We start from the raw sequence: 144,179 nt of genomic DNA on the forward strand, positions 1-144,179 counted from the left end.
GAAAAACACATAAATGCACACGCAAAGTTGCCTCTTCCTCTACCGGTGAGACGTTTTCTTCACCAAACAGCTGTTCACTGACGGCCTAACTTCATTTAAGTGCGAAGAAATATGTTTTTAATTATCTGACCACCTGGGGGGCTGATGGACCCTGCAAGCTTTTGCATGGAACAGATGCAGTCATTCTCCTTAATTAAGTTTGATTTCTCACTGACAAATGAAAAGAGCAACTCCCCTCCTTTCCCCTCCCCCACCCCCCAAACTCCCCAACCACTCCTGGGCACACAGGTATTAGCCGACAGATCTGAACAAGCTGTCAAAACGGTTCCGATTTAATCGCTGATTTTGTCACTTCATGCGTATAGCCATTATAGGATAATTGTCCCATGGACAAACTTGTGTTGCTTGCTATCAACAACGGGACACAGGAAAATGGCTTTCTTTGAGTGAAGTGACCAAAGACCCACACAGAAAGGGGGCCAAGCATGTTTTATGTGTGTGAAGATAAGAGGCTTACCTAAAACAAAAAAGGGGGGGATCTAACAGTCCAGTCTTGGTGGAATGATAGGTCTTTTTCTAAAATTGGACATCAAAATAAGTAAAAGGATTGGGGGGGGGGGGGGGGGTGATGGAAGAGAAGAAAGATGAGAGAGAAAGACAGAGAGACAACCGAGGAGGAAAGAAATGATTGAGTTATAGGAAGAGAGAGGGAGAGGTGGACAAAAAAAGGACAGCAGGGGGAAAAGGAGAGAGTCCAGGGCCCCTGCAGAAATCGGAGGCTGTGTTTGGAGAGGAGGTGCCATTTACAGATGGGGGGGAAACGTCCTGCCATGAATACTGAGAGGCGTGCTGTTGTGTCACTCGCTGACAGGCGCTCATCCAAACACCGCGCTGAACGATTTGACCTTCACAATCCCTCCAGGCACCTGGATGAAGTCAACACACAAGTGTATTTTCTCTTTCTTAGTCTCTCTCTCTCTCTCTCTCTCTCTCTCTCTCTCTCTCTCTCTCTCTCTCTCACTCTCTCTCCTCATTCCCTCTCCCCTTCTTCAGCACCTTTAGGAAGAAAAATGAGAGGCCTCAACACAGCAATCACAAAAGCTTTGAAATATCACTCCTTCAGCCCAAAGTAGTCCCCACAGTGGCTCCCTGAACAACAACCTATCATTCGCCTATCAGTGATGCTAGGTTCCTAGCTGTATACTCCATACAGTTTGCATAATGCTGCTTTTAAAACAGGCATTGCTCCAATTCTCCAGATATGATGTCCTATAATCAGTCAAACATCCTCCTTGCCATTTCCTCGGCTGAAGTGGACAGGCTTGACAAAGCATGTTAAAAGTATGCAAATAAGGACCTTAAAAATCTCCACGGCACTTGGGTCCTTCAGTTGAATGCGAATGATTATTAATTCAAAGTTTTAATCTCACCGCATAGGGAAAAAATATTAAAGACCCCTCTCTGTGGTCAGAATGTTGATTGGATTTTTTTCTCCCTCCAAAATAGCATTAGCCCACCACCCCCCTCAAAAAAATTTCACATTAGCAAAATAATAACCCTGTGTCATGGGTCGATTCTTTTTCTTTTTTACATATTAGATCAACCAAGTGAGAAATTGGAGAGAAACTGCGCGAGTGTATTTTTTCGACTGTTGCACGTTGATAATGAAGCGGAGCGTTAATCCGCCGTTTTCGCCCGCTGGTCTGAGGTTAAGACGCAGGAGAGGGAGAGGAGGCGCAGCCGGGCGACTCGGAAGGTCACGCACCGGCCTGGCACCGCTTCCCCGAGAGTCAATATCAACTCCCCGTTACTAAAACAACCTCTAATGATGCCACCTCACACACACACAAACAGTTTTTTGCTTTCTCAGAAAAGTGGTCACTGGCAGGCCAAGATTAGGATGCTTTCTGCTCATTTGTGGTCATTTGTGTGTGTGTGTGTGGTGGGGTACCACTAATAATGAGAGCTGGAATGGCTGGACTGATGTCGTAAATCAGAGACATCTTGCTCGCAGGGAGAGATGAAGGCACCACCTGTCAATCGCAGTTATGGTAAATCAACAGCACTCTGACACAATAGTGCGATGGATCTGACAGCCAATGATGGATGAGTGTTTGTCTCCAGGGCCCCTCTGCGTTCCAGCTCAGGAGACTGCAGGGAAATGGGGAAGGAATGTGCACGCTTAACAGCTGTGTGTGTAGTGATGTGTGTGTGTGTGTCTGTGTGTGTGTGCATGTGTGTGTGTGCGTAGGTTTTCCTGTCAAATAAAGGTCCTTGTTAACATATATCCTGCCTCTTTGTTTCACACACAAAAATGTGTGAGTGCCACCCCCCACCACCACACAGGCAGACTTTGTCTCTCTCACCCAGACACACACACACTCACACATACGCATGGTAACACAGACACAGTAACGCTCTCTGAAGAAGTCCTTTGAATTTTTGTGTGCGTAGGCCACCACATGAGAGGAATACATGAAAAGCACACGAGCAGTAAAAGAAAATCTATCACCACCAACCGGAACTTGAACTTAAATTTTGAGCCTCTGGTGGAAGCGGGCCTTTAAATCATGAAATCATTTCATCTGCTGAAAGAGAGGGGGGAAGGGTAGAACGCGAGAGAGAAAGAGAGAGAGAGAGAGAGAGAGATAGAGAGAGATGGGGAGTGGGCTTGGTCTTGGAAAAAAAAAACATGCTGTGGAGCCAGAAAGTTTCCCGTGCCTGCTTTTTCCTGAGGACAGATCCCGTGGCCCCTCTGAGAATCCCTGGGATTAACCGCTTAATTCGGCTCAGCAAACAAACCACCGCACCCCTGTTCTTTTGAGTTCTAATCACAGCACTCCTCTTGCTCCACGATCCCTTTCCCTTTCGGTAAGCAGGAGACAACTCAGTTAAGCTCGTTGTTTACCTAATTGTTTGGCTAATTATGTTCTGGTGTCAGACGAAGCTCTGCCGCCTTGTTTGGGCTCAAGATTGAGTCGGCTATGATATGGCATCAGGGAGGAAGGGGGGTAGGGGGAAGGAGGATCCCCAGAGACGACGGGGCGAGACACAACCACTGTGTCATGGTGAGATTCAAATCGTCTCCATTCCTCGCACCAACCACCACCCTCAAAACCCCCACCTTCACACACTCAAAAAAAAAATCTGTATTGTATTGGAGCACATCGATGCAGGAGACATGGGAGCAAGCTGTGACCCAAATAGCAAACTCAATAATCTTCTGAAACAGATTCTAGCTAGTGGTGAGAGAGAGAGAAAGAACAAGAAGAAGAAAAAAAGAAAAGAAAACTTCACTCGCTAAAAATACTACGGGGATTGTTGCACAGGAGCCAAGAGGAGAGGCAACAACAACAATGACAACAGTAGCAGGAAAACAACAGTTCTTTTAAAACAAGAACTCAACCAGGAATTAAGACGGTGCCAAGATGACGAGAGAGGTGAAATTAACAAATGGCGGATCGAGGCTGATGTTTTGACAATCTACAAAAAAACTAGGCTAATTCAGGCTCAAGTCCTAGATGAGTATTCCTCCATGTATTTGCACAGTAATTTCAAAAAACTACTAAGCCTTGGCGAGCGAAATCTCCAAAGACAGACCAACGCAGAAATATATCTGTATTTCATCCCAAAATTATATTATTATCTTCCACCCAGCGAAACCATAACTGTCAGTTATCCTAATTTTCAACTGAATGACAAGTGCACTTGTCTTATAAGAAAGTGTTTTGACAGCAGAGTATGATAGTGACAATGACCTGACTGACTTGGTACGTCATAAAGAGCCAAAGGTGGTTCCTCTAGAAGTTCTTCTCCTCACTCTCCTCCTCTCCTCGAGTCTCTAAATTAATGAGAAACACTAACTGTGAACTCGGGAACCTGTGCATTTGATCGCATGCGTTTAGCAGGTCACAGGCCTCGTGTCTAAGGTAAAGAAATCTGTTCCAGCTCCGTTACGGGCTTCCTTTAACCTAATTAAACCACACTCCCATCTGGATCCCCCTTCTGAGCCTTCTCCTCCCCCCACCCTTCATGAGCTAACAAACAAACAACAACAAAAAGGGCACAAATATTGGCTGGAAAAAAAAAACACATAACAAGGACACGCAAACTTTTCCGCATTGCTCACCCTTGAAGAAGATATCAACATCTGAGAGTTAGGGGATTGTAAATAAATTAATAAACACAAGAGTGGGTAATTAAGGAAACTCAGGAAGTCATGCACACATGCACACACTACACATATAGGCTCCACTCAACACACAAGTGTACACACACAAGGATGAAAACACACACATGAGTATGTGCATACACAGCTACCCCACCACCCGATCCCAACACAAATATAGACTACACAAATGCACACGCAAACATACACACACACCTAACACACACGCAAACACACACACACACACACACACACATGGAGCCTGGTCCAAAAGCAGCTGTCAGGCCCTGGGAAGCCCTGCTGGGGCAGAGCGCTTGTGCGGCTCAGGTACCCCAGGCAGACACACCACAGCCGCACTAATTGCAGTAATGACTGCAGCACAGATGCTAATTAAGGCAGCGAGTGGGCCGGTGGTCCGCCGAATGGGGGCCGCTCACTGACAGGGCCCTGACAGCGCCACACGGGCGAACGCTAACAAAGACATAACCCACACCGAAAAAAGGCTAACAATAACTCTGGGAAAAGAGGATGATGGGGGGGAAGGGGAGGATAAGAGAGGAAAAAAAGATGGGAGTAAATATCTCCTCTCCATTCCCAACACTGACCATATGGCATCTGGGCAATTATAGAAGCACTTTTTCCCCCTTCGTCCTCTATCTTTGTGGAGTTGAGAGTGTGGTCAGATAGGCTTGGGGCATGCTTATCAGGCAGAGGCTAATGAACAGGTTCATGTGAGAGTGTTCAGCATGCAGTAAGTGCATCGTACGAGTTAGCATGCTATTTACATGCATAGCATGTTAACATGCTAATAGTCTCTCTCTCTCTTGGGCCTGACCTGAGAAATTGTGCAACACGGGTTAGGTTAAAGATGCAGTAAGCATTTTTAGCATCTTTCGTTAGCTTCAATTAAACTTTGTTATAATCCACCCCATTGTTTTAATATGAAAATATAATTGGCTGGGCGAGATGGCTGTCTTTTTCAAAGTTCCCTTTCAGCCAGGCTGTGTTGAAATTACAGTTGCTGATTCTAAAGCCCAGGAGGACAATTTGGGTCTATTTCCGTCCGTAACGTCTGTACCAGAACGCACGAGCCAGCCTGCTTATGTGCTCCAAAAAAAAGAAAAAAAAGAGAGAGGCTCAGTTACAGTAGAGCAGCTCCCAGCCCAACCTGGTAGGTGCAACAGAACATAAGCACATGTTTATCCTCTAAAAGCCAATAACTGGAGCCAGTGTCTTTCTCACTACCCACAGGGCCCCCCTCTATCAACAAAGGCACACTCCAAACGGACTTTTAAGACAAATCAAAGGACAATTGCTTTGGATCAGCTCACTTGAATGAGGACTCTGATGCACATTCACAGTGTCTCTTATCCCTTAGGGCTTTGGTTTTAGAAGTGTCACGCCGCGGAAGAGAAAAAAAACAATTTAAGGACACTGGCGATTAAGTGGTTCAAGTAGCGTTTAATTACATATAGGAAGGGGGCGATTCCGAGTTAATTAAAGGCCTATTAAGGGGCAGGCAATCCCAATTAACATCAAATACAAATTTAATAGATAAGGAGTTCTGCAAATCACTCGCACGTTCCTTGCTCTTGGTATTTTTTCATATTATTATTCACCCTAATATTTACGAAGCGGTGCATATTACCTATCATAACAGGTTTAATTAACTGAACCGATCTAGCCTCTATGCATGGAGGGCAAACACTGTCACAAAGTCGATCCAGTGCACTGGGCCTCCTTGTTTTCGTGTGTCGTATTTATTGTACTACCTGCTGCATTCCTGTTTTGCAGAATGAAACGCAGGCCCCATATTTATGAGGATTGTGAGGACTGTGGGGGAATTTATTAGGTGTCAGCTGTTTCCATTGTAAAAACCTGACGTGTCTGGATTACATGAGCGCAGAGCACAAGAAAGGAATGGCGACTCTCACTTTCATCAACATGCATTATCATAACGCATCATGTTTATATGAGACCTAAAGTGCACAGAGGTCAGAAGGTGTTGAGTGTAGCACACTGTGGGGTCCAAGCCTAGAGCCTGGAGAAAAGCCATGATGGCTGATATAATACATTGTTTTCCATGTAAGCAGTTTCAAAATGTAACTGGCTTGTATAACTCCCGAATCTTGAGGGAAGCAAGCTAAAGTCTTTGGTGTGAGACTGAGAGAAAGTCTGGAAGAGAAGAAGTGATTCTCTTTTCAGACTTTATTTTGGGTTGAGACTGCAGCAGTCGAAGTGCACAGGAAATGCTGGTGGAGCAACAGTTGACTACAGAGAAGAGTGCAGATAGATAAACGCATGCATGGATACAAGGATAAGAAGTCTAAACTTTCAGAATACTACCTAAAAAGAGGCAGAGAGAGAGAGAGAGAGAGAGAGAGAGTGTCTGAAACTCACTAGTTAATTTGCTGAGACAAGAAGTTTTTAAGGGCTCATTAGAGCTGCATTCATAGACCAGAGAGAGAGAGAGAGAGAGGGAAGAGGAGAGAGAGTCTTCCACTCAGCTGGTGGTAGCTCAGTCCAGCTCTCCATTTTTCTCTTCTTTTTCTCCTCCACAATCCTTTCTCCCTGTGACATGTGAGACAGGGCTTCTGTTAATTAACTTAATCATCCTCTCCAACCTCTTTCACTCCCTCTCACTCCACCCCTTTATCCATCCCTCTCTCTCTCTATCCTTCTTTCTCTCACACACACACACACACACACACACACAACAGCTGAGCACGCTCCCAAAACAAAGGGAACTAGAGCACTTTGTCAGAAAGGAAGGGGGTGGAGGAGAGAGCGAACGGGAGAACGAGAGAGATAGACAGATGAGGGAGGGAGGGATAGAGAGAGAGAGAGCTACAGGCAGATCTGATCTAAGGAAAAGTTTTCTCCCCTCCTCCTCCTCCTCCTCCTCTTCTCTCCTCCTCTCCTCTCCTCCAGCCGCCTGGCGCTCTGTGCCCACTTTAAGGCATGGCGAGGCGAACGCGGCCTACAGAGATTACCAGTGTTTTTTATTTATTTCCGGAGGTAGCGGCGGCGTGTGAAAACGCAGCGGGGGGTCCGGCTTCAATCAGCCCAACTAGTGCTTGGAGACAAGGACCCGGCTTCTCCGCTTGGCCGCGCACTTAAAAAAGAGAACGATGAAGGGGGGAGAAAACACTTTATAAACGACTAAATGGATTAGCCGTCACACTTTATTTTTGAGCGGGAGGCATCAGCTTCGGCAATGAAAGTGTGTGTCCTCTTAGACGTGTGTGTCTACGTGTAGCCTGTGTGTGTGTGTGTGTGGGGGGGGGCTTCAGTGCATGGACTGTGTGTGTGTGTGTGTGTGTGTGTGTGTGTGTGTGTGTGTGTGTGTAACGTCCAACGCAGAACCAATATGTATGGAGAAGGCTGTCATTAAGTCAGCCCCAATCCTGCAAGTGAGCTCTCCTCCCTTCATCTCCTGCAGGGCTTGTGTGGCGTCGGGGCGGAGAGAGCCGCTTTGATCCGGCTGGGCTATGGCCACAGCCTCGCCTTGCCTCGTCTGTCTCAGGACTGACACACACGCACAGTGACATCCACACACTCTCTCACGACTCAGGAGGTCAAGACGGAGGACAGGCTTCAAAAACAGGTCACAGAACTGGACGTCTGTCTGTTTGTGTGTGCATGTGTGTGTGTGTGTGTGTTTGTGTACAGTATGTCTGGGGAATTAGAGATGCTAGGCTGGCCACACTAGAGGAAAAGGGATACAGATGTCCACTGTCCCACGGATCTCAGGGGACAATAGTGTCCACTCTTGAGGCATACCCCCCCTCCCCACACCACCACCATTACCCATCCGCTTACAAGGACACCGCTGAGACTCCACAGAGACATCCCTACACTGCCTACTTAGGTTAACTTCATGGCTCAACAGGGCGATTTAGCAGCGTGCAGTCTAGGGAAATGGGAATAGGCCCATAATGGATGATGGGTATCTCTCTCTCTCTCTCTCTCTCTCTCTCTCTCTCTCTCTCTTTGTGTGTGTGTGTGTGTGTGTGTGTGTGTGTGTGTGTGTGTGTGTGTGTGTGTGTCTAAGCATAAATGTATATTGGTGTTCTGGTGTTGGCAATGTCAGGCCCAGGCCCACCACATGCAAGTAAATGCTTGATTCAAACACTTTACAATTACGAGGTCCCAGGGCCAGATTAGATTAAGAACAAACACAATGCTTACCGACAGCACCTCTTTACCACCTTCATTCCTGAATAATCCCAATCTTGATATACTTCTCAAAGTGAAACAGTCATTTTCTAGCGCTGAATAGTCTTGTCAGCTTTGGGCGATGGAGGGAGCTGAAGTGGAGGGGGGAGGCAGGGAGGGGACATCAACTCTCTGTTGTTGGAAAGGACACAAAGAGCAGGACGAGGCTGAGTTCCAAGGGCCAGACAGAGAGCGGCGGAAAGTCCCGGTGCCAGCGCATTAATCTTACTGCGTTAGCATCCGCCACCGGCTGCAGCGTCACCCGTTCCGTCCACAGCCAACAGATTCATCATCCACGCAACTGATTAGGACAACAATACTTGTTATTCTACAAAACTTATCATCGTAAAGTTAACCGTCATCAATCTTCCTTTAAGCAGACAAGCTGCACTGAGGAATGGAATGGTACTTTGCTCTGTAAGGTTTTTTTGTCTGCATAGCGGATTGATGGGAACTTTATTTGTTGTTGTGTAGTAACGCATCTCGTTTGGAGGTAGGCTTTTACCTCTCATGCTCGATATAAATTGAAATGAGTCGGGCTTTTTTGCTTCGGTATGCAGCCATGAAAAAATGCATTCAAACAACAGTCCACCAAGGCTGATTATTCTGAATGTAGTTCGCCATATCCAGCCGTAGGTGTTATTAAAAATCTGTTGCGCAATTACGGATGCACTAGGAGAGCAGGCTGACATGAGGAGAAGACTAACTCGCTTACTCAAAGTGACAGTCAGGGGGGCAGTTACCCCAGACGTACCTCCAGTCAGCCAATCGCAGATTGATAAACGCTCATTTCAGTTTATAATCCACTGGGTCCTCTCTAGTCTCACATACACTTGCCCCGAGGCACCCTACTTTCTGTTGTCATTGGAAAGCCCCCCCCCCCCCCTCTCTCTCTGTAATTTTACAGAATTGATAATCCTCCCCGGATTAGTGATTTTCCCCTTCCAAAAACTGAAGCTGTCAAAGTCTCTGACCCTAGAGATTATTATTTTTTTCTGTATGATTTAGTAATTTAGCAGTCTGCATACAGTATGCAGCTGAAATAACTGGATGTGGATGCCCTGCGTCTTGCTGCATCAAATTACCCTCCCAGTTGTCAGTAGAAGCCTTCTGTGTTACAATAAATAAGTTGGCTGCACTGCACTGCACCCATCCAAATGTTTGTGCTGGCTGAATAGTTGTTCCCATTAGTCTGCCAATCAGAACTTTTTGTATTTCTTGCTAATAGTTTGTGTGCTTGTGATTGAGAGTCAAAAATGTGGTATGCAACTACTTGTTACACTGTGATGGCAATATATTAATTTCCTATTAATATGGTAATTGGAATATAAGATTCACCTTGTTTATAATACAAACTACAGTTCTATATGCAGCAGTAAAATCTGTGAAATGCATGCAGAAATCTGTGGAGGAAGGGGTGTGGTCTTAGATGCTGCTGCTGTGCTTAATGTACTTTTGAAACAGCACCTGCCAGAGATAGACTATCTGTGTGTGTGTCTCTGTGTGTGTATGTGTGAAAGAGAGAGAGAGAGAGAGAGAGATAGTACAACGGCTAAGCACCAGAATCGTTCAGTTTTTGCAGAAAGCACAAAACTTGGTAGCCTGGATGCCAGCTGAACTTAGCCCCACCCACAACATTTGAGGTCGGGAAGTTCGGTCTGGACTTCCGTTGTGCAATTAGGCCCGAACCGAACCAGAGCTGTTCGGACCAATCAATTTGGGCTTTGTACGATGATGGACAGATGAGCAACAGTGCCTCGTCTATCATGTCATCTGAGAACGCGTAGGTTGATTTTGTTTGCAACAAAAACACTGTGGTTAGAAGTTATATACAGATTTCCATGTGGTTTGGCCTTTCATTTACATGAAAACGGAGGTTTTATGACTGAAAACGATTATTTCTGAAAACTTCGGCCAAAGTGGATAGGGAAAGTTTCACTTTCATCAAGGGAAAACAGCGTGTTTGCATTGTGACATGTTGTTCCCTCAGTTGTTTGAAATCTCTGACTGGCTACCTGTTTGCTCGAGGGGTTTGCGACACCCTTCCCCAGCTGTTTTTAGCATCGGTGTGAACGGAATTATTTTTAAATACGAAGGAAGGGAAATATCCGTTTTGCCAAATAGCCTACCCTGCTACGTATTTCGTTGACTTAGATTTCGCTATCGGGTGTTGTACAAGATATTTGCAAGGCATTTGTGGAGAAGAAGGGTGCTTTGGGTGTTTTTCCTACAACTCACGGTAAGCTATTTCATTGCTCTGATTGGTTAGGTCTATCCAATTGAGAGCAGAGGCATTTTCCCCCTGTATCGGTTGAAACACGCGGTCCATAATTACATCCCGATGGAGCAGTATCAGATTCAAATTCTGACTAGTATTGAGTATGACGACGTATTACTAGAAACTTGGAACGGTTATACTACTACCTCAGTGATTAAAAATCTTCAAATTAGGCCACCATTCTTAATATAATTGTTGATACAACTTCAAAATGAAGCAAGATAAAATAGTTCTAACACCTAATTTTCAGGGTCAAGAAAGCTATTGACATGATTTCCAAACAAACCTGATTTTGAAATCCAATATGGCGGATACCAAATGTGAAAATACTGACCATCTCTATTGGTATTCATTATAGTATTGTCATACAAAAACTATTTAAAATTTTGAAGTAATTTGATCACATGACAACCTCTAAAACATCAGAGGCATCAAGTATAATCTGTTAAGATTCCAATATGGCCACCATGTGTAAGACTAAGGCAGTCTTTTTATTCTATATTTTGGTTGATGGAAGTAACTACCTACACCATCAATAAATTAATTTTCTACCTTCTTCTCTTTCTGAGCAAACCTTGACTTACTATACACTGCTCAAAAAAAATAAAGGAACTCTTTGAAAACACATCAGCTCTCTGGATATCTATACTGATATGGACTGGGTAATGCGTAAGGAACAAAAGGATGCCACATCATTTTTTGGGAATGAAAATGATCAATCTAACTGAATTCAAAGACCCCCCTGAAAATCAAAGTGAAAAACTGATGCTGCAGGCTTGTCCATTTTGCCTTAATTTCATCTCAGCAACTCATAATGGTACTCAGTAGTTTGTATGGCCCGGACATGCTTGATGCTGTCGGGGCATGCTCCTAATGAGACAGCGGATGGTGTCCTGGGTGATCTGCTCCCAGATGTGGACACGGCCATCACTGAGCTCCTTGACAGTCTGTGGTGCAACCTGGCGGTGTTGGATGGACCAAAACATGATGTCTCAGAGGGGTTCAATTGGACTTAACTCAGGGGAGTGTGGGGGGACAGTCAATAGTATCAATTCCTTCAGGAACTGCCTGCACACTCTCACTACATGTGGCCGGACATTGTTGTGCACCAGGAGGAACCCAGGACCCACTGCACCAGTACAAGGTCAGACAATGGGTCTGAAGATTTCATCCCGATACCTAAGAGCAGTGAGGGTGTTGTTGTCTTGCCCGTTGAGGTCTGTGCGTCCTTCCAAGGATATGCCTCCCCAGACCATCACTGGCCCACCACCACATTGGTCATGCTGAATAATATTGCAGGATAACATTTTAGAGATGCTATAGGCTGATGTTGCAGCATAACATTTTCCACAACATCTTCAGACCCCTTCACCTCTTTTACATGTGCTCAGGGTGTGCCTGCTCTCATCTGTGAAAAGCACAGGGCACAAGTGGCGAACCTGCCAGGCTGCCGAGCTCGGGTCCCTCTTGAGGCTAATGTCGCTTTTGATTGAACGATCGCAAGAGAAGAAAACCTGGCCACTCACATCGTCAACCGCAGCCCATTCCTTATATTGTTGTTTTATCTCCAAAATATCTGGTCATGCCAGACATATTCCGCTAATTTTTGAAACAATGCAATTACCCGTTTCAGCCACCAGGGGGGTAGTGCTGCCCCTCAACCCCCCCCCCACCCCCACCCCCAAACTCCTTAGAAAGGATATAGGCAAAAAAGCTCATTTCCCTAAAGGTAGCATATGTTCCTTTAAGAGATTTGACAGATGCTAGCATCCTTGGATTTTAGCCTCCTTGCTAGCATGCCAGCCTCTAGGGTGCAAATTAGAAAGATTGAGGCCAGGCAAGTGCAGGGTTTAGTCACACAGTCAAAACTTCATACGTTACCTAAATGCACCACAGTTTTTGACACATTGTTTAAAGATAGTGTCAGAATGTATGGCTACTTCCTTAAAATCCAATCAATCCTTCACATTATGTTTTTCATAATGCTGAAAGATGGCAATAGACACATCATAAGATGTGTTAAAAGCATTATAAATGTAGAAAAAAGGCCATATTTTGGTGGCCATATTTGACGTCAAGATAGCGGCCACTAGGGTCCATTTAAATTTTTGATCATTAAGGGTAGTACTATAACTGTGCCAAGTTTTGTGCTTTTTGCAAAAGCCGCTGTACTAAGAGAGAGAAAGCCACGAGAGAGAGAAGGAATAATAGATATAGAACCAGGGAGCAAGGGTAAAAGAGGAAAGGAGAGAGAAATGCTTGCTCCTCACATCCCAGCAGTTCTGTGCATGTGTGTACTTGTGTTTGTGTGTGTCTGTGTGTGTGTGTGTGTGTGTGTGTGTGTGTGTGCGTGAGAGAGAGAGAGAGATTGTGTGTTGTTTGGGTCCCTCCTGACGGACAGCCTCTGTGAGACAGTAACCTTTAATTGCCTGCTGAAGTGGGGAGGCGGGGGCCGTCTCAGGCGAGCTAATGACTCCCTGGTCCCAGCCGCGTTTTCCTTTTGTGCGGGGAGCCCCTCTTCCCCTGAGAGCACGGCTATCTGTTTCTTAATTTAACGCTTCATTTGTGATTGCTGTCAGACCCAGGTCCGGGTGTGGGGACGTGCATGTGTGTGCGTGTGATGAGAGGAAGGAGAAGGACACATGTGCACGTGTTGTTGTTGTTTTTTTTTTTGTTTCTTTCTTAGAGAGAGAGAAATAGAGGGGGCAGAGAGACAGAGGGTGAGAGAGAGAGAGAGAGAGAGAATGGGAAAGAGAGAGAAAAACAGAAGCACAGGGACATGTATATGCTCAAGCATGGGGAGGGGGGGGTGGTCTGTGTGTGTGGTGTGTGAGTGTGCATGTGTGCGTGTGTGTGTGTTGATGGGGAAGGGGGCAGGGGGGGGGGGGGGGGGCGCTGGGTAACAGAGGGTGTTAATATCTCCAGTCTCTCTCGTCTCTTCCCAGACACAAAGAGTGTCCCCATGTGGGACCTGGCCCTCTTCACCACTGGGTCCTAAAGGCCACTTAATGTGAAGATCATTAACTGGGGGAGCAGCCCGTCCACGTGTGACCGACGACACCAGAGGAGCCGTGGGGACCAGAACGGCCTGTCTGCGTGGACACAATGCCCATGAAACACACTGTAGGCTCTCACGGTGCCTTCAAGGTCTTCCTAAACAGTACAAACATAGGCTACTCAGCTTGGTAGCTGACTATGGAGAATATTACGTTAGCTAAATGCAGCATTGCTCATCTGCTTTAGTGCCATGCTGTATTTAAAATATAGATGTTAAAATATTTACAAGAAAAGCTTGTTAAAACATTCCCGATTGATTACACTTTAATGCAGATATAATCTTTCTCTTTAACTGTGATGTCAGCATCTGGAGCCTGTGGGTGTGTTTGTGTGTGTTTTGAATGGATCACAATGAATGATTGCATGTTTAAATATAAACTTTGCCTAAATGTGAGGCAATATGCCCTGTTGTGCCATGTTTCTAAATTACAGTACTCTTCTCTCTAGACTTGCTCTGCAGTTGGCATTTGGTTCTTGCCTTAACATTGTGCACAGTTCGCACATCCCTGATGAAACCTATGAATCTCTTTATGACATGGGGCGATCACCATGGGTGATTTACATAACAAAAGGCATGCTGTCTACTGATTGGATCCATAATGTTCTTACCCTGAAGGAACAAATACAATGACCAATAAGATTGCAGATGTCTACCTAGCCTTCGACAGCATTTGTTCCACACTATTTGAGCAACACACACACACACACACACACACACACACACACACACACACACACACACACACAAACTCTCCATGAAATGCACACACATAGACACACCAATACATACACAAAGACACACACACTTTCCCCTCTCAAACACACACACTCACACACAAAGCAAGCCACTCTTCATCTCTTCATCTATGCCTGAAGCACAAGTCTCTCCCTCTCCACACCTTGTAGCACTGCCAGGCTGGGCAACAACAATTCACACTCTCAGTACGTCATATGCTCAGCCCGCAAGGGACGCCACTGCTATGTTTAGCACATATGCTGTTCAGTTTTGTAATAAAGCGAGGTGATTAATATCAGTCTAGCACTTTTACTGGTGTTCTCCAAGACTCCACAGCTTGTGCCATTAGCATTGCAAGTACATGGACAATGTTTGCACTGCGCCACAGGTATTGGCCCATGGTAAACCACAGGAATTCTTGCTTTCTGATGGAACTGGTGGAGACCTAACCTGTGAGGGATTATCCCAAATCTCCAACAACCCTGTCAGCTGTTTAACAACACCTTTTTTCCCCCTTTGGACACGTGGCAGGGAAGCATCTGTTTAAAGCCACGTTTCAGGTGTTTTATAACAAAAGAGTGTGGTTTCTGTTGCATCCATTTGGCACGTGGTTACTTCAAAAGAGGCATTAAAAGAATGCCTCAATCATCCTGGGATGAACTTGAGCACAAAGAAAGTTCATGAATGTCCCTCAGAACCAGGAGCAATATCACCCTCTTGTGGATGACTTAGGAACTGAAGGAACACTTTTCTTGAAATCAGCCCTCAGAGCTATATCAAAGCACCTGCTACCCACGGCGAATTATACAGCCAACAGATATCTTATATTCACAAGAAGACAATAGACAGGCCATGAATCATTGAGAATATGGAGATCTATAGCCATTCGTACAACTGGGCCTAATGACTGGCAGCATGTGTATACAGAAATTGTCCTTACATTTAGGGATGATAATTATGAGGCGGTCATATAGGTTGTCAGATTTTTCTTTTTTTTCTTTTTCGCATGCCCGGGACACTGAAAGACCGGGGTTCACGAAACTTGGTGGGCATGTAACCCCACATGGATAGCATGGAACCATCGTTTTTCGTTTTGATCTGTAGCCCCCCCGCTGGACTGGACCCCCGAAAGGAGGGTAGGGCAGACACAGTTTTCTGTGAATATCTCGAAAACCGTAGGGTTTAGGAGGACCATTTTTTTTTGTATGTTGATCTCAAGGGGCCATGTCAACCCATTCCATAACCACTCATTTCATGTATAGCGCCACCTAGTTAAACACAAAAAAGTAAAAATTAGGTGTTGTAATTGAAGGTATCTGTGACCTAACATAGTCAAAACTGCACGAAATTGGACATCCCGGGACACTGAAAGACCGGGTACACAAAATTTGGTGGGCATGTACCCCCACATGGATAGCATGGAACCGTCATTTTTCGTTTTGATCTGTAGCCCCCCCGCTGGACTGGACCCCCCGAAAGGAGGGTAGGACAGACACAGTTCTCTGTGAATATCTTGAGAACTGTAGGGCCTAGGATGACTATTTTTTTCCGTATGTTTGCCTCCAGGGGTCATGTTAACCCATTTCATGTGCACACATGTGCACAAACAGATACACACACACACACACACATACATTCACAGTAATCATACGTATGACACACTCACACAGTAGACATATGTACGCTTGCATGCACAGGCACATACGCAGGCACACACACAAGCACGCACACACACAAGCACGCACACACACACACACACACACACACACACACACACACACACACACACACACACACACACACACACACACACACACACACACACACACACACACACACACATAACATAAACATAACACAAACAATCAAGAATTTCTCAGAATTATGAACAGGCAAGATGGAGGTGGGGTTGTATAAAATGAATTTTACATGTGAAATCTATGAACTAATCATGTTTTGGTACTTGTTGTCTAGCAGATACCAGTGAGAATTGAGTGTGGATAATGCAATTTAGTGAGACAGTTAGAATCATATAGGCCTTTCAGCGTGATTTCTTTTTGTGGAAAAAATGTGCTGGACTGGGCGGCGGTCATATTTTGTACCGCTCTGCGGTACATCTAGTTATTATGCATGATAGTATTGGCACAAAACTGGCCACAACATGGCACATTGCCATAGGTAGTTATAACTTTTTTGACGATATCCCTGGTATATAAGGCCTCAGGGAAGCACCAGACAAAGTTGTTCTATGATGAGATTTTCTAATATGAAAATGTTTAAATACAATTGTTTTTTAAAAACAACTGTGGCATCTATTCCAAGTTGACATGATTTCCTTATATTTCACGAGGGAGTGTTAACATTTGTTAAAGGATAAACTGAGGGTGCAATCAAAAGATGTGTTTTATGTCTGCACATATGGCAAGGAGGCCATCATAATGATAGAACTTGCGTTCTTTTCAATAATATGAAAAAGAGGTGCATATATTCTTGCATATATTCATATATTCTATAGTCTTGGCATGCAGCCAAAGTAAGGTTCAAAATATTGACACATCAAATATCGGCAAAAAATTCAATATCTTGCTTCTCTTGTACTGTATTGTATGACCCAAATCAGAAAAAGTTGGGACGTTGAATAAAATGCAAATAAAATCAGAATGTGATAATATACAGGTCTTGTAAACCCATAATTATCAGCAAAAAGGACAGAGACAACATATCAAATGTTGAAAAGGAAAATTTTGACTATTTTATTGAAAATATATGATCATTTTGAATTTCATGCCAGCAATACAGTACGTTTAAAAAAAAAGTTGGGATAGGGAATGCTTACCACTGTGCTGCTTCACCTCATCTGTAAATGTTTAGGAACTGAGAAGATCAGTTGCTAGAGTTTTGAGAATTACATGTTGTCCGATTCCTGCCCAATATAGGATTTCAGTTGCTCAACATGAGGTATTCCTAATCATGTTTTTCATTCCATGATGCACCTAATTTGACAGGTCTGGGCTGCAGAATATGTGCAGAATTCATTTTGGCATTGTTTTACTGAAATATTCAGGGTCTTCCATAAAAAAAACATTGCCTGGGTGGCAGTATATGTTGCTCAAAACCTATACAGTACATCATTCAGAATTGATTGTGCCTTGCCAGATGTGCAAGATTTCCATGTTGTAGGCAGTAATGCTCCTCCACACCGTCATAGATGTTGGGTTTCGAACTGAGCAGTAAAACAAGTTGGATAGGTTGGATACTTGGCTCAGGCCCAGATAAGACGGTGGTATTTCTGTATCATGTCTAAATACAGTTTTGGCTGTTGCATGGTAAAGTTTACACTAGCATTACTGAATTGAGTATGAAACTGTGCTCATAGACAATGGTTATCAGGGGTTTTCCTGAACCCATACAATGATTTTCTTTACAGAAACAGGTTTATGCAGTGCCATCTGAGGCCTATAAGACCACAGCCATTCAATATGGGTTTTCAGCTCTATAGTTTGCAAAAAAAAAAGTGACCTGTTTTTCAGACAAGATCTTGAAAATCGACCCCTTAAGGAAGTTCCTGTTTGATATCAGGTGAACTAGTTGCTTCACATTCTGACCATAGACACCTGCGTGTTTGTCCTAAAAAGCCAAGGCAGTTTTGCTCACTTTCAGGCTCTTATCATCACGTGACTGCGATCCCTTGACTGAGAACCAAGAGAGGAGGGAGGGGTGACCTCCTGCACTGGCCTGCCTTCACAAAACCTGCCGAGAAGAATGCAGACAGCAGTGTCAGGGGGGGTCAACGATGTTATTCCACAACTGCTAAATCACTGAGTCCAAAGCGGGTGGGGTGGGGGTGATGGGGTTGTATGTGCCAGTGTGAAACTCAGGTTTCTGGATTAGGTTAGCTTTAGAGACGGGATCAACTGAGATCAGATAGAAAGAGGGGTCTAAAATAGAATCATGGCCATGTGGGTTTACACTGCTGAGAGAAAAGTAGAGTTCTGTTGTCTCACTTAGGCGCTGGAGAAAAAGCAAACAATTGTAACACAGCACTGTCTCTGGGTTTTTACGGCGTATCATTTCCCCTTTTCCCAAAGAATGGGGTCTGTCAAGTCTATGCAGGTGTTTTGAAATCAAGTGGTCCATCTTGTAAGCTTTCTTGAAAGAAAAAAGAAATAATGACTGTCACACAAGTCATTGACACAGTAGAAATGACAAGAACCAACGCATCATTACTTCAAGATTAAAGTTGGGGTGATTAATGGTTTGGGTGCTTATGTATTAAGCTAGCCTACTGGATTTTTATTCCCAGAAAGCATGTGTGTTAATCTCCGCTCAGTCAGCAATGACTAAATGGTTCATAGAGATTTGCAGTCACAAGGTTTGGGTGACCACAAACACTAATTTGAGCTATTTCTGTCATCAAGGTCAAATGGCAAAAAGTGCATGACTTAGGAATGTAGGGAGAGTATTTATGTGGAGGATCAAGTCATTTGTGGGGTGATGAACCCCTTGTTCACAAGTAGCCTAGTTCACAGGTCTCGCTTTATGAGATCTTGCTGAAGCTCACGTTTGCTGAGGACCAATCAGAGTGGAGCGAGGCAACAGGAGCAACAGGAACCATACCTTTGCTACTAATACTTAAATGTAAGAGCTGAAAGAATCGAAGTGTCTTCAGGCTGCTCAGTTTGTCAGTTCAATTAAAACAATTGCTAGTTTAATCTCGTTTGTATTAAGAAAAAACAGAGTAGTCTATTATGGATCGATCAAATATAAGATTCTGCGTTTTTCTGATCTGTTTTAGTTTGACTTTACTCAACTATGCAAAATGTTCTAACGAGGACATCTTTGACAAAGTGGTGGCCCTCGTGTCGCCAGGTGAAGTGCACCTGACTGAGAAAAGTCTTCACTCGATTCTGACGGAGTTGGAGAAACGTGTGCAATGCAGCGATGTGTCGTGTGGAAAGGTATTTTTACTCGCTTCAACTTACTTTTACTAAGGTCGAGGTCCAGCGATAGTACCGTGCGCTACTTAAAATACTCATTGTATTTCGTGAAGTGCATAAACCAACACTAAAACTGTTACAAGATTAAGATGTCTTTCATTCTAATTAAAACGCTCATATTATCAACGTACTTTTAATCATACAGTGGTTGCCTAATCACTAGTTAGTTTTCAGTCATCAAGCTATTGAACACTAAATCATTTAGTCTCTTATGCTTGCTGTTCGAATGCGTTAGTTAGTCATACCTTGGCTATTATAATGATAGATTTAGTTTTCGTTGTCAGTTTCATTGGCGTGTTGTCAATTAAACGTGTTTGTAATGTATAACTGTATAATTAAGTGTTTGGTAATTCAGTTACCATTTTAAAATGGATGTTATAAAGATGATATGACTTCAGTAATATGTCAAAATGTAAATTTTATTTTATTATTTTCTTCTCATAGTTTGACATTTTAATTACCTATTCATTACCAAAGTACTATTTTTTCTTTGTTGCTCGGCAAATATATTCATTGATAATCTTTAAAATCCCTGACTTGAGAACTACAATATATGGACTTTGCCTCAGGTTCAAGGTATGTGTACACGAAAACTGTTCCAAGAAAAAGCTATTTTATAGCTAAACACCTTCATTTGTTTTCAGTGGGGCAAAATATCCAAATTATGACAGTGTAAAGTGATCTTGAAATGACTTGAATGTTTTGTGCAATATGGACTTCATGGGCTACTTTGCCATACATGGATTAATTCCTAGTCCTAGATTAAGAATTTGAAGAGAGATCTCCGTTGAAAAATAGCTGTTAGTCAGACTAGGCTTAGACAAGGCACTATAAGTCATTGTAATTAGTCTGTTTGTGTGAAATGGTAAAGTATGGGCCTCTCTGCTAAATGTGTCAGCCTCAACTGTAACCTTTTGCACCATGCACAGAATATATCACAGACATGTACTCCTGTTTTATGTTACACAGTAAAATAACTATTAAAGGTCCCTAGCTATAAAGAGCTGTAATCTTTAGAAGGACATAAATGTTCTTGATAAAATATTTTTTCAAAGAACATACTTTGGGCAAAAAAGTAATAGAATCTCAGAAATGCTGTGTTTAATAGATATTACAAGGATCCTCTTAAGCCAATGAACCATTCTTATGTATTTCATAAAGTTGCCTTATACCAGTGGTCCTGTTTACGCTTTTTTCAGCTTTTTTGTCTACATTACTTACACTAGAAATCTTGAAGTAGGAAAACCTCAGGAAGCGTTAGCATTTGTGGTCAAATGTGTCCCAAGCCAACTTGACAATCTTTGTGGTTGTTTACAATTGTATTTAGCACTGTCCACTTATACTCTGATCGCTCAAGACACATTTAAAAACTAAGTGTGAACACAGTCATTGTGAATAATAAAACCTGGTATATTTCAATATTTCATCTACAATATATTGCCATATCTTTCCCGTATGTGTTCATGTTGAATTTTCTATCACTTGTGTACTCATCGACACCATCCCATAATTTACAGTGCCTCTCTGTGGACCACGTGCCTCAGCTGGTCACCAACTACTCCACCACTCAGGAGGTGCACGCGGACGACTTCCTCCGGCTGGCCGCAGGGTGCTGCCTGTACCTCAGTGACCCCCTGCGGGCCTGCGGGGCGGCGACGGCGGGCCGCTGGGGCGAGGAGACCGAGGAGTTCATCCACCAGCTCGCCCACGGGGAGGACGCCGGTCACGGGGGACACGAGGATCACGGGGGACATGAGGGTGGCGCCGTGGAGAGGCTGCTCCACAGCATGGAGGAGCACTACCGCCCAGAGAGCAATCAGGTGAGATAGAGCAGAGTGGAGTGGTGGGGCCTGTCTCAGGAGTCCCATACTTGGCATAGTTCAGATACATAACTGGAAAAGCCAATCTCCTGAAGTACAAATACCCATTGTGTCCATGAAAGTGAACACTGTGAAGTATGCACTTCCTGGACCTCCTAGCTAAATAGATAACAAAACATTCATGATTTGGGTTGTTTACATGAAAGTGAACTCTCTGAAGTATGTACTTCCTGCTTCTCCTAGCTGAACAAGTAGAGTATTGATGATTTCAGGTCACAGGTGGCAATGAGAAATTGATGATTACCTTCCCTGACTGATAAGTAGTCTGTTACATCAATGGTGATGAGTAGTCTGTTACCATTATCATTATTATCATGTTATCATTATGGTGTAAATATCTGTAAGCTTAACACAGGTTGTTATTTCGTGACTCCACAGCCCTGTGTCACCATGTCAGACATCCTGGAAGAGAGCAATGCGTCCATGAGTCATGACCACCACAGCAATCACAGTGACCACGATGGTGATCACCGCAGCGGTGAGCACCACGAACACAGTGAGCTGGACACCCTATGTGGGGTGGTGCTGTACCATGCGCTCAGAGGGGACTGCATGACCACACAGGAGCTGCCAGAGGAGGCGTTCTTCCTGGACTTCATCTTTGGAAAGTTTGGATCTGATAATGTCACTTTACAAGGTACATTATTTGGTGCAGTTGAGTGAGCTATTGAGGATCTTTTTTTAACCGAAGGAACACACACACAAACACACACAGACAGACAGACACACACACACAGAGGGAGGGAGAGAGAGAGATAGAGAGAGAAAGAGAGAGAAAGGAAGAGAGATATAAAGTAATTCCAGCATGCACAAATTTCAGTATGTTACTTCATCCATTAGGCAGAACACAATATCTCAGTGAGCTATCCTGTGGTAGTACCAAAAGATAACGAACCATCAGGAAACTCAAAGCTAATTTGCTAGAACTAAATAAAAGCTGGATTTTCACAGGATTTACAAGGCTTTTTCAACTAAAATACACAGTGCATCTGAACATTATATTAATGATTAACTCTCTGCATGGTTAATGATGCCTGACAGACCTGGAGAGTTTGATGAAGTCTCTAAACCTGGGGGAAAGGCAGCTGGCGAAAGACCATGACCACGGCCACGACCACCATGATGCCGAGCTCCATGATCAGGCCGGCCACCGCGCCGCACAGGGCCAGGCGAGCCCCAGGCACAGCCACGAGGAGGGGCAGGAGCGCAACAGCAGCTGGGAGCAGGTAATTACGGCCAGGCCCGGGTAATTGGGTGGAGGGCTTCGTTCCGCTCCTGTGACAGCGCTCCAGGGCCTCGCCCACACACACACACACACACACACAAGTGCATGCACGCACACACACACACACACATGCGCACAGAGACTGAAAGAAGACACACACTCGCATGTGAACTACACTCATTCACTCACACACACACACACACACACACACTGTTAGATACACACATACACATACTCTCCCACACTTACCTATACAAACATATTCACAAACGCAGGCACACAAACAGGTGTAAGAACACACTCACACCCACATCACACTCACACACACAAAGTCATACACACACACACACACACATACACACACACATACACACTCATTACCATGCAGCTGCCACCATGCCGGTCCTAGCAAAACCCCCCGGTCCACCATGTAATGCCGCATCTCTATTACACGAAACGCCATTGGCTACTGCCACTCACGAGGGAATTCCACTCCTCTTGGAAAATCTACATGGAGATGAGTTTTCCCCACCACCCTCCCCACCCTCTTCCCCCCTCCTGGAGTCCGCTGAGGGATAACATCATCTAAACGGTGGCACTTCATTTAAGGACAAGTCACTCTGGCTGAGGGCGGAAACATGAAGAGCCAGGCTCTGACACCATGTCAATCAGAAGCCCGACGCCAGCGCTGATTTGGGCTGATTGATGGCGCGACAGGCCCTAATACACGGGGCCCTACTCCGTGGCAATGGGCTCATCTGGAGTGTTTGAGGCAGACAACAGTCACTTTCGCGAATACACACACACCACACTGTATATTGGGACGCCATCAAATTGTTTTGATTTTTTTCCTCCCTTCACCATTCCCACTGCGCTTCCATGAATCAAACACACACACTAGACAGTATTGTTAATTCGTTATATATACTGTTTCACTCAGAGAAGGTGTCACTCCAGGTTTCTTTGTGTCTGTATATTCTTACAAGTCAACTATCTGAGATCATATACTGTATTGCTCATACTACACTATACTTTTACTCATACATTAATAAATGAGAAATAAAATGTACTACACAATACAAAAGTTGGTAATTCCTGTAAATATGATCTTATTTGTTTATAATACCTTGCTCAAAAGAAACTATATACTGTATATATATTTACTGTATATATATTTTGTTCATATAAGAGGCTAAAAGGTTGTGGAAAAGCCTGAGATGACTTAATCTCCTCCTGTGTGTGTGTGTATGTGTGTACTCAGAGCTGCTACAGTGCAGGGGAGCTGATGAGGATCCACCACCTGAACGGCTCAAATCTGACTCGGGATCAGTTTGTCCGACTCAGCCCGGCGCTGGTCCAGCAGCTTGTCAGTGGCGCCTGCAATGCCACGGAGCCCACCGTCATCCACCCTGGAGACGGCCTCAGCCGGACCGAGAGTGAGTGTTCCTTCAGAGTGTCCAAGCCCACCTTATCTGAAAAACACCGGTTTCCAAGACTGGAAGTGTACAGTGTACAATCGGCACACTGTTATATGCTCTTCGAAATGATTTAATAAACATAACATTTTAGCCCAGCGGCCTTCTTCAGGTGTTCAGACAAAGAGCAGGTAGACGCAGTTTGTGACAGACACAGTCCTTTTAGTTATGGCACTTGTTTGTTGGACGTGCATGTTTCTGTTTCCCTTGTCCATCTTAAGTGTAAGGAAACATGGCACACTAACTACTAACAAGGGGAGAAGTCACAATGTCACTGATCAGGTTAAGAGATCACATGTTGGGCTTCTTTATATCCCACGAGAGTCGATCAAATTACATTTCACCCTGAACTGTACTGATGCCTCCTATGACAAATGTATTAGCCTCAGATACACAAGACATCTTCCTGTTGAATTTTGATGCCACATGTGTGGTTTCTGTTGGGTTTTAGGACAGCCACAGCCTTGAGGACAAAATAAAGTGTAGAGAATTATGTCTTAACTAAACTCCAGCTTAATCCTCCTTGGCGGTGTCTATGTGTGTGTGTGTGTGTGTGTGTGTGTGTGTGACTGTCTCTCACTCTGTTTTCCTGGCAGAATACGTGTACGCCACCGTGGCCAACCTGCTGATCTGCCTGACGGCGCTGTTTGGGATCGTGGTGCTGCTGTGTACCTCCTGCAGCAGCATCTTCCAGCTCTGCATCCAGTTCTGCATCAGCCTCGCTGTGGGCTCGCTCACCGGCGACGCCCTGCTGCACCTCCTGCCCATGGTGGGTGACCCCCCCCCCCCCTCTGTGCCAGTGGGCCTCGGTCACTGCCAACCGTGTCCTGTGTTCTGACCCCCCACCCCTCCTCATCATCCTTGCAGGTCTCCCAGATATATGACCTAGTTGTCCTCTACAAAAAGCCTATTTTGCATTCATCCGGCGAGGAACCATCATTCTTAAGATGTCCTTTCACTATGTTACCTCAGACCAGTACAGTATTACTGGACTGTGTTGTCTGATGTACTTTGCTGCTTGTTGATGTAGTGCAGAACAAACACACACGGTGTCGAATAACTGATAGCAAAAGTGTCATCAAAGATGAACCGTCTCTACAAAACATTATGAGTGACACAAGAGTCATTTTAATGAGGTCTGTTGCAACTTAGCAAAACATTCTCTCTCTTTTTTCATCCCTGTGCTTTGCCCCCTCTCTCTCTCTCTCTTTCTACCCTATCATCATCTCCTACACCTATGCTATTATGGGAAGCCCTCGATGAAAAGCTAACCTTGCCATCAGAGGTTTACTCTCCCACAGTGAGTCATGGTGTCACACATACTCTCAGCCTCAGCACTTCATATCGTTGTTGTTGTTGCTGTTACTGGCTGCTTCTGTAATAGGGTCGGTTGCTGTTGTTGGCGGGACTCCACACAGCCATGTGAAATGGCCCTTTGGCGGTCGCCTTCTCTCTCTCTCTCTCTCTCTCTCTCTCTCTCTCTCTCTCTCTTTCTCTCTCTCTCTCTCTCTCTCTCTGCGTTTCATCAAAGCATTATGGCTAACACGCTCCGGCCCTCAAAGAATCCGTCACAGTTTGGGTCAGAGTGTCACAGCCTTATTTCCCCCAGGGCGAGCTCCTTTCCCCCCCCTCTCTCCCTCCCCTCGCTAAACACACCTCTGCGACTCAATCCGTTTAGATACGTCAGGCCCGCAGGCCAACACGCTAGCAGACTGGCGTACATTGTCATCACAGCGAGTAGCAACTAACACAATTACGAAACGACAACAGGAGCCTCTAATTGAGGAGAAAGAGAAATCGCTGTAACTTTGCCACGAGGGGAATTTACGAGGAGTCTTTTTTTTTGGTGGGTATTGGGCTAATTGCATTGCAAGGCTCGGGTGTGATTATTCTTCTTTGAGAGGGCTTGTTCTCTGTGTGCAGTTTCTTGGCCTACATGCCCATGGCACGGGGGAGAACGGAGGAGGACATGACTTGACGTACATTTATAAGATGTTGGTGCTGCTGGCGGGGATCTACTACTTCTACCTGATGGAGGCCATCTTCGCCATCCTCTCCCGTAGAAACAAGCATCACCATCACCCGCACCACCACGGGGTCAGTCGCCACTACCACTATATATATATATATATATATATATATATATAAAAAAAAAATTATTTGAATGATTATTCTGTATGACCGTCATATTGCTGGTGTCAGTGACCTTGCATACTGTTTTCAGGATAGCGCACTAGTGATAGACTGTTTGATCTCAGACTGTCTCAGACAACCTAGGGTCTATTTCCCAAAGTATTTAACAAGTTCAAACTTTCATTTGAGAGAGAAATTTCATTAATTGGTGGAGTTTTGAGCAAAACCGTTTTTTGCATTAACAATGAAATGGCTAATAGTGGAACCTCTGGAGGCAAGCTCTCACATAAAAAAGCTATTTTTTACCACTGACAATGCTCAAAATATAATTACACTTGTGTGTTAGTGTGTTGAGGGTCCCTTCAGACAAATGGAAGTATTACAGTATACACTTTGAAAGTGTACAAACAGGTTATAATAACACCTGTTTCTGAAGGAAGCACATTTTCTGACTTTGTGTTCCGTTAGCATCAAATCGGTGGCTGTGTTCGACTTCTTAAAGCAATCTGGCCTGGTCTGCGCAGCGCTGCAAGATAAAACGCACCCACTGTTTTGATGCTTTGTACACTTTCAAAGTTTACAATACTTCGGTTTGTCTGTAGGGACCCTCACCATACTACCACAGAAGTGTAATAATATTTTGAGCATAATCAGTGGTATAAAATAGTGTCTGTTTTTTGACGTGCTAGCTTGCCCTCATGTACTTTCACTATAAGCCATACATTGCAAATGCAATCAAGTCTTGCTCAAACCAAATAATGTAATTTTGCTCTCAAACGGTTGTTACTCCGGAGTTTCCCTTTAAGCACTTTAATTCTCTCCTTTTTGAATTTTGATAAACTCAAATCCACCCTGCAAACGTTGAAATTTTATGAGTAACTTGCAAGTGGGGTTCCATTTGTCAGGCAGAGATAGTCCCAGAACAGAACACAGCTTTTATACTATTCTGCAATAACACCACTCATCGTTCACTCAGTGTTGTGCGTTGATACGAGATATATCTAGGTAGCAAAGTTACTCAAGAGCCCAGCCCTGATTAGAAAGAGGGAGGGAAAGCAGTTGCGGTCACTCCGACCACCTTATCACTCAACTGCGGAATGTCCCAGCACAGAGTAATCTATCAAAACTGCTAAAGTAAAGAAAGACAAACCTCTACATATAAACGTTTTGTCTGCTCCAACAATTATTTTTCAACAATTTCCATTCCACCCTTCTTGGCCTTTCTTTGTCCAGGAGGACTCAGAGCCTCATCACTGTGATCATGGAAGAGTGATTCAGATGTATCAGCAGGAGAAGAAACACAGACACTCCACCTCTCAGGCAGACCTGGTACGAGCCTCCACGACCTGCTATGGCAAATACAACACTCGGGTACCTAGGTTAGGGTGCTTCTCCTACAAATAAGTGAAGGCAAATAATCAACTGTGATTGTTTTTCATTATTTAGGTGGAGGAGGAGGACAATGAGAAATCATTCCCTCAGGAGCAGCCTCGCACCCAAGGTGACTCGCCACTTAACGATTTAACAGAGGGGTCCAATAAAACTATTCACAGGGACTGGTTAATCATACAGTATCATACAGTAAGCACTAAAAAAACAATAATCTGTTGCAGTCATTACACCTTTGAGGTCGTTCGTTTCCTGTATGTTGCTGTAACCGTTTCACATGAACTTCGGACCTGTAATCGGATGGTTGCAGGTTCGAACCCCGACCAGTAGGCACGGCTGAAGTGCATTTGAGTAAGGCACCTAACCCCTCACTGCTCCCCGAGCACCGCTGTTGATGCAGGCAGTTCACTGCGCCGGGATTAGTGTGTGCTTCACCTCACTGTGTGTACACTGTGTGCTGTGTGTGTTTCACTAATTCACGGATTGGGATAAATGCAGAGACCAAATTTCCCTCACAGGATCAAAAGAGTATATATACTTATACTTGAACTCTCTCTGTGTCTTTTGGACCTCTAGAACAGAAAATGCTCCCCTACATGATCACCATCGGTGACGGGATACACAACTTTGCGGACGGCCTGGCCATCGGTGCAGCCTTCTCCATATCCTGGAAGTCAGGCCTGGCCACGTCCCTGGCTGTCCTCTGTCACGAACTGCCCCATGAGTTGGGTAAGTTCTCCCCTCCGCTTACATATTAACCTTTGCTGTGACTCAATGGTAAAGGCAACTCTGCCTTCTTATATCTGAATCCTATATTTTACATGGCCACAAAATTGGTCAAATAACTATACATAAACTCATGTCTACTTTTTACTCTATTCTTTGTGTGTAGCAAGTATCTTTCCAATCATTTAATTGTCAGAAAGGTCGCACAACCTACCGTATAGCCTATCAGTCTCATTTCATCAGGGACATCCTATTTTCACTATTCATCGGGAGCCTCCACTCTCCTGCTTGTGTACTGAAGGTGACTTTGTTATCAGCTGACTGAGATAGACATCAACGATGGGCACAAAACCTGTAAAATAACTTTACAAAATGTTCTTTCTCCCTGTGGCTGCTCCTTGACTGTGGTACACTGCGGGTCACTTTGCTATCAGATCATCATAAAAATCTGCCACACAGCAGTTCCTAGCCCTTACAAAGCCTTATCAGTGCCCTCTTATTTTACTGCCGGCTTCATTGGTTTGTACCACAGGTGACTTTGCCATTCTTCTGCACTGCGGCTTGTCTGTGAAGAAGGCCCTGCTGCTCAACATGGGCAGTGCCATGACCTCCTTCATTGGACTCTACATCTCGCTGTCCATCGCTACGGACGCAGCAACAAAAGAGTGGATAGCGGCAGTAACGGCCGGCTTGTTCCTTTATGTGGGCCTAGCAGACATGGTATGTGTCATGGTGTAAAGGCCCATATCAGTACAGGTGAAATGTGGTCCAGGAACGGGTAGTGTAAGGTCTGGGATGTAGCCATATTGGAGTCATTGTGGAGAGCACCCCCCCTCTCCCCCAAAAAGGGATATTTTAATAGGAATATTTTCATCATCCAAGGCATTCTAATAAAAATGGGTTCCTGCCACCAGGCTCTGTGTTAGTGACACCCATGTGTGGGATTAGCAGAATGTGACTTAATTACAAACTAAATATATTTCTATAACACAAATGAACAAGAGTTGAAATGATCAAACCTAGATTTTTATAAATTGTGTTTCACTGTGCTGCAACCGATATTCATCAGGTAACGTATGTGTTAGTTTGTCTGTTAGTCATTGCATTATGTATGCTGTAAAAATAACATATCTCTCTATATCCCCCTATATGAAAATATGTTATCACTGAAAATGTATTGCTGCCTCCTAGAAGCCAACAGTGTTTGATGACTATATATTTTCTTTCAGCTTCCTTCAATGGTGCACGTGAACAGCTCAAGGCCCTGGTTCATGTTTGTTCTACAGAATTTAGGCCTGTTGACCGGATGGGGCATCCTTTTGGTCCTCTCCCTTTATGAGGACCAGATTGGAGTCTTCTAGAGACTGGATGTTTTTTTTTTTGTTTGTTTGTTTGTCTATATGCTATTTGTAGTTGTTTTAAGAATGTATATATTTTCTCAACTGAAATGATACATTTAAATGGAGATTTTTTGTTATGTTAGATACATAGGGGATTTTTGGTGCACTGGGTGCCTCAGTTCAGCGTTGGAGAAGTGCTGAAACTCAAACTGTCAGAAGAGTGGAAAGCCCAGAATTAAGCAATGGCTATAGCGAGCCTTAAGTTAAAGAGTAGTTTTTTGGTTATCTTGAGTAAATGTGTGTCAAAATGAATGGAAGCATTATTATTATGTTTGACTTTGCACAACCAGTATATTGACCCATGTAGCAGTTAACTATGAACTTCATGTAGCCCTGCTAGCCCGCTAGATGGTTTCGGATTGAAAAGCATGGTAAAGCTTTCACTTAAACATTAGCAGGTCTCACAAGAAGTCGACTGTATATTTCCAGGCACTACAGAGTTTGCGTAGAGGAACAGCAACAGAGTGAGAACAAATGCACTCTATTCAAGCTTGCAGAGTTACTCACACTCACACAGTTTCTCAGGGTTACTCACACTCACACACCTTCTGAGTAGGTGTGTGTGGCTCAGTGAAACCAGCTTTGCAAACTTTCAGATATCCTATTTTTCACAACACATAACCAGATCAAGGCATCTGTGCAATTATTATTTTCTTTTTGTATTTATTTAATTTAGTGATGAAATATAATGAGTTTGTACATGTAAAAATGCTTAAGTGTGTGTGTGTGCTGTGTCTGTTTTGCATCATTCATGTGTGAAAAATCTTTCCAGAAATAGACTTCTTATTATGGAGATGATCCTGCTCAGGGTGCATATGCATAATGCATTGTAATGCACAATACAGCCACTAACAAACACATTTAGGACTAATCTAGGACTTCATCAGAAGCTAGTGGTATTATGCCTTTGGACGCAAGCTCTTACTCTGTGGCCCAAGAAAAACGAGCCATTTAGCAAGATCATTATGCAGAGCATAAATACATTTGCCTTTACACAAACATGGACTTGTTGACGAACTATTGAATGGGTCAGCTGACTAAGTCACACAATATACTTTATAACTTTACCAGCAGCAGTTTTTACAAGGGTTTTCCCCTCAAAGCAGTTTTTAGTTGATATATATTGACTGAACAGTTCACACCTGACAGGTCAGTGAGAACTAGGAAAGACCCTGACTGGGAGGTGAGAACTAGGAAAGATCCCGACTGGGAGGTGAGACCAAGGAAACTCATAGAAGGCTAAATTGAGAACCTTAGCACTAAGACTAACTTAATGCAAGACTGACGGTCAGATGTTAGAGAGTTCTGTGCCAATAGTGACCTTGCCAGTATGCATGAAGCACACGGTGTGCCTTTTCATTTGAAGTTGCATGAAGTAAACCTGGGGCACATAGTTTAATCCACAAATGTTACTTCCAACTGAACAGAATCATTCAGTATTTGAATGGAATCATGGAACTGCCAAACAACATTACAATAAATACAAAATGTAGTCATGAGAAACCAGATATATAATACAGGGCAGTAATTCTACATGAACAAATAAATAGGACTATTTGCATATCTGCAACAAACTCAGTAGTGGTAGTGTGGCTTTTAACATTTTACAAATGATCTAACAAGCAATCTGGATTACGCATATTTTTAGAATTGTCTCAGCAAAACAGGTGTGTACCATTTTAATACAACGGACAACGTAAGCAGTCACACATTGCAACAAATGTACCACTCAAAAGGCTAGTAATGGGTTCGTAGAACAGCCCCTGAGGTGTAAAGCTGAATCTAAAAAATAAAAAAATAAACATGCCATTGAACTGCATTATACAAGAACTACTTCTGATTTATGTATTCAGTTGTTCACATTCACACATTAGATGCCAGCGACACACATAGGGGCCTATGCTACGTGTGTCAGTGCCAGCCAACACACCACCTGACCTACAGATGCTGACACAGTTCTAGGTAAAAGCCCTCAGGTCCTGTGCAGAGGTGTGGTGCAGAGTAAAGATTCTTTTTTATCGCTCCATTCCTGGTTACAACATACATTCGTATTTCCTGATGGAAGCAGAGAACATGACTGTGTAGTCGCGCTATCACCGACTCCCAACATTCAAGAAAACAAAGCTGGTGTTATGTCTCTCTCTCTTCACTCTGTGGGCATTAATATTAGCACTTATGCTGCTGTTTGGTTGAATTTCCTATTGTGATGCACTCGACTCTGCTGCGTGTCACGGCTGCATTACCACCTCAAACGTGCATTATTTTGCTGATACCTGAATGCCGTGTTGTGCATTATCCCTTACATAAGGACACATAAAATATGTACTGTATTAATCTTACTCAGGGCACAAGTAAAAGGGCATCAAGGGCGTCAGGTAAAGCGGCCTCTAATATCACTCTCACTCAAAGGTCATGGAAGACATACGTAAGATGTTAAGGTTCAGGGAAGATGGCCAAATCTTTTTATCACTGTGTTACCAAGTTACATAATGAAAAGGCTTTCAGATTTCAGGTCACTGATTACTGTTCACTTTAATTTAAAATAGTTAAGCAGTGAATCAGACACCACCATCAGGCAACCCAGTGCCATCAATCCTTCTTAGACTGGCAACATGTGGTGTGTGTGTGTGCATGCATGTGTGTTTCAGGTCTTCAGAAACATTAAATATACATTCAGATAATAGGCTCAACAGCAAGAGTTGAGGACACAATTCATTCAGTCATAACTGATTAAAGGCCTGATGTTAAAGCTCAATCCAGGTCAGCGTGGTTAATAATCTAAAATTATTCATGGCAGTTTTAATCATATATGGATGTTTAGGATACATTTGGCATGGTTGAGACACAGCTCATCCAGAAACTGTAGACTTCATAACTTCATTAAAGTGGGCAACAGACTTATTCAATATCTCAATGAAGTGTTTTCTAAATTGACCATCCAAGTTCTCCCATATGAAATGTTAAGGATAATCTACAGTGATATGTCTGTTTATTCCGCAACTGCAACAGGTCAATATGACCTAGCTACAGTAAAGTGACAAAGGTGGGTTAAGCTAACCCAGCCACCCACTAAAAGCCTGCTGGCTGCCAAAGTTCACACATGACAAAGACTGTAAACTCTTATCTTCACTATGAAAGTTGACTTGTGCACCTTACGTTTCTAAGCTTTCTGGGAAAACATTTCTCCATTACCCAAACATAGTGGTTCAGTGGGTTATTTATCAAAGTGAGATTAGAGAGCAGCTGTTAATATAAACTCACAAAGAACTTAAGTCTAAGAGTGCTCTGAATGATCTGCTAATAGATGTAAAAGCAGATGTGCCTGAAAAGATTGATGAATTATACAAAACATCCTAATGACAAGATAAAGCAAAATGGTCTTGAAGTTGTCAGACAACCTATACTTTCCCAGCATGAGTCATGTCTCTCACCCCTACTACTTAACAACAGCTATTGCCATGAGTAGAGAAAATAGTAGCTATTAAAACCAACACAGTAAACACTTTCATCGCTCAGACACTTCTCAAATAGATTCTGATATGAAGAGCCTCTCCCCATGTAAACCCAGAGAAAGTCAAAAGCTTAAGTTAGCAAAACAAACCAAGATTGCTGAAAAAAATCCCCACATTTGTTTGAATTACTGCCTTTGTTCACATTAGTTAATTATTCTGAAACAATATCTGAGTACCGACTCTTTATTCATGCACCTTACTTCCTTGTTTACATCCTCATAAGGATGTTCCATCATGTTGATGAGCTTCTAAATGCAATACAGCTAAAAACACATTTGAGAGGGAATCTTTGTTGCTACTGGCTTGTTTGCAGAAGGGTTACTTTGAGGGATGACTTCAGTAGCACTCCTCTAAATTTAGCAGACTGCTATTTCACTGTCTAGAGTTGAAAGTTGTGGAAATCACCAAAAAACAGTATCACCACAGACTACAACACTAAGGTATGTTCACAAGCACTAGAAAAGGTGCCATCTGAACATCAAGCACTCCTGAAATCTGTGCCATCTGAACAACAAGTAGTCCCAAGCCATCATAAACATGACCTCTCCAACCCTGCAACCGCCGCCCCCCCCCCCCCCCCCCCCCCCCCCACACACACACACACACACACACACCACCACCATTCAAGACACAAGCTGTAAAGTGTATATCACAAACTCTTGATAAAGTAAATAAAAAGAATGTCTAAATGAGTTGGACTTGGTGGGTGACAAGAGTCTTTCTTGAGCAACAAGTAAATGAAAGTTTATACAGACTAATTAAACTCAGTAAAAAAAACAGAGCCTTTGTGATCTGGTCAAGTATGATAGTTTTCTTCAGAAATCCATTCGTAAACTAGATAAAATGGCAAAAGAGGATGTTGTATACCTCTTTTTACTCATGTTTACCACAGTGTGTGGAAGGTGCTGTATTTTTACATCCAGAAAGCCATGAGTTGCACACATGGGGGAAAGTTATGAGCCTGTGACACATTCTGGAGATCTGGTGTGAGTGGCTGGTCTACACTGCCCTCCTCTGAACAGCAAGTGCAAGTACCATTTTGTATGAAGTGTGTGTGATTCATAGATTCACATTTTTTCCCTATAGTAACTTTTGATGTACTATCAAGTCACAAGTACTTCTGTCATTCTGATTACTTAAGTAGGTTAACCCTTTCCTACAATTCCTTCATATTACATTGCTCCAACCCTGTCTTCCATTTCTTCTGAAAGTACCTCCAGCTATGGCACCACGAGATCACATACTGTTCACAGATCAGGGGATTATTATTTTCATATTTTGTTGAGATAGGATTAAGCATTTCACTGCTTTCATTGGGTAAAATAAAGGATACATACAAATAAATAAATAAATAAATAAATGCTTTTTCCTGAGTGTTTTAACTTAAAATGAAATGGTCCTCAGTTGATATGATTCTTGGATCTGGGTTATGGTTTCTGTTTCTGTCACGCATAACTGATGTTTGCAATGTTCGCAACTAATTTGATTTGCTCTTTGAGATATAAAAAATAAGCCTTTTCATATTTCCTGGGTTGAATTTGCTATAGTAAGCTACAGACATTGAAGGCTGCAAGCTCTCCAGGTCTATATAATTTGAGTCACTCTTAGTCCTTCTTGCAATCAGAACATCAGAAGAAAAAATAGTCACTGCATACATTTGTTACCACAAGTTCCAGACTGCTAGAATGTTCCAAGTATTATGTAGAACCCTCAACAACTCTGCATCCCTGTGTGTAAGTGAGCTGAATAAGTGGTTGGTCCTGAGTTGCACACACAACAGCTGGGTAATGAGGTGATTCTGGCTTAGTTGTTTACTTGATCTCTGGCCTTGACCACAGATGATCTCACCCTGTCTGGATGTGTCAGGGCAGACAGACACCCTCATTCACTTCACATGGATGATATTAGTAATCAAACAAGGCAAACCAACGGAAAGGAAATTATTTATGTTAGACAAGGCACAAATTAGATATGAGAGAGAAAGATAGTGAACCACTAACAATATGCACAGACTTCACACTAAACATAGCAGGGATGACTTAGTTATTAAACTAGATATTTAAGACATTTTATTCTTTCATATCCCTACCGCACAAACCAATATACCTTTCAACAATGGTTGTGAATGGTTGTGCCTATAACTACAATACCAAGGCCATAACAGGCTATTATAGTGTAAGTTAATGACTTTGGCGCCACCGATAGGTCGTTATGGGCAATGCACCAAATATAAGTAAGTGGCTCCAGAGCGGCTCTCAGCTGTTCAGTCTCCTGGATCATTTCCCTGCCTGCTGAAGCACGTGCTCTAAAGTCATGGGACCATTTTGCCAGCCTTGATGAGCTGAGTCAGGAGAGTGGCGCTGACCAGAAGCGTGGAGAGGCTGTAGGCTCACAGCACGGAAAATATGCAAGAGCAAGGGCATACACTACTGACAACACTGCATCTCTGTGAGTCAATGTGAGAGGACACACTTACTGCACAATGGCACTGTACAAAAAACATTCATGAAAAGCAGATGCATTTATCACTGAACTGGACTAAATTACAAATGGGGCCAACATAGCTGGACATCTGGTCATCTTAACAGACACCCCCACTGTATATATACTCTTTTTGATCCTGTGAGGAAAATTTGGTCTCTGCATTTATCCCAATCTGTGAATTAGTGAAACACACTCAGCACACAGTAAACACACACACACACACGGATTGCAATGCAAAAGGCCCTCTGGATGATTTTTCTGATAAACCTACATTACTTCTTGCATCGACACTGGCATCTGAATTTGTATTTGTTATAGCTGACAGTGAAGATTAACACAGAACTAGTTTTTCTAGAAACTAAACTTTGTTTCACTGACAACCAAAGAAAGGATAGTTTTCTTTTTCACTTGACAGTGAAAACCAGATGGTTGCGGTCAACATATGATGGTCAACATTTGAAATCAATAAAGACAACCGCTTTGTGCAATCAGTTCACATAAAAACATTTACTATTGCAACATATCAAGGCAGTAATGAATAATAAACAATGGTTTTGTTTGTTTTACTCAAGTATTACTTGTTTGCGACAAAAAACACTGTTTATCTTGTTTTGTTTTTTTTAGCAAGAAAGCTATCTAAGCACAAAAATGCATTCATCATCTCTACCAGAGAGAGAAGTGGCTTTTAAAATATAAAACATATATTTGAAAATATAGAATAAATAAGCATGACAATATAGTCATAATATTAGCATCATATACACAGAAGCTTAAAGCAAACGGTTTCATTAAAAAAAAATCATTAGACTGAAAGGATTGATCAGGCTGGCACATAAAAATACAGTTGTCAAGCGACAGCTTATTAAAGGGTTGACCACGACCTTTTGTGAGCATTTCCTTTTGTACATTTTTTTTTTGCAAGGGAAATAGATATGTTTTCTAAAAATTCTTTCTATTTTAATGACCTCACAACATAAATGTTGACATGTCTTATACAATGACTAAGGAGAATTCCATATAATTATTAAGGACAATATAATATAATATAATATAATATCTGATAAATAGGCAATTCTCTCTTTAAACACACGTTTACTTCCTGAATAGGGAGGGTTGGTAGGTGTGGTATACTTGATACTTGGAGATATACCGATTTAGCTCTGTCCCCATATCTATGCATCAGAAACATCTTCATGACAATGCTCTACATACTGTACGTACTCCAGTCTAAAATGGTGATCTGGAGATCATTGCATATGGATAATTCTTAGTTGACATAATTACACTGTGATCATCACATTCATGGTGTCATACCTTCCATAAAGAGGGGCTCTAAACCTGCAGGGAGATGACCTCTAGCTGACCTCCAGCTGACATCCAGTGGCGTGCTCATGTCCAGGTCAGTTAATGGGGTTGTAAAATGTCCCATCCGTGGCAGGCTCGCTGGTGAATTCATCCCTCAAGATGCTCAGCTCCAAGGCCTCTTCATCTAGCTCCAGCATATTGGCAGGGAACCCAGCAATCTCCTGGTCCAGCCAGGATGCTGCATCTGATAAAAGGGTTGGGGTAAAGAAACATTCTTTACACAACAGTTTATTTAAATGTTCACAGCTGTGTACAGACATCTGTGAAGGCAGCAATGGATAAGTACCACTGTCTAGTTTATCGCATGAACAGATGGACAGATCAATGAACGGACAAATAGACTGAAATACAGAGAGATAGATAGATGGGTTTAGGTGAGAAAGCCTTGGGCTACTCATGCTGAACTATACCTGTTAACATGGTATCAGAGAAACTATGGCACATTCCCATGCTGTGTTTCTGGTCCTGCCCAGGATCAAGGCCCTGGAAAGGAGAAGCTTCTTTCTCTGTGGTGGCGGTGGTCAGCATCCCCACCTCTGTGACAGCACTGGACCCAGGCTCTTTGCAGAGTTGACCCAACTGTAATGAGGTTGAACAAAAAAAAAAAACATCAAGGGTAGAACTATAGTGAGAACAAGAAGGAATCCTACTCGTTCAAGTACACACTACTCTTAGAATTATTCTTCAAGGGATTCCCCTGTTTAAAATGAAACTAAAACGAAAGTCACTGCTTCCTCATACAGCCTGATTATTTCACTTTTTTCAGTCGCTTTGGATGAAAGTGTCTACTGCATAAGCAAATGTAAATGTAATGTGATTGTAGATTAAGTTATGCGGCCCACCTGCTGGGAGAGGGCTTTGGTCTGGCTGGGAGTGAGGTGCAAACCCATGTAGGACTCCTGAGTGGACAACAAAAGAGAGTCAATACAGGGACACACGTGATGGCATCGTTCATCACCACAACAATCCACAGGCATATTAAAGGAATGCAACCCTCATAAAACAATATTGTATCAAATCTATCAATTTATCATCAACAATAATTATGCAACAAAATGGTATCAACAGCAACCGGGCAATTCAGCAACTGGGAGGACATAGTTGAAGTAGCAGTAATCACTTTTGCTGTAAAATTAGACTAATTAGGCTAATTGTTACAAGGGTAATTATTAGGGTAATTAATCAGGCTCCACACAGGAAAATCCAACTTACATTATTAAGGCCTATGCTGTTCTCCAGACAGGGCCCACTCTGTGAGGAGATCCCTGTTTGCAGAGTCTGGGGCATCTTCTGGGGGCTCCCAGAGTGGGCACTTCCTGCTGCCACCGTCTCCTGCAGCTGGCTCTTGGATCTCCGGTGGCTCTGCACCCGCATCGGTGTGCCCGCTCTGATGTGCTCCTGAGCGGGCAGAGTTTCCACGCTGGACAGGGGTCCGTGGAGGTCCGTCTCCTTCTGCCAAGGATGGCCCTGATTTGGGCCAGGCATGGCAGGGTTTGGAGAAGCCCATGGCGGGTGGTGGTGGTGGTGCTGTTGCTGTTGCTGTTGCTGTTGTTGTTGCTGTTGTTGTTGTTGTTGTTGTTGATGGTGGTGGTGGAGAACATGTGGAGCATGATGGTCAGGCTGGAGATGATGAGGTGGCCACTGGCTGTGGTGGTGCTGCTGGTGGGTAAAAGGCTGGGCATAAGGCTGCTGCGGTGGAGGACCTAGGTGGTGGAGTGGCTGGCTTTGCTCACAGTGATATGGCTTCTGGTGGGGAAGCTGGTGTTGGTGTGGGTGGTGGCGCAGGTGCTGCTGGCCGGGTGGGGGGTTCGGGCCTGGGCCTGCTTGGTCCTGGGCGAGGTAAGGCGGGAGCTGTGAGGGTGGAGGGCTCGGGGCCTGCAGGTGCTTGAGGAGGTGGCTCTGTGGCTGGGGTGGTTGCGCATGTTGACACTGTTGAGCCTGGCGCTTTGGGTACATGGGTGGCTGGTACGATGGATGCTGTAAGGGTTGCTGATGCAGACGCTGGCTTGGCGTGGCTGCTTGGTGTGGCTGCTGCTGATGGTTGGCACTGTGCATAGGTGGCTCTACAGAGGTCAGCTGATGGTGGAGCTGCCCTTCTGTTTGAGCGTATGGCAGGTGTTGCAATGGCTGCTGGGACGGTGGAGGACCAGTGTGCTGTGGCTGGTTGTAGGGATACGCAGGAGGTCGGGAGTCTCGTGACATCTGATTTGTGTTGAGGAGCACTCCCTGGGAAGACAGAGAGCAACGCAGATACAAGATTTCAAAACATCTGACGCCAGTATGAGTCATATACAGCCCCAGTGATATATACGTGGCTCCATGAAATGTGAAACTTGAAGATACAAAAAGATAAAATGGCTGCTATTGTGTTTTGTACATTTCTTTTGATAAAAATGTCTTCTAAGTGATTAGATAGAAATGTTTGTGCTGCTAAAAATACTGAGAATTCAATGGGCAGCTGCTCTGTTCTTGTTTTTCTCGTTGCTGCTAAGAAAACCACCCAACTTTCAATTCCAGAATTTTGTTGAGTAACTGAAACTTTGACATGTCAAGGATATTTCAAGGAATTTGTCAGTGTATTACACCAACCTGAAATCTAAATTAAATTAATTCCTGTTCAACAGAAAGAGTCAAGATAATTCAAATTTGTCTAACACAAGCCTGTGGCGTAAAGTAAGACACTAGTGCAGCTTTAACATGACACACGCCACGTAAAAACAGTTTTAAAATGCTGGTCTAATTTTTTCAAATGTAGGCACGTCTGGTGTAGCTACCTCTATAACCAGTTCCATTGATTACAGTGGAAGCTCATTTTTGCAGCAAACGCTCCGCTACAGAACACTTCAGTTACGTGCCCGCCAGTGTAGCCTCCCTGTCAGGATGGTTTCATGTGTACACAAATGGAAACATTGACCTCCGTGTGAATTGCGATACCTGGGTGATGGAGGACAGTGTTGGGGACACGGTCGGGGAGAACTGCTTTGGGTGGTGCCAGCGAGACTCTCCCCCACTGGGCAGAATGAGAGGGCTGAGCTGGTTCCGTTTCCGTGACGACGCGGGAGGGTGGGATTGGTTGGATGCCCGTGAGGAACAGGACAGAGACGAGGAAGAGCAAGAACGTGATCCACCAATGCCGCTGCTGTAGCTACAGTGGCTAGCAGCTGATTGGAGGGACTGGTTGCTGAGGGAGGAGCTACTGAGAGAGGACAGCAGGGATTGGTTACTAAGGGACGACTTGAGGGAGGAGTTACTCAGAGAGAGATGTAAGGAGGCAGAGCTCAAGGAGTTGGGGAGGGAGTTGCTGCTCAGAGATGACTGGATATTGGGGCTACTTAATGAAGACTGAAGCAGAGGGTTACTGAGAGAGACCGGCATTGGTGATAAACCTGAAAAGGAGAAGATTGGAAAAAATCAATCAATCCATCCTGACAATAAGTATTTTAAATATCTAAACATCAAACGATACAAAAAAGTTTACAAAAAAACTGCATCACAACAAGAGGTCTGTATATACTTAATATGTATTAGACATGTTACTATGTACAAGATAATGCAATTCAGTAATGTCAGACACAGCGCTAATATAGTTGATTGACTGATACCAGGTAGGTGATAGGCCTCGTCTGTCTTGAGGCCAGGGTGTGTGAGACCCCCAGGCAGGTGGTCAGAGCTGCTGGAGGAGGACAGGCACGAGGCCTGGCCCAGAGGGTCCAGCCCCAGACCGGTGGGCTGGGAGGAGGGCAGGTGCAGGCTGGAGAGGTCTGGCAGAGAACCACTCATGTTCAGAGAAGAGGGCAATGGGAGGAGGCTGCCGCCCTGTTGGCTGGGTGTGGGGATGGCACTGAGGGGAGAATGAGAGAGAGAGAGAGAGAGAGAGAGAGAGAGAGAGAGAGAGAGAGAGAGAGAGAGAGAGGAGATGTAATATGAGAGGCACAAGGGAAGGGAAGAACAGAGAAAAGAACAAAGGAAGGAGAGAAACATCGGAAATGAGATGAGAAGAGAAGAGAAGAGAAGAGAACGGAGGGGGGGCAGAGCAGAAGAATGCAAAAGAAAAAACAGCACATCAGCTGAGGATATTTGACTTGGCAGTATGAATACAGGGAAGATGACAGGAAATCAGGAATGACTCACTGTTGGCTGGAGGCTTTGGCACTTCCTGATGGCACTTCGGACAACTGAGGACACACAAGAAAAGTCCATATAAACCATACATACTTACACACTTGAACAGGGGATAGCAACTGTGCAGTAAATCACATCAGTGCAACAGGCAACTAGATAGATAGATAGATAGATACTTTATTGATCCTCAAGGGGAAATTCAAGCTAAACTAGAAGAGTTTGCAGAGAGTGTAGAGTGGAACTCTGCCAAAGCCAACTGAAGTATCACTCAATGTTAGTGAAAGTGAAACTAAATTGGCCAGATCCACTTCCAGATTTAATAGGTTCCTCCTTGACCCATGCTTCATCTTTCCAACAAGTTTCATGAAATTCAGGCCAGTGTGTAATTCTGCTTTCGGACAGACAGACAAACAGACAGCTGAAATATAAAACATAACATCCTTGGCAGAAGTATCAGGAGGGAAACAGTTACCTTTTTACAGTCACTTTTGAAAGGCTTGCTTTCCTCTGGCATATTCTCTTCGATGAGAGGCACAGGATATGGGAACACTTGAAATTAAAAGCAAAGACAGACCAAATGGTCATAAACATAACTCAGTAGATTATTTAACAGGTCACACTAGTTTACATCACTAATAATCATCCCTTAAATATATTATGTTTCAAATGAATGCAAAGTAGAGTAACTCCAGGACTCCGGTCTCACAAAAAACAAAAACAACAACAACAACAACAACAACTTGTGTAAACACCAGAGCACCAAGACAACTCAGGGAGGTTTTGCAGGCTTCTAATTACAACCTTCTCCAGCTGGAGCTGCTAACTGCAGCTGGCGTGGGGTGAAGAGGGAGGCAGCACACTCACCACTGCGTCTATTTCGGGGCGTGAGAGACTGGCCCGAGCTCATCTGGTCACCGATGTGTGTGTTACGTACAGTGGTGTGCAGGGCCGAATCCGAATTTGTCCTGGAAAAAAAAAAAAGTTTTAGGAAATCGTCACTGACGTATAAACGTGACCAGGAATTTCACCATTTTAGGGGCAAAGCCACTTGGCCTTCGGTTGGGCATATTTGGTGGAGGGGCAACTGCACAAAGGCCGCACAAAATGGCATCAAGGCCCAAGTTACCTATACAGCACATAAAAATATAGATGTATATGGGGACGATGTCTTGATGAAAACCACAGAAGGAAACACATTTTTAATGCATATAATTATGTCTTATGGCCACCAGTGGCACAACATAAGATGGAGAGACAGACAGCAACATCACTTTAAATCAATACACAGACTGACTATGTGTGTTCCTGAATAGTTGTTTAGGTGAGAAATGATCAATGAAACCTGAGTTTTGTTATGAGTGTTATAATGAACTTTGAAACAAAATGTTGCATTTTCTAATGAAAGTGTATAATGGAATTGACTTTTGAATGGAATTGAGTTGAGAGAGCGGGCAGTAAGGGATGGGCAGGGCTAAGGGAAGCCAGAGGGGCAACTGTGGACAAAAGAGCTGGTAATGACCTATTCAGAGCTGTCGCTGGGAGGCGGACCTCTTGGCCTTTGTCAGTGGTGCAGCTGTTTGGCCAGTTCCTTCATTAAACAAAACAGAAAAAGGGGTCAAATACGATTGAATTTATTCATGGCATTCCAAAGAAAGGCAATAGGAACATACCAATTTCAATTGAAAAGTGAACATTCAACGGGTTTGCAAAGCAATGGAAACCTCAACTGGTAGAACATGGGATTCCCCTCTCAAACTCATTTAAAAATTGATTGTACAATGACTAAGTATAATTTAAAATATTACACTCTATTACACCGATACATTCTTCATACATTGAGAACTGGTTTCTTTAATGAAAAATTACAGTAACAAACCAAATTGGCACAGAAACGATTATATTTCGGTAATGCACACCTAACAAATACACGCCTTATATGTAGAGAATAATGAATGATTTATCTAAAAACTGCTGGCAGACTTAAAATAATGTTATTGTAAACCCTACTCTCAGATTCGGTATCATTCAAACAGAGCACTGACAGTGACTATGCACACAGCAGGAGTTAATAGCCATGGCAACTTGGGCCAGCTGGCCGGGGTCCTGATGCCTACCTTCTCCAGTAGGAGCCAGGAGGAGGAGACTGGTGGACTGAGTGGTAAGGTGCACTATCAGTCTGCAGGTCAAAGGTTAAGGTTGACTGTTTTGTATGGCATGACCATCGGAAGTTTCATACAAATATCATACAAATTGGCTTCAGAGGGGATAGATAGGGGCTACATTAAATGCAGTGAGAAACAAAATAGTGGATAGAATAAAAGATTTTCATATATTTTATCTTTTTTTTTTTCAAAAGTCAGTCAAAATCACAATGGAAAGTCATGTCATCCTGAAGCAATCAAACGGTACAGTAAACAGTATTATCATCAACATACTGTAATTACTAACATGGTACAACTATGAGTACAATAAGTAAAACATATTATTATATAATGTTATAAAATGTATTATTATGTATTAATGTATCAATTTATATTTTATAAAATGTATTTATATATAATTGCAGCTGTCAATATCATGTGTATTCATTCTCAAGTATTTTGAAGTAGAAGGACCATATGTAACATGAAGGGAAATCTCCTCAGAAAAGTACACCACAAAAAGGGTCCTCTTTTTGGACACGCATGTGGTACAGAAACACAGAAAGGACGTGTTTCCCTTTTCTGTCCAGCTTTAATGTGTATTAGTGAATGAAGAATGATAAAAACGTGCATAAAATATATAGTAGACAACAGAGAGTACCCCATCTAATATCACTTCCAATGTCAAATGTTTCAAAAGTGTATAGATATTTGTTTAGAACTATGCAACAATTATTCAAGTTCCATGCAACCATATACATCCCATTTTCCCATACTTCCTACGTCCACCATTATTTGACCACCATTATTTGACAGACTCAATCCTCCTCGGCATGGATAGGGGATAATGTTGCACACATTTCTGGAGAGATTTGCTGCCTTTCTTCAGAGACGGAAGAGTTGTGCTACTCTAGCTTTCTCTCTAAACTACCCCAAGGTGTTCCATTGGATGGCATACTTGGCCAGGTCCTTGTTTACCCCGAATTCTTCTTTTGAAACCCTTGCATGATTTCGGCAGTGTACTTCCTCTATATTCCTCTTCTGCCAAGCTTTTATCATGTCTGGCATTATTTTACTATATTATCCACAGACACAGAAACGGTGCCATCTATAATCAACTACAAGTCATCATCTCCCCAGTCCCTTGTGCAGGCATACAGCACCAGCTCTGTATCATCACTCTCCCTCCTACATGCTTCACTTTCAGGGCTATGCATTTACTGAAGTAGTCCACGTCATGTTTAAACCAAACATGCTGAACCCCGTGTGAGACTAAATACATTTTGGGGTCATATGACAAAGTTTAATCTCAAAGTGTTGTGCCAAAGAGCAAGCAAGGGTTTTTCTCTTGGGTGTGTTGAAAGAAGTTGACGATTTGCAATGTCACACTATCTGCGTCACAAAAGATGTTCACTGATAACCCCTGTGCCATGCCTGAAGGACTTGCCTGTCTGTTTTTCCGACCTAGATTTAGCAAGTAAGTGCACTAGTTGTGGTGTCATTTGAGCAGGACAGCCCCTGCATCTTTGATTAATGGTATGACTTGGTATATGCCTCCAGAGTTCTGCCGGTAACTGTTCAAATAATTTTCAATTGTGTCCTTTCCCATCTTTGTGCAGTCTCGCAATCATATTTTCCAATTCCATAAGCATCTTTTTGTGTGTGAAGCTATGATGCAGACCTGCAGCTAGACACAGTTCATACATATGTCCAAAATTAAGTTCTGTTTTTCAGAAGTCGTTTAATATGTTGTCATGAAGTTGTTATGCAATTAGGCTAACTGGAAATCAGAAGTCTTACTTCAATCTTGAAATCTCAATTTTGTGTCAATAATCACAGGTTTTCTAACTTGTGTAGCAGTGATCACTTTCTACTTTGAGGCCTGTGTTCTAAATATTATCTTTCTTCATTTTTGTTTCATTATCATTAGAGAAAATACAGGTGCTACTGAGGTGATACAATTTTGAATCACTTGACATTTAAGTGTTAATGCAGAGGGGTATACTAACTTATTGTATTTCAAATATACACAGGAGAGATTTTAAATTCTTAGTGTATAGTGTACATTTGTGTGCATAGTACATACATACATTAATATAGACTATTGATTTGGATGAGTAGAAAACCGTGTTCTATATCTCTGAAAATATATTAAGGTCTTCAATTCATTCACACAAACCTATAAAATAATCTATGGTTGCTATATTTGTGCGTGCAACTTGATTTGGAAAAAGGCGCCAGCTCCATTATTGAATATAATAAAGATAAAAAGAGAAACTTAACTCCAAAAAGTCCGTCCAGAAGCAGTCTGTAAGTAAGGACTTACTGATAACTGAAGCACATCTAATCTGACTGAAAAGGATACATGTCTTCTGTTGGGTCGGCCTGGTGGACTCAGTCTCCTCTCTCTATGGGACTGATCTGACATCAGGTGACGGCGTGCTACACAACTGTGCTCAGGGTTGTATGACACCTGACCCTATGTTGAGAGATGTTGAAAGAAGATATGTGCAGAGTCAGTTTGGTAAGAGAGTGAAAAAAAAAGGAATATCAGTCTTTAGGCAGGAAAGAAAAACTTAGCAGAAAAACGGTGACACAGTAGCCAATATGCTTACAATATGCTTAATATGCAACACCAACAAAATTAAGCAAACGTTGTCACTGTGGGCATATTGGCACATACATGAATCCTAGTCTTGAGGTAACAGTGTGTTATTGTGTGGCACATTCAAGATTGGGACGTTGAGTCATAACAATCTGAACATAATAAATAGACATTTTTTAAAACAAATACCCATAGTAAATTAGGTCATATGGTCCTTGACATAGTGGCCCAAATGGTTAATGGAGCTAAATAAAATGGTAAAGCATTGACCTCAGTCCATGAGTCCAGGTTCATGTTTCTGCTGTTAACCTGTTAATCCATGTTGTTACCAATGTCATTCTACTGTGATCACCTTACTTGAGTGACTGGAGTTGATCAGATATGAATGGTATGCCTTCAATGCATACCATTCTAAATGACTATAGTATATAGAAAATATATACAAAATAAATAAAGTAACATAAAAGGATAACTGTAAGGAATCATCATCATCATGCCATTAAACCTGTAATTCATCTGATACAGGAAATATGACTTTTTACAGACCACATCAACAGTAATAAAGCCTCACCTGAGAGTCACAAGTAGCTCTTACAATCTGGTTAACATTGGGCAAGGAACCACCATAACATGGGGCCAGATTTCTGGTCTGGCGAGCTCTCTGGACCTGTAGCTGAAACAGAAAAGCTCATCTGTCAATTTAAGCATCGGGCCCTGGAAAGATAATGGATTATGTAGTAAGGTAAATTGCTGCCAAAGATTCTAGAGAAAAGTTTATGAAGTGTCTCATAAAGTTATCTGGTGCATCTCTGAAAAATATCAGGGGCATTGTTGTGGAATTGATTGTTGACCTCACACACATTCACCCAACACACACACACACACACACACACACACACACACACACACAGGACGCGCACACACACACTGGGACGGTACAGCCCCTACAATGGACCCAGACCGTCCTGCCTGTCAAGACTGTGCATACTGTAGCATGCAATATTTCTGAACTTGGACATATTACCTTCCTGAGCTGTGGCCTATATTCACGGGTACTTGATTTAATTGTATTATGTTACTCCCCCTGCCTACTCTCAGTTTCACTGGATGTTGCTTCTCCGTGTATTTAGACTGCTGTTTTCGTTTCACTGCGCTGTATCACTTCCTGTGCCCCCTTGCATTGTACATTTCCAAATAAAGCGGTTCTGATTGTAAGGTAATGTTACCCTAATTACTGCACGCAACCCGCTCCCAGGCTTGGTTGAAGCAACGTAAACAGAAAAGTTTGCTAGCAAACTCAACCTTGCTAACTTTTTCAGTCGACTTCGCAATACTTTATTATAATCCCAGACCGTTTGCCATTTTGCCATATACTCTTACTTCCCGTCTGTAGCTGTGTTGACGGCCACATTCGTTGCGATCTCGGCCTGTCAAACCGACATCGACACTTACCTTGGTGGAAGTGATGTCCATCATAACCTCTTGGAAGGCGGCGGTGTCTTCAGCCTGGCGCTGAGTATGAAGGGCAATTTTCTCGCTGAACTTGCGTGGATTACATCCCGCAGACCCAGATCCCGAGCTTGGTCCTTGGTTACATCCCCGACCCCCAAAACCTGTACCTGCCATAAACATTATCGACCCAATAGTATTTAACAGTTGTGAGTGAGTTGTTCAGTAAGCTATCGGTGACCCAAACACCCTAGAGAGGTAATCGTGATGTATCATGGGAACTGCCGTTTTTTCTTCTGCGGAAAAGCGCTGTTTTTTTCCGTCTGAAAAACTACACTGCCCACAGATGGAGCAACAGGTCTGTCGATAAACAGATTAGGATATGTGGGTGATGTAGTTCGTGCAAATGTTGCTACGAGATTGTATTTCTTGTACTTGGTTTACGCTGATTGAACGGCTGCCATTATGAACTTAAGTGTTTCTCGTGCGATGTGTCTGGGACGGAATTCATTTTTGGTCCAGCAAGATATGGCATTTCGTTCCATTAACTACTGTCTAAAGCAACTCAAGACCAAAGCTGAGAACTAGTTTTAACTTTAAATTTAGATCAAACGCATGTGATTTATCTGTTCATATTGCCCATTTTTGCCAAATATATGGCAAATATGTGGCAATTTCGAGCAATCTGTGGAGAGGGAGTTACGTCTTTCAGAGACGAATGACTGAATCTGTGGTTCAAAATATAAAAAACTACATTTCCCTAGATTAGCCAAAGACCGCTTTCAAAAGTGGCGGTTCACTTCCGCCGAAATAGTCGTCCGAACAACTTGTGTGAAGATGTCTGGAGATAACGTGGATGGCAAAGTTGCACCAAACAGCAAAAATGTTTCACTGCCAATGTCCCGAGTGAAGCTGATAATGAAAAGTTCTCCAGATGTTTCAAATATTAACCAGGAAGCCCTCTTTTTAACAACAAAAGCAACGGTAAGGCTACATCCCTGGCTGTTTGTTTGCTAACGTTAGTAGGGACAAGCTAACACACGTTTACTAGCAATGAAGTCAATCCAGACAGCTAATTCACAGTCCTTTCATTCATATCTATAACCGAGATTGGTTGTTTAGAGGTTGCATAAACAAACGTCTAGGTTTAATATAACTATGATTGATCCGACGTGATAATGGTGGTGATTAAACAGTTCGCGAGCTATGTTAGCCACGTACAACTAACGTTAGCGTAAAGAAATGTTAACTGGCTCCTGGTAAGATGGCCTGATCATAAAGGGCTATGTCATTCATAGTAGCTTAATGGCGGTAGAGAATACGATATCTCAACTCCTCTCATCTTTATCCAGGAGCTCTTTGTACAGCATCTAGCTCGGTCCTCGTATAAGAATGGATCTGGGAAAGGAAAGAACACACTTTCATACAGTGACCTCGCCAACGCTGCAGAGGGGACAGACAACTTCCAGTTTCTAATTGGTATGAACTCAAGCTTTACATTGTACAATTGTTTGTGCTGTCCTCTTGAGCTGTTGCAAGAGCTAAGAGGGCTTATTTTGTTTGTAGTCCTTAAGCCTGTGTTTTTCACTTATAGATATCCTTCCAAAGAAGATATTGGCAAGGGATTACCTGAAGTCTCTGGAAGAAAGGGGAGAGGAAGATGATATCTAATGAAAATCTAGAGTTTGCAAACCTGGATCTGTTACCACTCAGTAGCTCAGATGGCCGAGTTCTCCAACCCTTTAGCAGCTACATCAGCAACCACAGAATCAGTGTGCTGGTTACAGAAAATGTTCTTTTTTTTTTCCCAGCCAATCAAGGCACAGCTCAAATAGCCTGATAAGTTTACTTAAAAGCTGTGCTTGTGGATTTGTTTTGTTTTGTTTTGTTTGATTTTGGCCTCCTTACTGCAAATAATGTCACAGTGAACTGATACTCTCTTAAGAGGCACTGCAAGAGCCTGATCATGGGCAACACTGATTAATTTGGCTTCCAGTAATTTATAGTTCACATAGACATTTATTCAGGGATGGATCTCAACCTTAGCCAGGTCATCCACATACATTGCGCTGTTTCAGGATTTTACATTCTCAGGTTAAATGGTGCTTTACTGACAGATTCCATTGGTGCTTCCTGAGGCTTCCATTCACAGTGTGAAAAATCAATCAAAAAAGGGGTACTGTGTGTTTATTCTCATTCTTGAAAACCAGTGGCATTGACTGTTCAAAAAGCAGTCTTGAATATAAAATACTACTGCATTTGTGACCAATACCTGAACTAAATATAACTCAGGGTATTTCATTTTTCTCTCTATTAGAGGGCAATAACACAAAATTGTTTTAATACATTTTTTTGTGTTTTTTTTTTTCTTTTGATAATCATATTTGTTGAATCCAAGAAAAAAGATTCCCAGTCTCATATTTCTGCAGAGGGCAAAAAAAATGTAAGAATTGTGCAAATAATCATCTAGATGAATGGTAGGGGTTTTAGGAATATTTTTTTTTTTATTTATTTATGCTGTGAAATATATACCCTTTCAATATTTGTTCTCTAAAGAATCAGTGGAACATTTTGTATAACTGCTCCTATGTTTAACAGAGGTGATGAAGTTGAGATATAGTTTGTCACTCTCCTTAACACCTGACTTTTTTCTCATGCAGAAAACAAAGTGCACTGGATATGATTTGTATAGCTGTTAACAAGTAGTGTAGTGTTCATATATGTTTTTATGAGGGTTTAGTCTGTACCATGTATGGAAATAAACATGTTTGCATAGTGTGGCCGTGTTTTATTTTAACACAATTAAAATCTGAAGATTGTTGCTGTAGTCCACAATGAGACAGATAATATAGCAGCAGCTAGCAATCTACTGCAAAGGCATGCAAAAAAACGTACAAACATCATCAGTAGCACTTTGGGTGATATACTTGATGGTGCCATACTGTAAAAGTTTTTATTTATTTATTTTATTAGGTGTGGTTCTATATGGACCACATAAGTGCGTAGTGCATAGCCAAGCCTATGCAGTCAATTGGAATGACTGGTGCACTTCACATGGCCATATACCTCGGAAGAGATTCCCTGTTCTAGTTGCTTACAAAAACATTATTCAAGAATTGGCCCATTTTCCCCATACTGTCTCTGATAGTTACATTTACATTACATTTATTAATTTATCTGAAACTTGTCCAAAGTGCCTTACTCAGTGTCACAATACCACCACTTTAAGCTCTTTAAAAAAGGAGTATTATTTCCTCAGATTAAGCATTTAATTTGAGGCAGTTTTATAGTGCTATTACACTATGTAAAGGGAACAAGCCTGAAGGCTGAGAGTATAAAAATAGATTTTATTATCAAGGCTTACACTCGCCACCATAATGTATGTTTCACTGGATCATTAGGATGGCAGGCGCAAAACGATGTAGATGAGAACTTGAATACCTCCCCATCTAACAAGCCCAACTATCAGGTAAATACACATCTCAGAAATCAGTGGTCGTTGTAAACAAGGGTTTTATATGTTAGTTATAAGTCGTGCATAGTCATGAAAACAGTTGGCATGGCTACCATCTCCGTGCCAGCAGTTTGGCTAGCCGAAGTTGCATGAGATCCAGGGACCTCTCCAGAATGGAGAGCTTGTCCTCCAGAAGTGCGGCCAGTTCCTCTCGACTATGGAGCGAGGCTCTGGTGTTGGTCAGCTGCTCCTTTATACTATGAAGAGAAGAGTAACCCAGTTTTCAGTAGCCTTGTTAAACAGTCTCATGTCAAAAATACCAATCGTACTCTGTGTTTTTAGAAGGTGAGGCATGCCATTTGGGTTAAACAGATGTTGAATGCTGTTTCCTGAACACTGAAAAGAAAAAAAAAGTGTCCTTCTGAGTGACGCCATAACTTTTTGTAGTGCTTCAAAGAACCCTCAAGGCATTAGATATTTGAATAACCATTTAAGAAAATAGTCTTTCTGAAGAACCTTTCAATTGATGTAAAGGTTCAACACAAAGTCATGGTTCTTTATGGAACCATATAGTGATGAAAAGAAGCATTTAAGCACCTTTATTTTGTACTACTAATATTGTATTGTGTGCCTCTTTATTTGTATTTGTAGTTTCCCTTTACACTTTTCTGGAAACTTGTATTTGTAGTTTCCCTTTACACTTTTCTGGAAACTTGTATTTGTAGTTTCCCTTTACACTTTTCTGGAAACTTTTTTGCAGCTGATTTTCACAGTAGTATCATTATACATTCTTGTGTTGTCCTTCTAGCTGTTCCTTTAGTGTCTCTCATTGACTGTAACAACATTTATTAAATTGTTAACAGTGCTGCAGCTGCTTGTTGTTGAGCATGAATCTAGGCCCCCCACAGTCAATCACAGCTCTGGACGTCTGGGCAAGTGCTTTTGTTGGTGTGTGTGTGGCACACGTCCAGAGCAACGGAAAAGATCCTGACTCGTAGCTGATGGCTGTGACCTCATGTTTGAGGTATGCAGCGATTCTGGTGTGGAAAAATGGTAAACTCACAATTGCCTACATTCTTCCACATGTGTTAGTGACTGTGTTTGTGTGTGTGTGTGTGTCTGCCTCATAAAAACCCTTTGTCTCAAGGCTTTTGTGGTAAATATGAGCTAATAAAACAGGCTTGTTCTTTCCTGCAGGTTTTTAAGGCTCCGTTTGTTGACTAATTAACAGGAGGCGGCATGTAATGCAGCTCTCATGTTATCTTTTGTTCTTAAATATGGATTATGATAAGGGATATATAGTATAAGAGGATAAGTGAAGCTTACCTGGAAAAGGTATAATGCTCAGTGCCCTCTCTCCTCTTGTCCTCTAAAGAGAAGAAAACCTTCTCCATGGTCTCGGCAGTCTGGACCACCTCTTGGTGATCAGCCTGAACCACCTGCACGTCCTGACGGGCCTGTTCATCGTACGTGGGCCCTCCTTCGTCCAGGCCGCTGGCCACCGACACAGCCTCCAGTGCTGCCCGGTTCTGGAGAGCCAGCAGGCGGGTCTGCTCAAACTCCTCCTGCCCAACAACGTCGTCCCAGCAGACCGGGGAGGAGGGGGGCAGCCAGAAGCGCTGGGTGCAGTTAACAGGTCTGTCCGGGGTCTCCGAGACAAAGGGGCTGTCCGCAGGGAAGCCGGCCAGCAGGAGGTCCTGGACACCCGAGCCCCAGTCGTCCCAGTCACCCTGCGTCTGGTCCAGCTCCTGTCCGTGTGCGGGGCACCAGACACAGAGGAGGAGACCAATGGGCAGCCAAGATCGCCCCATGTCCACCTGAAACAACAACATTGTGGCACTGCAACACAGTGTATTTATTAATTTGATGTGATGGATTGAGAGAGGTATTTCAGCAATGGTGCCAAGTCCACAGGGCAAACACAGGTTCTCCACAGGTTAACTGATTTATCTAGAGGGAGAGATATAGGAGCTCCTGTGTAAATACCATTGCATCTTGGTGATCTACACTACAGATAATAATGTCAGTGTTTCCCCTGCCTCTTAGGATCACAAAATAACTTATTTCGCTGCCTTTGGTTAAAAGCATATACATACAGCACAAACGCCAAAACATCACGAGATGCTCAACAGCTCTGAATACGACGATATCGTATAAGCTTGCTGTTCACTGAAAAAAACAGAATGGTAGCCTACATCCCACTTCACGTTCCATCGTGTCTTTTGTTTACTGTGCTTTGTCATAGCAAGTTTTCAACTGGGAAATCCCATCGTAGTATAACGTGCATGTTTTGTCAGATAAAACATAGAAAACACAAATACCTACACGTTTTGAGAGTTTAAAGGCAATGCAACTATTTCTTCAAATAAAACTATTCAAACTACTTACCTTGGAGAAGAGCTCGAACTTCGAGCACCAGTGAAGTGCTCTCACGGCTGAGCTATTGGAAAGTCTGAGTCGGTGGAGACTGCGGACTTCTAAACCAGCGACGCACCATTTGTTTGCCGGATCAGGTCTTGAACAACTTTCTTCTACCAGGAGGCGTTCAAACCTAATCATGTTTTCAGTACGCGGCAATTACGTCACAGCCTTCCTGGAATGTGTATGGTCTTGCCGGTGTTGAGTGTAGCCTATGTACTTGTATTTCCAAGTAGGCCTATTTGCATTTGAGAGCGAATATGCACTTGCACTCCGATTTACAGTAAAAGTGAATGCTTTTTGCATCCGCAATGGATGTGACTGAGTGCTACTCTCCAAAGATTTGGAACTCTACTGACTAGGGGCCAGGCTAGAGATTATTAGCTAAATGTCCAAACAGATCTTGTAAGATTAAAACTTTTTCGTGCACCATAATTCTGCACAAAACCAAACCAGCTACTAATGCAAAACGGTATCAATGGTCGCAATAGTGTGCAGAGGAAATCAGATATTAAGAATAACAGTGCCCTCATTTTTGGACTTATAGCAAGAACACCAATAACATAAGGCAATGTCCATCCCCATCTAAACATTTGTAAAATATGAGTTTGCGCAAAATCCCGATTGTGTTGCTGAGGCCATGGCCATCTGTGTTTGTTTAGAATTAAGTGGCTTGGCCCTTTTTACAATTCGGTAAAATACTGTCGAGAGAGAGAGAGAGAGAGAGAGAGAGAGAGAGAGAGAGAGAGAGAGAGAGAGAGAGAGAGAGAGAGAGAGAGAGAGAGAGAGAGAGAGTGTTCTGGGAAAAGAAAAAAAATGTATACATCAACCACATGATCAACAAGTGGTACAAATTAATAAATTAAATCAAAAAGGCCTGGTAAGAGAAAATCTAATTTTATTTTTTTTATTAATTAATGCAATATACAGTCAAGCCAGAGAGTGAACTACAAGTGATACATATTCACATTATGTCCTAATAAGGTTTACAGCATATCTTCAGAGTTAATCATAATAATTAACAAAAAGTAAAATACAAATTGAAAGCTCACACGTTACAACATCAAGAAGAAAAACAACAAAAACATCAAGGAACTTAGCAGTGTATTCAAATGCATCAATTTGAAAAGAAAAAAAGACCACCAAGACAGGAATGACAGAAAATTCAAATTTGGCATGTGGTGAAAAGCTATGACGTTTAGAGAGTTTTTCAAAATCAATGACATGAATGGGAGGCTTGTAGCCAGTGGGCTGTGCAGGGATGCCATCACAATAAAATAAAAACCTTTGGTCACTTTGCTATTCCATGGCTTGTGTGTGGATATGGACTCATGTTTCAAGATAATGTTTTTAATAATAAAAAAAGTGAGTGTCCTGGAAATAATTTACAACTTGTAAAAATGATTAATCATGCTGCCCAGAATTGCAAAACTAGTTTTTTTTTACTTGCATTTGATTCCTGTTGGGCCAGGAGAATGTAAATGATTGTCTTTGGGGGGGCGGGGGGGGGGTTCAGGACACTCCCTACATTCAGAGGAGGTAGATGAAAAGCAAACAGACGAAGGGCATTGAATAACTATGGGCAACATTTAGCCTACACGCTGCAGGTCATAGTGCATTAGTAAGGCCAGATGTCCAGAAATGTTGTTCCAACACCACATGCAATTGGCTAATTTAAGACAAAGGTGAGGGAACTGAAAGGTAACAGCAGCAGCAGATATAGCCCTTAGCTGGCAATACCTGAGTCTGTAGTCACATTTCATCATTCACCAATAGTGATCATGTCTCACTGGGATGTATTTCTCTATGCCCATTTAGTTTAACAAGTTGGGTCATCATACAGAATCACATTGAATTTGTCAGATGGGAACATTTTGGGAAAACTGAAATTAAGTTTGTGTGTTACGTCAGAGGCTTTGATCAACTGTGCACTATATAATGTACAAATGCACATGCTATTTAGGGTTACAAAAAACAATAATTAAAGAGGTGACGCTGTGCCAGGAAAGACAAAAACAGGCATTTGCACAACCTTGTGTGTTCAACAAACCTCCCAGGATAAAGGGATACTTTGATTTTGGAAAAAAAATGCAGTATGCAAAATTAAACTAAAATGCAAAGTCAATGCAGCATATATCAGGCTTATGAGGTACTTCATGTGTATATACTTTTTTTTTCTTTAGAAAAGTTATCCAAGTCATATTATTCCTTAAAGTTCCTATTGTAGCAGAAAATACCTCGTTCTTTTCATTTTTCATCTTTCTCTCACTCTGCCCAACCAGATGTGGGCGATTTCTTTTAAAAACTGCTTAGAAAGTGCAAAAGATAAATACTGATCATTCTATGCAGCATGTTCTTACAAGGTTGCATGATGAGTAACATAGAAATTCTTTTACGTTGAAGAGGGGGGTGATCGAAAAGGCACACATAGGAATGAGGGGAGAAAAAAAAAATAAAAAAATCAGATGTTTCTACCTCACACCTAACATAGATTCTACACACCCTTATCTGTACCATTCTGCTGAGCAATTCTTTCAAACGCCTAAAACCAACCCGTGCATTAGTTAAAAAGAATATATTTGTTATTAGATTTGTCACTTAGAATTATTCCCTTTATAAAATGCAATTAGTCTATCAATATGTTTCTTGAAACAGAGAACTGTCATAGCTTATGCATGTTCTGCATTTTCTCTAACTCTGGGAGAAAACAGCAGATTTGATTTTGACAACAGCTTCACTGATTTTATTGCCATACAGTTACAAAATGAAGTCAAGTAGAGGATAACAACCTAAATCCTTGCTATATTCGGCCACTATTTTCAGCTTGCCACAATGGTATTGCTGATCAGATACTGCACATTATTCAGATACCAGGTTGCCTTGCCCAAAAGCAAAATCCAAAGTTGGAGATAAGAGCCAATACAACTTCATCCATGACCATTCCTCCACAATTAGCAGACAATCCACAATATGGCACATCCCTGTCAAATAGCACAAATATACAACTTTTCAAATATACACCATTTTATTCTGAAAACTATGACCGCAAACCTCCACAGACTTTAAGCCAATCCTTGACTTGACTTCAGTCATACATATTATCTTAATCACACTATACGCTTAAAAAGGTTCTTAGAACCATTTCAGGTTCTTCAGGTCTTCTTTGCTAAAAGGTCTTGGTAAAACCTGCTCATGAAGTCAAGCTTAAAAAGTTTTGAAAGTTCCAGGACTCTTTGAAACCTGAAGGTTTCGTTTAGAAGCCCTGCTGACATTGACATTGTTCATTGCTAAAAATGTTAAAAGAGGGTTTTTCCCAAAGACCCTAGCAGGGTAGAACTTAAGGTTCTTTCTCTCTACTGCTTAGTGTGTAGATCAGCACAATCAAATGGCACCTATACTCCTAGCATCCTACACCCTCAGAACAGCTGCTGACCCATGAAAGGACATAGCAGACCAGGTCATCATACAGTTGGCAAATAGGTCATCCAGTCTTGGTTGAGGCTCACTGCAATAAATAAGGGTGTTCACAGGCAGTTTTTAGAAATGACATATAGTTTTATATCATAAGAGAGAACATATGGATGAAACGATGCTGTTGCCAAATACAACATTTTTGGTCCCCTGAATTTCTTTTTGGGTGATAGTCCCTCAAATTAGTCCTCAACCAAAAAAAACAATAATTATAATAATATTTTCTATACAAACAGTATTGGCATGTGTTGTTTGGTCACTGTTACTGTTCTTTGTCATTATACAAATCAGGGGTGCATGCTAGCACCTGACACTGTTCTGAGGTAGTGTTCCAAGTTGGTATAAAAAGCCAGATAAATCCGGAGTTCTTGAAGACAAGAAAAAAATAGTTTGATTCATTTCAGATTTAGGTGCCCACTCATGCTTCCTAATTACAGTAATATGGCATTGATTTTGAGGATTGGAGCACTAAGTGTATCCATTGAATAAACGTCATTAATAATATGGCATTTCTGTTAACTATGAATGTCTAGTAACAGAATCTGGAATAGTATCCTCAGTATCCACACCAAAGGTAATGCTGGTTTTACCAAAGAACCGGTCAGGGAAAAAGAGCATGTTTTGAACTATGAAAAAAGGTGCTGTATATCAATAAAGACCTGTCAGTCTAAGAATAGAAAAGCTTAATATGGAATAAAATAAAACTATGTGGGTGATAAACAAAAGAAAATAGGGTCACTCAACTATATGGTATGTGCCATCATGTAGTGAGGCGCAAGGCCCAAGGCCCTTACATGCCTTAAAATGGTGATGGATTTATTGAGACCAAAATAAAAAAAGTCGATCAATTAATATAAATAATTAAGGTTTTGCTCATGCCATTTTTGAGGAAACATCTTGATTGTTCTCTCTATACAGAAGAACTGCCTGAAGCATTGGAGAAAAATGGTTTAAAAAAAAAAAAAAAAAAAAAAAAGTCTGAATGTGGATGTTCTTGAAATTTGTTTGATGAGCCCGACTGAATTTAAGAACTAAATGCAATGCAATTTCTAAACATTTTCTTTCTATTGGAGCTTACATCTAGGTAAAGATAGACAGAACAGAACATAGGTCTAGAGTACACTGGTTTTACAATGCTGGCATTTAAAATACATTCACCATGTTATGCTGAATAGATCCTCTGGAAGGATCCATTAATAAGAGTAATATAAAGGGAGGGATCTTTTGTATATTTTACTCATTACAGCCACTGATAAAAAAGGCAATAGTAAAATTATTGGTGCCAAACTTGAGACAAAATAAAATAAAGCTGAATGTGCAAGCCTCACTAGAAACACATGCAACACCCTGCAGTCTAAAACCAAAAGGGAAAAGCATTCACACAAGCCAAGATCCTCTGACTGGAGCAATCAATAATAGTTTTCTGCCTGCTCTCTGAACATGTATAAACTAAATCAAAAAGTAAGCTTTATTTGCAGAATACAGAGTAAAATGCCACAGCTCTGGAAAATAACCTGTTGGTAGTGTTTAAGCAGGTAAGTTATTTGGCCAAAAATAAGGTAGGAGAGTTTTATGATGTAATGTTGTTAAAACCTTCAGTGTAAAATCTGATACAGTCCTGAGAACACTGTATGTGCTTACAAGTAATCATGAAATCTTCAGTCATAAATACAGGGCAAAACTATATAGTGCTGCATCATTTATTCTGACGAAACCAACAAAAGAAAGTCTACAGCAAAGAGAAATAGCTTGAGCCTTAACATGTATACAAAAATAAGATTTGAATTGCGATTGAACAATCTACATTTTTTGTTGCCAACACAGCACAATTTATCCACAGTGCCAATCTGTTTTAGTAAAGCACCACAAAATTCAATCTGACAAGAGACCTCCAGCTTGCACTCAAAACACAATACTATCTTTGACACAGATATGTTGCCCTAAATATTTTGATTATATGGCAAAAAACTAGAGGAAGGTTTGGATGTCATCCAATGAAATCAAAAAGCAATGATTTAAAAATGAAAAAGAACCTTACATGATTCCATTTTGACTATCTCCATCAATACACTTTTTGCATAGGCTGTAACAATGTAGAACTTGGCATAAGTAGTTCATGGTTCGCTCTTGTACCAATGTTTGTCTGTGTCTGGCTAATGTAACCCCAAGACCTTTAAAGAAAAGTCACCAAGATGACGGCACAGCTACCCGCATTACGTTCGCCCCAATTCTGAGGTATACACTTCTAAACACCACTGACAACTCCAAACTTCTATAGTGCAAAACAATGTTTTTTTTTTATACTTTTCATACTTTAAGGAATTGCATATGTTGAGAACAACTGGAAATCTAAGGTGCTGGTATCAGAAGGTAGAACTTGCAACATTAAAGACAAAATCATTGGAAATCCTTTTTCAAGATGGGTTTGAGAGTCAAGAAAAGTTGCAATATAACTGACTAAAAAATCTTAGTACAGAAACAAAATGAAAATCTGAAAAATGAACTACACAGAATGTGTGTACTTGAACAAAGAGCAAAAAAAAGGGTCAAGTGGATGTGAAGCTGGTTGTCCTAACATTTCTGACTTACTTAATACTGAATTATGGAGCAGTCAATTCAAGTCGCTGGCATATGAGCTTATAGAAATGAATGTGTGATGCATGAACAATGCACTTGCAAGAAAAGCATGAAAGACGATTTGGTACACGGCACATTTAAAATATATCTATATATAATAATCCCCCAAGATAGGTTGAAAAAATACAATGCCCTCTAAGCAAGAGATGGGTCTCAATCACCTTAAATCTGCATTGACTGCAGAATGTGGCAAGCTCCTAGCAAATCCAAAGCAGTCAATTTGGCACCAGTAAGCTTAATGACATGATTAGTAATAGTGGGAAATTAATCTTATGGAAAAACCTATGGAATCCAGTCACCTCAGCCATTTAAAGCCTGCTGATAACAGACATCAGTTACAATCAACAAGAGGGTTTCTGGACCATACAGAACAGGGGGTTGTAATCTTGCACTCAAAGGACTAAGGTAGGGTGATGTTTTCCTTTTAATCCAATCAAAGCCACTAATCCATCATCTAAGCAAGGAAACCAGCAGAGACTAGACCAGTTGGTGTTTGGTTAGATGGAAAACATCACCACATCAGCCCTTTACAAATGACAATACTCAGCCCTGATATAAGTAAAGCAGTGATGTAGGATCAGTGAGCATGACACCACCTTTGGATATGACAAGAAAAAAACAAAATTTAAAACAAGAACTTCGGAGAATTACCACGTTGTGACAATTGTTCAGTTTGTCTCGTGCAATTGTGAGGAAATGGCCTCTGCTGTAATGTTACCATCCTATAAGTAACAGGTAACAAGAGGTAAACACAAGGCCACTTCAACACAATTGCACCCAAGGGATAGCACAGTTAGCATTGGCTACGTTCTACCTGCGACACAAACAGTTAAACGGATGGAACATGCACCCTGTCCATTGTTTTACGAAGTGCACCCAAATGAATATGTTGCGATACCAGCGCCAAATAATTACGAGGAAAAAAAAAACAGCTCTCAAGTACTTGATTAACATAAATGCCCCATATACATAGTCAGTTGGTATTTGAGTCAGTTATGAAAATGGACAAAAAAAAAAATCAAAAAATCAAAAAAAAAATCAATGTGACTGATTAGAAAAGCACAGGTTGAAAATAATTATAATCTTAGTTAATAAATCAAGAACCTCTTGGACCTGTCCATTTTGAGGTTTAAGGTGTCGTTACATTGAGGGATGAAGTACAAGTTTTCCCCTCTGTATACTGAGGGGCTCTAGCACCTACAATTACAACATCCATTTGTGCTTCATATACTGTGGACATTGATAATGGCAAATGTTGTTTGGTGGGGGGGGGGGGGGGGGGTATTGATACGGTACAAATAATAACCAATTGTCTGGGTCATCAGAATATACATCTATAAATATATATTTGGAAATGGACATAAAAAGCAAATACTGCTACAAGAGGTTAAGGGGATTTTGTGCTAAGCCCACTACAAAAAAAAAAAAAGAAAAACTCACCCTTATCTCCCCATCTACTATGCAAAGTGATCTAAAATGTATACAGACAAACTTGTCACAGCTAAAATCTCTTTAAGAATGCATAGTTATAAAAATCTGTCCTAAACTAAACTGAGTCTTTCCAGGCAAATAATCAATTTTAAGAGGGTAAATACAAGCACAGTTACCAGGGCCTTTTCTGCAATGTTTTTAGACCTTAATGAATGCTTTTCAATAAAAGCTTGTAATAAAAATGCGGACTAGTCTTTTTACTTTGCTCTACAAAATAATAATATAAAAAGACTAAAATTTCAGACCCTAGCCGTGAACGGCACTTTTCTTATTGGGGGGGGGGGGGGGGGGAATAAATATCTTTTTTTTACCCCTTCTTAACGCGAGATGCTAAAACACTGGAACAGAGAAAGTGGCATTATGTTAAGGGTCTTGGCATCCAATCTAAGCACAGTGAGACCATAAATAGTATTACTGGGATTCAAACCCAAGCACAGTTTCTTTGCAAACACACACGCAAGTGGTACCTAAAGCACCTTCTATTTGTTAGATTCCATTTCAGTTTTCCGTTTTGTCAACTGGCATGCAGTGTCTGTTATCACCATTGTCCTGCAGATGTAGTGGGCTAAAGGCATACATGTCCAGTCAACCCCAACCAGAAACTTAACAAGAGACAGTCATGAAACTGGAGATGCACTCCTCTCTGACAAGTCCAGCATGATCTGACTGGACTACATAAGATTCTATGCCAACAGCAGAGCATCCCAATGGGACTACATGCTCACCATATACAAATTATTCTAAAACACTGGCCAACTTACTGCAGGAACTTGGTGTATTTAAAACAATTTAAATGCAACAAAACAAAAACACAAGCTCAACAGGTCAAACACCCAACTTATCTAAATGCCGCACTACGGGATTGAAAGATAAAATCTTGGTCAAATGTGCTCATATATGTATATTGGAAAAAATATATGATAAAAGAAAAAACGTGACAATTCATCAATAAAAGGGCATAATCATCTTTGTGATTATCTTGGCTCAGAGCACCATTGGTATAAGAACTGGGATCCAGTCCCACATAAGCAGTTCGAAGCCTCCCACAAGGGAGGACCACTTACTGATTGTACAAACAAATCCAAAGTGGGTGGGGGGGTGGGGTGGGGAGGGCATAAAACAAATGGCGGTCAGATCCTTTTCGTACATAATTTAACCACCATCATTTCTGATTCGTCCTCCCCAAGCTCTGTAAAGAGCCAATATCTTGTTTTTCGATGTTACAGTTTTCTTTGCCTTTCAATTCATAGCTTAGCAGTCCACCATTTCATCAGATGAAATTGTAGCATTCAGTCTGGCAAAAAGCCTGTTTTTGGTCACCTTACATGAAGGGCGAATACAGTAGGTCTAAACAGGCCGTCAAATGACACTAACTGATGAAGTTCTGTTACACACACACACACGCTGATTAAGTACTTATGGCATGCGCCATATGCCGCTTTTCAGGGGCACAATGCTGGTTAAAATCTTGTTCTACATGGGAAGCAGTGAGGACTTAACTGACTTCCCAACAGCATAGCTACATAATTCATGCTCTTTCAAGTTCATGCCCCTTAGGTCTGTGAGTGCACTGCACACATAGGACTGAGTCGCCAACGGTTACAATCAGGTCAATGTAAACCCACCCCCCCACCCCAGTCCACTCAAGATAATAAACGCCATAGTCAGTGTAAAAGGGATTCTGGATAGGATTGCTCTCCTATGTAAACAAGTTAGCCCCTACATGTACAAATATAAAACATTTACAATAAACATATATATATATAAAAAGAAAACACACACACACACACACACACACACACAATTTAGCGATGACCCCTTTTTTACATGGCCCTCCATCACATCCATTAGATGTTTGGATGGGGTGGGGGTGGCTGAATTTGTTTGGATTTTGGAATACATGTTGTAGCCTTTTGGGAGCGCAACAGGGTAAAGTAGTTTTGTTTTGTTTGTTTATCCATGTGGGATCTCAGACCTGGCGCTGTGTAACCTGTTCTGATGAAGTCCATAGAGCACAGAGTGGCCAGGGGAGAGGCAAACCTGGCCTTTGCTAGATCCATATTTCATTCCTTCCAGGTGTGATGCTGCCCTAAGTGTTGCTGGGACAGAGGAAGAAAGAAAGAAAGAAAGAAAGAAAGAAAGAAAGAAAGAAAGAAAGAAAGAAAAAGATCGATAGAGACACACACACACACACACACACAGACATAATTTAATTTAGAAAACAGTTGAGAAAGAGAACAAAAATGAGTGAGTATGTGTGGGTGTGAGAGAGAGTCAGAGAGAGACAGAAAGAAAGGGGGTGGGGAGACACAGAAAAATTGAGTCACTGGAATGTCATTAGCCTGTCTTACAACATTAAGATTCATTTTCCAGATACACGTCTAGCCCTTGTGCCACGGAGATTTCCATGGACATGTTGCCATGAAGCAGGCAAAGCAAAAGCAAACACATCGCAATCTTGACAACACGAACCGGATGTTACACATACACAATCAATTCCTGACAGAAAAATAATGCAGCACAATAACCTTTTTTTCTACCATTCCAAAAGGCACACACACTAATATATACAGGCAAACACACACACACACTCTCTATGGAGTAGATCAGAGAAGCATGCTCCATCCAGCTTACCCATGGCTGATCCGCCGGCTTTGGCTGGTGCTCAGGCAAAGTACATGGTGCGCAGGGTGTCCTGGTGGATCTGTACCGCCTTGGCCAGGGCCTGCTGGTCCCGTCCATTACTCTGGCCTGATGTATGGCTGCCCTCCGCACTGCCAACAGACACACAGAACAATTAAGCAGAGGTTAACACTGCCATCTAGTGTTCAGTCTGGATCACTAGCCTTTAATCCACAAAGGTGGCTAGGCACTTGGTGAAATGTAGCTTCAAATAATCCCCCAAATAAACTTATTGCAGCACTAACATCTCGTCATCTTGTTGCAGTGTACCTTGATTGTTTCCTTCCGTCGTTTTGAATGAATGTGTCAGCTAAATGACCACATGTAAATGTAAAATCTTTGTGATGCGATCCGAGAAAACCCTTCGCACCCTACACTCTTTTTAAACCCTCTCTGGTGAAATTTCACCAATTTAAGATTCTGATCCCATCCTAGCAACATTCTGGACACTGTCTCCTTGCAAAATCCAGGATACTATCCTCCCAAAACCTTGGATGTTGCTAGGATGGTATCAGAATCATAAGTTGGTAAAATTGCACTATGTGAAGGATTTAGAACTTGGGAACGCTTGTTATAAATCATCTCCCCAATACACGTCTTGTTAATAAAGACCACCTCCGTGTGAAAATTGTCTCTCTGCCCTCTTAACTCACCTGTCATGCTCCTTGTCCACTAGATGGTAGCGGGCGCGGAACGCCACCAAGTGAGCGTAGTAGGCTGGCGCGGGGATGGAGACGGAGCGGGTGCAGCGTACGTAGGTGTGGCACAGCTGGTAGGTGAGCACCTGCAGCTCGTCCGACGTAAAGTGGTTGTCGTCCCACAGCACGTGGTAGTGCGAGGGCCTACTGGTACCCTAGAGACAGGGGAGGCCAAGATTAATTACAACATCAAGGTGTCTGTTTAAAACACGTGTATGTATGTACACAATGCATGTACAATAGCCTGATGTGGCAGAAAGAGAGACTGAGGTGGCACAAATGGACGCATTGCAGCAGCTACCTGGATGCCTGCATGGCTACAGAGGTAGAAGTCAAACTCTGATGGGTGAGTGATTTTGGTGTCCACTGTGGTGCCTGCAGGTATGTTGCCACTCTTTCCCACCTGGAAATAAAAGTAAACCCATTTAAATAATAATTAAAAAAACTAGGGCTCTCAAAAGAAAGACAAATAAAATTTGCCAATTTATCGCACTAGCACAGATGACCCACCCTCTCATTCCTGTCCATGCAGAAGAGCCTGGTGTGATGTCTCTTCTGCACCACCACAAAGGTGATGCCTGGCTGGTAGTCCTTCTCCAGCTTGATGCATGCCTCGCGGATAGCTAGCAACTCATGTTGGAGGACCTGTGCACAACAAGCACCATACATCTTTCAGAAGATTGACAATCAACACGAGGCTGAACAAGAACAATTCTATAGAACTGTGTTCAGCAAATGGCATTACACCTCATGATCGAATTAACAAAAGAAAGTGAAGTGAAGAACAAGGGGTTGGGTCACCTGTGGGCTCACCTGGTTGAACTGGCCCTCGGAAATGCCATCGCGGTAGTAGATGATGCGGGTGGGCTTAAAGCGGGTGGACTTGTAGAACTGGATGAGCAGCTCTCGCACCATGGTGGCAAGGTCCTGAATGATGTCCTGCCGGTGCTGCTGGACACGAACCGTGGCACAGTAACGACTTGGGTGGGCGTCCATGCTGCCCACCACCTGCAAACACCACACAGAGAACAGGCAGGTGAGGATTAGACACGGGAGATGACAGAACGGGCCTGGTGACACAACCACCTGTCCTGTAAGGATACAAGTCTGGCACTACGCAACCTATTCAGCACATATTTCAAACCTAATACAGAAAATCGTCAATAATGGTGTTCATTTTCACTGCATTGTACATTAATTTTTCTTAACATATGCCTTACCGCAGCGATAGAGGGTTTCTTCCCATCTCCAGCAGGGGGGTGAGTGACATCTGCCCCCAGGAAGATAACAGGCTGCTGGAACACCAGTGGCCTGCACACAAAACACAAATCCGTAGCACTGCTTAGTGATCATGAACCCCCATTATATTATTAAGCCAGAAGAGGATTCACAAAAACACTTGAAGTATTTCAACATGACATACACTCAAAAAAGTATGCAAGAGGAAGTATTCCATGAACACTACATATAAAATCATGCATTCAGACACCACTACAAGTTCCTGGTGTTGCCATTTCAAGTGACACTGACCTGCCCTGCGGAAGCAGTATGTTGTTGACTCCTCCTAGTTTGACGTTGATCTTCAGGCAGAGGTTGGATAGGGTCTGGGGTGTGGTCTTCAGAACATTTTTTACCTGCACACACTGAGTGGCCATGCCTAACACCGTATCACCCACACGCTTCACCTCAGCTGCAAGACGAGAACATTGTGTCAAGATTAGGGGTGTAAAGGTACACAGAATTTTTGTATCGAACAGTTTAGGTACAGGATGTTAGGTTCAATACAGATGTGTACCGAATGTAGTGTTACACAGCTTAAACAGTGTTTTTTAGATTAGACACAACGTGTTAAGATGCATTTCCTCTGCTCAAGTTCCTTTCCCTTCAACTCAATGGGTAAAATGTTTTAACCTCAAAGTAACACAAGACATTGAGGTCATTTTACTCACAATAAGCATGATAAACAGAATATCTAACAAAACATAATTGCATAGATTAAAGACAGATAAAAGATACCCCATTAACGAAGGGGACTCAGGACAGGCAAGCTTACCATAGACTGGGGTCTTGCCAGGCAGAATGACCACCACGAGCTGCAGGCCCTGATAGGTATATTTGAGATGCTTGAACATGGGCTCCACGCTGTCGGCTCCCTGGGCGTACTTGCAGAAGCAGGGCTGGCCCTGGATGGGCATGCCAGCGTCTCGAGAGATCTTCCGCAGCTGGTCTGTAAACGCCCTGGAAAATGAGCAAATGTTCATCAGGTAGAGAAACATGAAGTCACTACTACATCAACATTTATCTGTTTCAAAGACAATGCTATAAATCTCTCCTAAGTTATTTCTTAAAGCATTCTTTTGATATGTAGGTTTGCCCCCCCCCCCCCAAAAAAACATCTAAAACACATATAGTAAGAAACTTTGCAAGGTTCAAGGAAAGGGTGTATCCATAATATTCCTGGTATACAAGAAGCCATTTGTATTAAATGTGTATTAAACACCACAAGCTCGCAGTCACTGAACAATGCTTGTTTCACTGTAGTGCTGCTGAGAAAGTGAGTGTAACAAAAACTTCTGGCCTATTTGCTGATGAGGTGTGGGGCTTGGCTTACTTGAGGAGCAGCTCTGTGCACTGCCTCTGTGGAGCGAAGCAAGCGATGGCCCAAACCTTGATCTCGATCCCTGTGTGGAACTGCTTATTCCTCATGTCCCACACCCCTTGGATCGGGGTGGCTATTGCTTTATTCTGCAAAGCACAAGGCAACAATTCCAGAGTTTAAGGGAGAGTATAGGGGCATTCAGACAACAGTTAGGAATAAAGTTCTCATAACTACTAACTGGAGAGGCTACCCCAAGAACTATATAGTTCCTATGGGTTTTTTCTGTCTGCATTCACACAGAGTAGGAACCCTGAGATGACTGGAGCACTCACAACGTTGGACAAAAACATTGCACACAAACTTGTCCAACTTGTATAAGCAATGAAGTAAAATGCTTTCAAGATGATGCATTTCCTGAGATTCCTCTTGCATGACTTTAGCATCTAGTAAGCAGCATGTTTTAGATTTCTCTAGCTCCACATGCAGACCATAAAATGCTACATAATGCTCAATACACATACACACACACACAGACTATACATTCACTGGGGCTGAATTCAGCTGCAGCGTGAACACTTGTGGATGTCATGGTGTAGAATATACTATCTGACTAACAACATATAGAAATAATCACAAAGTGAGACTCACACATACCCGGCCCCCGTAGAGGATCGATGGTGCTTGGAGGACACGGCCGTTGACCTCTGTCATTTCATCCCTCACCATGACCCCAAACTCACGAACGTAAGGATCAGTGTTAAAGTTGGCACTTCTCATCTGCATTGAGGAGAAAAGTGGAGGTCATTGCATTGCACTTCACAAACAACAATAATAATAATAATAATAATAATAATAATAATAAAAGCTTTATTTGTATAGCACCTTTCATACACAGAATGCAGCTCAAAGTGCTTTACATTCACAACACAATAATAAAAAAAGAATCAAGTCATTAAATGGCTTTGCCCATTTAAAAAATGCCTGCTGATGTTTGAGAGTGGATGGCTCATTCAGGTTCTTATATATTGTGGCAAGTATGTGCTTCAGTTAGCTGATTACTACTTTCCATGTTTTTGGTTTACTTTGCCAAGCTTCCAACAGGTGATGCCTCTACAAATGAGTTGATTACTGCCCTTTGTAAAAAGCCAAGAGACTCCATGACCTTCAATGCCACTAAACACATAAGGATCCTTCAAGGCCTTAATTGGCATTAACTGTTGAGCTAATCAAGAACAGGAAGCCACATTCTTCAGCTCATAACAGCTTGAGACGGTGAAAAATACAGTTATAATCAGGGAAGTTCAAACAGGCCTAGTGCTGCATGAAACACATGCTTCTTCAGGAGAGGAGGAGGACTGGGGCGACCCCCCACCAGACTCACCAGCTTGCTGATCTCGTCTTGGCGGTCAGGTGCGGACCGGGCAGTGGCACGGATCATAGTGGAGGTCTGATTGTCTGTCAGCTTCTTTATGCACCTCTGCCCAGCAACTATGTTGCACACCTGTAGGGAGTCAGCATGACAAGTTACACAAGTACACAACCAAAGGGAGTGAAAACCTCTTCCTCAGGATCTGGCCTATCTATCCTATTTAACGCTTGACTAACTAACTGACTACATGAGCTCTCTGGCTAAGCTTAACAAAGGGAAATCTCACATGGAGGTGAATTGGAACAGAAAGACAGGGTTGTGGTCAGCTCATATTAAGTCAAACTTCTACAGGGATGATACGGACAAAAATAAATTGGAGGTCAACCGTTCTGCTAAGAACTATATTGCATGATATTTCTCATTGAATGATTCAAATTTCTTTCAAGTGAAGGGAATGTATGGGCGAACAGATGGGTCAACTTACCTCAAGAGGAAGGTATGTGTGCTTCTGCTCCTGCCCCACCTGTAGGCATGGCAGGTGAGGATACCTCAGCACCAGTTTGTACTTGTCTTTGAAGTACTGAGCTACAGTGCATTCAATGGTCTGGCCATTCTCCTGCTGCAGAGGGAATCTGTTACCCCCCAAAAAAGAGAACAGATTCAGAAAACACTTAGCACAGACTACCGTCTACAGGGACTGCTTGACAAAAATCAACAAAAGGCATCCATTCAACACTACACTCAGCCAAAAGTGCTATTCAGGCTGAAAGCCAGCAGTTAAAGGCTTGTGTATGCCAACAGAGAAATGGAGGGATTGGCCTCTTACGTCTGATGGCTGGCGGGTCTTCTTGTCACATTGCACACCCTGTACTTCCTCTTCATCTGTCCACAGTGAGTGATCTCAACCTTCAGGCCTGCGGTAGTAAGGAACAGTGCAATCAGCACAGCAGCATTTGCCAGCAGAGGTCCACAAAAACACTGACATGCTCAGAAATGACAACTTGCATAACAATGAAATAAAATCCTAGCGCAACATGGATGGTATGTGATAATAGTAGGGGCGGTGAAGGAAGAAAATAAACGGCAGTTCATACAAAGCATCACAAAGTCATCTGTCGTCACAAGATGTGCCTTCAGGTAACCCTGACCTGTACCATCTTGGTAACTAAGCATACGTCTTACCTTTGATTTCCTTAGTAAACTTTACTCTCTGGGAGTCGGTTAAGGGCTTCTGTTGTTCTTCAATGCTTTTGAAATCCAAAACTTCACACATGAACTCAATCACAGGCTGGGCTTTGTAGAAAGCAGTGGCCGACACTGAAAAATACAATTCAGAAACATCATAATTAGGCACACACAAAGCACTTGCAAGTTCACAAACACACACACTGAGGACAGAAGAGTTTGTGGTGTTACTGTTGTATTATAAATAAATATACAACAATTAGCCTAATTTAGCTGTAATAATTCTGCTTTAATTACTTTGCATGCTGCTTATACACTCTTATATTCCATAAATATAATAAAATTACACTACAATCAAACTAAATATCACTATACATTCTTTATCACAGTTATTATATTCCAACCCACCATCAATATTCAGCATCATTTTCCACAAGGAGGGTCTGACGGACTGGTGGAAGCCAAACCAGACCTCTCTCCCACCACCCAGGGGGTTGGAGCAGCCCTCTGAGGAGGTGAAGAAGGAGCGTCCGACGGGGGTATAACTACAGCAGAGGGGTGGGAGGGGGAGGGGAGGAAACAGAGGAGTCCATTCAAATGATCCACACACTTTATAGTATAGTATAGTATAGTATAGTATAATATATCCCGTGAGGGAAATTTGGTCTCTGCATTTATCCCAATCTGTGAATTAGTGAAACACACTCAGCAGCACACAGTGAACACACAGTGAGGTGAAGCACACACTAATCCCGGCACAGTGAGCTGCCTGCATCAACAGCGGCGCTCGGGGAGCAGTGAGGGGTTAGGTGCCTTGCTCAAGGGCACTTCAGCCATGGCCTACTGGTCGGGGTTTGAACCAGCAACCCTCTGGTTCCAAGTCCGAAGCGCTAACCAGTAGGCCATGGCTGCCCCTACTTCCAGAGTATTGCTGAAATATCCATTCATGTGATTTGTTTACGAGTACATATACAGTGTATATTTTGGCCTAATTGGCCAAAGATTCTTATAACGGTGTCTGCCCCTTCTGACTGATGATTAATTCAAATGTGGCAACAACAAATGCAGACAATCAGGCAGTGGCATCAACTAGGGGGCAGCAGCAAAGACAGCCCCACCAGTATGAATACTTGATTTCTGGCCCTGCCAGCTTCACGTCAGCCTTGGGAGGTCACTCTCTGATCTGCTGGCACTACCTCAACCAAAGACAGTGAAGGCAGGGTGTATAGAGTAGACACACGCACACACACAATTTTACTCACTTCATTGAGGGCAAATGCCTCATGACCACATCCAAGGCCTGGATAGTCTCGAAAGGGATACTTGGCAGGCGTCCAGACAGCGCTTCGTGGAGGGCTTGCAAGCTGACACACGACACCCACTTAATGGCCACCTTGAAGCTCCTGTCCTTCCCCTCCCCAGGGATGGTCACCTCGAGCTCCACCTGTGCAGGCGGATTCCCACATCAGTCAGTACACTTCAGAGCACAATACTCTGGCGTCCTTACCAAACTTATGTAGCTCAGAATAACACCACCAGTTGTTGTAATACAATACAGTGTAAATGACTAATGCTGACTGCTTCAACCTCAAGCATTAGATGAGAGTAGGGCTGGGCAATATGGCAGAAAAATGAAGAAAATGATGATTCTAATTTTTAAACAAACGTTTCCCTCTCCCTACCACAACTCAAATTTAGATGTGATGTGGATGATTCTAAGTTTTAAACAAATATTTCCCTGTCTCCCACAATTCAAAATAAAACATGATTTAAACATTCTAAATCCCTTCAATCTCCTTTTTTAATACTATTGGCTAGACATCTCCAGTAACCAGGGGCCGTATTCACAAAGCCTTATCTTACCACTAGGAGTACTCCTAAATCGCACTAAAAGATTTTAGCTAGGAGTTTTCTCTTAAAAGTTATTCACAAAGCCTTTCAGACCTACTCTTAGTAAGGAAAAATGACAACTCTTAAACTAAGAGGGAGTCTTCGTTGCTATGGATGACGTCATTACTCATGCACGAGCTTGACTGAAGTGACCACCTTGATTGGCTGATGATTGTAACGCGGGAATGATTCCAAACACCTCCCTTATGATGATGAGTGACAGGTGACAGGTCTGAGATTGTGTGCGCTACACAAGTAGTGCGAAGGACGGAAGATGATGAATAACTGAATTAAAAAGGCCTAGCCTAAATGAATAAAGAGTAAGGCAAAACAAATAGCCTAGTAGCCTAATGAAACATAGGCCTACGGATTGATGCAGTATCTTTGCAACATTACTAAATTAATCCGTCACAATATGCCTATGTTTGCAAAGAGAACATTTTAATTTGATCCACAATGAAACGTTACATTTAATTTACATGTTGACAATGAGTCGTTTGGGTCGTTGTTGGTGGCGTTATTGCATCCCTTTTATGGCTACAATGCAAAATTGTTCCCTCGCGATTGGAAGCTCCTGTTGCCGCATACGCATTTCAAAACATCGCAACGTGAAATGCCGCAAAAAGCTGTTTGTGAATAGGTCTTAGTGAGTTAGGAGTCCTCTTGACTTCTTTTAAGCTGTCCCAGACTCAGGTGCTACTTTTAGGTCTAAAATGCTTCGTGAATTACTTTTAGTGAAACAAATTAGGAGTCCTAAAGTTAGGAGTGACACGCCCATTATTTTTAGGAGTTGCTCCTAAATTCGCCACTTAGGAGCTACTTTTAACCTTAAAATTCTTTGTGAATACGGCCCCAGAGCTGTATGTCTCATATTGGCCCTTGACAAATATTATATAGGCTACACATTTTAGTATTTACAACAAGCAATAAAAAAGTCTGTAGATGGTAATGCCATTCTGACTACAGTGTAACACGTAACATGAAGGAGGTTTTGTTGCGATTCATTTGACCGTTGACTTTGTTCTTTAAAAATGGCCTATGAACTATTAATAAGACTAAGTCATTCATAGACAGAGAAAAGGGCCCATCAGGATAACATGCAAAACAGCACCGAGGGCGTAAATCTGCATCAATCCTAAATTACCCATTTTGCCATGTTGCTTAAGTCACCTCCAAAGTTTAATTGGTTCTTGGCTCATTACTTAGCTCAGAGCCTACACCGCCATTGTTGTGAGCATTTGCATTTGTATGCATGGTGCTTCTTGCTACGCAATTAATCACCAAAACAGTATAGTTGGACAAACAAAGCATCTTGTATGACAAGTGCTGGTGCTTGACTGACAGCTGAAGAAGCACTTCTAACCTCGATTTCGTGATTTAGACTTTTTTCCACATATTTGCAAACCATACACTCAAATTATTCCAATATATCGCCCAGCCCTTGAGAGCGAAACAGACTTACTTTGTCCCTCCCTATGGGCAATGGCATAGCTGTGTAGAGGTTCTTTCTCCCATCATAGACAGGCTTCCGATCTCCGAAGATCTGTGTTTTAAAGTGCTGCACCATGTGCGCCACAATTTCACTACACAGAGAAAAATAAATAAATAAATAAAAAAAAACATAACAAAACAACAATTAACTTGGCAGAAAATATTTGAACAGTAACAATCCAAATGAGGCGCTTCTCACAAGTAGACCATACCGATTGACTCTTCTAGGGCATTTCTCAGGCTTGATGTCGATGTCGTAATGGTACACCTCCAGTTTGGGAATCTCCATCTCGAAGAAGTTGGCCTGCAGCTTGATCGGTCGGCCCATGGTGCCGAAATCCGGCCGCGGAGGGGGTTTGAATACATACTCTGGAGGTGGAGGGGGGGGAGGAGAGGAATCTGGAGGAACAAACAAAAACACACGTTTACTGAACACGTCCACTCAGGATCTGGCAAATGACAGGTGGCCAACAAAAACTCCTGAAGGCCTACCTAAAATATCAGGTGATTTTATGGAAGAAAAGATGACAAACTAGACAGAGCAGAAGCAAACATACTTAATACTTGCACCAACATTAAGTTAATTTAGGCTCTTTCTATTATCTTATATGCCTGCGTTTGTGTGATTAAAACTCCTTCTGAGGAACACCCTAAATTAGCTTAACTCTAACCTACAGTAACACACACACAGAACTCTGACCATCTAACAAAACAAAGGGACAACTTTCAAAACGTTCCTCAAAGCAACAAGTGACACTTTACTATATTTTGCACAATAACATGACAGTCCTATGGTCCTACCTACAGCCTTGAAGATGAACATTCAACAACTTGTGGGATACCATCCTCAACCACAATACCAGTAATAAACTTGATTTGGCCTCAACCCTCTTGGACTGTTGCAATGGACGTCATAAAAGGATGCAACTTAAGTGAGTGAAAAAATTGTCTAACTTCCCATTTCTGATAGCTGGAAGGGAGTTTGTTCTCCTGGGTTGCCAAAGACAAACACATTTCATTAACAGACTCGCTGATCAAGTACCACATACTATGCAGGACTTAACCCTTCCATTTCAAAGCTCTTAGAAAATCCAATGTAACAGTTAAAAATATATTTATTATGGTTCCTTCCCGCATTAACTTATTATTAGACAAATGACCAGGATCAAGATACCAGCTCCCTACTTTAATCCCTAAAACAAAACAGTGAGATGAAGAAAAATATGAAAATGCTAGTCCTAATGGGTCATCATTAATGCATTAAAGTAACCAGAACCGTGTAAGCAGACATTGAGGGGAAAACACAGAAAGGACTGCTGACACTCCCGATCTAAACAAACTTTTGTCTAATCCATTTTCCACGTATTTTGTGTGAAAGTGATTCATGACCAGACATGAACTGACCAGATATGACATGCTAACCCTGCTTAGTTTTCCCTCATTTTTGCCTAGCCCGAAACACAATTAGTCATAACCTATAAATAAATTATGGGCAGGCAAGAAAATGTTTTATGCACATAGGCCTACTTAAAAACATAACTGGTTTGTTTGGCGCTATAAGTTACAAAAAGACCATATAATCAGCTTTTTTGGTTTTTGTTATTGATGGCCTATGGCCCAGGTCGCCAACACAGGAGGATCACAAAAGGAAAACTACATCATCTTTAAAACAGCCAAACACTGATGTACCTCTCCAAAAACCTTTCTGAATCCCAGTTCATCGCATAACAGTCTAAACAAATACAAATCATTTTGCATCACTTCTGGTCGAGTTAGTTACTCAAACATCTCTAGACACTTCAACAAAACTGCAACTATCATTTGGTCGACACCCCGCTACAACTTTGCTAGGATAAATAACACAGCATCTCTCTGAGCAACAGGTGCACAATTCACTTGCTCTCAAAACAGTGCCAAGATCCAGTCCATGCCACATACCACAAATTCCCCCCAAAAGCATAAATGTACAACCACACAGCATGATACGAAAAAAATCAGGCCAGGTATGTTTATTTACTGCATACATAGCCCAACATAGAAAGAAAATGAAACAACTTTTTCCATAATGAGGACAAGCCATTAAAGGAAGGCCTTCGAGAGCTCTGAGAGCGCCTCGACATGCACTGACTTTAAAGTGACTCCTTGCCCTTATCGGCCACTGACCAGCAACTTGCGAGAAGAGATTCTGAGAAGAACATCAGAGAAGACGCCCTGAGGGCCTTATCGACAAGTTCACCCCAGCAACTTAAAAACCTGGAAATCTAGTTAACTTTTTGCCACGCCTTAAACTAGTCAGGCAACTGAGGACACTATCCCAGGCTTCGTTATAAAACTTGATCAAAGCATTAAATGTAATTTGTGTGCCAAGGCGTCGCATTAGTGGGACACAGCAGTCAGGCTAAATGCAGACCGTGTGCCGTTAACGTTGTCGTTTGTACGAATGAAATGGTCCAAATTACAGTGTACATAATTAGGCGTAAATGGGCACTGGGTCATCCTGCAACAATCACAACATAAAACTCAGGTTAAACCCACAGCAAATCGAAACCCCCCGAACATACGACACCTCTGAATAGTTTTTCATGCAATAAAAGTAAGTTTCTGTCAGATAACATTAAATTCTAATGGCACAATTTGCTACTATGTAGAATCATCTAAAACGTTAACGTTAGCAGGACTGTAACTAAACTTAACAATAATATAGCTAGTCAGCTGGCAATGTTGGCATACAACGAGCCCACACAGGTAGCTAGTGTTGACTTGCTAACTGGCTAATTCCAGAAACGCGTTTCTTCTGGTGCCAAACAATAACGTTAGACTCATTAAAGATTGAGCTTTCTAACAAGCTAGCAAAAGTATCGGGCTAGTTAAGCGAGGATTGCTGATTTTACCTACCCAACATGTTCCTAGTTATTCAATACAAAAATACGAGGGAAACCACAAATCGAACAAATTTGAGGGTATTCCTCTCCTTCCAAGTGTCGAGTTAAAGCTCGTTAGAGTTCACCAGGTATGCAATTTACCGCCTAATGAAAACAGATTAAGTTAGCTAACATGGTAGCTTGCATGGTAAGATTGCTAATGTTAGCACAATGCCTACTAGCCAACCTTAGTGGCAAGAAAAACAACTAGGCCTATATCTTAAATACGGACGACAAGTGCGACAGCAAACCCTTTAAATATTACGTATGATATCATATTGTAAAGGTCGTTAGCATTTACACATACTTCGTGCATTCGTGTTCTACAAGACAATCGTTTCATCGCTAATGTTAGCTAGCGAAATTATGGAAGCAAATGTTTGCTAGCTCGCGAGCTAGCTACTTACCCCCAGCTGCTCCACTCGGATACATTTTGGACGTCCTCCTGCAGCACCGTGTAGTTGCTGTTATTCCACTACAGTTATTAATAGCTATAGGAACACATGCACTGGTAAATAATTACTTTAAAACAGTATGGTCTGGCAGGGACAAAAGGTTTAACACACTAAAATATTCCACGAGAGGCTGTTGATCCCTGCCCCTGTCCCCTGCTAAAATGGCCGGCTGGCAAGAGTTCCTTCAAAATAAAAGGCCCAAAGTGCACGCCTCTGCTGGTCTACCCTGCTGCTGTGCTACATTTTGCAACATTTTGTGCATAATTTGTTGCATTTAAGGCAACATTGTTGCATATATTGTATAGAACTAGTACAGAACTAGTACACACATAATATTACGTACATATTTACATACATTTTGAATGTTCAGAACACAAATGGAAATATGAATGACTAGGGCTATGGAATTATTTTCATGATTGATTAATCTGTTGTTTATTTTCTCAATGATTGATACATTGTTTGGTCTATTAAATGTTAATTAAAGCTACAACATGTTTTACAAAGGCATACAAATAAATCAAACATTCATTCACAAATATACATTCAGTATAGGCCCTATAGAGAGTCATTTTCAAAATAAAATAAAATAATAATTAGATGTGTAAAGCAATACACCATGCATATGGAGAGCCATGAATCAATTAAGGCTTACAGATAAGAATACAATTGTGTAGGCCTAATAAAATTATCAAACTTAAACAAAAGTTTCTTAAACAAAGGCTTTCTTAGAAAAATGTGTTTTGAGGAGTGACTTAAAAGAGGACACTGACTTAGTCAACCTGATTTCCTCTGGTAATTCAAAAGCCTTGGCGCCCTGACACTAAATTACCTGTCCTGTTGTCTAGTCTTGAAGTGGGCTTAAAGAACAGTTAAAAAAATGCTACCAGAGGATCTCAATGTAGGCTATGTAAGCAGTGGTGCAGTGGTAAAATGAGTGGTGGGTAAACCATGAATTCTGTGATCATGATAAGGTGAAATGTGCCATGCGTTATTGGATTTTTAAAAAAGGCATTCAGAACATGTTTGATGATGGTGGAGGTTATTGTCCAATGTTTATAATAACACCAGTGGTATTAAAGAGTGTTGATGAGTGTGCATATTGTGAATGTGGAGGATAATGTGATTTTTGAATGTTAAAAGTTGCAATTAGTGAATAAACTCTTTTGAGAGGTGGATACACTCAAATAAGAGGTGGATAAACTCTATCTGAAATTTTAGAGGATAAACTGCATTTACTTGTATTTAGCCTCCAATACAGCCCTGTACATAAGGCACTAGGTCAGATATAGCTGGGAGAGAGAACATATAGTTTTTTAAGTATTTAGAAGAATCTTGGAATCTATTCTAAAACAAACTGGGTACCAGTGCAACAAAGCTAAATCAGGAGTGATCACAACTCTGGAAGTTCACAATTTCGTCGCCGTTTAAAAAAAAAAAAAAAAAACGGCGACGAAATTGTGAATTTCCAGAGCATGTTACTCCACACTCAGCAATCGACTCCTATACGGACTTTCCCTGAAGATGGCAGCAAAGATGGCAGCAAAGATGGCAGCAAAGATGGCAACATTTCCGGAAAGGTACTGGCTTGATGAAATTCATTCTGGACTCTCTATCCGACCACATAAAGACCTCGGGATACTTCGGTTTGGCTTTAGGGACCCTCTACTCACTACCACGTAAGTGTAATGTTGTTTGGAACTGTAGAAGAGGTATAAAAATAGCGTTTTGTAGCGGCGAAATGACATGCCACTTCCAGGCTAACGAGTTTTGACTAAAAACGGTAAAATCGAACTTTCTCAAAACACATCCGAATGACATGATTTGGATGTCAACTCAACGTATGTACTCCCAATCATCCGTAAATTGAGTGCATTTTACTCCGGATAATTCCTTTAAGGCCCTCTCTCGACTCAACAATGATCCAACATTGACCATTGGACAAGATGTATGCAAAAACATGTCACATGGCTTAGAATTTAATTCCAGAGTGAAAGCATATTTATTATTGGTTATTTGTTTGCATTGTGTCTGATTTGTCATGGTATTGCTGGCGTCAATGCTATCTGATATAATCCACGTGTTTATAAAGAGACTTTTTTGCATATATGCAGACAATATTCTGTCCATTATTCAGCAATGTGTCTTAATGTGAGACAGATATACAGATGCAGATTTTTTCTTGTTCTTTTTCAGATTTTTTACATTCGATTTCATATTTCATACTTTGATCATAAGCGATTTCCATTCCAGTTTTAACATATTAAATCACACATTATGCATATTTTACCTTGTCAGCTTTTGAGGTTAAAGTGCACTAAATTTGAATACTGAAATGCAGTAGTCATCACAGTTTGTCCCTTCAACATTATCGATTATAATTACGATTAACATAATCATTATAGCTACACCAACAGTGTGTCTAAAAATTCTTCAAAGAAACTCCTCAATTTCTTGATGATTTTAAAGTTTGGGGGAAGAAAACATTCAGGGGTGGGTAGAGCAAATTGTGCCTTACACCAGTAGGGGGTGCCTCACATTGCAAAACCTTTCTTTGGGTGAAAATAATAACTGTTCACGAGACAAATACTTACATAACAGTCTAGAGGTGCATGTACAGCTACCAACACACACACACACACACATACACAGAGATAGAGAAAATGGGCAGTATTTCTGATTCACAATAGTATTTCGTAATTTATTGGGCTGAAGAAAATGTTGTGTTATTGTTGTGTATTTTTGTATATTAAAGATACTGCAAAATACATGATGCATACAGTCACTTTTTAAGAAGTGCATCAAGTCAGTCGGTTGAAGTTCAGCGACAGGAAGTAACCCACAGTTTGCAGGACATCAGCACCCTTGTTGTTGAGGAAAGTTCTAGCACTGAGGTAGAAAGAGAGGCCAGTCAGCCAAGGAGAGAGAAGATTAATGGTCAGGCCTTGGGTCAGATGACCAGGCGCAGCAGAAGGTAGAATATGGGAAGATGTTAATAGTAATTTGGTCAGCATCCTGGGTCAGCTCAAGGGGACGGCTGAAAACAAATGAGAGAAAATGGGAGACATTATTTATAGCTATGGTAAGGAAAGATTTGGGATTATTGAGATAAGGGCAAAACGGCAACATGAGGTAGTCAAATCTAGTCGCCAGCAGGAGATAGATAAACTCATCAAGGAGAGGAGGCAACTTAAGAAGCGGTTGAGAAAAGCTACAGATGATGAGAAGGAAGGTATTGACTGCCTACAGGCAGATGCGAGGGAGCGGTTGGGTCATTCCACGCCAACTCAGCCACCCAGGCAGAGGTGACTCTTTTAGAACCCCATATTTGGACCTCCAAATGACCATGTGGACACTTGATGATCCTAACGGGATTTATACCAGATGAAGATACATATTTGTTCTTTCTTTTAATGTTTTAATGTTCTTTTAACAGACGTTAGGGCTTCCAAAAATGGCAAAAGATGAAATGTGAAATTCCAATGTGTCAATTAGAGCCGTTGCACCCGAAATTCAAATGGACGCCACAGGGAAACCGTTTGAGATATTGATATTGACCTGAAACTTCAGATTCCTTTGTTTGGTAACATAAGGCATATTCACTGCTTTTCAGCAAAATCTGAGAGGTGTCATGTACATGATACCCCGATATTGACTGTTTTCACATGGAATGACCCGGTTGGCAGTGCTAAGAAGAACTGAAAATATTAGGAAAAATAGGAAGAAGAAATCACAAGGTCGATTAGCATACTAAAGACCCATTTAAATTAGTTAAGTCTTTATTTGTAATGCAGAAGAGTGGTAGTCTTTTGGAACCTAAGCAGAAGCTTGAGGAGTACTTAGAGGGAGTGCACAAAGATAGGGAGAGGTTCAGAGAGATGGTACTTCCCGCTGATATCCCACCTATTGGTGAATTAAGTAGCCAGTGTGTTGATAGTCCACCAAGGTGGAAAGAGGTGCAAGAAGTAATAAAACGTGCAAGGGCCTCTTCAGCTCCGGGGCCTAATGGAGTGCCCTACCGGTTGTATAAGAGTGCATCAGATGTTTTAAGATTTCTATGGCAATTAATAAAAGTAGTTTGGAAAAAGCAGAGTATTCCCAAGGCTTGGCGTAGGGCTGGGGGAATATTTATTCTCAAAGAAAAGGACGCAGTGGAGATTAATCCATTTAGGCCAATTAGTCTATACTGAATGTTGAAGGGAAGGTTTTCTTCAGTGTTGTGGCACGGAGACTGACAGGTTACCTTGAAAGGAATAAACTAATTGATACCACTGTGCAAAAAGCTGGAATCCCTGGCTTCTCCGGTTGCTTAGAGCATATCAGCATGATTTGGCACCAAATTCAGTTAGCGAAGCGTGAGAGGAGAAACCTGCACGTTGTGTTCATGGATTTGGCTAATGCTTTTGGATCAGTACCACATAATCTGTTGTGGGAGGCCTTTGTTTATTTCAGAATCCCAAGTAGCATTAAAAGACTAGTAAAAGCATACTTTCTGGATATTTAACTATGTTTACTACAGCTGATTACACCACAATGTTGCAACAACTCGAGATAGGAATCAGTGCGGGATGTACCATCTCCCCACTTGCTTTTACAATGGCAATGGAGGTCATTATTAGGGCCTCAAAATGGGTAGTGGATGGGGGGGGAGAAGTTGCAGAGAAGGCCACGCCTCCCCCCGATTAGGGCATTCATGGACGACATGACAACCTTGACATCAACCATTCCATGCACAGGTTGCTGGATAAGTTAAATAGCAATCTGCAGTGGGCCAGAATGAAGGTGAAGCCAAGTAAGTCTAGGAGTCTCTCAAAGAAGGGAAGGTAATAGACAAGAAGTTTGCTATAAATAAAGAGGTGATTCAAACAGTCCTGGAGAAACCAGTGAAGAGTCTGGGAAGGTGGTATGATGCAAGCCTCAGTGATAAGTCACAGGTTGAAGACTTGAGACAGGACACTAAAACAAAATTGACAAGTCAGGGCTGCCAGGTAAGCTCAAGCTGTGGTGTCTGCAGTTTGGTTTATTGCCTCGGCTAATGTGGCATTGACAGCCAAGGATACAAGGATACAAGGAAGTTTATTGTCACATGCATATAGTTACTGGAAGTAGTGTTGTCACGATACCAAAATTATGACTTCGATATGATACCTGATACCTAAATATCACGATGCTCGATACTGAAACGATACTACGGCGAAATCCTAGATATCTGGAAAAGAAAGGACTCATACCTCCTCCAAGTGTATTGAGTCATTTGTGTTGAATTCGGTGCACTTTTGTAGTGTGCAGGTCAATTCTGGGTTCTAAACTTCCTACATAATTATTATTTTTATAGTCAGTAAAATAGTAGGCCTACTTTGTGTGATTAAGTCCTTTATTTTTTGTTATAGTTCATTTACATTGTGTTGTGTTTTGCCAATAAAGTAGCTTTAAATAGCCAAACTAGGCTAGATCAAGGTCAGTGTTGAAATTACTGCATGCAAATCACTGAATGCTATGCAGAGGGGCCTAATCTTTAGGCCATCTGATGTACAGTATAGGCTTCCCTAGGCCTTCCCGTGTTCATTGGATTTCTTTGGCAGTTGCAAAGGGAAAAATGTAAGGATAGTCTTCTTTGCGCCCAGTGTACAAGTACAACGTTCCAACCACTCAGGTCTTCGTCAGATAGGCCTACACCATTACCTGTTGCAATTGTCTGTGTGCATTCCTACATTAACCTACGTCTATTTCTTTGATAACATGATTTTGCTACCACGTAACAATAACCCGCTATTATTATTAGGACTCAACGCGCTTTGGTGGTATTATATGCTGTGGGCTTTAATTAGCGCATTTCGGGTAGCCTATCCTACATCTGGGCAATACTTATTGAACAAATTGCAGTCTACATGCCATGACAAATATTACCAGTAGTACTGACCGAACATGAAATAGATTGTTTACAAGTTATGGTAATGTTATTCTGGTGTGAACATTGCGCTTTCATCACGTTAGCACCCTATGATTACAGCTCGTTATGTCTCGTCAAAATGATTACAGCTCGTTATGTCTCGTCAAATTCATTGATGAAGGAAGGTTCGCTTTATCCCAGAGAACCATAGGCCTACTCGTTTCACTTCAGAACTACTGTGTGTTGACGTTGGCTGCGCACTCACTCACTCAGAGCTGCCTGCTTGACACGCCCACTTGCCTAGATGCGTGCAAGGAGCAGTGAGAGCAGCAGAGGAGGGAGGGCAGTTCACGCAGACACAGAATGTTAATTTTAATAAAGTATCGATTCTAAAAACGTCGGAAATCGTATCGTTTTTTGCGTGAAGGCATCGTGATACCTTTTTAGTATCGATACACCGTGCAACACTAACTGGAAGTAAGAAATGCAGTGAAATTATGTCTGGTGTTAGCCTATTTGTGCATTTATGGCGGGGGGGGGGGGTGGGGAGTAAAAAGTGCAGTAGAAGAGGGGTTTAGTAGATTAAGTGGCAAGGGCTGCATAAGAAAGGTGGGGGAGGATTGGGATTGGGGGGGGCACCAACAAGGAGCACCCAAGAGCAACAGGGGCAAGGAAAAACTCCCTTACCAAGGAAGAAACCTTGGGCAGATCCACGGCTCAAGGGGCTAACCCAACTGCCAGGGGTCTTGGTGTGTGTGTTGGGGGGATGACAAGGAAGATGGGATAGTGTGCTGTGTATGTGGGGAGAGGGCAGTGTGCAATATGTGTGTCGGAGAAGCTTCCTCATGAGACAATGTGCTGTGCATTGTGCCATTGACAGATTATGAAGTTCCTCTGTCAAAGGTATGGAAGCTGGTAGGATCAGATTTATGTTAGGTGCTACAGGATGTACTCCTATCTCCCATGAACATAAGTCAATGGTTTGGTGAGGATGATAAATGCACACTTAAATGTTTATGTGTGGGCAGCCTCCACCATATCCTCAGGGTGCAAGGTCAGTCTCACCCAGGGGCGGTATATGTGGCATCACAACCAAGTATTGAAATGTTTGGCAGCTGCAAATGAGGATAAAAGGAGAGAAGTCAATTCATTAGCAGCTAGTAAAGGGGTTAGGCAAATTAACTTTGTACATCAGGGGGATAGACCTTGTTCCGCGAAGGCCAGGTGTAAAACTGGCCAGTTGGAAAATGGAGCGGGCTGGGAAATTAAGGTTGATCTTGGCCAGCAGATGGCGGTACCTCCACATATAGTGAGTAGTAAATTAAGACCCGATTTACTTCTGTGGTCGGATTCAGAAAAGATAGTTTACTTCATTGAACTTACTGTTCCTTGGGAAGACAGTGGAAGAGGCCAATGAACTGAAGAGAGTGAAATACACTGAAACAGCAGAGGAGGCAGCCAAGCGAGGTTGGAGTGCACGACAGATCTGCTATTGGCTTGCTGTCTGAAATGGGCATTTGTGGACAAAGTCTAAGGCAGGTGGTTAGTAACATGTCCTTGGCAGCAGAACGAACAAGCAAATGGTTGTGGGTAAGGAGAAGTTACCCTTCCTGGGGCACAAGCTAAGGTAAGCTTACTGGCTCGTTTGTTTTGTGTTTGTGACGGACTGTGCTTAGGTCGATGGTGGTTGGTTAGGGTTTTTAGGGTTATGGTTCAGTCCACATCAACGGGACGGACCAACCTAACCAACATAGACCATGCCTAGGTTGGTTAAGAGTATTTGGATATTTTATTGTGGCAATATGGTGGCAACATGGGGCATAAGCTAAGGTAAGCTAACTGGCTCATTTGTTTTGTGTTTGTGTCGGACTGTGCCTAGGTTGATGGTGGTTGGCTAGGGTTTTTATGGTTATGGTTTAGTCCGCATCAATGGGACGGACCAACCTAACCAACCTAGACCAAGCATACACAGTACAATTCTGACGATTTTAGCCCAGAATCAGACAGATCCAATAACTTTCTGAATCTATTCCATCTGATCTGTCATGTAGATTGAGCAGGGTCACGACGGGCATAAAACACAATGTATCAGATACAGTCCAATCTGATTGGATATCTGGTATGTCAGAATTATTTGTCTGTTGTCTTATATTGTTCTCTGTTGTCTTATATAAGGGCTTTCAGATATAACCTCCGGAGAATATGAGAGGTTTGTCAAACGGACGTTCTACCCCTCGGATGATTCAGATATGATGCTAACCTGCGGACCTTATGCTGACCTTGTACGGACCTATGTGTGAACCACATACACGCACATTACAGAATCTCCGTGTGGTTGACGAGTGAGGGATGGGGGCTTGCAGAGTTCGCAAGAGGCGAGATATGACGCAGAATATATGCGTCCGCTGTCACAGCTGCTGTTTTTGTTTATAAAATGTATGCATTATGTAGGCTAAAGAAGAAAAATCTATTCTGCGTAGGCTAATACTTGAAGTAGTCACATAAGTGTGCATACTTGAAGACGACCTACAGTATTTGTATGTGTGCTTCAAATAAACACATTTATCTGTTTTGAACGTTATGTAGCAGAATTACTTGGCTATGTAACCCTAATCTGGTTTGCGTTGGAGAGAGAATGCACAAACTTTATGGTACCAGCCAATTCAGTAGGCTAACAGAAGACTTCAAGGCCATTATTTAAACAACAAACAAAATACTAACATAACAGTGAAGTGGTTCGTTTTTTTGTGGTTTATTCTTCCAAAAGCATCCTCTCCCCTATATATGTCTATATTGCATTTACGTAAGGAGCTTGGAACAAAGTTGGGTTTTCTTCGTTTTCATTTTCTCTAGGCATTATTCATTCTCAACAATATCGGGCTCAGCAGTGAGGTCATGAGAAGGCTATCAATGAACAGAAAACCGACCGTGTTGGCTAACAATTTATTAAATACTCCTGTTATTGTCGTCAACGACGTCGTTGTAGGCTACTGCCTTTTCATGATGATTTGGTCTTTTGAATTCCTTTGGCCTTGTGATGTGGTTGTAGGCTACATCAACGTGTCTCTTGCCATTCCCATCACAATGCTGTCTGCCCTCATGGACAGTAGCTCCGTGATGTCTGCATCTTTCCAGATCGGAGATTTTCTGGACAGCACTATATGCCACTCCGATCATGACACTGGAATTTATTTATTTATCTACTTATAAGTTAGATTTAAGTGCCCCCACCACATAGACGCACGAAAGAAACGTCAACAAACGTCAACGCCTTTAGGTGTGAATTTTAACCGCATGTTCTACACTTCGTTCAGACACAGCACATTTACATAATGTCCGGAGGAAATACTAGGAGGGGAGCAGTAGAACAACCGGCTAAGTTCGGACTTCCAAATGACCGTTTATGTTGTTCAGATATACGGCCCCACCGTTTAACATCCGCAGAACCTCCAGTCTTACACGTATGTCTGAAAGCCCTAATTGTGTAAGCAGTAGAGCATAGGCCTACAGTGTCAGCACATGGATCGCGATCCGATTGAAATATGTAGTGTGAGTTACCATGTCGTATACAAGATCAATGCATAGTGTCTGCCTGGCTTAGTGTCTTTGGAACAGTAATCACCTTTTTGTGAGATTTATGGTCCTTTCCATTAGACTTGTATTTTATACATTTATACATTTTATGCTGTAAACTTTGAAATTTCTTTCATTTTGGTTAAAGATGATGATTTGATGATGATGATGATGATGATGATGATGATGATGATAATGATGAGAACAATAATAATAATAATTTTTATAATGTTTTTTCATTTTTATTTATTTTAAGATTTGTTGGCTCATGGCAACATTGTACCATACCGGTAAAAAGCAAAATAATTCCTATTTTTAAGACTTAAAGCTTATTAATATTAATTTAACTTATTAATTTAAAACAGCTATCCTTATGACTTAACACTAACACACAAATATTTACCTGGTTTTCAATGCATTACAAGACTCATACTTAAAGGAACCGTATGTAAGAAATGTATTTCAATGAATCATAAAATGGCCCTGATATGTCACTAGACATTAAGAAATCATGTTAATTTCAAATACTTATATCACTGACAACAGTAGTCCGGCCAGGATATTGTCATTTAAAAAGTGAAGTTGCAGCCCTCAACTGATGTTGTTGTTGTGTTTTGTCATGTCATGTTGTGTTTTGGCCTGATGCGCCACCCTCCACCTATCTACTAATCACAAAGTCAGTCAGTTTCGGCATCTAGGTTGGCAACCTCGAGTCAGGGGGAAAGTGATTGCAGTACCAGTTTTGGCCACAATCTTACATGTGGTTCCTTTAACAAAAATCTCATTTTAAACTCAGTTTTTGCCCCTAGGCAACATTGTACCATTGTGGAATGAAAATCAATATTTTACAGATGATAATACAAATTATCATATGAAATCATCAAAATAACTGTTATTGTCTTGTTAAAAGCTCCATAAATCTCCCCAAACATTCTAAGGTATACATATACACACACAACCACACACACACATCCATGTACACATGCACACTTACACCCATGCATACTCATATATGCATACTGATCTTTTACAGTCTATGGTACTGATGCACACTCATGCACACACACATTACAACATCCACTTTCCCTCTGAGACACCTTTCTTTCTGAAAGTTTAGTAAGCAATTTGTCTCAAGAGAAACACAAGGGGTAGGCCTATAGCAAATAGAGGGATCAGTCAGGCCTCAAACTTGGGGCTACAGGGTAGCAAGTCTGTAGCTTCACCGCAATATCAAAAGGCCATGGATGTTGGTATGATAGTCAGGGCACATACTCAACCATAGTGATGGCATACTATAAAAAATAAAAGTTAAAATAAAGGTTCGTACTTCTCCTTGGGACAAGCACTTATGAATTTTGGAAAACACTTTTACCATTTACATCGGGATTTTGCAAACATTCAGTGTCAAAAAAGTAAAATGAGCCCTTCAACGAAATTGACAAAGCAGCTGTAAGTAGGCTAAGCATGCTAAATTCGACATCCAAACAGTATTCTAACGTTAGCTTTGAGATACTGCTTGATTGCATAACTTAACTTAGTAGGCTACATTGAAGAAACTAAACTATGTTGTGATAAGATCTTAGCAGAGTTAACTTCAATGCAGCAGTTTTGAACAAATTTGCGCAGCATGGTCACGATGCTAAACGGATTTAATAGCAATTTAGCCAGACGTCTTCTATGCAATGCTTCTATGTGGCAACAACAATCCTTCCACAATCGTGAATATTTTGTTAAATGCACATGCAGAGGAGTGGCAGCGGGCTACGAGAGAGAGCGGGGCGGGGCAAGGAAAGGCTGCGAGAGTAAAAAGCGCAGCTCAATGGCAATGCAAGGATTTGATCTTATATTTAATTTAAATTTAAATTAAATTAAACATGTGAGGCGGCAGATTTTTATTTCGTGGCGCCCCGCCACAGATTAGTCAATGTATGGGAAACACTGATATATATATATATATATATATATATATATATATATATATAATTTATTTATTTATTTATTTTTTCAGGGAGAAATTGACTGAGCATCAAGCTCCTGCCCTGATTTACAAAACAACAACAATAATCAAAACAACAAACCAAGAACAATATAAGATACAAAAGGCAAATAATAATAATAATAATAATAATAATAATAATAATAATAATAATAATAATAATAACAAAAATCAAATAAAAATAATAATAATAATAATAAACAGAAAGAAAAGAAGGGGAATGTATAAATAATAATAATTATATAAAAGGTCTAAATATCAGTCAAAGCAAGAACATTGTGCAACAGCCATATCATCAATCATACCCTTAAATTGGTCTAGTGACACAAACCTATCTAATTTCGATAACTCTTGCAATTTGTTCCAATTATTAGATGCAAAAAAATTAAAAGCTAATTTACCAAATTCAGATTTAATTTGAGGAGTTTGAAGAGATATAAAACCCTGTGAGCGTGTATTGTGGCAGATTGATTTTATGTTCAGAAGAGAAGTTAGGTAAAAAGGTAACTTTCTCAGTAATGCCTTAAACAAAAAGGAGGCAGTGCCTTTCCCTCCTATCATAGAGGGAAGACCATCCTACATTTTGGTATAATTTACAGTGATGAGTTTTAAACCCATTTCCAGTTATAAAACGTAGTGAACTGTGGTAAACTGCATCAAGTGATTTCAGAGTGGAAGGGACTGCATGCATATACACAATGTCACCATAGTCTAGGACTGACATTATAGTTGCTTGAATAATGGTAATTCTGCTTTCAAAAGAGAAGCAAGACCTAATCCTGTAAAGTGCACCTAATTTAATTTTTACCTTTTTTGTGAGATCAAGTAGCCAGACGAGCCAGACCCACATTAAAATGTAGGGTCTGGGCACTCACCGTTCGCAGTGCTCAGTCCGAGGGGCGGGATAATCAGTTGTCTTTCAAATTCCCTCTGCACGCAATAGGACAGCGGCAGCGCTATGAGTCCCATGCGTTTCCCACCAGCGGAGCTAGTTGGCTAGTTCAAACGTTTGCCAACTTAATAAAAGCTTAACTCGTGTCACACTGTTCGCCAGCAGCAACATCCATCTTATTATGACCGCCGCGCAGCGAAGCGGCGGTCATATAGGTTTAGTCAGATTTTTTTTTTTTTTTTCATTTTTTTTTTTTTTTTTTTTTTCTTTTTCGCATGCCCAAATTTCCGTCAATGATTCCCGGGACACTGAAAGACCGGGGTACACGAAATTTGGTGGACATGTAACCCCACATGGATAGCATGGAACCATCGTTTTTCGTTTTGATCTGTAGCCCCCCCGCTGAATTGGACCCCCCGAAAGGAGGGTAGGGCAGACACAGTTTTCTGTGAATATCTCGAAAACCGTAGGGTTTAGGAGGACCATTTTTTTTTGTATGTTGATCTCAAGGGGCCATGTCAAACCATTCCATAACCACTCACTTCATGTATAGCGCCACCTAGTTAAACACAAAAAAGTAAAAATGAGGTGGTGTAATTGAAGGTATCTGTGACCTAACATAGTCAAAACTGCACGAAATTGGAAGTGTAGGATCATTATGACACCCTCTGTATGCACGCCAAGTTTTGTGGAATTCCGTTCATGGGGGGCCACACAATAAATTAATTTATGTTACTATACACCAACTGGCCTGTAGGTGGCCGGAGACAGTTTTCTGTGAATATCTCGAGAACCGTAGAGCCTAGGAGGTCCACCTTTTTTTTGTATGTTGGTCTTAAGGGGGCATGTCAACCCATCCCATTACCACTTATTTCATGTATAGCGCCACCTAGTTAAAAATTAAAAAGCAAAAAATTAGGTGTTTTCATCTCAATATCTCTGGCTGACAAGGTCAAAACTGCACAAAATTAAAAGTGTAGGATCATTATGACACCCTCTGAATGCATGCCAAGTTTTGTGTACTTTCGTTCATGGGGGGCCTTACAATAAAATAATTCATGTGTACATTTAGTGACGTACACCAACAAGGATTCCCGGGACACTGAAAGACCGGGGTACACAAAACTTGGTGGGCATGTACCCCCACATGGATAGCATGGAACCGTAATTTTTCGTTTTCATCTGCAGCCCCCCCGCTGGACTGGACCCCCCGAAAGGAGGGTAGGGCAGACACAGTTCTCTGTGAATCTTTTATGGTATGTTGGTCTCAAGGGCCCACATCAACCTGGCTCAAAATCACTCATTTGTGATTTGCCCCCCCCCCCCCCGGTAAAGAATGAAAATCAGTAGGATTAAAAGAAAGCCAAAATAAATATTCATCATCATCATCATGGCTGCATTTTCAGTATTGGCGAGAAGTAGTCGTTTGTCCACTAGATGGCGCATCGTTGCAGTGAGACGTAATTTTGTTGGAAGTTAAAAGTGGGTTGGAAAAAACAATGGACGCTTCATACAAGGACTGTAATTTACTGCAGCGAACATCTAATAAGGATAGGACGATGTTCACATGAAGTGTAATTCCCATTTCTTCTTGAAGCCGAAATAAATCTGAGGATGTTTATCGGACATGCTTGGTTTTTACTGCAGGTACGTTAATCTTGTAATATCAATAAGGACCTAGGTAATGTTACAGTTAGCGTTGGTTGAGTGATGGAGGCATTTGATTTATTGCATTTGTAGAAAACTATAAATGCGGTTATACCAAGCAAATGTATAGCAGCACTGTTTGTATCTTTCGACTGTCATTTATTGCACGTGCTACAAAATCATTCTGTGCAATGGAAGATTTACCAACGTTACACCGGTCTGATACAGTTTTGCCTATACATGCGTGAGACTGAGACACCTGTTTATTTTGTTTTAATTGCGTGCAGGGTGTGAGAGGGGAATCGATGTGCTTTGATTACAGCTTGGTAGTTGTAGTCTGTGAAATTAAAAACCACGTGTGTGTTAAGTATCCAAACAATGACACCTTCATTTCATTATGGCTGCTTTAGCAAAACACCTTAAGCTACTGTGTAGTGGGTCCCATTTAGAAGTGGCTACTTCATTCGCGCTTTCCTTGACTCATGGAGCTGCGTGAATGTTATTACAACTTTTCGCCACGATATGACAGTTTAAGTCCGCTTGATACTGTAAGGCGTAAGCCATTGGTTTCCAAAGGAGATTTTATTTGTGTCGCCAGCATAGCCTATTGACAATTTATGTTGTAAATAGGCCTACCTTATAATCCTACCTGTAGCTTAGGGAAGCTAACAGCTTTCTATTAGGATCTAGTTTGTTAGTTACCGTTTTGTCATAACTCCCTGATGCATTTTTGCATTTAGAATAGCCAGAGCGTGTATATCTCAATCGGAAAATTAAACAATATCGGGTGCCTATGGACTAGGCTGGGTGAACCCAGCCTGATCTGCCCGCTATTTATTTTTTGATTTCTTAAAAGATTGAGCTTGGTCTGATGAAAGCCAGACTAGCCATGGACCTCAGTTAAACAATGCAAGGGAACATGAGTCAGCCTATATTTGCACTAACAATAACGGACAAAAGCTCTTCAACTTTGGCCCGTTAAAATGTGTATGAACAGTCTAGCGACGCATTTCATCAAGGCCCATTTGGACATGTCAGTTATTTGCACCACTGGTTAGATGTAAAACAGCATTTCATTTCAGACTAGGCTACTGTTACTTAATTTGTGCATTAACAATAACGTTTCAGACTACTGTTACTTAATTTGTGCATTGACAATAAAGTATTACATGAACTAAAGATGACTAAAATCTTATGTAGAAGAAGAAACATTCACAAAAAATCCATTCATCCAAAAATGACCTTTGTTTTTGATAGCTGTTGAAAACGGCATGGAACTGACAGAGATGTTTTTGTTTAAAAATACATAAAAAAATAAATAAATAAATAAATAAATAAATAAATAAATAAATAACATTATGCTGATACCTTTTGCTTTTCCCAAATACAATGTAGCCTACAGGTGTAAGTGACCTTTCATCAATCCAGTTGCAATGGATGAACTGTGATGAACTGCCCTACTTGTGATTGTTTAGAGATTTTAAAGGTTTTATAACAATTCTACATCTTCTTTGGCTATTCTACAATCTATTCACCTTTTCAGCACCAGTAGGGTACTTTCTGTGCAGCCGCACACACACACTCAGGCATGCCAAATAAGCATACACAAAAGTTTCAAGAGTGGGGGATGGAGTAAAATATGGAGACAAATTGAAGTGTGATTTATTTTCGCGGAACGGATGTACAGGACTGAGCGGTGGTCATATTTTGTACCGCTATGCGGTACATCTAGTTTGTTTTCAAGTAGCAGGGAATTCAAGCCAAACCGTTGCAACTCTGCCATCAATCATTATGTTAAGCCCACCTAACGACTCTATACACAATTTTATTGGCCTGATTAAGTTTCGATTTCTGGAGCTCACAAGCCAACGGAGAGTAGCTAGACTAGCCCTGACAGCAAATGTAATTTGCTGCCGCTAGGGGCGCGTCTAGATTTCTAGGTTAGAGATCAAGCACATGTGTTCTAAATGATAATTTGTTATCTAGCCAAATGCCCAGATATTTGTATTGAGAAACTTGCTCAATTTGTGCCCCATTTAGGGAACAAATGTTATAGACATCAAGGTCACACTTTCTCAATCTAGTAAAGATCATATATTTTGTTTTTGCTTCATTTAGAACCAGTTTAAGATCTTTCAAGGATTTCTGCACACAATCAAATGGACATTGAAGATATGACACTGCTTGTTCTACAGATGGTGCATAGGCATAAATGATTGTGTCATCTGCATAGAAATGCACTTTACAATTTTCTATTGAAGCACAGATGTCATTGATATACAATGTAAACAACAGTGGTCCCAAAATTGAGCCCTGTGGAACACCATTATTTAGTCTCAATGGCTCTGAGGTTGATCCTGTCACATCTACCCACTGTGTTCTGTTAGAGAGGTAGTTTTGAAACCATTTAAAGGAAATTTCATCTAGACCAAAAGAGGGTTAGTTTTTCAAGAAGTAACCTGTGATTAACAGTGTCAAAAGCCTTTGACAAGTCAATAAACAAAGCTGCACAATGTTTCTTACTGTCAACAACAGTAGCTATATCATTTACTACAGCAGTTGCTGCTGTAATTGCGCTGTGGCCAGCTCTGAACCCAGATTGATAAGGACTTAATGTAGAATAAGATGACAAAAAGGAACAAAGCTCTTCATTTACAAAGGATTCTAACATATATTCTATATATTCTAACATAGTTCTTACATAACTTACATAACTTACATAACTTGCACCACTATGTCACTTTCTTTCTTACTTAGGACAAACAGAACTACCCAAGCCTTTTATTGGCCTGACTTTGCACTAGTATTTTATTGACTGTCTATGCACAATTTAAACCAAATTTTGCTGCTCTTATTTTTTTTCATTATTATATGTGCCCTCTTATTTACTTACTTTTTTGTTTACTTGAATGTTATGTTTGTCTGTGGACTTAAATTGGTAAAATATGTCTTGTCTTCACCGTGGGATAGAGAGAAACGTAATTTCGATCTCTTTGTATGTCTGGAACATGTGAAGAAATTGACAATAAAGCTGACTTTGACTTTGACTTTGACTTTGATATAGCTAAACATGGAAGCTTGGAGATTGGCCTATAGTTATTCAAATCACTTGGGTCTCCTCCTTTATGTAACACAAGGGCTGATTTCCAGACTTCCAGGTTCAACAATGACAGGGGCTGCAATCTTTAAGAGATGTGGGTCTAACTGATCTGCACCCAGAGAGCTTTTCATACACTTGGAATTACACAATCCATTAAGAACCTCAGATTGGTTTACTGGTCTAAATGAGAAGGAAGGGTTATTAGGCCTATTTGAAAATAAAAACCTCTCTTCTTCAGAGACACTGAAATGGACTTGTGTCTCTGGTGCCATATCCACATTATTCAATTGATCAATGAGTACCACATTTGAGTACCACACAGGGGCGTGCAGAGACCTTTGAAGGGGCAGGGGCTCAAATTTTAAAAAAGGGCACATGGAACAAAATTTTTTAGAAAACGTGTTAACTTTATTTAAAACTTAATTTTGATTCAGGGATGCAAACAGCGCGCCTTTTGGCGGATGCCGCCTTTTTCACGGCTGTCTGGGGGACTTGTGTGAATCGTGCAGATCCGACGAGTTTTTCTTTGGGGAGGGGGGGGGGCGGGGGGGGGTGAAGTGTCTGATTATAATTTCATCAAAGTTAATTCTGTATTAAAATGACTACATAAACACATAGCCTACCGTTACAGTCCATGAAACATATGAAGTGTAAGACAACACTAAATCAAAAAGCTGCGCACGTAAAAATCCCATTTGCTGCGCACCATTATCCTACTGCTACAAGGCTGCACTTCACTGCACTCACTGCAAGGATTTAACGTTACATCTATCAGTCTGGGATCCAGTAATTTTGTGTCGCGCCTGGTCTTTTTTGCAAGAAAGGTAAGGTTAACCATATTTGATGTCTTCTAATCACATAATTTCTACCATTTGCATTGTGTAATGTTTAGGTTGTCCTAATGTGTCATTACAGTCTTTACAATAACTATGCCAGGTTAGTGCTAGTTATACAACAATTGGGTTCTATGGAACTATTTATTTGTTTCTGATTGGCCGAGAGACGTTCCACGAGTTGGAATATCCCTGGACATTTCAACTCAGACTTTGCACAGCTAATAATAAATCACTCCGCGATACAATGCGAAGATTTGACACAATGTTCTCATCCCAGCTCTCCACTATTTCAAGCAATGGGTTACTCCTTAGCAAACCATAACGAAACAGTGCTTCACCACATCTGTGGATTAAGACACACAGTCAACTCATTGTAAGTAAGATAAACGAGGATGTTAATTGTTCTTGGCATTGCCAGCATTGTGTATAATATGATTGTCACTTGGAGGAGACTAACGTTAGCATAATTAGCTAACCGCTGCTAACGTGCTAGCATCGTCACGTCAGGCTGTGCACAGTAATATAACATTTATTCACCATAAATTAATAAAGTTGAGTGGTTCTGCAATGTAGACAATGTTTCCGTTTTTTTGCAGTACCATGTCCCTTACATGACATGGCCCATTGTCCTTGTAACATGCATTCAGCAAACCTAGATATGAATGTGATTTCAGCCCGACTTTAAACATTTCTTTCAAGAAGACAATGTAAACCACCAAGACCCGTAACGAGGGATCTGGAATGTTGGTTACCTAGCAACCAAGATGCTGTCTATTGAAAAGGGAACTATTTTTTGATGCGTAAGAACGATGTCGAAATTAACATTTCTAAACAATAATGGGGTGTTTTCAGATTATTTAGTTTGTTGTAGAATTGTTGTATAAAAGCAATATAGCACTCGTGATCGTGGGATTGGTCATGGATATTCCCACGGCTGTTGTTGCCTGCGAATTTGATGAGAGTGAGGCACTAACAGTTAAGAAAGTGGATGAGGGTTGTAAAACAAATTGGAACTGGTCTTGGTTACAGGTTGAAACGGAGATTGAGGTCAAGACAGCCAAACACAAATTCAAAATGTCAGACTTTTTCAAAAAAATTGAAAAAAAGGGACATGCCAAATGTACTTTCTGCATGAAAGAGATTAGTTATGCTAACAAGGGAGTGCATGCTCTGTTGAATCACTGCCAGAGTGCTATACATACAGAGAGAGTGGCTACCATCATATCTACCCAGTGTGGCCCAGCTCCTCTGTCAAGACAAGCCAGCTACCAGCCAAAGTCAGGCCCCAGCAGACAGAATAAGGGAAGGAACTGGGACAGTGTATTTTCATATAAAGAACATTTTTGTGTGAATAGGGTGAGCCCTGGATGGCAGAGGTGCAGTGGCGATTCTAGACATTTTTAACAAGGGTGGCACTGGTGAGGCACTGATTAATTCAAGGGTGGCATGAGGCAAAACAACCAGATAAACAGAAACAGGCTCAAGATGTGAAATTAGCACAAATACATTAGGGAAACCAGACACAAACACCATACTCATAAATTGAAAGAAAAAAAAAACACATACCTTACTCTCACATAAAATGTCTTTGTATTTGAATAAAATAATACAAACATATTAAAGTTAATGATCTAAGTTGTCTGTCCCTGGGCTATGCTGTGCTAAAACAAATTCCATCATGGGGACATTAAAATATAATCCATTTTATTCTATTCTATTAAATGAAGATATACAAATATACTCATCCAATACATTTTCCCCCCACAATAACTTATATCTATGTGCATCTATTTTTGTAGCTGTTAAAATAATTTGACCTGCTTTTTTGTCTATTTGTTTATTTTCTTTAAAGTTCTCAAGAAACTTGAGGGTGGTATGAAGGAGTGTATTGTGTATATGAGCAATTTCATCTTCCTAAATCTCAATATTATGATCACAACAAGTGTGAGCAAATTATTAATTACATTTTCACGTGGGGTAACTTGTTGCAGGGCAACCACATAACCGATTCCATGTCTTCCGATTGGATGATTAATGATCAGTAAAGTTCTCAAGAAACTTGAGGGTGGTATGAAGGAGTGTATTGTGTATGTGAGCAATTTCATCTTCCTAAATCTCAATATTATGATCACAACAAGTGTGGGCAAATTATTAATTACATTTTCACGTGGGGTAACTTGTTGCAGGGCAACCACATAACCGGTTCCATGTCTTCCGATTGGATGATTAATAATCAGTAAAGTTCTCAAGAAACTTGAAGTTGGTATGAAGGAGTGTATTGTGTATGTGAGCAAACATTGTTAACGTTGCACATGGGGCAACTTGTTGCAGGGCAACCACATAACCGGTTCCATGTGTTCGAATTGGATGACTAAAGTTCTCAAGAAACTTGAGGTTGGGATGAGTGTGTGAGCAACCTACATGTTACTTATCTGCCTGAATCTCAATATTCTGATCACAACAACTGTGGGCAAATTACAAGTCAGCACCAGTGCTGCATTCATTGTTTTTCACTTTTATAATCACATCACCAAAAGTAGGTTATTGGTTTTACCAAAAGTATTTGGCAGTATTTTTAAACTACAAACCTATAAAGTATTTTGATACAAAATACGATGCCATTTTTTTCCAACTAAATAAAATACAAATTTGTATTTTAAATACATCAGACATGCCTATCCCTGGCTGTTGGCTGCAGTAACTCAAGCTAGGTAGTACTTATTGTTTTGTGTTTATGTTAGTTTTGATCCAATTTGACAGCTTTGCTATGTTGCCCACCCATAATTTCTACCAGCCCACCCAAATATAGTAGCCTAGCCTAGGTTAGAACCAGCCCTGCCCTGCATGGAGACATATTTTACGATAATAATGGAGAAAATGTTAGCAAAACTTTAGGTTTTTGTTAACGGAATCTCCCTCCCTCATTCATCTATTTGCGCAACAGCCCACATTCTGCATTCAATCCAGAGAGACAAGTGAAATAAATGTTTTTTTTCTTTTCTTTTAAGCGGACATCGCCATACGCACGATATTTAGGCTACCTCTGTTAGGCCTACAAAAAGTTGCAAATTAAGGAGTATTTCCTGATCGGGGAAACCTTTCGGTCCGCGGTTCTATAATATCATTCAATTGTGCCGCAAATTAACAGACAAAAGTGGGGCGTAATTTAAATTCATGGCTCCGTAGACCAGCAATCTACTTGTCGAGGAGGCTCATAATTTGAGAAACGCTGCAGATCATAGACAGAGAAAGCTCTGGGAACAGAACGCAGGCATATGATTTTGTTGTCACGCGCTACTATGGAAAACGAGTGTTTAGTGAGTAGGCCTAAGCTTGATGAACCATAAATAAAAAGTTTTCTTAACATTACATTAGGACATTATTACCATTAAACACTTTTACAAAAGTATAGGCCTAGCCTACAGTTAACACTTAATGACCTATCAAATGTCGGCGACTTAAGTGTGTGATTAGATAAATAGGCACTGGCAGATGCAATAGGTAAATAGATATCTTTGCGTGTTAGCAAAAGCAGTAGCCTGTAGGCCAATAAAGGCAAGCGTGTTTGCCACTTACATTTCTGACGTCTGATACTTCAAACTGCTGCAAGTGCATCAAGAAAGGTCCTGCCTTAGACCATGTTAATGGCCAATTGTAGACTAAGATTTGGGGGTGGCCAATCGAATCTCAAGGGTGGCCTGTGCCACCCGGAGCCAACCCTCTGACTCCGCCCCTGCAGAGGTGGTGGCAAAATGTAATTATATCATATTTCCTGTGGGGGCGTGGGCTTCGATAATCTCACTCCTTTTTGACCATACCTCTGTTTGCATCCCTGTGATTACAACCCAATAGAGAATAAATTAGGCTACATGCAAATTATATCAAAATAAAACATCTTCCATCTTATTGATTAAATTCAAAGCTAATTTTAATAGCCTAGAAATCTAGACGCACCCTAGCGGCAGCAAATATGTTATTGCCTAGTCTGGCTTGTCAGGCTATAATTTTAATGTTTATCACAGTGAACTACCACCATTAGCAAGCTGGTGTCTTGCAGATTCACGTGCTGTGCGTGTGGCCACTGAGTGAAATGACGCGTAGTGTAGCTGTAAACAGAGAACGACGTGTGGAATTGGGTTAGTTAAACAACTACAGTAGCCTATGTCGTCGGCTTATGAAGATTTAGAAAAGGTTTGCCTACTCTGTTTTATGAACTAGGTCTACTAACCTAAGCTACTATAACATAGTAACCTAAACAGAATATGTTATGAACGTTCAGCCTTAGATTTTCGAAGCTGCCAGGTTATTGAAATGGATGGACCATGACATGGTTAAAACGGGTTTGATAGCCTACTTCATTAAACATGAAACAACTTTAAACATTGTATTCTATTGCTATTAATTACTATTGCATGTTCAGACAGGCTAACTGCCAAGTGACCTTACCGTGCTCCCAAACGTCTCCTGCAGCACTGTGCCTGCATGCACCTTCTGAGAGTTCACTGAATGTATGACGTCACGGATTGGTGGCCGCAAGGCATTTCAATTAACACAGAAAATTGTTATTTTTGTAAATTTATATTTTCACAAACTATTAATGAGACATTTTAGCGAATATTCACGTTGGAACTAGCGGAAGTATTACAAATTTTAAAAAGTAAAAAACGGGTCTTGTCAAAAGGGCACTTGGACATCAAAGGGGCAAAAGGGCAGGTGCTAGCCCCCCTTCTCTGCACGTGCCTGGTACTACATTTGATTCAATTGATCATTAAAAGCATTACAAATCTCCATTTTCTCATTTACCACTTTAGAATCCAACATAATTTGTTGAGGAAGAGTGGTTGAAGAAACACCTTTAAGGGACTTAATCACTTTCCAGAATTTCGCTGGATTGCACAGTCAGACAGATTGTTCAAATAATAGGTAGATTTAGCCCTTTTCACAAAGAATAAGTGCATGTATTTCTAAGATGTCTGAATGTTTGCCAATCTCCATCACTACCAGTGGATCTTGCCAATGCCCAAGCTTTATTTCTTTGAGAAATAATCTCACCTAGATCATGACTAAACCAAGGGTTACATCTATTTTTTATCCTAAATCTCTTAAAAGGGAAGATTTGACATGAAGATTTGGTATGGCCATATGCGAGTCCATATGGTTAAGTGTTGCCTCAGGGCAACATGCAGTTTTTTGTAATTTCCTATGACACCTACATTGATATGTTATAAAAAGTTGTTGATAATACATCAGTAAATGTACACCCGATAGTCACAGATAAAAACCAAAGGTTCCTTTGAAATTCAGTAGAAAATGCTTGGGGTCATATTTGACCCCACGTATGGAAAAGTGTGGTATTGATACAAAAAATGCAATTAAAAAATATACCAATTACACAAATCCAAATGGCCTCATGTCAAAGACAACCTATTTGAGGAATACATGGAAGATTAAACAATACAATTTTAAAATGGCCAAGATATTGCAAAAGAATAACCGCTGGGCTCATTTTTGACCCCACTTATGCATCTAAAGGTTAACACAATCATCCCATTGTCTGCTCCAGAAGTGCATTTACTTTCCTTTGCTGGATTGATCAACAAGCTTCAACCGACTTTTCAAAAATGTGGTTGTACTCAAAGGCATCAAGCTAAAGAGACAGGATGCACACGCACACACACACACACACACACACACACACACACACACACACACACAAACATTCATTACACTCCCTCTCTCACACCCCCTCACTCCCAGTTACTTGCTCACCCACACACATTCAAGTGTGCCTGTTTTTGGTAGAACTTTTGAACTGCTGTAGAATTTCCGATGTGTAGAATTATTGGAGTTTTAATATTATGCTAAATGTTTTTTGAGTATTTTCAAAATACAAAAACATGGCATGGCTACAGTATTTTGTAGTTGATTTTGATACATTTAAAACAAGGGTATTTGGTCATTTATTTTAAAATAAATATTGATGTATTTTTGTCCATCCCTGCTCGCTCACTTAGGCCAGCTATTGTTACATCTTGGCAATTCATGTGGAATTTTGTTGACCTAGATATCTTATGACACACAAGCAAGTGCTCTCGGAGAGGGACCTAGAGTCTGCATTTTCCTTTGACTCTGATAGCAATAGATGATTCATGAATTAGTTAAGAATAGGCTGACCAGGCACCTATATTCTAAATGGGCACTTACATCCAAGTGCTTCTGAGGTAGGTATGGTGAGTATGAACACAATCACCTAATACGATCGATCACACACTAGTTCAACTGACACTGATACACTTTGCTGCACAGGCAGCCCACAAGAAACATCAGCAGCCAGCATTGTGCAATGTCAGGATTTTGGACGCATTTTCAGCTCAGCGGAGAACATTCTTATCATGACATAAAGATGGATGTACCTGTCAGTGTCTGCTGTAAAACATGAGGTTTACTTGGAAATCTAGCATGAAGAGTAATATTTTTTATTAAATGTCAGGCTCATTGTATTTGATGCACACCACAAATTAAACAGCAAAAAAAAATATCACTTTCATAAACTAAAATACAATGGCTCCATGCAGATTTGATCAATCTTTGTTCACATTTTGGAGGTTTTAGAAAGCACCCCAGGCTCATCATAGATTCTTAATTATTATTGACAATATGTATTATTTTAATACAATTTAGCTAGCAGGACTATATAATGCCCACCCTTGCACTCACAATCTCAAACACACCCACAAATACATGGTGATATTTGGCTGGATATCAACTTTTGGTGATGGTAATTAAACATGTGCAGATCAGAGGACTTTGAACCACCATACCTTAAACCTGATGAGTGACTTTCTGACTATATGCTTAAATGTACATGGGCATGAATAAAAAGCAGATTTGATTCAGAATTGACATGATAGATATGGGGCCAGAGACAGGAGGATAATTTATCTTTAACATTGAGTAATTTTGCTACATGATGCAACAGGGTCAATTTTAAGAGGAATGAGGAAAAGAAGAATGTAACATGTAACATTAATGACGTATGGCAAATAGCGGGCTAAACGCGGCAAGTTGTTTGACCCATATCGAGCCGAAAAGTCATGCAAATGTTTTAACTCCCGCCTTGCACCAACAGACGGCGCTATTTTACCGTGAATTGGATCTAAGGGCGCACATAGGTACAGGCATAGGCATGGGCAACTGACAGGCTATTGGGCTACTGAAGAGGATGTAAAGAACATTACATATTAAAAAAAATTAAGCTAGCTTGACTGGCGTCAAAAGGACTCCTGCTTACAATGTGCTTGGTATGACACGATTTGACTCAATTTTCCCTAATCTGGAGGTTGATATGACACATGATTTTGACTCTATTCTCCCCAACATAGTTTCACCTTTTGTTTCACTGAGTTGGCAATATACAGTAACCTATACATTAACCTAGGTAACATGATCAGTCCCAAAAAGCATGTTTGATTTACTCTGAAGTTACCTTTCAGAGAACATAAGGGAGAGATGTTTATGGCCTGGCATTGTCTCCTGTGAACTATTTGAATTAAACAAAACAGGTCATTAAAAACAGCATTATACATTTCAGGTGAATCAAACAGAATACAACAAAAATGTTTTCAAAGTAAATGAAGATGCAATTATTCTGTAGCACCAATTACTCATTCCCAAATCTATCATAGAACAGATTAGATTTAGGGAATTATTGGCACAAACCCTTGACCGCTTGCCTATATGTCTGTCTGTTGTTTTACTACAAAATAATGTATATAATGCTGTCTGAGCATGTTTTTCTGCAGAACAGCACAAACATCTCCTCTTTGAATGCAAAACGTATGGAATATGGTTATTGCTAATGTTTATGTTAATGTTGTTAATGTTGTGCTAATAAATACACAATTTTGATTTATTAGTTAATCCATAACATGGTTGCAATTTAGCGCCATCAAAGAGGTTGCCTATATGGACTGTTTGTAAACACACTGCAGATACTGACAAGCAATGATTACTTCTGCTTGTGCAAACTGGCGGAACAAGTTGGGGTGTAGCTGCTGTCTGCGCGCCTCGGCCAATGGAACTAGGTCCTCCCTTCAGCGCGTAAGAGCGCAATTTAGGATTTAACCAAGTCTTTGCTGCGGGGCTTGCAGCAGTCTTGAAGAGAGATCGTCGACGCCTGCACACGCAATGACAGTATAGAATCTAGACCCCCGTTAGTGCAAGACAGACATTTTTCGTCGCCTGCACCTCTGCGCCCTTCGAATTATGACTGGAGTATTTGACAGAAGGATTCCGAATATCAAACCTGCAGATTTTCAAAACCCTTTTCAGATTTCGACCATGCACCACCCGTCTCAGGAATCTCCAACACTACCCGAATCAACAGCCACGGATTCTGGCTACTACAGTCCTGCCGGTGGAGTTCACCATGGGTATTGCTCGCCCAACTCAACCTCGTATGGAAAATCCCTTAACGCATATCAGTACCAGTATCACAGTGTTAACGGATCGGCTGGAAATTACTCTGCAAAATCTTACCCAGATTACAGCTCTTACACCACCGCTGCCTACCATCAATATGCCGGAACGTATAGCAGAGTTCAGTCACAACCCAGTCCACAAGGTGAGTCCATCCAAAATTATTATTAATGTTATTATTGTTATAGTTATTATTATTATTATCTTCATTTTTATTATTTATTAGTATTATCATTATTATTGCATCAATTCCTGCTGCTATCGTACATTTAAAAAAAAAAAACAAAGGAGGGGGGTGGGATGGGGGGGGCTCAGATATTCTAAAATTCCTAATTTCACGGTTCATGTTGTGGAAATATTAGCTATTGTTTACGTTTAGGGAAATATTGTAGCCCAGGTACTGTGATAGTGCTATAGAATCCAGGCCCTTGAAGACAAAGTGTCTTCGTGTTGGAAATAGTTAGAACATGAACCAAATGCTGTTATATTCTACCAAAACAAAATTATTTTCTGTGAATGCTTCTCAATACGTCCATTTTATTTTGGGTTTACAGGCCCTATATTTTGTTGCAATATCTTGCTGTTTTATGATAAACTGGGCATTATGCCGATATGATTTATAATAGTATATATTACATTTTTTCCTCAAATTCAGAAAAAGAGGTAGCAGAGCCCGAAGTAAGAATGGTAAATGGAAAGCCCAAGAAAGTCCGGAAGCCACGAACCATCTACTCCAGTTTTCAGCTCGCCGCCCTACAGCGGCGGTTTCAAAACACTCAGTACCTCGCCCTTCCCGAGAGAGCGGAGCTGGCTGCGTCGTTAGGTCTCACACAGACACAGGTAAATCATTTATTCTACCTTTTTGCTTTATAGTGACACGTTTGTAATACATAGTGATCGATCAATGCTATTAGTAGGATACAACTCTATTTAGGCTGTACCCCATGAGACCAGAAAGGGTGACATAAGTGAGGGGTGAAACGTTCAAAGATGTTGCGGATATTTAATCAAATCCATTAATATTTAATCACCCAACACGTGCTGTTGTATAATCTCTCATGTCAGAACCATATCTAATTGCTGTAACACGTTTCCCCTCAGGTCAAAATATGGTTTCAAAACAGGCGATCCAAGCTGAAGAAGATCATGAAGAACGGGGAGCTTCCACCGGAGCACAGTCCGAGTTCCAGCGATCCGATGGCATGCAATTCCCCTCAATCCCCCGCAGTCTGGGACTCACAAGGCCCCCCAAGGCCCCATAACCACCAAAATCAGCAAAGCATCAACACGGCGGCGTCTACCTTTTTGGAGAACTCTGGCTCATGGTATTCCAGTGCTAGTAATATGAATTCACACCTCCAGGCGTCCAACTCATTACAGCACTCACTCGTTCTTGGATCAGGAACGTTGTACTGAAAACCCCTCACTTATTTTGTTGTATCGGACTGGTGTGTAAATTCTTTTTTGAGGAATATGCAATGTATTAATATGACAGTCATAGAAGAACGTGTAAAATGTGTAAATGTGTGCATGTAATTTATTGCATTTGGAAGACTTATTAAATGTTTTAAATGGACATTGGAGATCCAAATACTTTGGTGCCTTGAATTTTGACCTCAACACTAACTTAACATTTCTTGTATAATTTTTCACTATAGCCAAGATGGCAATTGAATTGTATATTGCAAGGACTACGCCGAAAAATAAACAGCTGACGATACTATATTTTATATTGGTCTTTCAGAGATGAAGTCTTTTCAGATCTCAATTGATCTGCTAGATTTACGCATTTTCCCATTTTTGTAGAAAGTTGCAGAATAGGTGAAGATTGTTTTACTTATTTGGAGAAGCATGTTATCATCAACACATTATACACAAAACAGATGTCTGATTTTGTTTTTTTCTTTCACATCAGCGGAATTTCGTATTGCGCAAACAATCTACGACTGGTCATTTGAAAACTAAATGTAGGCCTATTTTATCAAATCAGGGCCTGCTGAAAAAACTTAAACCTAACATTATCTGAGTAAATGTAGGATTGAACACAAAACGGTAGTTTTGAAGAACACTAATATATTGGGCATACTTTATCATTGCTGGAATGTCTCCATGAATGTCAGCCAAGGCTATTGTCTTTAATATTAAGATAATTTGCTGCATGTTATCGACCAATTCTTCTTTATATTTTTGTTGAGGTTGTTGAACCACATCTGGATTTCAGCCTCCTCTCGATAAAATACGGTTGTTGGTCTAGAAGACAGTCAGCAGCCTTGCTCTCTTTGTGTCCCTTACAATTAACTGCTTTGAATGGCAGTGAGGAGGCGAAGGGGCGGCACGGAGATCTGAGGCTGTCCGCATTCCTGTGGGGGCAAGCCGGCTCCAGAGCTCTGCCACTCCCGGCCACAGCCCCCTCATACACATCTTCTCGGTACATTTGAACATCTCATTATAACCTAGCGTGGACGTCGACACTACATGTGTGCCGTTAACTGTCTCTCTCTAGAATGAAGCAGCCACGATGGTGCTAACATAAGAGTGCTAACCTCAGGGCTATCCTGCTAAATGTAAGGTGGGGTTTTCTGTGGCATTCGTAGTGTGAATATTATACATTTAATATAATCCTCTCTGTGTTTTGGGAGTGCTGAATGTGTAGATTGTTACGGAGTGTCCATTAATCCCATGGGAAAACACTTCCTGGATGAATGCACATCGTCATACAATACTGTGAGAATGTGGCATAGCTCTTATTTCGTACCACTTGACACCTGATTTATTCTCTCAGAATCCGTCGCATTCTTGTCTTACAACCCTAGAAGTGGGAAGATTTGAAAACACATGTTTGAATAGAGGAAATGAATTAAAATAGGCCATCCCCCACATAGCTATAGGCCTACACACACCCACACAACACACACACACACACACACGTCTACACTTGCAATATGCTCTGGTCCTGCCCATCTCGAGATGATGGATTATGTTGACAGGTCCTATGGGGTAAGCAGGTCTAGCCAAAACATAGCAGTCCTGTTTATTCAAATTATTTAGTTGATAACACATCTATTTATTGCTGTATTTTGTACTCTGCAACTGGGGGGCATCAGCAATGACGTCGAGGCACTAGGCTTCCTCTACTTAGATCTGGATCATCATACTGTTTATGCCGCAATTCATAGAAGCGTACACACACACACACACACACACACACACACACACACACACACACACACACACACATTCACACACACACACACATACACACACACACACAAATCATCTTATGCCATTATATCGAGAGCCTTGTTAAATTCCAACTGAACATTTTCCACTCGGCCGCTCTGATAATCGAGTCTAAATAATGACAGTTAGCTTTACTGGACAGCTTCAACTGTAACACTCAACAATAATTATACTTCCACCAGGATTAGGCTTCCATTATCATAATCTGGACATTTACAATTATCTATAATTTGCAAAGATGCGCCTGGTTCTTGATTGCAGAAGGCTTTTTTTCAGCTCACCATCACTAAACAGTGACAGTAATAACAGCTAATTTTGCAGCCAATATATAAGAGGTGCTGGGGTGTGCAAACAGTTTCACACCTGGATTTGCTTACTCAACCACACGCGGTACACAGCACTGTTCATATTCACTCTGCAGTTTCTACAGACATTCAGAGCCTTTCCGACAGTGACAAACGCTAAAAAGGAACTAAACCAGGTAAGCAACTTACTCCATATCTCTGTATGTTGCGGGCTTCAGATAGAGTTGTATTGCAGAGTACTACATATCATTACTTGTTGTTATTATATCTATCTGACTCGTTATAGATGTTTAATTTTAGGCAATATACTTAATATTTCATCTAAATAGCCTACTATTTTTTTTAATAGTCATTTTAAGGATTAGCTTGGGCGCTATTAAGACAAATATCTGTGAATTGCATTCCCCATTGTTTTTATGTTATTGTTAAATTATTTTATGTCATGGCCCTGTTTTGAAAAATGATATCATTAAAACTAGGTTACAATCTTATAGGTTATGCATAAAGGGGGCTGACATGCAACATATTACAAAACTGCTCACCAACGCTATATTATTGAAATCGTAGGGAAGCTAGATCAAAGAAAGTGTGCCCTGACAAGATTGCCCCCCATCTATCTCTCTCACACACACTCATACACACGCGTAATGTAGCCTACACGAGAGAGAGAGAGAAAGAGAGGGAGGGAGAGAAAGGGAGGAGAGAGGTGTGCGAGTATATTGACATAGGCACGCTGGCAGGCATGCATACATGCATCCTTCGTCCTCATTCTTTATTTCTCATGTCTTCATCTAAGCAGGCATATCCCTCACGTGTTGATGTTTTATTTTTGAACAGTATTTTTCAATATCATGTCTCTAACATTTTAATTTACAGCATGTTCCATTTAAATAATATTTGGGAGGCTCAACAGTTATTTAAAGGCCTCTCGTATTAAATGATATGCGCCATTACATTGATGGATATGCATATATAAATTACCATTAAAAAAACAACAATCAGGTTATATGATCGTGTCTTTCAAAACTGTATTTTGGAAAAAAATACGTATCTTGTATGACCGGAGTATCCCCGACATGACAGCTGCGGGGTCTTTCTCATTCTTCTTTTCAGCATTGTAATTTCACATAATATCCCAAGCGTTCACTCCCCTCAGCAATTTGTACATGAATAACTGAATCATTTTGTCTTTTGTTTCGTCTCTGCTACCTCAAATCCAAATAAAGATGGCTTTTAGTATTAAAAGTGGTAGAAAATTACAGGTAATTATCTTTGACGGTAAAAACGCTGTAATCAGCAGGCTACATCAAAAATTACCCTAATTATGTCTGCATTTATGAGAATGGAAAAAAAACCCTCTCTTGGATAAAACCCATAAATTGTCCCAAATATCTCCTTCATATTGAACGAGACTGCAGCTGGATGTTTTGTTCAGGATTGATCCTGTGGAGAATGGCATTCAGAGCCTATAGCAGATAGGGACGGCAGAGAGGGGGAAAACATTTTAGTCAATAATGCTCTAATAATTGAGACAGAGAATGACAAGATGGACAACAACTAGCTTTTCTGGAAGAAAATGCGAAATGAAACAGAGTGTGTAAGGGTAAGTTCCTTTCTTGATATTTGTTTTCTTTAGACATATGATTCAGTTGTCTGTGTTTCCCTTAGGTCATAATTAAGAAATTGTTCAGTTTCATGCGTGTGGAATTGCGTCTGGATACATAAACTATTTAACCGTCTCCATGTTAACACTCAATGCAATTATTTGATAGAGGGTATATAGACATTTCATATTCAGAGACGAAAGATGCATTATTTGAAGCCATGGTTTACTCCATTTACGAAAGACAAAACATAAAAAGTATATGTACAACAAAAGTCAGACAATATATACACAGATTGCTTTCTTTTGCATTTTACAAAAAAACAACCATTAGTGACGCAAAGACAGCAGTTTGAGTTCATTCATTTTCAGTTCAGACTGATGACGTAGTGTAACCTGTATTAAGTCCTGTTCCAAAAACGTGGTATTTGGTGGTATATTTGGTTTCTGAAAATGTCTCTTTATGACAGGAAATAAAGCATATTAGATGCAATCCCACTGAACAGCAAATGCAAAAGCGATGCAAATGGTTAGTTCCTTTGCCCCTCGACCTTTATCGAAAAGGACAGTCTTCTGTCATCCTTCAGTATATGTTGTAATCACTCCTTCAGGTGAACGGAGTCTTTCTCTTGAGGCTTGAGGATGTCATTGTGCAGGTAGATTAGAATTACAAGATCTTCGGGGAGGCCTTGGGCCTAGTCGATACTGGCAGCCTATCTCTGCATTGATTCTTGATGCGGTGACGAGTACCAGGGAGAGTAGCCGGGCATGTAGCTATTGGGCGTCATGTTCACTCCTTTTGTCGAGGCTGAGACGTCCCATATTGGGGGGATTGCAGGAGAGCGCGGAGAAAGGGCGATGGACCCGGGCAGTGGGTCACTCTCGTGCGGGTTGCCTCCTTGTTTTAAAAGCTTCTTGAATTTCGATCTCTTGTTCTGAAACCAGATTTTTACCTGTGACAACAACAGCACACAGAGTTACAGCCAAAAGTCAGACATAGGCCTATTTAAAATTCAAATAATGTTACATTTTAACTAATGCAATTTGATTAATTTAACCCACGTGCATTGTAAAGACCTTATCCACAGTAGAATTCTGTCAAATGGAATAATTGAAATTTGACAAAGCTGTATGATAACAATTCTAATTTTTCAATAACTAATGCTACTGATGATAATAATGCTAATACTAATATTAATACTACTACTACTAATAATAATAATAATAATAATAATAATACATGTTTGGAAAGGACAAATATTTTTTTTATATTGTACTTTTTTCAATCCTCACCTGCGTTTGTGTTAAACCAAGCGAAGCTGCCAGCTCAGCCCTCTCCGGTAGTGCAAGATACTGTGTTTGCTGGAAACGGTGATTTAACGCTTGGAGTTGAAGGCTGGAATAAATGGTCCGGGGTTTTCGGATTTTTTTGCCCTTCCCGTTGAATCGGATTTCTCCATTTTCGATCACTGTTGTTTTCTGCTGTTCTGGAAAACACATGATTTTAATGTCAATCATTTTAAGGATAAAGAAAGCCTTTAACATCAAAGTCCACATTGAAGCAGCCTGTCACAGATCTATGAAACAATCTGTCATTTGTGTCGAGGCCCTTGACAGTTAATACCCTACTAAAATCCCACATATTCACCATCATTGTTTTCAGTGGTTTGAAATTAGGGCTAATGGTGTTAATAACACATTGAAAGGGGTTGGGAAATTGCCTGTATTATAATTCCGCAAATAATTCTTGGTCATTCCAAAGCTGTCATTAGATGTTGAGTGTGGCAAATTACGGGGAGCACTCCGTCGCAAGAGTAAGAGGAGACAAAGACGAGCAGTGGAGCTCGGAGATATGATCTTACATTCGAAGCACAACACGAATTTTAACGATTTCCCCCTTCTGTGATTAATTAACCTTTCGCAGTGGTGGATATGTTTTTCCGTAAACAGTTTCGCTGAACATCTGCTTTTCCCTAATAGGCTATAGCCTACACGGTGGAAAGTATTCTTGCGTAATCTATAGGCTAATTTACTGGGAAACAATGGGTAGAACTAAAATAGTTTCTTACCTGTGGCATCTAACCTTGTTTGACCGCCGGTGCTGTTACTGTGGTACGACGGAAGGTATGGGCTGTGATGGGCATGGCTCACGTACGAGTACGGTATGGACCTGTTGTACGAATTCGTGGCGGAGTACGGCGAGTTGTCGTGTTGGTGATGAGCGTGGGACCCGGAGTGAAGACAGTGGAGCGGATAGTGGCTGGCAGCCATTGACGGGGAACTCTGTTGTGAGTGCGACTGTTGACCAAACTCCATGAAAGCAGACTTGGACGAGTCCTGAGCTTCCAGCCCGTCAGCCATCGTAGTCATGGTCATCATCAAATTTTCTGCTTTGAGAGCACTTAGTCGCCCCCCTCCTCGTCCCTCAATTCCAAATGGATCTCTCGAAGTGTCCTTCTCTCCAAGGCGATATTACCCTATTAACTCCAAGTTTTCTTCGTTTTTTTTCTTCCGGCTAATGCTCGCTCAGTGTGGCGGAAGGTGAGCATGAGTAAAGGCAGAGATTTTAAGGTGGATTCTGTTAAATTTGAGTTCTGGCTTCCAGACTTGATGCAGACACTACAAGTAAAATGGTTTGTCTCCAAAGGGCAGCGCCTTCCCATTGGTCATTCAACACAACGTCATCAGCTCTCAGCTTCGCGGAGACTTCACAGTGAGTTAACCTACCTTAACAGCTCCCATCGTAGCCATAACATAGCCGTATGGGGAATAATGATGGTAGGATATCCCTGATTTTTGACAGAGCACGACTTAAGAAACAGAGATTAGTATTTCCAGCAAGATGAGCACGTTGTTACGTCCCCACAAAGCCTACTATACTCGGAGCCTCCACGGCAATGAAAGAAACTCATCACTGGGTTTAGACTACATGCAATCCCTACATGAAAACAAACTCGCTCAGATTGCATGTTTTGGGTAACATCAGTCCTGTTATTCAACCCCCAGAGTGCCACAGCGACATTACAAGCTGGATTAGCCCACGGTTATGCTCTGCGGTTTGGGTGCAGGGATGTCCAGATACACTGACAGCATCATCTCCCCCCCCCCCCCCCCAGAAAACGAGCTTGTTACTGTCTCAAATATATGTAAATCATACGTGTAGTTAGCGGTTTGGCAAATCCCACTCACAAAATAAACCATTGATGCAAATATGCCCGGAATACTATGTGTCTTAATTTCCATTTCAGTGCTTTTCTATTTTATTGTCAACATCCTTCACCGGGAAGTGACATTCATTTACTTTAAAATGATGATGAAAAAGTAATTATGACCGCAATCAGCTATATCCGAACCTTTGATTAAACGCTACACTTTATTCAAATTGCTGCTGTAAAATTAAGAACAATTCGCCTGTAATGATTATGGACAGGGTTTATTTTGGGGAGGTGGAATAAAAGTGGATATAGCATAAATTATCCGCTAATTATACGCCAGTGTCGCCTTAATTATCCTCTTATCAAAAATGGTTGTCTAAATGCAGCGTTTAGTTTCAATTTTCTGCCTTTCTGTAACAAGAACTTGGTACCTTGCTATTATTGCCAGGGTTGCTATTTACTTTGCGGGATTTAAAGGTGCACAAACGGGTTGGGATGACCATTTTCCACGGTGGAGTGAAGAGAAACAGAGACAGACTGCATACAAGTACTGGACACATAACTTTGGATGTAAACCTGCATCGAACTTCTGCAAATATTTTATACTTTTTGGTGGACACTGTCAAATCGGATAGGTAAGACAAACAATAGGCTACTGTATTAAATATTAGTTTTATTTCAAACGTACTTATTTTAAACTCTACTGAGGTGAGACAAGTGATTGATCAATATGTGCATGTTAGCTTATTGAAATTCATTACATGGACTGTTGCAAGCCTGTCTCTCTGACACGCGCGAGATGGCAAGCGGATCCATTAATTCCTGGTTAAACTCAGCTTCTATCGTTTCCTCCGGCTGCCTTGGCTTTTAATTACTTGGCACATTGCAATATTGTAGTTTTCCCTGTGCGTAATCACCTAGATGACAGCTTTATTATCCTTAAATAGGTATTTAAACATAAGATGTAAAGTCGGTGTCCTGCAGCATATCAGACAGCTTTTTCCAGTTCAGGTTTATGTGCTCAAGAGGTGCAGCAGGCAGTTAGTTGTTTTTAGACCGAGTAAATAATGGCATATGGATAGGGTACAGTCTTCATATAATTTTTATTTACAAAATGATTATAAAATTAGCATGCTGTCTTTTCAATAACAGTTACACTGATGTTTTTTTCTCTCTTAGGCAGTATGTCAGATGTTGTCACGAAGAGTAATCGAAAACATTACCTTCTGAGTTGGAGTGCGTAATAATAGAAACAGAAAATGTAGGTAAACATTTGAGTCAGTTGATATAATTGACACATCAATGTGCCTATCAACAAACACCAAATATCTTGCAAATATTTTTGCCGAGTACACAATATTGAAAATGCAAAATGCAAAAAACATGCTAAATATTTATTGGGTGTCTTTTGTGCATAGTCTTCTAATTCCAATGTATCAAACTAAGCGTAAAAGTATAATGTAATTATTCTAAGTCAAGTTGATGAGGGCATTTAGATGGGGAAAAACACATGATACACTTCAGGAATAATCTAGCTGTCAGTATCCTAATTATTAACCTTCAGCGTACAGTTAATCGGTCGGGTTTAAAGAGCAAGTGTTTGATTGAAGTTGTCCAAAAGGCGCATGAGTGACTCTCTAAAATCATTCGAATGTAATATACACCCAAGGATGAGAAACCGGAATAGGAAGCCATAGGAAACACAAACATCGTTGTAATGATCTTATTCTGACAGTATCCTTTTGAAATATTACAATTATTGCTATGAATGAATATTAATATTCATACAACGCTTACAATTGTGCAGTCAACAACTTTATTACATGCATTTGAATGCAATTTAACACGTGTGGTCTGCTATAGGACGTAAAATGTGTGTGTTTGAGCGTGTGTGCAAGCGTGCATTGGCGCCCGCGCGTGTCACTGGAAATGGCGACACATGTTAATTATACTTGAGAGTTCCCTCCGAAAAACGCATTCATATTTCATCCAAGAGCTTGGGATTTTGTGGTCAGTCGCCCTAACGACTATTGACTGGCTTGCATGGGAAGCCACCTCCTTGATTGTAGAGCTCAGCTTTCAGGAGCGTTCTGAGGCGTCGAGACTTGCCAGTCCAGCACAGGCAGTTAAAAGTGTCTCTCCTCTATAGAGTTCAAACCCATTGGCTGTGCACAGACACAAAGGCGTCGATGGATTGACATCGTTGCGCTGTGAAGGAAGTGGCGAGGGGAAAACGAACGCAGATGGGTAGCACACGCAGCTGTCGCGATTCCACCACGGGTCACCATATTACAAATCAGAAGAGCATCCGTAGGCCCTCTCGAGATACTCCAGCAGAAAATCTTATGTTATCCTGATCCACTGCAAGAGAACTTCTCATAGAAGTAGCCTATCGCGTGCTTGAGGGGGAACTGGATTTCCTCATTTTGCAGATTATGGCGAGAGAATGATGCAGTGACAACCTGTGCGTACTTGTTGATTTCATGAAACATAAGTGGTTACTGCGTGTTGCTAGCCTCAAGCCCCTAACAATGGCCAGCTGAACGAACAAAACACCGCTGCAACATCTTTTCGTTTGAATGGCGATTTCGTTGATGTCAAGGCAGCTGAGGTTTCACACTGTGTGCAAACCAATAGGCCGCAGATCTCTGACGCATAGTACATTGGTGAGGAAAACACTGTGTCCAGCGTAATCCCATTCAAATGCACAAGCACAGATTCTTGCGTGTCACACTATAACATTGAGGAACAGCGCACTTGTAGCAAAGAAGAATAACACATGGAGGCTATCAGTCACCCGCGGCAGCACGTAGCAAAAGGTCTTGCGTGGCAGCTTCATAGAATCTCCTCTAAGCCCGTATAAAGTAGAATGCATTTATCATGAATCCCAAAGTACCATGAATATAGTTGTCCGAATGCTAAATTATGCACAATGTCTGCGAATAATAAAATGGATAAAATAAATGTTATTAATATTTTAACCGCATGTTACGCGTCAGTGGTTATTGTCTCGGCATGCGGTATACAGAATATTGATCAAACCAATTAATGTGATAGCCTACACCGCGTAGGCTTGTTCATAATAAAACAAATAGTTCAAATAACGCCGACAGTTTTGGTTACGATTTGATTTAACGATTTGAAATAAAATCAGGCAAGAGAAATCACACAATAAACACATAAGCAGAATATGCCACCATAAAACTCTAAACAACATATTGATATCCTTTAGCCTACTGGTGAAAGATATATAGAACAAACAAGCACACCGTGAGATTTTTTTGTGCAAGGTTCCTTTTCGACTTAATACAAGACATTATTAGCTATGACAGCACACGGCTCGGGTTTGGAGGAGAGGATTTTGTCTGGAGATGACAGACAGGAAGGCCAGCAATCATGGGCTTTTTATCCGAATGTACTGTTCGATGCCGTTTATCCCTGATGATAGAAAATTGCTCTGTTGCCAGGACGCTGCAGCCGAAATAGAGGGCAAGAGCAACATTTCCATTTTCCAGTTTGAAACCCATTGAAAAGAATTAGTAAAATGAAAAAAAAATTACGCTGTAAACAAAGGGGCCAAACAAAGATACCCCTTTTTTGTTCTGAGCGCCTTTTCATCCATAGGCCCATTTTTTATGTTTGGTATTCCAAGCCATTTGTTCAGCACTTGCAAATTACACAAACCTTTAATGGCTACTTCAGGAGCAATTATTTATTCTCAATACCTTTAAATATTCAGATGTGAAACATGGATGGTCCAATAGCTCGATGATGTTTTTTTTCTTCTTCCAAAAATATATCATAAGCAAATAGACCTACAGTTAGACCTGCAGTGGTTACCTTGCTCACCAAAAAGAGTAGGCTAGAAATGTTCGTAATATCATAACACTGGCTAAAAAAGTGATTTTATGTTTTATGTGAATTTATGGGGTCACTTTTACAAATAACAGCATGCATAGAGACTATGACGACAGCCTAATTGATGATAATGTCAGTGGTGCAACATTGCGTGATGTTGCCTGGTGTGACAGACATGAAAAGAAGACGAGGGAATGGTGGGCTCGTTTGTCATCTCAAACTCCCGTTTCATTGTAACCTAATTTTGCGGTGACCTAATTTAGTCAACACCTTCTTGAGCATCTTTTGCTTTTGCAAGTTATTGAACCTAGCATGGATTTTTTTGGCCTTTTTTGTTATACACAGCCTGTCACATTGTTTACTGTACAAGGAAAACGTAAAGTGTTTTTAAGTAGCCTAGGCGAATGTAAAACACATATTATACAACAGTTTCTTACAAATGTGGGACGAAATTAGGTCGATCTGGAGAAAATGCATATTGAAATCTGCATTTTTAAGATTATTAACTTGAAAACAAACAAACATCACAACAAATTTGACATACACTACTGTTAATGTTAATGTAACTGATTTGAATTAGTTCATCAAACTAAGTTGTTTATGCCCGTGTGCACGTTCCCTTATACAAACTTGTGATTTTGTTTGTATTGTTTGGCAAGCCGACGCAGAGTTGCATGTTGAGTGTTCGGGTGAGGAAGCAGAAATACAGTGCCGTGAATCAAAATCGAAATGATGTTTCACAGCGGGAACGCTGTTTGCTGGAGCCCACTGGTCAGCCTCGACGCATCCTTTAATCTGCGAGCATATTTTCTTTCACTTTGATCCCCGAAATAGGAGAAAATTATTTTTTATTAATATTCAGTAGCCTAGTATAGAGATCCCGCGCCACCGAACACCGCATGGCAATTACTCTGCATAAAAACGAATTTGGATAGGCAGGTGGTTTACACCAAGGGGTAGTAGTTTCATTTCACACAACGCGTCCGGCTCAGGCGGCATGTGATGTAAAGCATCGCTCACAATTAAGCCACTGGAGTGTGTAATGGTTTTCGTAATTTTGTCAACACAAGTTTTGGAACACACACACACATGCACCCAGTGAGAGAGTGAGAAAAGGAGGGAGAGAAAGAAAGAACAAGAGGGGAGGTGAAGGATTACATTTTATCGTAGGCTAGAGGGCCATATAGTTTGGTTGGTCATGTTATATTGCATTTCTTTATACGTTTTAAATACTTAGCAGTTCCTACGTTGTCCAATACCTCAGCAATTAATCTTGACAAGCATTTAGTGGGCCTAGTAAGCTAGCCTCATAATAAAGCAAGCTTTGTCGCTACGGTTTCAGAGTAAAATGCAACCCCCACTGGGCGATCAATCAGTTTATGAAGATTAATTTCAGTCTTGGAACGATAGGGCGACAATGCGTAATTTCCTTGGTAAATGTCACTGTCTCTACGAATTTAAGAGCAAAATTGTCTTTTATATGCTCCCCCACAGCCGGCGGAAATCGAGTAGAAGGCCATAGCTGGCCCTATGTAAAAACTTGCTTTACAAGGTCTGATTTGATCCGATGAGTTCAGACACCCTGCAACTGGATAGGACTTACTTGATCAGGCAAACAAAATCGAAAGATACGCCCAAGCAGAATAGATTGCGTGCTTTCTACCAAGTCGCGTTTTTTTCTCTTCCGCACCACATTAGATAAATCGTAAGGAGGAAGTGGCACAAACAATACACAGCACAAGGACACAAAGGCGCTGGTAATTCAAGACCGGTGCGTGCGCTGAGGCGGAAAAGACGAGAGGGCGAAATATTTCACACCTGTGGAGGTGCAGGACGCGAGGAACAGCCTACTGCATTCACCGCACTGCAGAGTTTCCCAGGGAAACGAGATTGAGGTAGTATTCAGAAAACTGTACCAAACATTGTTCATGAGAGAAGGGGGGGGGGGGGGGCGAGTCCAGATGTAATGGCCTTGTCAATTGCAACCTTTTTCACAGCATTGGAAGGACATAGATGCTCATAGATGCTCGAATACACAAAATAGACCAATGTACACAAAATAGACCAATTACCCTTATTAAAAAAAAATCACATGACCAAGGCGAAACAGGCAGGCCTGTTTGATGTCGAAGCCTCGAAGCTACGTTGATGAAAATGGAAGATGGTAAAGTTAAGGTTAAGTTGTCCATTGGCCATACATAACTATGAGAACACAAAGAAGTTTTTGTTTCCTCTGATTTTTTTTTGAAGAATGTAGGAGAAGCACAAAGTGGTTGAATTATGGCAGTATAAAGCCCATAGATAATATTGCTTTCATAGTCCTTCAGCCAGGCTTTTTTAGCAAACAGCGAACAGTGTTCTGATGAATGCATTTTATTCAATCGAAAGTGTGTTTCAGGATGGGGTCATTTTCATTATCAATTTTAGGATAAAATGGGCATGAAACTGAGAGCCCCATTTTTAAGATTCAAGCTGCTCACAGTATCACACATAAAAGAGCTGGATGTGTGTAAAAAGCACAAGGACTTAAGTCATCCTTTGTGAGGGGAGCAGTGGTGAGGGACCAAGTCAAGGAATTGTTGTTTTAAGGGCATTTCTGAAAATGAAAATAGATGAAAGAGCACCAGGCCTGGCCCATGCGGTCACCAGAGTGGCACGATGTGGGCAACCTGCCGTCACTAACTCTACCACATGCCATCCTTCACCAGCTGCCCGCTTCTTCCACTGTCATTTGCACACCCGTTTCAGGCACCGTATTCATTCATGGTTGTAGCATGCACAAGCTAGTTTAGCACACGCAAGGAACCCAATCTATCTGATATCTTGCGACGGTATCACTCTGGCCTGGCACAAATGACTGCCTTGTTGTCACTTGGTCTTTTGCTCAAACCATTCTGCACATGTGAATTGCATACAACTGCTACCCTTGTGACAGGACAGTGAGTAAGGCCATTCCAAAGCGCGGTTTGATCTTCAGCTCCCCCCCCCGCTCAGCTCTTAAACCCAGAATTAGAGTCTTCGACAGGAAAGGACTGCTTGTCACCTGGTGTTCCAGGTGTTAAGGAGAAGCATGATTGAAGGGCAAATCCCTGCAAACACTGAGGCTCATAGAGCCATCCTGGATACAGCTGTTTAAAAACATGCGAGAGGAGCATGATGTAGCAGCAATGCTGACATTGTTTACATGAAAGGGATGTGATGCATTTAGTCCCCTTCCTAATTGGCACCTCATGAATTATTGAATGTTGTCTCTCAGTTGGTGTACAGTATATGTTTACACAGTGTCTGCTTTCTTCACAACCTTATTCAAATTTAATGTATAACAGATATATTTACAAACAAAACAATCTAACAACAACAACAGCACAAAACATTTAGAAATAAAAAAAAATCTTTAAAAAATAAATGGTGATGAAATCCTGAACAAAAGTGGCAAAGTGAACTCTCCTTCCTTCAGTTTCCTCTGTCAGTTGAGTGACTGTTCCACAGCACACACCTCCAGCAGCCCTCTCTCTATCTGTACCCCACCAAAGCCTCCCCTTACACACACACACACACACACACACACACACACACACACACACACACACACACACACACACACACACACACACACACACACACTTGGTTTCCACAGCTGCAGAGAGAGATAGGAAGAGAGAGAGAGAGAGAGTGATAGAAAGAGAGAGTAAATAGAATAAGTGGAAAAAGGAAAGAGAGAAGGGCAATATGTATGTAGAGAAAGACAGGAATAGAGAGGAAAGAGAGAGAGAGGGCAGGGGAAGATAGAGGGAGAGAGAGAGAAAGAGAGTGTGACAAGGTGGACGAGGAGAAAGAGTGGAACACTGTAAGAGAGAGAGGACAGAGAAAGAGAACTACAGAATGAGTGAGTGAGTGAGAGAGAGAAAGAGAGAGAACTAGAGTGAGAGAGGGAATGAAAGAGAGAGAGTGAGAGAGAGGGAGCGAGAGAGAGAGAGAGAGAACAGTGACCAGAGAATTGGCCTCTGGGCTAGGAGCGAGCCATCCTGGTGCTATTAGGCTCGTGGCTAATAATAGGTGTTTCAGTCCGGGGGAAGATCAATCAGAGGGAATCATGGGGACTGCTCTGAGGAGCGCTTTTACACATCTGTCCAGATGGATGAAATTACACTTGTCTGTTTTTAGTTGCATTACTCCCAAATTGGTTGTCTACTTTTCCCTCTCCCTCTCTCTTTCCCTCTTTCTCTCTTCCTCTTTCTGTCTCCCCCCTTATTCATGTGTCATTGGTCTGCTAAAAGGATTCAGCACTAAATTCCCTGTCATTTTGCTCGCTTAGCCTCCTCTCTCTACACCTCTCCCATACTTGCTGACTGACATATGCACTGACAAAGACTACAGACTCCAGGCTTTTACCTCCTCTGAGCAGGTACATGTAGGGCAGGCCTACAGGTTTGTAGCAGTGCAGCGTTATGAACATGCATGGAACACCAAAAACATAAACCCAGTAAAACCCAACTTGGAAGCTGAACTTGTTGTTGGTCAGCCTTTGACAGGTTCGATAAATGTCTTCCTGGCATGTAGATCTGCTAGGAAGTTACTTATATTCTTAGAAAAAGGCAAAAATTTGGCATTCTGATGGGCATGCCCTAAAGGTTACAATAATGCAAAGCGGAAAACAGAAAAGGAAAATGAAAAAAAAAAAAAAAAAAAAAATGACAGTGAGTGCCAAGGTACCAAGCTCTGGGGCTGTGGAGCTAACAACATGTTGACAGGCCCCCCACCATTCCCTCATGGTAGTTATCAGGGCCTGGGTGTCAGTCAGGGGGTGTTGTATGGAGACTGAGACGGGTCATTTAAACCCATAAAACAGTCATATGCATCTGCCATTTCCAACCCTTTTCTTTCCTGACAGCTTCTTAAAGAAGGGGTGCTTTTTTCCTGCAGTATCTGTCTATCGAATTGGAACGGTTATTTTCTTTCTCTCCCCTCTGGGTGATTTTAGATTACGACTTTAAAAGTGTGTGATATGAGCTGGCGGCAAACACGAAACACTGATTTATTGTGCCGCGAATCTGTGTGGTGAATATATGCACAGTGAGGACCACATTGTAGTCGCAATGGCTTGACACTCCAAAAGTGAGCTCTCTCGGGGGAAATGGCGGCAGAGAATGGCGCGGCAGGGGGCTTGCTGAAGGAGACAGGGGCGGAGGGTGGTGGCAGTGGCGGTGATGGAGGTGGTGGCTCTCGAAGGGTGGTGGTGGGTGATGGAGGGGGTGGCTCTCGAAGGGTGGTGGTGGGGGGGGGGGGGGGGGGGGGGGGGGGCAGTGGTGTAGCGTCTCATGAGTGGAAATGAACTGCTCACTGTACAACCTCAGTGATGTTTCTTAACCTGCAGAGATCCTCATTTGAGATGCAGCTCTATTTTCTTTACTGTTTTTTCCCCGCATTTGATTGTTCAACACTGGGAGATGTAGGCAGCGCTGAGAGCAGCATCACTGTCTGTCTGTGGAGAAAGGCTCTTTGAGAGAAGAGAGCGGCATGACCGAAGCGGAGGAAAGGAAAGGGGGGGGGGGGGGTTGGAATCAAGGCTCCCCAATGTGTCTCCTTAGCAACGGAAAGGAAATTAGCATTGACATGCCGGCAAGGGCACAGTGCTGGCCTTCTAGGTAGTTTTGTGGCACAAAAAAGTGCCGATCAAAGTGGCCATAAATGCAGAGTACCGACTTCCATTTATATTGAAATCAGTTTCCCTTTTTCCCCTCCCCTCCTTTCCTCATATGTGCATCGAACACAGGAAGTCTTAATGTATGTCTTCTTGGCCCTTTTTCCTCCTCACCGTGCTTCCCATTTGCTTGTGATATAGCCTCAGCCTGGGTTGTTTGCCTCCTACTGTGGTAAACAGCCTGGCACTATGATAGCGAACACATTTGAGAGCGCTCACAAATCACCGTCGCTCAGCCAACACCACCACTGATGCTTCCATCACCACCACCGCCACCACCATCTCCACCTCCACCTCCATCGGCTCCATTCATTTCCCAGAAAGAGATGCTCGGCTCCCATGATTGCAAACACACATAATAAGAGCATCTCCCAGAGCCACAAAAGTATCCTACTGACGCAGAGATATTTCTCTCTCTCTCTCTTTCATCCCATCTCTTTTTCTCTCTCTCTTCCGTTCTTCTATTCTACCTCTCTATTACACTGCAGATGGGTATGTCTGGTTTCATCCACCAGAAGGGTATGAGCGACTGGAGAGCCGAAGCCATGTTTTTTTGTTAATAGATTGGAGTGCAGATTGCACGTTCGATATGCACGGAGCGTCTCGCTCTCTCTCTCTCTCCCCCTCTCTTTCTCTCTCTTCCTCTCTCTCACTCTCTGGCGCTTCCTCTCATTACAGCCCAGCCGGCCGGGCCAGGGTGAGCATCGGGGAGAAGAACTATGAATACATTAAAGGCTAATGAGGAGGCCGTCAGGAGAGGGTCAGCGCCGGGCATGCCGGGACCCTCCGGAGGACGACGAGGGAGAGATTTCAGCGGTGGCACATGACAGCAGTGCCATCTCTCTCATCTCTCCACCCTACCTCAGCCCCCCCACCCCCACCCCCTCGTTTCCATCGCCTCCACATGAAGGGTGCCGAGGGGTGGAGTTCCAAAAACATCTCACGTGGCAACGGTTGCTAGGCCCCTTACGAGGCTCCTGTGTGTGGCTGTTTTGGTAATGAGGTACGTATCCATGAGAAGGGGTTTTCATTCACTGGTTATTTATGCATCATTGTGCTAATGATCTGCTTCATGTAAGATTGCACTGTGAAAGACAATATGGCGAAATTACCATTAAATTATATGAAACATCAGCAGGGCTCTGTCTTTCTTTTCTTCATATTTCTATTATACCATACAATATTCACAAATGAAGTGTACAAGAGCGTGGAATTTGATTTGATTTGATGACAGAATCACTATGATGCTCTTATTACAATGAGCAAAAGCTTTGTTTGACTGATCACGTTGTCTGATGGAAATAATTGATCCCCACCTAAACACCAGACATGCAGTTATTTCTCCCAGTGCCCCTGTCACGTACAGACTCCAGGAAACACTAAAAGCTCTTGCCAGTGCGTGAGGATGAACAACCCACAACCACCTCCAACCCCCTCCTCTCTCTCTCCCTCTCTTTCTCCATCTCTCTCCCTCTATCTCTCTTTCTCTCTCCTCTATCTGGCACTTGGCTATTGATGAGGGCAGCGTGGACTCGCCTAATGGAATGTCATGGCAACAACACCTGGCAACGGTTCATCCAAGCCCTCCATGGCCCTCCCCTTCCCCCACTAAAAATGCTGGAACATATTTCTCTGAGACAGAAAGCCCTATGAACAAATAATGGGTGAGAGCCAGTCTAAATAAAGTGTGGTTTATGAGTTGTGGTCAGAAACGTCTCTCCTTTTTTTTAAAGAGTTCTGTACAAAAACTGCTGCCAAAATTTTTTTTTCACCATACGGTTATAATGCAAAGGCATTTTCCCCCAGCTCTCAGTAAGAGTCAGTCAATAAAAGGCTGCCTGTAGACCGGTAGTCTAGAGGCACAGGAGGAGAATGGAACAAGCCACAGAAGCCAAAACAAACCTGTGTCCCTTTTTTCAATTTTTCTAGTTTTGGGTCTGTTCAATAATGCTTTTATTAGGGTTCTATGCATAGCACATTTTCCTGAAGTGCATCCCAGGGCCTTCTCTCTCTCTCTCTCTCTCTCTCTCTCTCTCTCCTGATTAATCAAAAGAGGGATCACAAGAAGACAAAGCTGTGTTTCTTTCATCCATCAGGGTTGTTGGGTAAACACACGAATCATTGGGTCGTCACAACTGTCAGAAAAATAAATTCAAGCAAAAAAAATTGCCCTCTGGATGTTATTGGCAGAAGAACCAAAAAGCTCAGTTGTAAACGTGCCTTCAGCCAAACAGCTCTCCCCTGTTGGGGCATGAAACCAAAACATTTAGTGACACATTGGATACTCTGGGGCAAAAACCTAACTGACAATTCAAATAAAGAAAGACAAGGTTGAAAGACAAGACTGCATGCTTTTTCTCACATTACAAAAACACAAGATTAAAAAGTGAGGACCTCTCAGCCCCCCCTCCCCCAACCTCTCTCTCTCCAAAGACCATGAAATGAATGTAGAGCTTAGTGTACTTGAAGTGAAGTGTGATACAATAACACCGTCAATCATGTCTTCAAATGAGCACTTACATCACTCCATAAACAATCAGTCTGTGTGTGTGTGTGTGTGTATGTGTGTGTGTGTGTGTGTTAGCCATATACAGCCCATGCTCCTGACACCCATGTTTTAAAATATGAGAAAGAATGAAAATAACACTGATTTCCACAACACATAAATAAACGAGCTATCAAGAGCTGGTTTCCCAGTCAGTGATTAGTGGGCCGGTCGGCATTACGATCCGGTTAAACTCCGCGTCGGCGTCTCGCTGGGTCTGGCAACGCCAACAGGCCTCTTATTGTCCCTCTTACCAGAAAAACCAGGGCTGGGAGAGGAGCAAAGTCGCTGCGGCTGTCCACGCCGGCTTTGAAAACAGCCGCTCGTTCAGCTAATTCAGCTGAAAGGGAGTCCCAGCTCTAATAAGGCTTAGAGAGAGACCAGTGGTTCATAAATCAGGGGTGTTTTTTTGTTAAGGTCCTGCGGGGGGAATTTTGGAGGTTTTATGGATCTCTTAAGATGACTGACCAAGAAACTGTGAAGCCCTTTGGGAGAGTTATGGTGCTTTTTTCCACAAGTCATATGTCTCTGGTGAGGTATGCCGCCATCACCATCAAGACTCTGTGCTGAATTAACACCGCTCTGCACACGGAGGAATAGAAAGAGAGAGAGAGAGAGAGTGAGAGAAAGAAAGAAAGAGAGAGAGAGAGAGAAAGAGAGAGAGAGTTGGGCTGGGGCATATTACACGGGTGCTCGTAAAGTTGAGAAAAGTCGTACATTATATGGCGTAACAGCACCTACCTCCAAATTACCTTGGTAACCATGCTGTGTTTTTGCCATGATGACATGTGGCGTGCGCACGCTGATGGGGAAGGTCTGCGGTTGTACCTGTCGTCGCAACTACACGTCAACGACTCAACGATTCCCTCTGCAAAGCTGGACCCATTGAGGGTCATTTACAGTAGGGTGTCTAGGGACTAAGTGGAATGATTCTGCTATTCACATAACCTTATATACGCAGACAGAAAGACAGACAGAGCGGCAGACAGACCGATATGTACATGCAGAGATAATCTGCAAGAATAACTGCCAAATCCCCTGTTCAGTCGCTAACCATGATGGATAACACTGAGTCCGTCTGATTTAAACAAATACCACATGCAACACCACATCACATTATGAAATCACAAATGAAATCCATTGTAAAGACACTGCTTGATCAAAGACAGATGCAAAGTCCAGGACACCATTCGAGATCCCTGGCACTGCAGCAGAAGGTGAGGGATTCAGGTTAAGGATGAAATATAGATTTTGCTACCTTGGCGTTTGCTACCTTGAGATGTCGAAAGACAAACGATTTGGCATTCGTCACGCCATGTTTGTTTTAGTGGGTTTCAATGGCCTTATGAAAACAACGGTAGCAGGCAAAGGAACTTGGGTAGCGACTGGCAGGCTCTGGATTACATCTGGCCATTGTGGCTTGAGCTCAAACATGGTAGCATGGTGACAAGACACAAATGTACAGAGCTCCAGTAAAGACTGCCAGATTAAGACACCGTAAAGAACAGCTCAGAGGTGGGGTGGGTGGGTGGTGAGTCAGGGAGGGTGGATGGATTCCGCATGGGGGTGGAAGTCAATCCCTTTCATTATCCACTGTTTGTATCTCCACTGAGGTAACTACAGAGTAGTGGAGGCTAAAAGTATGAGACCTCTCTGAGCTGCCGCCACCCCAAACCTTAATCCTTTATCTTCAGGGGTTAGGTGTTTTCAGCCTGGCAGGGGTGAGTGATTGGGACGGGAGGGAGGGAGGGAGGGAGATGGAGAGAGAGAAGGAGAGAGAGAGAGAAGGAGAGAGAGAGAGAGTACAGAGCTGCCGCCAGAGGCTGTTTGGAGCCAGGCACGGCTGCCAGTGTGGTGCGGTGTGGAAAGCTGTTAATGAGCATTGTAAACCTCTCAAACATAATGACCTGGCCCTCTCTCCGTGGCAGCCATGCCAACTGCATGCCTCTGCCACAGGGCCTCCGAGCTGATCGCACCGAGAGGAGTGGATCACATGAGAAACCTCTGACCTCGCTCACTGTTCCCCAGTGGGGAAGGAAGGCTGAGGAGGAAGATTAATGGAGGATGAGGAAAGGTTTGATGTTGAGAGTGTCGACTGTACTTCTAGACAGTCGGTCTTCTATACTAGTGCCACGAGGCTCTAAGTACTATGGATGTTGATGTTTCGAAACAAACACATAAACGAAAACACAAACAAATCTTGCACTAAAACTTTAAAAGCAACTATCCATGCGATTGCAGTGGAACACCAGTTGATGTAATATAGAATTGTATGGTCTGTGGTGTTCTTTCGGTTTATATTTGAATCGTTTCTAGCGCCACTTTTTGGGTGTGGAGAGGAAGATGATGGTGAAGAGTAAAAACAGAGTAAGAAAAAGACCGAGTAAGAAAAAGAAAAAGAAGGTAAGAATGAGGACGTGTGATTAAGGACTAGAATGGGAGCAGGACTGTCAATGAGTGCCAAAAAGACAGGAAGATTCTGTGATAAAGTCATAGAACGAACATCTCTCACGAAACCTTGATAGGTAATACCTTATACTACCAAGGCATACTCACCACTCTTTCCTCAGAAACTGTGGTTACATTGGGAGGAATTCAGAATGCCTTCTATGTTCACAAACCAGAGAATGGAAAATATGGTCCCATTACTCATCCAGCAGCATCATAATGCAAACGGCCACGAAAGTGCTCCAACGCAAGCTCCAACAGCGACACTATCATTTATTAACCTGCAGACAGAAATTAAACAAACCGATTCTTACATAAGCGCCTCAAAATTGGTATAATAAATTCTCGCACATTAGCAGAGTCTACGGTGTGTGTGTGTGTGTGTGTGTGTGTGTGTGTGTCTACACACTCAAACGTGGGCCGCTCTAAGGCGTGGATGGCCAACTCCAGTGGGACAAATGGCACTCTGTCCACTTGATTACAACAAATAAATAGCGCCGGACAAGATGGAGCGATGGCCCTCTTGCAGAAACATTAATAGTCACAAATCAAAGCTGAGGAGACACGGCGCGTGTGGGTACAACCGAACATGTGTCTGGGAGTGTGTGTGTTTATGTGTGTGTGCACGCATGGCATATGCGTGTAATAAGGACCTACAGTTGCTTCCCCAAGCAGCAGTGCCGTTAAGGGCCAGCTAGTTCGCTTGTCGTGACAAGTGGCTAAAGAATGACTCCAGTAAATATCTCCCTGGTTTTCATGCTCCCTTTGATTTAGCTTAATTAAGCACGTTTTCCCCAATGACATATGTCCCACGCCGGGCCAAAAATAACAGCCGCTGCAGGAAACACCACACCAAGGCAGTGCACAGGTTTCATGGGTATTTAAGACGCCTGCATCTGCACCTCTTTTGCAAGCCCCTCTCTTTCTCACCCAATCTCTGTTCATGTGTGTGTGTTTGTGTGTGTGTGTGTGTGTACACGTACGCGTGCATGCATGGATGCAAATTTCTCCCCTTCAATCATTCTGTTGGTCTGTCTGACTATTTCTGTATGCCTGTCTGTCGTCTTCTCTCCTCCCCTCTCTCTCTCTCTCCTTCTCACTCTCTCTCTCTCTCATTCCTGTGAATTTCTTCCTTGCATTCCACACAGTCTGTTTGACTACATGCCTGGCTCCCAGTCTGCAGGAGAGAGTAACATGGGTCTGTAGCCTGGGGGTGCTTAGGTGTGGAGCAGCAGAGCAAGAGCCAGAGCTGGGGTCTGGCAGCGCAGAGCAGAGCAGAGCTGAGCTGAGCTGAGCTGTACAGCAGTGCAGCAGTGCAGCACCGTGAAGGACACAAGCCAGAGCCACCTGTGGAAGCAGAGTAATCTGCCATGTGCGGGCCCTGACAGGACATCCGTCAGTGGGGCCAGGGGAGAGCGCTGAGCTGATCCATTAGCGCTAACAAGCCAGCCAGCCAGCCAGGGCCTCCTCCGCGCGGCGCGGGCAAGGAAACAGGCAATAAGTTAGCATGGAAGCTGCAGGTCCAGATATTACTTTCACAGGGATTGTAATCAAGCTTTGCACACATGTTCGCCGGCACCCACACACATTCTCTTGCCGTGTCTGTCTTTTGTACAAACACACACATACGCATACACACACACACACGCACACACACTTACCTTCACCCCAGCCCCTCACACACCTGTAATAACGTCTCAATGCTCTTCCTCTGTCAATCAAAGGATTGCAACAATCACGTCACATTTGGATTTACACACAGTTACACACTAAGACCCGTACAGGATACTGGGCTTCTACAGTACATCATCCTCACTGCCACTTCCATCCTGAAACTTTGCCTTCTTTTTTTATCACTGGAATTAGTCTATCATAGAGTTCCTTAATTGTCCACTGAGACATGTGTCTCCCTCAAAACTGATCAAAGAGCACAATAGCATTTAAAAGTATATGAATATCTTATTTCCTGACACGAGATAACGAAGATCTTTTTTTTCTGAGGGGAAGTGGTTGACAAAGGGCTCGCACCAAGAGCAACAGCCATCAGAGGCATCTGAACCAGAGTCACGGGGGAATCGGAGATGGGGTCTGACTAGATGACGCCACTCTCAGGCCCCTCAGGAGTCCTGCTACAGCCTCGAGACCTTGACCCCGCCATTCAGGCGAAAGCCCCCCCCCCTCCGACAGGTCACATTTCCGTGCAACCTGTTGTGTCTGACTTCAGAGAATGAAACTTTCCCTTTCATATGTCCTTGAAATAGAACCTTTCCCATTCTGGGCCTATTACCAGGGAACAATTTGTTCAGGTCACTATATCAAGTATTGACAACTTGAGTTTTTTCCCCCTTTCATCATCATCATCAAAAACCCTTGTGGCTCTTCAAAATGGATATTGTGTTTGCCACAAAGTTAAAAACTGTAACTAAATTTGCAATCTTACAACCAAGCCGTAAAATCATGTGTTGAAGTTTGTACTGGGACACAGAAAAGATCCAAGCAAATTAAGAATGCGCTGCTGAGTCTTTCATGCCTGTAAGTGTGGTTAGATGACATATCCAACATTCCACTGTAATGTCATTCACAGAGGGCTCTTTTTGAATTCTGTCAGTAGGAGATGACATCTTCTAACCTTACACAATCAGCAGACACATCTACTACACAAATGCTGTACCAAATCAGTGGAAAGGGGGGAGAGAGAGAAAGACAGACGTAGAGAGAGAGAGAGAGAGAGAGAGAGAGAGGGAGAGAGAGAGAAAGAGAGAGTGTTGTAAAAACCTCGGATGCAAAGCCGTTGCAGCTCTTGCGGAGCAGTGGTTGGGCGAAGAACAGTCGTTACAGAGCAATGTCAACAAATTCTGCAGTTGCTTATTTGGGGTTTGGGTTCCATAGTTCGCATTTTGGATGCCTCCTTGTCACCCACACTGTTATTTCTCTAATCCTAAACAGATTCTCTCCAGCCACCAGTAAAACCCGGAGTCTGGGCGTCTCGGCAAGTCCCTCCTCCATTAATAGGCTGCATATGTTGATAAGTTATGGAATGGATTAGGCCGCGACGTATGTGGTCCTCTGACTTAACTACTGGCGGCATTTGGGGACAAGGTTTTTTTTTTTTCTTTTCCCTTCACAGCGGAAGGAATTGATCCACTGTTCTCACTTGGGTTAGGGCGGTTGTTGGGTGGTGGTTACAGAAAGGCGGGGTGGGGTGGGGGGGCAGTGTCAGCTGGAAGAAAAATAAATTGTGAGAAAAAATAAAAATTAAAAACAACCTCAGAGCAATCCAGTCTGTGTGTGCCTCTCTCTCTCTGTGTGGGTGTGCATGTGCGTGGTTGCATGCGTGTGTGTAAGGAGGCTTTTCCCAAAGAAATCCCAGACAATCCTGCAAAGGCTAAACATATAATCACAGTTTACCCAATGCTAAACTACTCGTTGAGATGAAGAGAGAACAAGAGGGGAAATGTGTTGTTTTCAGTTAGGAAAACAATAGCAAACGTGTGAGGAGGTGGGAGTGGTGGCCAGAGGATAGAGTTCCAGAGCAAAAGGACAGAGAAAGGAAGAGAGAGAGAGAGAGAGAGAGAGAGAGAGAAAGGGGGAGAGAGAGAGACAAATAGAGAGAAAGGGGGAGAAAGAAAAAAGACAACTGCATTCGAAGGAAATGCAAATAATCGTGTGTTGAGGAAACCACCCCCCTCCCCCAAACACACCTGTACCTGGTACTATTTTTGGCATCGCCTCTGTCGAGATTCCAAGTGAAAGGTGTCGCGAAAGGTGCCAAAAGGTGTCGCGAAAGTATTTCAGGTTACTGATTGGTCACTGTTGTGTAATGTTGACGTTCTGATAAAGCCCGGCATTACTTCAGCCCTACTGTCAGTGCACGTCAAGCAGTCAACATTAATGTTATTCACAACTACTTTACGCAAGTATCCATGCAGTCTAGTGCATATGTTTACTTGTGCATTAATAAATATGAATGTCTCCAAGCCTGTTTCAGAGTGCATGTGTGTGGGTGTGTGTATATGTGTGCGCGCACGCACATCTTTGAGTTAATCATTGTCTGACTGTGTGTGTGTGTGTGTGTGTATGTGTATGGATGTATGTGTGCGTGTATGTCTGTGAACAAGTGCGTGCACTTCTACTCAAGTTTTTCTGTGAATCTGTGTCTGTGTGTGTGTGTGTGTGTGTGTGTGCATGCGTTTTTCGCTGGAGGGTTGTTTCTCAGATGTGGAGTCTTCCAGATGTGTGGGGCCCTCACTCCCCATGTTGCCTGAGCCAGAGGAGCTGCCCATGGGGCAACCGGGGGGGAAAAAGTGACCAAAATTACCCAGGCATTCAGGAGGCCAGCCGCACTGCAGGACAGATGAGCGAAAATTACTCACATGTACACATGCCCGGAGAAAGAGAGAGAGAGAGAGAGAGAGAGAGAGAGAGAGAGAGAGAGAGAGAGAGAGAGAGAGAAAGGTCAGAGGCATCTGGAGTTTGGTGCTGCATATATGGAGGGTTGAAGAAGCGACTCTCTCTCTCTCTCTCTCTCCCTCTCTCATTCTCTCTCTCCCTTCTTCCCTCCCTCCAAGTCTGGGGGTTGCTGGGTAGCCATGAAGTCGCGGCTGTGGGGTGGGGTTGGCGGGGAGGTCCTGCCTGGTTGTAAACAATGGAAGCACTTCATGGACGCCAATCCTATATGCCCGAGGCTACAGACACATCGGGCCCATCAACACGGCAGACAGAGGACCAAGGCTGCCGCGCCATTATCTCCAAACAAGCCCAGCCCTTGCCATGTATACAGGGCTTTTACAAGAGCCAATAAAGATAATTAGTAGAAAAAACTTGTAAATGAGCAAAAGCTGTTACGGGGGACTGAAATCAGTTTAAGAGCAAGGGAACAGTTGTTTCATACTAACACTCCCATATATAAACACAGGCACAGATATGCAGGCCTACATGTACAAATACACTCACAGAAGTCAAGTAGGCCTCAAGTAGGCGTTAACAGAACATGTATTTAGATTACCAATGTACTGAAGGCAACATTAATGACTGAAAATGTCAGGCACTGAAGCTATATATGACACAAAACCTACAGGCATACACAAAGAATAGATGTGTACAGAAATGAACAGAAGAGAGAGAGATTGTGTGTGGGGGGGGTGCATATACACAAACAAGCACAGAGTATGATGTACAGTTTATACATACAGACACGCACTGTATACATGTTGACGTATATGGACGCAAAGGCACAAAAACACATTTGGACAGATATGTATAGGCTCGTGACATATGTGCTATCGGTCATGTCAGTCTGGGATATTTACGTTTTGTGGCGAAGAATTATTTACACATTCATAAATACAGCCCTTATTCTCAATTGAAAAATAAAGTCATTCAAACACACCAGTCATATTTCTCAATCAAATGAGTCTGCTTGTTAAACTACTTTAACGAGTCGACCGAATGCTTTTATGCCATCAAGCATGAGGACTCCACTGGAAGCCTGACTGGCCATCGAAAATGTAGTATTCTACTTTATTTTTAGTGCCCTCACTTAGTTTGATTTTATTTAATTACATGGATCTCGGGGGCTCTTAACATAGCCTGTCGTGTCTAGTGCACGCTTTGACTCACAAGCCCCCTGTTTTAAAAAATACTCATTATCCTGAACAGTGAATATCAACATAATGGACAAGAGCAAGTGTTTTACCGAGAGGTCAACACAAAGTTTAATCATCAGAAACTCTTTATACTCTCTTGAACAAAACATTCACTGGCAACGATATGAGTGGTCATTTTTGGCTTTTTAGAGGGAAAAAAATCTACACAGATGGATGGCAGGTCAATATCTCTCTCTCTTTCTCCCTTTCCCTCTCTCTCTCTCTCTTTCTCCCTTCGCTCTCTCTTGCTCTCCTCTTCTCAAGCCATAATTCTCGTACACAAGCACACTTGATTTAATTCCATCTCATTCCATTTCATAGTATACAATCCTTAATATATTCTTAACCAAACAAACAACGAATTATTATCTTCATTTAAAGGAGGGTAGAGTCCCCCATTATAGCCAATGCCAAAAATAATCAAGGTTAACCCTTCTGCTGTTCTCTTATTATTTTATATTATTTTATATTTGTTCTAGCGATGAGATCAGAAGCAATCAATCTGGAATGATTGATGGCCGGAACTCAGCGCAGGGTTCTCATGACTCTGGCCATTCTCCTTTGCATGTGGTAAGATTACACGCTCAGACTAAAGCCCCTCCAATCACAGGCTCCCTGATCAAAGTGTGTTTGTTCATGCTGCCTGAAACTATGATAAAGGGGGTCCGTCCGCACAATTAGGAAGTTTTGTGGTGCTTTTTTCCTTTGCGTATGTATGTGTGTGTGTGTGTGTGTGTGTGTGCGCGCGCGCTCCAGACTTCCAGATGTATTGGTCATACATCCAGGGCGAAAGTGTATGGGATTGACCTTCTTTTTGACATTAATGAGTCTCTGTTGACCCCTGGCATAGCTTTCTGAACACAAGGATCACCATATATGTATGCTGAAGAGTGTGTATGGGGAGAGGGGGTGGTGAGGTGGTATTGGGAGACCGGGTGAGTCTGAAGAGAGGGGCGGAGAAGGAAAGATGTGCAGTGGTGTGCCCTCAACACACCCCTCCGCCATCAACAACAACAGACCAGGCCACAGGCTGCAGCTGTCTGGGAACCTGCCCTTCCTTTCTACCCCAAAATACCCCCCCCCCCCCCCTTCTGACCCCCCACCCCCCCCCCCCCCCCTTCCTGCTATCTGCTGGGTTAATCTAAAGCCCGGCCATTATGCGTCCTGTACTTGGCCATATCTGAGGGGCCGATTTAGAACATCAACACCATCAATCACCCAACAGAAGGGCCAACCAGCTGGGTGAACCTTGCGATCCGGCGGGCCTATTTGTCATCCGGGGCACGTCACGTTCGCATGTAACACTTGTTCGCTTTCTGGACAATCTCCCCACCTCAACACTCCCCCTTCTCTCTCTCTCTCTCTTTCTCTCTCATATATATCACACACACACACACATTTTTCTGTGGTCTTTTCCCCTCTAACTAACCCCCTCCCCAATGCAGCCCCATGTTCACCGCCATCCCTACTCCACTGCATCTGTGCCTATAGACCAGAGACTAAATGGCTTGGCTCTGCATAAAAGCATACAACATGTATTTGCAGAGCAGGCCGCAATTCATCAAATTTGCCTTTGCAATGATATGAACAGCTTCAACTGCAGTGCCCAGAGGAACAGACAGGTATCTTGTCATCTACTTACCCAACAAAAGGCACTCATCTACCTGCCATTAGATTATTACTGACTATAATAACGAATACCTATTACATTTACATATGCACATGTGGCTTTTCAGTGTTTTTTTTTATTATTATTATTTGAAGGGGAAATATTTATTATAATTATGCATGTTTGTTTAAAACACAGCTATTAGCAGCTATGTATTAGGTTATTTGGAAATGTGTAATGTCAGATACAAGATATGTTTCATATCTTGATTAAGATTTTCTTTGAAAACTTTCCATATCATCTGGGTATCATCTCATAATTATTACCTTGATCTCATTGACCTCCATACTGGTTAATAAATAGTAGCCTACTGTCAATTTTTGGCCTGCGTTCATCCATAACTACTATGTACCATGAGACCCTCTAGAATATACTACAGCGTTGTACAACCCCAAAACAGAAAAAGTTGGGACGTTGTGCAAAATGCAAATAAAAACTAAATGTGATAATATAGCAAAGTCTCGTAAACCCATATTTAGCAGCAAAAAGCAGCAAAATATCTAATGTTGAAAATGAAAATTTGGACTATTTTATGGAAAATATATGTTCATTTTGAATTTGATGCCAGCAAATTTTGATTGGTCTACCCACAGGACCTTTTCCATGTTACCTCAGTCCATTTTAAACAAGCTCAGGCCCAGATAAGACGGTGGTATTTTCTGTATCGTGTCTCAATACAATTTTGGTTGTTAAAATTTTGGCTGCAGTTTTTGAATTGAGTATCAAACTGTGCACATAGACAATGGTTATCAGAGGTTGTCCTGAGCCCATACAATGACAGGTGTGGAAACATGTCTGGTGTTGATGCAGTGCCATCTGAGGTCCAAAAGACCACGGCCATCCAATGTGTTTTTCACCTCCTTCCCTTGTTTGCAAAGATTTCTCTGGAATCTCTGAATGTTTTAATAATATTATGTCCTGTAGATGATGAACCCCCCAAATACTTCACAATTTCATCTTAAGAAGCATTAAAATGACATTGTTTCATCATTTGTGTACACAGGTTTACACAGAGTGATGAATACCCCTACATCTTTACTTCTAAGAGACCCTGCTTCTCTGGGATGTTCTTTTTCATACCCAATCATGTTGCCAGTTACCCTAATTAGTTGTGAAACATTCCTCCTTTTGTTTTCTTTATCATTACACACCTTTTCCAGCATTTTGTTATCCCTGTCCCAACTTTTTTCGAAACATGTTGCTGGTGTCAAATTCAAAATTAACATATATTTTATATAAAATAGTCAAATTTGTAATTTTCAACATTTGATATGCTGTCTGTGTCCTTTTTGCAAGTAAATATGAGTTTAAGAGATTTGCAGATTATTACATTCTGTTTTTATTCACATTTTACACAACGTCCCAACTTTTTCTGTTTTGGGGTTGTATACATGGAGCATGTAGGCTGTACAAGGAATACTGTTGAGATTAATGACTAAAAATACTAAAAGGGATTGAGGAACTGCTTGAGGTGTGCAGCCATTGTTCATAAATAAGAGACACTTCGTAAACCTCTTCAGAGAATGTGTCTCATTTTGTATCTGCTGAACCATAACCACGGCATGTGTCAGGATTTTTAAAAAATTGCTGAGTTGATAGAATAGGAGTATTAAACATTAGATTTGGCTACTTGGCAAGCCAGATTTGATTTGGCCATAATTTTTTGTATAGTTTTTATTTTCAGAAGTTTCTAATAGTGACATAATAAATAACAGTGAGCAAGCACTAAATATATAGAGAGATTAATACCGGTAGTAATAATTTGCCACTTTCATCTATGAAGAACAAACATATAATGAAGCTCAACAGTTTTCTACGCAGCCTTCCATCACCCCCCTGCAGCTGGATGTACGACGGGCTACAGATTATGACTCTAAAGAACCACAGAGTGGATTAGGAAGAGCTTGAGGTGTGATGTCATGTGTGTTGACAGCCCGGCCTGGGTGCTCACCGGAAGAAGCCCCACACTGCTTCTGTCTCCTCACCCCCACCACTCGATCCTGCCCCCCCCCCCCACACACACACCCCCGCCACAGGGTGTCTAGTGGCAGGAATAAGGCCTTATTTGTACAAACACCCCGGTATGAAAGTATGGATTTGTTCCTCGTGCCCCAGACTCCCCCTCTGCTGCCCCGCCGTGCCCCAGCCCCTTCTGGAGGAAACAAGTGTGGCACACAGACGAGCGAGTGTGTCTGCCCGCTCGCTGGTCACGCTATCTCCAGGCCCGGCTCTGACAGAATAGGGAATCCCCTTCGCCCCCTCAAGCGTGCGTGCATGTGTGTATGTATGTGTGTGTGTGTGTGTGTGTGTGTGCATGTAAGTGCTGAATGTGACTGTCTCCACATAAGTGCAAAAAAGAACCCTACAAAAAATAAAAAAAATAGTATTTGTCATTTCCTATTAGTCACCAACTGCAACTAACCACTATGCACAGAAATGTAAAATAATCCAAAACATGCTAATTTAATCTCATGCAGCAATTTTCATGGATGCCATGGATGTAAATAAACTTGGATATTGCCCCTCAAAAAATTCACCACTATCTCCAAATAAATGATTAACTTATTAAAAAAATACCACATTGTATAAAAAAGCTCCAATCTCTGTCAAATACAATCACCATATACTCATCTGGTCATAATTACGACAAACTGTATTAAACATGACATAATTTGAGCCATTTGTTTAAGCAGGCACATGAGTCAGATTAAATTAAAGGGTATAATGTTTTCAGCTCCTGGTAAAACAACCAATAAAAGTAAATGCGCAAGGCTCTGGGTATCTGATTCAAGGCCGTGCATGGCCATTTCTGCAATTTCACAAGCCATGCATTTGTTTGCTCAGCTAAAAATCACAGTTTTCAAAACCAATCACTAAAATGCCTATCAGCCTATCTATGCTGCTGACCTTTAAAAAAATAAATAAAAAAGCCAATTTAGGATTCCCAGAAGCAAATAGATTTCTGCCGACCTGGAAGCACATTTCCCTGCTCCTACTGCTTTGGAAACCCCCAGTCTGCTTTATTTGACTATAAATGACTTTCCAATATCCGATTAAAAAAACTGAAATATTTCATATAGTAAATTCCCATTTCATGAGCGTTCCGAGGGCCAAAGTAAAGTGTTACCTGGCATACAGAGCCAAGCTTTTCCTTCACAAAACTCCCAGAATGTACGAGAACACAAACACCCTGCATGACTGTAATGGTCCAGTCTCTGAATTCTCTCTATTACCTGCAAAAAAAATGATGCCGCTTGGCAAGCATACATGTGAAAAAATGTTGAGAGCTCACGTGAAATGCTAGCAATTGCATGCCATGCGTCATAAGCATGGGGGTCTTTTTTCTTTAGTGTTCAGTAACAGGAGGAAAACAAATCCGTTTACAGTCATGTTTTAACAGACATGAGAGAATATACAGCCTTTCACACTTCTCTCTTAAAAGGCAAAAGGTGTCTCTTGCACCATTAAAGTCAATTGTTCATATCTAAGACAGGCATTATTTTTTTTTCTTGCCTTGGGACTCTTGGATGGTGCTTTTGTGGTTTAGAAGTACACAAAGCCTTGCAAACCTTTTGAATTATTACTTTTGAAAATTGTGTGTGAATGTTCACACTTCTTTAAAGACAACTTCATAATCTTTTCCTTGTTATCACCATTTTACAACCTGTCATGAGGCTTTCAAAAAAACAAGTCATTAAAAGCCAAACTCACTCACTCTCTCTCGTTCAACAAACAAATTAATTAAACATCTTTTTAAATGTGGTATTCTAAGTCAGAATCTGTGCGTCTGATAGCATGTGTGTGTGTGGGGGTGGTGGGAAGGAGAATAAAAAGCATAAATTGTACCCTGGGCATTCACATTTCTTTAAAAAGCCCAAATGACAAATCACCACTTTCCCTCTCACCTCCTAGTGTTTCAGCTTCGGTCTACACAGGGTGCTCTGGTCTGCTTGAAAGCTTGTCATTGGCAAGGCTGCCCAGGTTTTGCCTTTAGCTATGCTCTCAAAAATTATCCTTGGTTTCTTGCCACGACTTCCACACACAAGTGAAGCTTGATACTTTCTGTGTACCTTTTCAAAAAACTCAAGACAGACCTGTTTTCCATGGTGCAAGTGCTGTGTGTATATTACCAAATGCGGATTAATACACTTCGGCTCTTGAGAAAGTGTTGATTTCATTGTTCTATGCGCATGCATATCGTTATTTTAGTTGTACACTAGTAGCACACCCTCCATAAATGACCAGGAAAACTCCTGAGAGGTTTTATCTGGCAAGGACGGAGTTAAAAGAATGTTGACACTCCTCGTTAATTGAGGTGTCTTGGTCGCAATAGATTTCATTGTGTGTGTGCGGACACTTTTAAAGTGATTGTACACAGGCGCGCAGTATGCCGGCATAGGAATTCAATGGAGTAGAAGAAACAATTATCAAACCGTAATGACTTTGACACTGGGGGAAGTTCCGTGCCTACTCCAGCATATTCACACTCAGTTTGGTCATTAACCACCCAGTGCTGTCAACTCTGCAAAAGCAAACTTTCCCATCTCAAGACCTGCTGAATACATATTGCATCCCTCCAGGTTTAGCTGTGAAATGTTTGGAATTTTTAATGCATAATACGCACTCATGGCTCCCGTTTTAACAAGGTAGATGGAGTGAGTCAAACAAAAAGCGACCAAAAAACTCTTTAAAAAAAAAGTGTTACATCTGTGCTTGCTCTACGGGGACACATTGGTGGCTTTAGGGGGATGTTTTGATAAAATACTAATAATTGCATCTCCAAATGACGCGGCAAGCTGTGCAAACACCAGACTGTAGCCTCACACGGAGAACAGGGAGGATTGTGCCCGTAGTGGTGGCTTCCTCCAGACCACATGACCACGAGGGGATCCCCGTATGGCCAATGGGAGCTCAGAGGCTCCGGCCAACGGCGAACCCAGGTGACCGCCGCTTCGGCAGGGGCCCCGGCCTCGCAGGTCTAACTACTTAATAAGTTGCTGTTGGACGCTTCCTGGAGAAAATCCAGAGCTCAGGGGGCCCGGAGAGCAGCGGGGACCCCCAAAACAAGGAGAGCTTCATTTATCAATCAGCCCAATCATGGGCATTTCCGGAGCCATGGGGACAGGCACATGGTGGAGATTACTGAACTCTGCATTGTGGTATGCAAGCATATAGCGCAGCTTTGTGTCTGTAATAGCGATACAGCTGAGGCTATTTGCACAGCTGAAATAAAATAGAAATGTGTGCTCTCATACTTCAAAAACTAAAATCAACAACAAAGGTTTTTCAAGTACGCTGAAGTTGTGTTGCTGAATATTCTCCCACACGATGGGGCCAATTGTAAGCATGGCATGTAAGAGGATGGATGAGAGAAAGGGAAGGGACTTTAATATCCACTTTTGATTTCTTTTCTGTCTTTTATGTGGCTGTGAGGTAGTTATCACCTGAGGTATGCTGTCTCATTTTCCTCATAATCCTTCTTGAAAATGACGGACAAGTAGCGGATGGGTATTAGAGAGCAGCGTTTTGTCACTTAGTCTGTGAGCCCTGTGTTGAAGGACAGGTACTTAAGACTGTCATTCTGAAAAAGAGAGAGAGCGAGAGAGCGAGAGAAAAAGAGAGTGGGAAAGGAGGAGAGAGAGGCCCTTCTTAGCCTTTCAATAAATACATGCAACAGAAGCCACCTGACACAAAGACCCATTGTAGCAAATGCAAGTGAGTTCCAAAAATATTGGTTACCTAGATCAGTAATCATAATGAGACTTTCATGGCTTTAAAATGTCAAAGATCCATATATATTGCTGTATGTCCCACTGCTTATATGTCAAACCCAACATGGCAACCTATGGCATTTCAGATGTATAATTAATATAACTTAGTATTTGCTGTGAACTAACACCCATGTGTGTGAAACACACTGAAAAATGATATGGTCATTTAGTTTCAAAACTGGCAAGTTTAGGTTATAGTTCAAATAACATTTTTTCACTACACATTGAGATTACATTAGTGTCACTATATAACATAAAGGACATTACAAACTGTATGTTGTACCCATTACACACAGACATTCTATGTCTTCCTGTTAAAACAAATATGGAATCATTAAGTGATTTTTTGTAAATTATGGTTTGTATATTTTCCAGCTCAAGGCAAAATATATAAAATATAAAACATATTTTCTTATCATCACTTAGCTTTTGTTATGCACATTTGTCATGGTATTGCTGCAATAGTAATGTTATGTTTAGACTGGAAACCCATTCAATACAGCTTGTCTTAACTCTCTGCCAGGAATGTTATATTTCATTTTTCTATGTGAATTATGTCTGGCCACATTTTCTAACATATTAAAAAGATTAGCAGATACACTTGGCCCATATAACACACAACAAGCAACATAACATGGCAACAAAACAATAGCAAAATACTATTTCATTTAACATTGGCCTTCTTTCATTCAGTTTTCATCTGATTCTCTCTCATAACCTTACCTTACACCCCCAACCATGCATAAAGTGTTCAGGAGTATATATTAAACAAGTTGATAAATGTAGACAAACTTATCTTGTTTGTGTGATAAATTGTGAGACAATTTTATGTTTCAGTAAGAGTATCTGATACATCAAAAATGTTCACTGGTGCGCCACTGAAGCAATAAAGATGTCATTGTTTGCCGTCCTGCTTCCTGATATCAGCGGGCTCCTCCCAGTTTTGTGGACAGCTACTGTCCATTCCTGCAACTCGAGCTAGACCCCCCATATTTCATTTCTGTCTTGCTGATAGCATTTATCAGCAAAATCCTGATAAAATAAAAAATATGCAACTTAAGCCAGAGCATAACTAAGCTGCAGAGCAGGACAGGATTACCAAGGGGGTGTATGGGGTGGGGTGGGGAGGTGGGGGGTTAGGGAGGACAGACATCAGATTGTATTGTCATAAAGGGTCATTAGCCTTTTGGCAAACTGTACCTCAAGCCCTGGTTGACAGGCCTTTTCAAGAGAGACAGCAGGAAAATGTGAAACCTAAATTCTTCATGACAGACAGTTAAATGAAATCGCTACGAAAGAAACCGAAGAAGAAGAGGGGAGGAAAAATGGATGCAGGTTTTGTTTATATTTTCAGAGTGTTTGCACGGCTTTGATCCTGCCATTAACCAATTTAGCCAACATATGTTTTCCCCCCGCTCTGTCAAAGACATCAATGACCTTATTATTAATGGGCCGAGCTACCGCACAAAACACAATGCTCTAGACTCAGTGGCTGGGTGGGATTAAGTTTAATACTACATCTTGACAGATATATCCTGGACGGATATCTGTCCAAAAGAAGGATTTCCCAAAGACCAAAGCAGACATGTTTTGCTGGCCTTAATCTTATTAATTAGAGGTATAAATCTGCCTAATCTATAATGACGACCATTATATTTTTCCCACAGTATCCCTGACCACATACATGATACACAAGTGTCTTTTTTTTGCAGCATGTAACATTTCCTCCCATGCATAGAGAAACAAATGCATTCTCAAGTCAATATAGCATTCATATTTTCCACTTTGTTACCTGCGGAGAGGCCAGGTAAGACATATACACACCAGGAATGAGAAGAGTGATTATCAGATCAGGGGCACCCGGACAGGTAGACAGACCCTTGTTCAGGTGAATTGTCACTTTCTCCGGCAGCGCAGGGGCCTGGTTCTAATCAGCACAAGGGATCTGCCACATTGGAGCTGGAGGGCGATGATGGTTACGTGCTCAGGGCTGACCCCCGACCCTCCCTCCCTCCCATCCTTACCCCACCATGACTACTCGCCCCACACCTTCCACCCCCACCCTTCCTCTCTATTCACTCGCCCTTGCACCCCTAAGGCCATACTGTGATCTCCGTCCTGATAAAGGTCCAGGCTGCGCGACTGCCAGACTGGCCAAGCCAGGTTGGAGACTCTGCGAGGGACATAGAGCGATACTGTCCTGAAGGGGGGATGGCTGGTGGGGAGAAGGTGAGGAGGGGAGTCGGGAGGGCGGTTGTGAAAGGTATTCTCAGATGCGAAGAAAGGTTGGGAGTCGGTATGGGTAGCCCTGCTGTCTACCTGCAGCCACCCCACACCTCACCCCAGCCTTACCCCAGAGACTCCAGGCGCCACAGTAACTGCAACTGTAACTGCAGTCTCAGGTATGCTGGGCATATGCTAAGAATGCTTCCCAGGCCCCTACCTGACTCTGGGAGGAATGAATTTCAGAACATATTATCCGAATAAAGTTTAACTTGATGATTTATATTGGAGCAAGTTTTTGAAAATGTTTAGATAAACTGGTAAAATTAGGCTAATTAGTTCAAAATATATATTAGCATTTTTAAGGAAATACAGATTGTATTTTTATTATCTAAAAGGCTATTTATTTTAGTAGGCTATCCATTTTTCTTTGCCACCTGTCAATATTAATTTGCTAATGTTTATTTGACACATTAGTATTTGTGTACCACCAACCATATCTTTTGCACAAACCTATGTGTCTTGTAAATAGCATGCATATAGCTTCCAATTCTGTCAGTAGGCTACACACCCAAACTACAGGGTAATTTTCATTGTGGTGCCTGTGGTTTTTCTGACACATGCATTGTCATTTGTAGACAACATTGTTTTTGCTGTGGTTGGCGAGTTAATATTCAAATGTGCCACAAAAACATGAAGAGAGAGCAGAATTAGTAGCCAGGGGGGAAAATGTGTGGGTAGGATATGTGATGTTGTGTTTGTGTTTGTGTACTGAACATGATGTATAACACCATCAACAGCAGATCACCAGTTCACCACAATCAAAAATTTTAAATAGCCTACCATTTAAAGTCCCCACAATGTCCTTCCAATGGTCCAATTTGTGTTCCAGTTCCATGCCAAACCATTGGTCATCTGTATTGGGCGACTGAGATAGGTGAGTGTTACATTCCCATGCAAACCTTAATTTGTCAAAACCTCAAACGTTATCTATTGAGAAATTTGGAAATATTCCAAGTTGGGAACCTTCATGGAATTAAAGGAAATTATGAGAATTAATGGGAGTTTATTGGAATTAACTGGGAATTTTGGGTAATTCATACAAACATAAATATAAACATTTTGCTTTATAATAAGCAATGTGATTTATCGTATTTTCGCTTAGCTGAGCATTCGTAGCTAGCTAGCATGCTAGCGGGAATCGCATTCCCGGCCTATGGTTTACTAGCGTGCTAAGATAACCGTCAGCGCTGTCTATTGTTTCCAGTCTGTTTTTTATTCGCAGCTAACATTCGCTAGCCAAGACAGCAGAAGTCACTGACTGAAGTTGACTTGTTACAATTTTTTTTCGATAAACTTATTTTCAAGGTTGGTCAGTCAAAGCAAATCGCTAGCAGCAAGCAAGCATCACCGAAACCACTGAACTGCCGGTTCCCCACTGCACTCAACAACATAATGTGATTATAACGTGTCAAGCTAAATCAGACCAGCGATATGACCATATGGTTATTAACCATCCCCATTAGAGCTTATACAAAATGACATACTCCCATTGACTTTAAATGAGGATAAAAGTGATGACAAGCCCACAACTGGGCAACTGCCACCAGGGTTTCCCACCAGTTAGGCCCTATTCCAAAATGAGATGATGTTCACAATGACATTTTCACTTGGAAATGTTTTTTCACCATGCGCATGAACGCATTATAGGTTTCCTATAGGTCTAGTAGCCTGTATGCTGATTGCTGTGTGCATGTGATTGACGCATTGTACAAATTCAACTGAATTTGCATTAAATCAGGGTATTTTAACTAATATGCTGCAAGATGGGTTTTTTTCCCAACTACTTAAGTTCCCTGTTATAGACTAACGTGTTACATTAAAAATGTCCTGTTTATTCCCGTTAAAGTTTCCAACTTCCAACTTCCCTGAATTATGCAACCCTACCTGCAAGAGAGGAAAAGCTGGAACTCCAACCACCCTCTCCCTGCCCTGCACTGCACATGGAGAGTAGTCGCCCTTGCTTCTGCACATGCGTAAAATGTATATCCCAGAAGCCTCTGCTTGAAAACTCGCGCAACCACGAATCTGAGAAACAGCGTGAAAGGCTAGCTAATCATGTCGGATAAAAAACAAACAGTTGACTTGGGGTTGTTGGAGGAGGATGACGAATTTGAAGAGTTTCCTGCTGAAGGTAACGTTAAGCTCCTTTAATATGTTTTCTGTGTATTCTTGTCTTCTTATTGAGCGTTTTAAAAAAACAGTGTTCAGCTGAACGGTGACTCAGCTGGCTCGCTAACGTTAATATTTGTTAGCATACAGGCTTCTCAGCTAGCTAACCAGTAATTAAATCAATAATATATGTGTTAGATAAAGCTTTAAGATTACTATGTTTAAGAAATGTCCTCCAATTTCATATTGTAGACGTTTGCAACCACTACTATCTACAGCCAGTGTCAACTTGTTGGCTATTATTAGCTAACGCCAGCTAGCATTAGTAGCTAACCGGCTAATGTTGCGCATAAGTCACTTTTGTGTCCTGATGGCACCCTTGTCAAATAACATTAAATAATACTTGTCTGAAATTAGCACATTGTGTAAAACAAACGAGGATAGTTCCCAGTAGTTTTGTTTTTGTAGTTTAACAAACTTAACATTTAACCTACCATTAGGCCTGTGTAACAAATATTTTGCTGTCAGCTTGGATAAACGTCACTAGTAGCTTGTTTTTATGTAACGTAACAGTAATTGAGCATTTATTTGTCAACTGGACATGTAACGATGTATCTGTTTGGTTTGTGTTGGTGTCAGGATAGTAAATGTTTGAGTACATTTTAACAGAGGGTAACGTTATTGTTTGCAGATTGGACTGGGCTTGACGAAGATGAAGACGCGCATGTGTGGGAGGATAACTGGGATGATGACAATGTAGAGGATGACTTTTCAAACCAACTCAGGTAACGTTAGTTTGCTGGTCGATTTGGGTGTTTTAAAAGATCGATTTGAACAACATTGCCTTTGTTTGCGTTGTTTCTGACAACAGTATAATATTTCATTTTTCAGAAAATTATTGGCAGTAATTTTAGTTTATTAAATTATATAGATTGCCCACTGATTGGAAAAAGGCTTTGTTTAAACAGGACAGCACACATGATCCAAGGCTCTTTCATCAGTGTGAATCTTACTATACCTCTTTCTGCCCATCACTCATTTGTTGCTCTCTCTCTCTCTCTCTCTATCTATCTCTCTCTCTCTCTCTATCTCTCTCTCTCTCTCTCTCTCTCTCTCTCTCTCTCTCTCTATCTATCTCTCTATCTCTAATATATATAATATCTATCTCTCTATCTATAATATATATAATATTATAGTATAGTATTTTGTACATAAAAATACGCTATATAAGTAAACGCTTACTTACATGCAAACTAATTGAATGATTTTCACAGATGGCCCAAACATTTTTGGCTCTTTAGATCTTCTCAC

General features: G+C 41.8%; 8 protein-coding genes across 16 annotated transcripts in view; 4 read left to right on the top strand and 4 right to left on the bottom strand.

Annotated features, from left to right (window-relative positions):
• Window positions 1–19,088: 19,088 nt before the first annotated feature.
• Window positions 19,089–31,512, top strand: slc39a4 (solute carrier family 39 member 4). Of its 2 annotated transcripts, XM_042077511.1 has the most exons (12): window positions 19,089–19,415; window positions 20,972–21,274; window positions 21,713–21,971; window positions 22,376–22,560; window positions 23,821–23,995; window positions 24,631–24,803; window positions 25,958–26,131; window positions 27,401–27,496; window positions 27,614–27,668; window positions 28,133–28,285; window positions 28,815–29,002; window positions 29,512–31,512. In XM_042077511.1, exons 1-12 carry the CDS (start codon window positions 19,206–19,208, stop codon window positions 29,641–29,643), a joined length of 2,103 nt encoding a protein of 700 aa, XP_041933445.1. In that variant the 5' UTR covers window positions 19,089–19,205; the 3' UTR covers window positions 29,644–31,512. The 2 variants fall into 2 exon arrangements, with proteins under 2 accessions (XP_041933445.1, XP_041933446.1); XM_042077512.1 differs by lacking the exons at window positions 19,089–19,415; window positions 20,972–21,274; window positions 21,713–21,971; ... (1 more) ...; window positions 23,821–23,995; window positions 24,631–24,803 and adding an exon at window positions 24,970–25,880.
• A 4,653-nt stretch (window positions 31,513–36,165) lies between these two features.
• crtc2 (CREB regulated transcription coactivator 2) lies at window positions 36,166–48,038 on the bottom strand. Of its 2 annotated transcripts, none has more exons than XM_042076591.1 (14): window positions 47,364–48,038; window positions 46,483–46,584; window positions 45,672–45,785; window positions 43,280–43,341; window positions 42,685–42,753; window positions 42,030–42,130; window positions 41,638–41,714; window positions 41,175–41,218; window positions 40,646–40,884; window positions 39,978–40,429; window positions 38,256–39,245; window positions 37,886–37,942; window positions 37,454–37,622; window positions 36,166–37,227 (listed from the first exon to the last, which is right to left on the bottom strand). In XM_042076591.1, the coding sequence occupies exons 1-14, from the start codon at window positions 47,541–47,543 to the stop codon at window positions 37,079–37,081; spliced, it is 2,805 nt and encodes a 934-aa protein (XP_041932525.1). In that variant the 5' UTR covers window positions 47,544–48,038; the 3' UTR covers window positions 36,166–37,078. The 2 variants fall into 2 exon arrangements, with proteins under 2 accessions (XP_041932525.1, XP_041932524.1); XM_042076590.1 differs by having other exon boundaries at window positions 38,256–39,269.
• An 89-nt stretch (window positions 48,039–48,127) lies between these two features.
• On the top strand, window positions 48,128–50,138 carry chrac1 (chromatin accessibility complex subunit 1). The gene is made up of 3 exons (XM_042076593.1): window positions 48,128–48,344; window positions 48,713–48,839; window positions 48,955–50,138. The coding sequence occupies exons 1-3, from the start codon at window positions 48,198–48,200 to the stop codon at window positions 49,029–49,031; spliced, it is 351 nt and encodes a 116-aa protein (XP_041932527.1). The 5' UTR covers window positions 48,128–48,197; the 3' UTR covers window positions 49,032–50,138.
• Window positions 50,139–50,686: 548 nt separating this feature from the next.
• Window positions 50,687–53,410, bottom strand: si:ch211-57n23.1. Its single transcript, XM_042076592.1, has 3 exons — window positions 53,203–53,410; window positions 52,141–52,653; window positions 50,687–51,071 (listed from the first exon to the last, which is right to left on the bottom strand). The coding sequence occupies exons 2-3, from the start codon at window positions 52,644–52,646 to the stop codon at window positions 50,924–50,926; spliced, it is 654 nt and encodes a 217-aa protein (XP_041932526.1). The 5' UTR covers window positions 52,647–52,653; window positions 53,203–53,410; the 3' UTR covers window positions 50,687–50,923.
• Window positions 53,411–54,115: 705 nt separating this feature from the next.
• ago2 (argonaute RISC catalytic component 2) lies at window positions 54,116–76,278 on the bottom strand. 7 transcript variants are annotated; one of them, XM_042076128.1, is made up of 20 exons: window positions 76,074–76,278; window positions 72,958–73,144; window positions 72,717–72,837; window positions 70,627–70,808; window positions 69,773–69,909; window positions 69,362–69,496; window positions 69,006–69,093; window positions 68,664–68,811; window positions 68,192–68,311; window positions 67,465–67,587; window positions 66,823–66,956; window positions 66,265–66,449; window positions 65,742–65,901; window positions 65,432–65,522; window positions 65,025–65,219; window positions 64,722–64,856; window positions 64,513–64,614; window positions 64,167–64,366; window positions 63,466–63,605; window positions 54,116–62,930 (listed from the first exon to the last, which is right to left on the bottom strand). In XM_042076128.1, exons 1-19 carry the CDS (start codon window positions 76,096–76,098, stop codon window positions 63,497–63,499), a joined length of 2,577 nt encoding a protein of 858 aa, XP_041932062.1. In that variant the 5' UTR covers window positions 76,099–76,278; the 3' UTR covers window positions 54,116–62,930; window positions 63,466–63,496. The 7 variants fall into 7 exon arrangements, with proteins under 7 accessions (XP_041932062.1, XP_041932060.1, XP_041932061.1 ...); XM_042076126.1 differs by having other exon boundaries at window positions 65,013–65,219; XM_042076127.1 differs by having other exon boundaries at window positions 67,459–67,587.
• A 25,930-nt stretch (window positions 76,279–102,208) lies between these two features.
• On the top strand, window positions 102,209–104,258 carry dlx5a (distal-less homeobox 5a). The gene is made up of 3 exons (XM_042076594.1): window positions 102,209–102,678; window positions 103,189–103,373; window positions 103,635–104,258. The coding sequence occupies exons 1-3, from the start codon at window positions 102,321–102,323 to the stop codon at window positions 103,947–103,949; spliced, it is 858 nt and encodes a 285-aa protein (XP_041932528.1). The 5' UTR covers window positions 102,209–102,320; the 3' UTR covers window positions 103,950–104,258.
• Window positions 104,259–107,888: 3,630 nt separating this feature from the next.
• On the bottom strand, window positions 107,889–110,733 carry dlx6a (distal-less homeobox 6a). Its single transcript, XM_042077562.1, has 3 exons — window positions 109,751–110,733; window positions 108,975–109,168; window positions 107,889–108,634 (listed from the first exon to the last, which is right to left on the bottom strand). Exons 1-3 carry the CDS (start codon window positions 110,058–110,060, stop codon window positions 108,395–108,397), a joined length of 744 nt encoding a protein of 247 aa, XP_041933496.1. The 5' UTR covers window positions 110,061–110,733; the 3' UTR covers window positions 107,889–108,394.
• A 31,998-nt stretch (window positions 110,734–142,731) lies between these two features.
• The window catches only part of sem1 (SEM1 26S proteasome subunit), a 2,016-nt gene continuing 568 nt past the window's right edge, over window positions 142,732–144,179 (top strand). The window contains exons 1-2 of the mRNA XM_042077437.1: window positions 142,732–142,890; window positions 143,560–143,653. Coding sequence (XP_041933371.1) covers window positions 142,815–142,890; window positions 143,560–143,653 — 170 coding nt within the window. The 5' untranslated portion in view covers window positions 142,732–142,814. The remainder of the gene's footprint in view (window positions 142,891–143,559; window positions 143,654–144,179) is intronic.

Source organism: Alosa sapidissima, chromosome 21 (assembly GCF_018492685.1).
Source record: "Alosa sapidissima isolate fAloSap1 chromosome 21, fAloSap1.pri, whole genome shotgun sequence".
Classification (NCBI taxonomy): domain Eukaryota; kingdom Metazoa; phylum Chordata; class Actinopteri; order Clupeiformes; family Clupeidae; genus Alosa; species Alosa sapidissima.

What these genes read in the sequence shown, in the direction of transcription:
- slc39a4 (XM_042077511.1), top strand. Translation starts at nt 19,206, where the DNA reads ATGGATCGATCAAATATAAGATTCTGCGTTTTTCTGATCTGTTTTAGT. An exon ending in TGATAATGTCACTTTACAAG is followed by an intron (nt 21,972 to 22,375) that starts GTACATTATTTG and finishes GATGCCTGACAG; the next exon opens with ACCTGGAGAGTTTGATGAAG. An exon ending in ATGTGGGCCTAGCAGACATG is followed by an intron (nt 29,003 to 29,511) that starts GTATGTGTCATG and finishes ATTTTCTTTCAG; the next exon opens with CTTCCTTCAATGGTGCACGT.
- crtc2 (XM_042076590.1), bottom strand. Translation starts at nt 47,543, where the DNA reads ATGTTTATGGCAGGTACAGGTTTTGGGGGTCGGGGATGTAACCAAGGA. An exon ending in CCTGGCTCCTACTGGAGAAG is followed by an intron (nt 42,754 to 43,279) that starts GTAGGCATCAGG and finishes TGTTTAATGAAG; the next exon opens with GAACTGGCCAAACAGCTGCA. An exon ending in CCAAAGCCCTCTCCCAGCAG is followed by an intron (nt 37,623 to 37,885) that starts GTGGGCCGCATA and finishes ACCTCATTACAG; the next exon opens with TTGGGTCAACTCTGCAAAGA.
- chrac1 (XM_042076593.1), top strand. Translation starts at nt 48,198, where the DNA reads ATGTCTGGAGATAACGTGGATGGCAAAGTTGCACCAAACAGCAAAAAT. An exon ending in TTTTAACAACAAAAGCAACG is followed by an intron (nt 48,345 to 48,712) that starts GTAAGGCTACAT and finishes ATCTTTATCCAG; the next exon opens with GAGCTCTTTGTACAGCATCT. An exon ending in CAACTTCCAGTTTCTAATTG is followed by an intron (nt 48,840 to 48,954) that starts GTATGAACTCAA and finishes TTTCACTTATAG; the next exon opens with ATATCCTTCCAAAGAAGATA.
- si:ch211-57n23.1 (XM_042076592.1), bottom strand. Translation starts at nt 52,646, where the DNA reads ATGTTGTTGTTTCAGGTGGACATGGGGCGATCTTGGCTGCCCATTGGT. An exon ending in GAGCATTATACCTTTTCCAG is followed by an intron (nt 51,072 to 52,140) that starts GTAAGCTTCACT and finishes TTCTCTTCATAG; the next exon opens with TATAAAGGAGCAGCTGACCA.
- ago2 (XM_042076123.1), bottom strand. Translation starts at nt 76,098, where the DNA reads ATGTATCCGAGTGGAGCAGCTGGGG. An exon ending in AAGACGAGATCAGCAAGCTG is followed by an intron (nt 67,588 to 68,191) that starts GTGAGTCTGGTG and finishes TCCTCAATGCAG; the next exon opens with ATGAGAAGTGCCAACTTTAA. An exon ending in TGGCAAGACCCCAGTCTATG is followed by an intron (nt 65,902 to 66,264) that starts GTAAGCTTGCCT and finishes CTCGTCTTGCAG; the next exon opens with CTGAGGTGAAGCGTGTGGGT.
- dlx5a (XM_042076594.1), top strand. Translation starts at nt 102,321, where the DNA reads ATGACTGGAGTATTTGACAGAAGGATTCCGAATATCAAACCTGCAGAT. An exon ending in GTCACAACCCAGTCCACAAG is followed by an intron (nt 102,679 to 103,188) that starts GTGAGTCCATCC and finishes CCTCAAATTCAG; the next exon opens with AAAAAGAGGTAGCAGAGCCC. An exon ending in TAGGTCTCACACAGACACAG is followed by an intron (nt 103,374 to 103,634) that starts GTAAATCATTTA and finishes GTTTCCCCTCAG; the next exon opens with GTCAAAATATGGTTTCAAAA.
- dlx6a (XM_042077562.1), bottom strand. Translation starts at nt 110,060, where the DNA reads ATGATGACCATGACTACGATGGCTGACGGGCTGGAAGCTCAGGACTCG. An exon ending in AACAAGGTTAGATGCCACAG is followed by an intron (nt 109,169 to 109,750) that starts GTAAGAAACTAT and finishes TGTGTTTTCCAG; the next exon opens with AACAGCAGAAAACAACAGTG. An exon ending in TTGGTTTAACACAAACGCAG is followed by an intron (nt 108,635 to 108,974) that starts GTGAGGATTGAA and finishes TTGTTGTCACAG; the next exon opens with GTAAAAATCTGGTTTCAGAA.